The following is a 144,179-nucleotide window of genomic DNA, read 5'->3' as shown; positions in this document are numbered from 1 at the left end:
CCCTAAGGATCCTACCACTTCAACTGCATCGATCAGGTCCTCCGCATTTGTTAGGATGAGATCAAGAGTAGCCAATCCCTTTGTTGCCTCTTCTACCTTCTGGACCATGAAATTGTCTACAAGGCAAGTGAGGAATTTGTTGGACCTTGTACTCTTGGCCGAGTTTGTTTTCCAGCAAATATCAGGATAGTTGAAATCGCCCATAACTACTACATCTCTTCTCTGTGCCTGTTTGGTCAACTGTTGGCAGAAGGCTTCATCAAGTTCTTCCTCTTGGCTTGGAGGTCTGTAGTAGACGCCTACAACGAGATCTTTTTGAGACCCAGTTCCCTTGATTCTTATCCAGATGCTTTCAAGCTGGTTTACCGGATTGCTGTCTTGCATCTCTTCTGCAGCATAAGGGTTTTTGACATATAAGGCTACTCCGCCTCCTCTCCCCTTTGTTCGGTTTCTGTGAAAGAGGATCTTGAGCATTACTTTACTGGCAGGTGAAATAAGGGAGAGGGGAGAAAAGGAGATGTCTGCCCCCCAATTTCACTTTAGTGCTAGCATGCCAGCACAGAAGTGGAACGGACCCATTGCCAATGGCAGAGTATGGGAATGTTGCAAAATTGTTTACTCACAAGATACACGTGGCATCATGCAATAGGGACCAAAGGTGACACTCCAGATTCCAATGCCAGAGTGGCTCCCAAGTTATGAACAAGATAGGTTCTGTAGGTCTGTTCATAAGTTGAATTTGTATTTAAGTCAGAACAGGTACATATATATATATATATATGTAGGTTTGGATAGCATAGTGAAGAATGAACACCCCTGTGGTGTTTGTTTTGCTGTATCTGCCCCCGTTCAGAAAATTTCACTGCACTTTCTGTTCCTGTGAGAATTGGATTTTGAAAAAATTGGCTTGTGGTGGGAACAAGGATTTGTGACAAAGCTTCAGTGGAGACCCCTTTCCTCCATGATAACTTACAGGTGAGAATGTTTCTTCCAAGGGGGAGATTTCTCTCACTTCCTGTTCTCTCGCCCCTGTTCTTAACTATGAGTTGTTTCTAAGTCAGATGTTTGTAACTTGGGGATTGCCTGTACTTTGATGGATGCCAGACATACTCTGTGGAAAGAGAGCAAGCGGCTTGACATTGAAAAAAGTGAGGTCCTTTGGATGGAAGAAATTAAAGTCCCATTACCAGGGTGATTCTTCCAATCGCTTTCTTTTATGATACGATAGCAAACTTCAAGGGTGAGCAGATTTAAGTAGAGATGGAGCGACTCAAGTGAAACTTCTAGCCCTCGGCAAGGAGAACTAAAAGGAAGAGGAAACCCGCTGCCATTGAAGAGACGGCCGGACACAAATCATCATTTGCAAAGCCTCCAAAGGTTGCAAGCTCTGCCATTCCTCACAAGGCCTCAGGCCTTGCCATTTGATGAGGAAAGATGACTCAGGTCAGGAGGTGACACACATTTGGAGATATGCCTCTCCCTTTCCACAAAATACATTATTGAATCTATGCACTCATACTCCGGCCTATCATACCAAATGTCTGGGCACAAGCAAGAGAATATATTTACAGCTCTGAGCATAGAAACATGGGATAATAGTGTTGGAAGAGACCCCAAGGGCGATCCAGTCCAACCCCATTCCACCAGTCAGGAAAACACAATCAAATCACTCCCGACAGATAACCATCTGCCCTCTCCAAGGAAGGAGAACCCACCACATTCCTATGAAACATATTCGACTGTAAAACAGCTCTTCCTAACAGAATGATTTTTTAAACGTTTAAGTGAAGGTTTTTTCCCTGTACTTTGAATCAATTTCTCCATGTCCTAGTCTATAGACCAGGAGAAAACAAGCTTGTTCCCTTCTCACTATGGCATCTTTTCAGATGGGTTGTTGTAGGTTTTTTCGGGCTATATGGCCATAGTCTCCTGACGTTTCGCCTGCATCTGTTTTATTATTTATTTATTTTGAGTGCTTCTACCCCGGCCTTCTCAACCCCCTAGGGGGACTCAGAGCGGCTTACAAAAAGGCACAATTCGATGCCCAACAATTCACAAAGTACAATATACAATTTACAATTTAACATCAACAATTATCACTAGTTAAAACAATCACATCAATACAATAACAGTAATAAAATCAATACAATAACAGTAATAAAATTTTCCTACTTCCAACAGATCTCACTACCTCTGAGGATGCTTGCCATAGATACAGGCGAAACATCAGGAGAAAATGCCTCTAGACCATGGCCATATAGCCCGAAAAAACCTACAACAACCCAGTGATTCTGGCCATGAAAGCCTTCAACAATACATCTTTTCAGATGTTTAAACCTGGCCGTCATGGCCCTTTCTCTCAGCCGTCTCTTCTTCAAGCCAAACATCTCCAGATCCCTGAGCTACTCCTCATAGAAGTCTCAAGCTCTAAAGATTACCTGGGAAGGAATCCCACTGGAGCATTGAAGCACACTCAAATGCCTGGGAGTTGCCCTGGACCATGCTCTGACCTACAAGAAGCACTGCTTGAATATCAAGCAAAAAGTGGATCCTAGAAACAATATCATACAAAAGCTGACTGCTAACAACCTGGGGGTCACAACCAGATACAGTGACAACATCTGCCCTTGTGCTTTGCTATTCTGCTTAGTATGCATGCCCAGTGTGGAATACATGTCACCACATTAAAACTGGATGTGGTTCTTAATAAGACATGCCACTTTATCACAGGATGTCTACGCCGCACACCACTGGAGAAATTATACTGTTTAGCCAATATTGCACCACCTGACATCTGTCAGGAAGTAGCAGCCAATAATGAAAGAACCAAGACAGTGACATCTCCAGCCCATCCTCTGTTCAGATATCAGCCAGAACAGCAATGCCTTAAATCAAGAAATAGTTTTCTAAGATCTGCAGAGATACTACACCTCAGTAAGCAAGAGTCCAAAAGTGGCAGGCCTTAACCCCAAACCTCAAGCCATGGCTGATACCGAATGAGAGACTCCTCCCTGGGCACACAGAAGACTGGGTATTTCATTCACTGGACCAAATATGATCCAGTGAATGAAAATACATCCTGCATATCAGATATTTATATTATAATTCATAACAGTAGCAAAATCACAGTTATGAAGTAGCAACAAAAATGTTATGGTTGGGGGTCACCACAACATGAGAAATTTTATTAAAGGGTCGTGGCATTAGGAAGGTTGAGAACCACTGTCATAGTGGGACATGGAAAGTATGCTTTTCTTGCAAGCTACCCATTTCCCGCTCAGAGGGAACCTTTATGTGAAAAGTTGTGTGAAAAAAGAAGGAAAGCTGAAAGATGCCGACTCCACAACACTCCAGGAGGAGGGTGGGAAGGGAGACGGTAACATAGGTAACCCATCTTCCTGCAAACGGCGGCTCTGCCTTGCTGTCTAATGAAATGGAAATAATGCCGTAATAACACCCTGCGTACAGCTGGGGGTCTATAATTTGCTGGGTGAATGCGCACAGGAAAACTCTGGGGCCAGTAAACACCCCCCTTTAGCATCATTTCTTTCTCCCAAGCTTCAAATTATATGTTGCTGGAATGATCTTTTTTGACAAATGCTCAGGTGAACGGTCTGGAGAAATGGAACCGGCAATGCAACCAACAGGATGAAAAAACAAATGCAAGCTGATATGTGTCAGTGTGTCTGGAAACATATTTTTCGGTAGGATTTAAGGTCATAGTGAGGACAAGCAAAGCTGGCACTGATTTGTGATGGGATTTCTCCTTTTTTATCTGGGCAGATCCAAAATCAGAGAAATAATTTGCACTACTTAAACCAGTGTTTCTCAACCTGGGAGTCAGGACCCTTTGGGGGGGTCGCAAGCTGGGTTTTGGAGTTGTCACCAAAGGCTGCCAGAAAACATATTTCTGATGGTCTTAGGAACCCCTTTGGCAGAGAAAGCTGAAGATCTCTCCATTTGTCCTTCTCTTCCTTTTTGGAAACAGACGGCAAATTCTACTCTATGGATGTAGGTGAACTACAAATCCAAAACTCAAAAGTCAATGCCCACCAAACCCTTCCAGTATTTTCTATTGGTCATGGGAGTTCTGTGTGCCACGTTTGGTCCAATTCCATTGTTGGTGGAGTTCAAAATGCTCTTTGATTGCAGGTTAACTATAACTCCCAGCAACTACAACTCCCAAATGACAAAATCAATCCCCCCCCCCCCCCCGCCAAAATCCCACCAGTATTCAAATTTGGGCGTATCGGATATTTGTGCCAAATTTGGTCCAGTGAATGAAAATACATCCTGCATATCAGATATTTACAGTACATTACGATTCATAACAGTAGTAATATTATGGTTATGAAGTAGCAATGAAAAGAATTTTATGGTTGGTGGTCACCACAGCATGAGGAACTGTATTAAGGGGTCGCGGCAATTGGATGGTTAAGAAACTTACACTCACAAGGGCTAAAAAAAATCCCGTTAATTATATACATTGAGTCTCTTTGAGTCTCCTTGTGGAGAGAAAAAGCAGGGTATAAATAAACATCATTATTATTATTCTATATTAATAATAATACATTATCCAAAGGGTTAGAAAAATTCTGAAGAGCAAATTAAATTGCAGAAATACAGTCAAGGCTATCAACACATGGGCCATCCCCATCATCGGATACACTGCTGGAATTGTGAACTGGTCACAAGCAGAGCTGGATGATCTGGACAGAAAAACAAGAAAACTGATGACAATCCAGTCCTCATGACACCCACGTAGTAATGTTGACAGACCTTACCTGCCCAGAAAATCTGGAGGCAGAAGGCTTCTGCAAGTGAAACAAATGGTAGAAGAAGAGAAACAACTCACCAGGGCAAACATAAAAGAGCAACAGATTGGACCTTATTGAAAAACCTTTTGGAAGATAGAAAAAATAAAGACGGGGAGACAAACAAGATCCCTAATGAAACAGACATTAAACCCTGACAGAAAAACTGGAAAACAATCAAATCAAATTATTTTTCATTTTTTCTTTTCTTCTTTCTTTTTCTTTTTAATTTTTTTTATTTTCCTGTTTTCCTCAAACCCCTTCCCCCAATTTTTTATTTGTTTTTCACTTTCCTCAGTATTACCCCTATTTTTCCCTCTGGTTTTTCATTATACTATTCACCACAGGAATACCATTTTCTTTTTTATGTAATTTTTACCCTTATCCTCACCCCTTGCCCTATCTCTTTTATATTGCATCAACAACAACAAAAAAATTTAAAGGAAAGAAAGAAAAAGTCCATGACAGATTCCAAATGTAGACTCTGCAAGGAAATAGGCGAAATGATGGATCACATCCACAGCTGCTGCGAGAAGATCACGCAGATGGACTACAAGCAGAGGGATAATACCATTGCTCTGATAATCCATTGGAACTTGTGCCACAAATAGCATCTGCCTGAAACAAAGAATTGGTGGAAAAGTTACAGAAAATGAACATGTCAATCTACTCTGGGACTTCCGAATTCAGACTAACAGAGTTTTGGAGCACAATACTCCTGACCTCAAGATTTTGGAAAAAAACAAAGTGTTTGGTTGTCAGTCTTACAATCCCAGGGCAGTGAGTAGTGTCTATTTGTGTATTTTCTTATTTTTGTCTTTTACTGTTGATATGTTCAGTGGACTAATCAATAAACTTGACTTACTTACTTTGCAATCCCAGCAGAATTGACAAGAAGCAACTGGAAAAGCTGACATGATATGAGGGTTTAAAGATAGAACTGCAAAGACACAAGCCAGTCAAGGTGGTCCCAGTGGTGATGGGCACACTGGGTGCTGTGCCTAAAGACCTTGGCCAGCACTTAAAAACAATCAGCACTGACAAAATTGGCATCTGTCTGCTACAAAAGCTATCCTACTTGGATCTGCACGCATTATTTGCCAATACATCACACAGTCCTAGACACTTTGGAAATGTCCGACGTGTGATCAAATACAAAAGCCAGCATAGTGATCTTGTTTGCTGTGTACTAATCTTGTTGTGTATCAAATGTAATAGTAGTAGTAGTAGTAGTAATAGTAAGAATAATACACAGTGAACTTGCAGCTAGCCATATCTTTATGTAGATAAAGACATGTTTACACTCCTAGTACCCTTCTTACATTATGGTTGCTGGATAAAATGCAGAGCAGGGCTCCTGTGCCTTTTAATAGATGTGCAGAAGAGTGGATTTCAGCCATTATTGCTCATCAATCAATACCTGCTGAAATACCCTCTACTCGTATTAAATGCACAGGAGCAGTGACTTAAACTTCACTTGGCAACCTTAGCAACCATGAACCAAATGCATCCATTCAAGAACACAAATACACACATGTGTAAGGAAATCTTAAGAAGTGCGGGATACTAAAAGCACCCCAAAATAGTGTTTTATTTTGTAGCTGCTAAAACTTCACATTTAGGGGAAAATGTCCCCTCGCTCTCCTAACAAGATCCCTGTCTGCAACTGATACTATGTGATCGACAAAGCAGAGAAGCCATGCCTCTCCAGGTTTATTTCCCGTGTGTTTTGTATCTTGGCAGCCCCCCAAAACACATCAGGGTTTTTTTTAACCTGACCCAAATATACTTCTTCTGTTGCCATGGATTCCACAATCTTTCTTAAAGACAAATCTAGCGCCGACATTAGTTGTAGGCTGCGGCAACCTGTCTATTATTTTTATGCATCTCCTTTGCTGAAGGAGGGCTGAGGCTGCCTGTAATTAGGTGCTGCTTTAAAGAAATGACCCCAGACCTTCATGCAAAGCAATGGTTTAGTGGGAGGGGGAGAGAGCAGTGCATCAGTACAATTCCATGTGTGCGCATAATTTTTAAAAAATTGAATCATACATCATTTCCGGGCAAAAATCTCATTCTTAAGTATTTCCTGGATATTTATTTGTTTGTAGCTGATGGGAACCCATGAGAACATCCAGTCTGACCCCGTACTGATGGTTGGCTGGGAGAGCATTGCAATGTAGGGAAAGCTGTCCTCTGGGTGCTAAGTGTGGCAGAAGGAAAATCATGCGTAGTTCACATCTTTACCAATCATCACACTATCTTGTTAGAGAAAAGATATGCCACGCAGACAATCAGTAAAGAATAAGGTGTTTACTCTTTGTCACACAGTGCAACATATATACAGTCACATGAACAGTTGTATTGACTCACACAGTGTCCTTTGAGAGAGATTCAAATGGTCCTTGCGTGTCCATGTGAAAGATCTCCTTCAAGCAGCCCAGAAGCAGAAAATACAAACTTGTCTTGGCAAGCTCCTGCACAGAAAACCTAAACATGTAACTGTTGCCAAAAACTCCCAGGCTCAGCTAGCTTCTTGGGTGTGGCCCAACCAATCAGCTTGTGCTTTGCATTTTTCAGTTAATACACTCAGCAACTGATGCTCCAACACTAAGCTGTGGTCAAAATCAGAGAAAGCTAAAGAGTATTTGTGCCACGTTTGGTCCAGATCCATCATTCTTTGAGTCCACAGTGCTCTCTGGATGTAGGTGAACTACAACTCCAAAACTCAAGGTCAACGCCCACCAAACTCTTTCAGTATTTTCTGTTGGTCGTGGGAGTTCTGTGTGCCAAGTTGGGTTCAATTCCATCACTGGTGGAGTTCAGAATTCTCTTTGATTGTAGATAAGCTATAAATCCCAGCAACTACAACTCCCAAATGACAAAATCAATCCCCCCTACCCCACCAGTATTTACATTTTAGCATAGGAGGTATTTGTGCCCAATTTGGTCCAGTGAATGAAAATACGTACTGCATATCAGATATTTACATTACAATTCATACCTGTAGCAAAATTACAGTTATGAAGTAGCATCAAAAATTATATTATAGTTGGGGGTCACCACAACATGAGGAACTGCATTAAGTGGTCACAGCATTAGGAAGGTTGAGAACCACTGAGCTGGCAGGTTACAGTGATCCCAGTTCTGCTCCAAAGCTTCACCAGATCACTAGGTGTTTCTTTTCCATTTTAGGACTGCAGGCTTTGCCTTTCCATATTGTACTTCTTTTCCAGAGAAATATTTCTGCTGTTTAATTTATTTCCCCCAAAAATATATGATTGTATTGATTGAGCAATATGGTTCTTGACTGCTGGTTGCCCTAAGATTTCTTTCTCACTCTCTTAGTAGCTTATGGCAGGAAATGAATGGAAATAAATTAATTAAATATATTAAGCGAAAGGGTTTTTTCCCAGCCTTAGCTATTACTCGGTGCTCTGCCCTCTTACATTCTGAGGATCATTTACAGAAAAAGGCCATTTTTAAAGCATGTAATGCACTAGAGTGGCTATTAAAATGATAAGTGGCTGTGGGGATAAGAATCGATCCTCCCCTTTTCCTTTCTTTTTTCCTTTTATTCCCCCCTCCCCAAACTCTTTCCTTTGCTCTTCCTGGAGAAGAAAATAGCATGTCAACAAAGCAGACACTGAACCAAATAACACCATCAAAATAATGTCACAATTTACATCCCTGGATGCCATGGATGTACCTCGGTTCAAGAATACAACCAAGCAGTGCAGAATTAACACAACTTGACACCACTTTGACTGCCATGGCTTAATGCTATAGAGCAGTGGTTCCCAACCTATGGCCCATGGACCACCAGTGGTCTCCAAAAACTAAAATGTGGTCCCCGGCCTCACCGTTACTACACCATTGCAACTAGAGCGACATGTGTCACTACTAAATGGCATATGTTCTGTATTGGAAGCTAGAACTGATGTGGTCTATCCAATACAATTTTCTGAATCAACAGCCCAAATAACCAAACCGAATGTAAAGTTGACCAAAAACAGATTTGTAACCCGTTTGGCACTAATGTTGGAGGGTGGTCCCTGGTGAAGTGGTCCCTGGTCAAAGTGGTCCCTAGTCAAAGTGGTTCCTGGTCATATTGGTCCCTGGTGAAAGTGGTTCCTGGTCAAAGTGGTCCTTGGTCAAGTGGTCCCTGGTCAAAATGGTCCATGGTCAAAGTGATCCCTGGTCAAGTGGTCCCTGGTCAAGGTGGTTCCTGGTCAAACTGGTCCCTGGTCAAAGTAGTCCCTGGTCAAGTAGTCCTTGGTCAAGTGACCCTGGTCAAAGTAGTCCCTGATCAAAATGGTCCCTGGTCAAGTGATCCCTGGTCAAAGTGGTCCCTGGTCAAAGTGGTCCCTAGTTTTAAAGAAGGTTGTGAAACACTGCTATAGAACCATGGGAGTTATGGTTTTACAAGGTCTTTGGCCTTCTCTGCCTAAGACTCCTGGTGCCTCACTAAACTGGAACTCCCAGAATTTCATAGCATCCAGCTGGTGTCAAACTGCATTAATTCTGCAGTGTAGATGCATCCTTCTAACTCTATGATTCTATAATTCCATTGTAGGGTCTTGACAAACATCTGCAACTTTTTATCTGTGTTTTTTTTAAAAAAAAATTGAATAGTCAAACAGTATCCAAAAAAACCAAAAGTGTCTGTCACGATGCCTCCTCTTGTCTCCCAATTGTCAATTAACTTAGTTGCCAACTGCCTCTGCAACCCAGGCATCAGCCCATCACACGCCGGCTTCACCTTTGACAGTCACACGCTTTGACATTAATGCAATTTGCTCCTTACAATTCAATTTTTATGGAAAGGAAAGGAGGTGAAGCAAAAGGCAAAAGAGAAAAGAAAGGAGGGAGCAAGAAGAAAGCAAAGTAGGAGGAGCTGTGAAGGGCATGGTTTTGGAGGGTGTTAGTTCCCACCCTTGAAGACTCTGTCATAAAGGGCAAGGAATGTGATTTAAGAGTTGGGAAAATGAGATAAAGTCCTTCTTCTCCTTCTTCTCCCTCTTTTTTTTCTTTCCCTTTCTCCTCTACCTATTCTTTGTTTTCTTTCATCTGTTCTTATTCCAATATTTGATGGTGAAACAAAGCCAATTACCACTAATACTCCACTTAGGCAGAAAAAAATGAAATGCAAAGATACAGAATGGGGGACAATGCCTGGCTCAACAGCAGTTCGTGTGAAAATGATGTTGGAATCCACGTGGACAGGAAGTTAAACATGACCCAACAATGTCACGCTGCAGCAAAAAAAAAAAAAAAAGGATTTTGGCCTGCATAAATAGGAGTCTAGTGTCTAGATTCAGAGAAGTAATGCTATCCCTCTATTCTGTCAGACCAAACCTGGAATCACACTGTGTCCAATTCTGGGCACCGCAATTGAAGGGAGATGTTGACTCTAAGCTGGAATGTGTCCAGAAGAAGGCGACTAAAATGATCAAGGGTCTGGAGAACAAGCCCTATGAGGAGCGGCTTAAAGAGCTGGGCATGTTTAGCCTGCAGAAGAGAAGGCTAAGAGGAGACATGAGGAGGGCCATGGATAAAGATGTGAGGGGAAGTCATAGGGAGGAGGGAGCAGGCTTGTTTTCTTCCCCTGTGGAAACTAGAACACGGAACAATGGCTTCAAACTACAGGAAAGGAGATTCCATCTGAACATGAAGAAGAACTTCTTGACAGTGAGGGCTGTTCAGCAGCAGAACTCTTTTCCCCAGTGTGTGGTGGAAGCTCCTTCTTTGGAGGCTTTTAAACAGAGGCTGGATGACCATCTGTTGGGGGTGCTTTGGGTGTGATTTTCCTGCTTCTTGGCAGAAAGGGGTTGAATTGGATGGCCCACGAGGTCTCTTTCAACTATGATTCTATGATCTATAATCTGGTGTTTTCAAGACTTAAGTAAGATAGATGATCTAAACTCTTAGAGGTCTCCAATTTAAAACAGGGTTAAATTAAGAGGAGGGAGCCATGAAAATTGGAGGAAGGTACATCAGCAAGATATGCAGATGATACCATACTAATAGCAACTCAAAGATTCTATGATTCTATGATTCTAATACCAACCAATGTCTACTAGTGTCTGTAAAGGAAAAACAAAAGCAGACTAGATACTATAAATGGATCAAGGATGCTGTAGTGATTCTTACTTAGTAGGCCGGAAAAGAAGCCTGGATAACAATAGGGCAAATCTACATTTTGAAACCGTATGCCAGGGAAGCAGCCATCTTGAGTGAGGATAGCTAGAAGATGGGAGGAGTTTGAGGTCTCCTGGGAGGGGCTAGAGCAGATGGGAGGAGACAAGATTTCAGCTTCTAAGGAGATGAGGATTGGGAGCTGGTAGAGGAAGAAGTGTTTTTGAAACTGGGTTTTTAGAGTGACAGCGTCTGTGTCAGGTTAGGGCTGATTTGCTGACAGGAAAGGTCAGACAGCTACCTGATTTCTTGTGGGAGATAGCACAAGGGATTAGCTCTCTAAACTGAGTTAAGTAGCTGTAAGAACTCTGGGAGAGTTAGCTGATAACTCAGGGGACTACCTAGGTTAGGTTAGTCAGAAACTCATTGCTATTTCTCTGAAGTAGAGTGGGGGATTTTTGTAACCAGCAGCTATATCGGTATGATTAGCTCTGTATATAGCTGAGTGAAGAAACTCTTTTCAAGCAACCATCAACCTATTGTACACTTTTGTAACAAGTCAAGCGTTTTGTGCCTCTCAGAAGAAGTTAGTTGTCTGTTGTTTTTATAAAAAAATCTTTTTCTATTTAACTTTCAAAAAGGTCTCTATCGTTCCTCAATATATCAGTAATCCTTTGTGATAATTCTAGCCTCTTTAACCTCCTAATACCACAGAAAGTTCTCTTATCCAAACAGTCATTCTGGGAGCTAAGGGGAGAAGGGAAAAGTTTACCTCAAAAACTCATTTTAAAAATCTTAAGACATCTTGGGTTGGTGGCAGCATTAAACCAAAAGAAGACTGAAGCAGTGTTCACTCTACCATTGCACACCTCTAACATCATCTCGCTACCATACTATTGTCCAGTAGTGTGATATTCCATATAATCCTTTACAGTGGTGTTCAGCTGTGGGATATATTATAGTATATGCTTTATACTGGAGAGATACTTGGTGTTCGACCACACGCATTTCGTTATATTGGTGGCAAGCGGCGTGATTTATAATAAGACATAACTTCGCACTTCTCTATAATTGGTGCCAGTGGCAAGGTTGATATCGAATATGTTTCTTTACAGATGCATGTACTGGGCACAATTCAAAGTGCTGGCTTTGGCCTACAAAGCCGTAAACGGCTCAATTTACCTGTCCAAATGCATCTCCCCCTATGAACCATTGCAGAGATTAAGATCTTCTGGGGAGGCCCTGCTCTCGGTCCCACCACCATCACAGGCACATTTGGCAGGGAGGAGAGACAGGGCCTTCTCAATAATTGCCCCTCTGCTATGGAACTCCCTTCCTAATGAGATCAGGTCAGTCTCCTCCCTCTTGCCCTTTAGAAGGATGATAAAAACGTGGCCGTGGGACCAAGCCTTTGGGACTGTGCAATGAGGCAGTGATAGTAACCCTTAGTATGCCAACCAAATTCGATATGGTTGTTGAGACAGTTTTAACTAGTGGATTTTAACGTCAAGATAAGCGATTTTAATGCTTTTGTATGTGTATGGTCTAATATGTTTCAGCATTGAATGTTTGCTGTTTATATGTTGTGCTCCACCCTGAGTCCCCTTCGGGGTGAGAAGGGCAGAATATAAATGCTTAAAAAAATTAAATCTACAGTGTAAATTAATGCAATTAGATACCACTCAAACTACCATGGCTCAATGCTATGGAATCCTGGGAGTTGTAGTTTGGGGAGGCACCAGCACTCTTTGGCAGAGGAGGTGAAAGACCATGCAAAATGACAACTCCCAAGTTTCATAACACTGAGCCCTGGCAGTTCAAGTGGTGTCAAGCTGCATTCATCTGATGGTGTAGATCAGGCATGGGCAAACTTGGGTCCTCCAGGTGCTTTGGACTTCAACTCCCACCATTCCTTTTTTTAAAAATAATTTTTATTGTTTCATAGTGTATGCAGAAAACAAAACAAACGAACAAAAGAAAAAAATAAACAAAGAAAACATATGCAAAAAAATTACAAAAGAGTCAACATTCAGCGCTCATCAGACACATGTACAATCAGATTTGGTTGTACAATTATTTATACCTTAACATTACATAACCCTCTATCCCCCACCCGTGAATCCCACCCCCTGATCTCCGAAACCCCTCAAAACAGGATCGCATTCCTAAACAACAACTACCCAAATATCTTCTTTCCCTGAATCCCCTTTATGGCAATCTTCAAGTTTACCTTTGTCTTCTTTTCCAAATACCCAAGTGCCAGCCTCCATTTATTTGCAATTTCTTCATTATCACCTCCTCTGCTGCTATTTGTCAGCTTGGCCATTTGGATATAGTCTGCTAACTTATCTCTCCAATCATTAATAGATAACTCTTTTTCCCCTTTCCAAGTTTTGGCTATTATTAGTCTTGCCACAACAAAGCAATATTGACAAATTTCTTCATCTCCTGCACTGATATGCATTCTAAATAATCCTAAAAGGCACATTTCCGGGTTTTTCTTAACTTTTTTGTTAATCATATTGTTTGTTTCCTTCACCACTTTTTCCCAAAATTCTTTAACTATATTACACATCCACCATACATGGAAAAATGAACCCTTCGCCTTCTTACATCTCCAGCAAGTTTCTTGTCCTACTCCCACCATTCCTAACAGCCTCAGGCCCCTTCCTTTTCCCCCTCAGCCGCATAAGCATGCCTGGTGAAAGACCATGCAAAATGACAACTCCCAAGTTTCATAACACTGAGCCCTGGCAGTTCAAGTGGTGTCAAGCTGCATTCATCTGATGGTGTAGATCAGGCATGGGCAAACTTGGGTCCTCCAGGTGCCTTAGACTTCAACTCCCACCATTCCTAACAGCCTCAGGCCCCTTCCTTTTCCCCCTTAGCCGCTTAAGCATGCCTGGTGTAGATGCGCTCGATGAGAAATCCAAAAACAGAGATTTCTCTGTCTTGGCGTTTATTAACGTGAGCGCAATATTGTTTTCCTTGTCATAGAGCTGAATGTGGGCAAAACCTCTATCTCAGTTTGCTCTTAAGACACACGGATGTCATTTCATTTTATTTTAAGGTGGCAACCCCAGCTGGTTATAACACCGAACCTTCCACAAAGGACTGGAGGCAACAAACAACTTCTCCCTGGAGCATCCTTCCTTGCTGATTTCCACACCGAAAAAGACAGCCAGCCGGCTTAACCTCTGTCAATAGAACTACCAGTCCTTAACAAGCACCTTTTCGCTTGACAATAGAATCCATTCTTTAATCCCAATCAAATCCTCTTACAGGTTTTTAAAGGGCCATGCCCACAACACAGAAAATGAGTTAATCTCAAATAACCCAAGTCACTTAAAGCAGGTAGATAAAGATGCAGATATACCAGAGCGGTTTGATCTGATATCCCAGTTTATTTCCATAATGGTTTCTCTCTCTTTCAGTCTCTCTCTCTCTCTGCCTGCAGACATAACTGAAGATGACAAAACAGCAGCAGTGGTTCTACTTTCTTCCCTTGCTATGCAAACTTGTTCAGTATGTCGAATAAAAGGAGCTGTATATTTCGGTTTATGCATTGATTTCCAAAGGAGCCTCCGGTGGCACAGTGGGTTAAACCCCTGTGCCAGCAGGACTGAAGACTGACAGGTCATAGGTTCGAATCCGGGGAGAGCGTGGATGACCTCCCTCTATCAGCTCCAGCTCCTCATGCAGGGACATGAGAGAAGCCTCCCACAAGGATGGTAAAAACATCAAAACATCCAGGCATCCCCTGGCCAACGTCCTTGCACGCGGCCAATTCTCTCACACCAGGAGCAACTTGCAGTTTCTCGAGTCGCTCCTGACACGGAAAAAAAATTGATTTCCAAAACAGGAGCTAAAAACCTTTGGAGCTGGTTTTACTATAAGGCAACGTGAGACAGACGTCTCAGGTGATGAATGAAGAATGATGCTGGAGACTAATGGAGCCAGGGCTCATTGGAACGGTGCCCTAATATTTTATGCTCATTGGGAATGATGGTACCTGCCACATCTCTTGAATGCCCCTGTTCCCTCTAATTCATCATAGCTGGAGAAGGTGGGTTTCCCCTTTAGTACAGTGTTTCTCAACCTGGGGGTCGGGAGCCCTGGGTGGATCACGAGGAGGTTTCATATATTTCTGATGGTCTTAGGAACCCTTTTGGCAGAGAAGGCTAAAGATCTCTCCGCCTGTCCTCTTCCTTTTTGTAAACAGATGGCAAATCCTCCCACCAAAAGTTCTCCTCTGCTGTGATTGGCCGGTCACTCAGTCACCCTCTCAGCCAAGGGGAGGACTCCAAATGGAGGAAAGCAGGCATGCTTGGTGCATGGCAGTATGCTGCGTATGTGCAGGCAAGGGGGAGCGTGTAAGGCTGGAGGGAGGCTTGTGCCAGTGAGTCCCTTCAAGATATGGGGGTTCTGTGTGGGAAGTTTGGCCCAATTCAATTGTTGGTGGGGTTCAGAATCCTCTTTGATTGTAGGTGAATTGTGCATGTGCAGGCAATGAGGAGTGTACAAGGCTGGAGGGAGGCTTGTGCCAGTGGGTCTCTTCAAGATATGGGGTTATGTGTGGGAATTTTGGCCCAATTCAATTGGTGGGGTTCAGAATGCTCTTTGATTGTAGGTGAACTATAAATCCTAGAAACTACAACCCCCAAATATCAAAGTCTATTTCATTGCCAAGTTTGGTCCAGATCTATCACTGTTTGAGTCCACAGTGCTCTCTGAAGTTAAGGTCAATGCCCACAAAACCCTTCCAGTATTTTCTTTTGGTCATGGGAGTTCTGTGTGCCAAATTTGGTTCAATTCCATCATTGGTGGAGTTCAGAATGCTCTTTGATTGTAGGTGAACTACAAATCCCAGCAACTACAATTCCCAAATGACAAAATCAATTGTCCCCACTCCACCCCAACCCCAGCAGCATTCCATGAAGTCATGCTGACCACATGACCTTGGCGTCTATGGACAACGCTAGCTCTTCGGCTTATAAATTGAGATAAGCACCAACCCCTAGAGTCGGACACAACTGGACTTAATGTCAGGGAAAAACCTTTACCTTTTACCTAACCCCACCAGTATTCAAACTTGGGCATATCAGGCATTTGTGCCAAATTTGGTCCAGTGAATGAAAATACATCCTGCATATCAGATGTTTACATTACAATTCATAACAGTAGCAAAATTGCATCTATAAAGTAGCAACAAAAATAATTTTATGGTTGGGGAAACTGTATTAAGGGGCCACAGCATTAGGAGGGTTGAAAATCACTGCTTTGTAGGACATGGTTATGAGCTGTTGCTGTGCACCTTTAAGTCCTTTCTGATTTATGGCAACCGTATCATGGGGATTTCTGGGGCTGAGGATGTGTGGCTCACCCAAGGCTTCCCCTTGGGTTTTCATGGCCAAGCGACAAATCAAACCCTGGACTCCAGAAATGTTATAGAATCATAGAATCAAAGAGTTGGAAGAGACCTCATGGGCCATCCAGTCCAACCCCCTGCCAAGAAGCAGGAATATTGCATTCAAATCACCCCTGACAGATGGCCAGCCAGCCTCTGTTTAAAAGCTTCCAAAGAAGGAGCCTCCACCACACTCCGGGGCAGAGAGTTCCACTGCTGAACGGCTCTCACAGTCAGGAACTTCTTCCTCATGTTCAGATGGAATCTCCTCTCTTGTAGTTTGAAGCCATTGTTCCGCGTCCTAGTCTCCAGGGAAGCAGAAAACAAGCTTGCTCCCTCATCCCTGTGGCTTCCTCTCACATATTTATACATGGCTATCATATCCCCTCTCAGCCTTCTCTTCTTCAGGCTAAACATGCCCAGCTCCTTTAGCCACTCCTCATAGGGCTTGTTCTCCAGACCTTTTATCATTTTAGTCGCTCTCCTCTGGACACATTCCAGCTTGTCAATATCTCTATTGAATTGTGGTGCCCAGAACTGGACACAATATTCCAGATGTGGTCTAACCAAAACAGAATAGAGGGGTACCATTACTTCCTTAGATCTAGACACTATGCTCCTATTGATGCAGGCCAAAATCCCATTGGCTTTTTTGCCGCCACATCACATTGTTGGCTCATGTTTAACTTATTGTTCACGAGGACTCCAAGATCTTTTTCACACGTACTGCTCTCGAGCCAGGCATCCCCCAACAGCCAAGCACTATGAGCTGTCCTTGTTTTAAACCAAAGTATTTGGAGGTGGATTGGACAAGTGAGCAAAACCACTAGCTTTACACAAGCTTCCCTGCCCCCGCTCCCCACATCTTTTGCTGGAGATGAAAATGACTGTCTTTTTAAGTGGGTGGGTTAAAAAGAAAACACAGACCAATAATCACTTTGCATTTTAAAGGTTTTCTCAAAGGTATTCATAAGGTGGATCTTATTATAGAAAAATTAATTCTGGGTAAGACTGAGCATAAACCTCATTTGGAGGATGCAGCCTTCCTGCCCATCCAAGGTCAAGCCACCCCAAAATAGTGAAGATCCAGCACCTTTACAGTTCTGACTACAACCCAGAGCAGATTCACCACTCCACTGGTATTGAAGCTATTAGCCATAAGAATTTCAGAGTTACCCATGAGCAATGTCTAATGCATACATAGTAATCCTGATCTGTCATTTATGACAACAACACATATTGTAGCCAGAGACGGTTGTTTATGTGGATGTTCTCGGGATCTGGCACTGTATGCAGCTATAAAATCAGGTTGGTGGCTGTGGGCACATAATATTGCATTTCTAATAAAACATACATTATAAAGCTCCACTAACAATACAGGCCATGAGTGAGATGTCAGCTATTGTCAAAATGAAGTTTATCAGGCTCACTAAAACAGACCAAAACACACCTGATTCTGTCATTCTTATTTTACGCCAACCACACTGCTCTTAAAATGCTAATGCAATCTGCTTTCTAGCATCACTTGCCAGAGCAACCGAAAACCATGGTAGAAATGTGAGGCTTCTCACACAGACACGAACATGCAAACACACACATACACACTTGCCCAAGTTGCCTTTGAGTGACCGGAAGACATCTGCAGAATGGGGAAAGCAATGGGAAACTGAGAGGTGTAATTAACTCATGCAAAAAGACATTTTGGTACCCTTTCAAATCGGGCTCTCCAGAGAATGGGAACATGACAGACAATTGGCTGAAATTGCCCAAGCTCTTGTTTATTCAGACCTCAGAATCTCATTGTACAGTTTGTTGTATTGATTTGTTCATGTTGAACATGGCTCTATAAAATAACAACTCTTCCGGGGCTTCACCCGCCCCTCTCACCAGCCCACCTTGCACAATTTCGTGCATGACAGAATATATTGCTTTCCTTTATCACAGACTGAATGGAAAAGAAAAGGAACAGTTTGGTTGTGGGGGGTGGGTGGCACTGGGAGGGTGCATCTTGCAAAGTTTGTGTTGGAAGCAAAACACTGTGAGAGTCTGCACTTTAGGATGATGGCAGCTCCTCTTCTGCTGCTGCAGGAATGGAAAGAGAGCTTATCAGCTCCTAGGTGCCAGTGGTTGGCCAGGTTGGAGATTCCAAAAAAAAAAAAAAAAAAAAAAAAGCTCCAGCTTCCTTTCTGCATCCAGTTGAGGAGAAGTTGTCACCATCCACTGAGCAAAGCCAAACCAAGGCAGTTGGGACCTCAGAACACTTCCTAAAACCGGGATTGTGGCGCAGCTGGCTGAGTGTCAGCTGCATTAAGATCACTCTGACCAAAAGGTCATGAGTTCGAAGCCAACCCGGGTTGGAGTGGGTTTCCAACCAATTGTGTAGCCTGTTGTCGACCTTTGCAACCTGAAAGACAATTGCATCTGTCAAGTAGGGAAATTAGGTACCATCTTAAAGTGTGGGGAGGCTAAATTAACTAATTTATGAGGCCATAAAAAAGACTCCAGCAAGCACTCCAGCAAAACGCATGCGGGGAATGCAGAAGTACTTCATCAGTGTCACAGATGGACGATGAAAGCAACAGCTCCCCTGGCGGCCAGAAAAGTTAAATAGCCTCTGTGTATGTCTGTATATGTTGTATGTCAAAATTGGCATTGAATGTTTGCCATATATGTGTACACTGTAATCCGCCCTGAGTCCCCTGTGGGGTGAGAAGGGCGGAATATAAATGCTGTAAATAAATAAATAAATAAATAAATAAGACAGGGCTCCCCTTTGTGGCCACCATTCCCAAAGTGGTGGAATAGGTTCTCCTCCAAAAGCAGATGGACATTTTTTTTCCAATAAGGAATGTCTGTTTTCAGAGGTTGTGGAAGCAGAATTGTGCATCTTCAAATGGAACTATTGATGGTGTGTGTTTGGTATTGTAGCCATGCAGTCTGGAATTGTTTGCTGCTCGCGTGTCCAATGTTACAATACACAGATCCTATGCCAAGCAGTGGTGCATAATGTTCTGCCCTCACAAGTCCAACTCCTTTCCCTGACAGTGATCAAACCAATGCTGCTTAATGATGAGGAATCATAGACTCATAGAATCACAGAATCATTAAATCATTGAGTTGGAAGAGACCTAATGGGCCATCCAGTCCAACCCCCTGCCAAGAAGCAGGAAAATTGCATTCAGAGCACCCCTGACAGATGGCCATCCAGCCTCTGTTTAAAAGCTTCCAAGGAAGGAGCTTCCACCACACTCTGGGGCAGAGAGTTCCACTGTTGAACAGCTCTCACAGTCAGGAAGTTCTTCCTCATGTTCAGGTGGAATCTCCTTTCCTGTAGTTTGAAGCCATTGTTCCATTGTGTCCTATTCTCCAGGACAGCAGACAACATGCTTGCTCCCTCCTCCCTATAACTTCCCCTCACATATTTATGCATGGTCCTCATCATGTCTCCTCAGCCTTCTCTTCTGCAGGCTAAACATGCCCAGCTCTTTAAGCCATTCCTCATAGAGCATGTTCTCCAGACCCTTGATCATTTTAGTCTGCCTCCTCTGGACAGATTCCAGCTTAGAGTCAACATCTCCCTTCAATTGTAGTGCCTAGAATTGGACACAGTGTGATTCCAGGTGTTGTCTGACCAAGGCAGAACAGAGGGGTTCTGACTTCCCAGGATCTAGACCACTATACTATTTATGCAGGCCAAAATCCCATTGGCTTTTTAAGCCGCCGCATGACATTATTGGCTCATGTTTAACTTGTCCACAAGGACACCAAGATCTTTTTCACACATACTACTGTTGATCCAGGAGCCCCCCATTCTGTAGAAGGAAGGAAGGAAGGAAGGAAGGAAGGAAGGAAGGAAGGAAGGAAGGAAGGAAAAGAAATGAGATGAAAATCCTGAGGGTGTAAAAACAGTTGGTCTTAGTTCAGGATAAAGTGCCATACCAATTAAAGTGGTGTCAAACTGCATTAATTCTACAGTGTAAATGCACCCTTTATTCTGACTAGAATTGAGCCATTGAATCAATGAGATTTACCTGTGTGTTGAGTCTACATTCAACAATAGATTACATTTGTCTACTCAACAGGTCTCCAATGCCACTTTAAGCTTGCAATTCCTGATGATTGGCATCAAACAAGTCTCTCAGGTGAGAGTGTTTGACTTCCAAGCATGAAGGATTGTTTCTTGGGAGACCTTTGACAGATCGGTATCACTGTGTGAAAATGCGTGTGGACATAAGAGGCCCTTTTCCTCCTTAAGTGGAGTCTATTATTTTCCATTGGCCTCCTTGGGGACTCTGAAAGATGGAGCAGAAAGCAGGTCAATGACTCTATCAAAGATGTCCTTCCCGTAGCAACGCCTCTGTGACAAGAGGTTCCTTTTCGAAGAGCCGAGCGCAAGCAGCAACAGAAAGAGTTTTATCAAACAAACACTCTTGGTGTGACCTCCACCGTTGCTCTGCTGCAAGCTTGGGTATCCTTTGTCTTCCTCATGGAAACCAATCCCAGCTAAGTGACATCTCCTCTTAAAGAACAAATTACTAGCTGTTCCTCCAAGGGAAGGCATCATATCCGCACCAGAGGACAATTGACTGGCTGTCATGTCCTACTCCGGGCCCGGTAGCTTTTGTTGTCGATTCCTATCAAGACAGGCGTCCATCAAGAGCTTCCCCTCGCCCAGACTTCGTTACCTATACATTATTAAGAGTTGCCCTTCATTTTAAAAAGAGGAGCACTGGGGTGGGAAATACGCTCGGAGGTCAAAAAGGGCAAGATTCATCCTTCATTGTGAAGACTCCCCCTGTTAAAAGATGTCAGCATGTGCCAGACCTTCAAATGAAACTTCAAAAACATTGTGTCCAAAACTGGGACTCCAGGCCTCTCCAAGAGTCTGTTCAGCACTCAGGTTGACACATGTTACTTACTACTATAGTGTAAATTTTATTGGTGGTAAATAATGCAGACACAGCATCCCAGTCCTTTTTCTGATGTGCAGACTATCCACACTGTAGAATGATAGCAATTCAAAACCACTTCCACTGGTCCATCCTATGAAATCCTTGGATTTGAAGTTTGTTGTAGGACCTATGACAAAGAAGGGTAACTATCTCATCCAACTACAAATTCCACAATTCCATCACAGTGACCCCTAGTAGTTAACGAGGCATCAAACTGCTATCTGCAGTGTGGATACAGCTGAGATCCAGCATCCAATCACAGCCAATGATAGAACTGGGAGAAGAGCAAGGAAAACAAGCTGCTTCTATGAGGGACCCAGCACAAAGGCAATGGCAAGAGGCAAAGACAAGAAACTCTTGTCCTATTTGAGATACAAAGGAAGGCCGAGACTAAGACAAGTCAAACCCGCATTTTGGACTTTAGGAGAGCTGATTTCCAAAAAATGAAGGAAACACTGAGCAGCATTCCGTGGACGGATGGATGGAAGTTTCTCAAGAGTGAAATACTCAAGGCGCAGTTGCAAACTGTGCCAACAAAAAGAAAAAATAGGACAAGTGCAAAGAAGCCAGAATGGATGTCCAAAGAACTTCTAACCGTGCTGAGACACAAAAGAGACATGCACAAGAAGTGGAAAAAGGGAGAAATCACCAAAGAAGAATTCAAACAAATAGCCAACACCTGTAGGGAAAAGGTCCGCAAGGCTAAAGCACAAAACGAGCTCAGGCTTGCCAGGGACATTAAAAACAATAAAAAGGGATTCTTTTCTTATGTCAGTAGAAAAAGGAAAAACAAGGAGGTGATAGAGCCTCTTCGAGGAGAAGATGGGGCAATGCTGACAGGGGATAGGGAAAAGGCAGAATTACTTAATACCTTCTTTGCCTCGGTCTTCTCACAAAAAGAAAGTCATCTTCAACCTCAGCAAGACGGAGTGGATGAGGGATTTGAGGACATCCAACTCCAAATTGGAAAACAAGTCGTACAGGAATACCTGGCCGCTCTAAATGAGTTCAAGTCCCCAGGGCCAGATCAACTACACCCAAGAGTATTGAAGAAACTAGCGGAAGTCATTTCGGAACCATTGGCAATCATCTTTGAGAGTTCTTGGAGAACAGGAGAAGTTCCAGCAGATTGGAGGAGGGCCAATGTGGTCCCAATCTTCAAGAAGGGAAAAAAGGATGACCCAAACAACTACCGTCCGGTCAGCCTCATGTCGATACCAGGCAAAATTCTGGAAAAGATTGTTAAGGAAGTGGTCTGCAAACACTTAGAAACAAATGCGGTCATTGCTAATAGTCAACATGGATTTATCAAAAACAAGTCATGCCTGACTAATCTGATCTCTTTTTTCGATAGTGTTACAAGCTGGGTAGATGCGGGGAATGCCGTGGATGTAGCGTGCCTGGATTTCAGTAAGGCCTTCAACAAGGTCCCCCATGACCTTCTGGCAAGGAAACTAGTCCAATGTGGGCTAAGCAAAACTACGGTGAGGTGGATCTGTAATTGGTTAAATGGACGAACCCAGAGGGTGCTCAGCAATGCTTCCTCTTCATCCTGGAAAGAAGTGACGAGCGGAGTGCCATCAGCAGGGTTCCGTCCTGGGCCCGGTCCTGTTCAACATCTTTATTTATGGCTTAGATGAAGGGTTAGAAGGCAGGATCATCAAGTTTGCAGACGACACCAAATTGGAAAGGATAGCCAATACTCCAGAGGACAGGAGCAGGATTCAAAACGATCTTGACAGATTAGAGAGATGGGCCAAAACTAACAAAATGAATTTCAACAGTGACAAATGCAAGATACTCCACTTTGACAGGAAAAACGAAATGCAAAGATACAGAATGAGGGTTGCCTGGCTTGAGAGCAGTACGTGTGAAAAAGGTCTTGGAGTCCTCGTGGACAACAAGTTAAACATGAGCCAACAATGTGATGTGGCGGCAAAAAAAGCCAATGGGATTTTGGCCTGCATCAATAGGAGCATAGTGTCTAGATCTAAGGAAGTAATGCTACCCCTCTATTCTGCTTTGGTTAGACCACACCTTGAATATTGTGTCCAATTCTGGGCACCACAATTCAAGAGAGATATTGACAAGCTGGAATGTGTCCAGAGGAGAGCGACTAAAATGATAAAGGGTCTGGAGAACAAGCCCTATGAGGAACGGCTTAAGGAACTGGGCATGTTTAGCCAGAAGAAGAGACAACTGAGAGGGGATATGATAGCCATGTATAAATATGTGAGAGGAAGCCACAGGGAGGAGGGAGCAAGCTTGTTTTCTGCTTCCCTGGAGACTAGGACGCGGAACAATGGCTTCAAACTACAAGAGAGGAGATTCCATCTGAACATTAGGAAGAACTTCCTGACTGTGAGAGCCGTTCAGCAGTGGAACTCTCTGCCCCGGAGTGTGGTGGAGGCTCCATCTTTGGAAGCTTTTAAACAGATGCTGGCTGGCCATCTGTCAGGGGTGATTTGAATGCAATATTCCTGCTTCTTGGCAGGGGGTTGGACTGGATGGCCCATGAGGTCTCTTCCAACTCTTTGATTCTATGATTCTATGATTCTATGATTCTACTCCTCTTTGCTTAAATCAGAGAAAGAAAAGCTTCTTTTCCCCTTTCCTTTTTCCCCCCACCTGAGCATCATTCAACAGCCTGAAGGATGTGGTATATCCACATTTTGGGTGCTTGAGATGGAGTGAAATTGAGGTGGCCAGTTTTAATTAGAGCATACTACATAAGCCTCTCTGGAGAGAAACAGAGGCAGCCATTTTAATAGAGGCTTACTGCATAAGCCTTCTGCCCTTACTAAAATTGCCATGTGTTTTAGCTACATTGTAACCTGCCTTGAGCCAATAAAATAATAATTACATATCATCATCTTCTTCTTCATCATCATCTGTCTGCAGAGACATTTAGGATATTATCACACTAAACTGTTAAAGCACTATCACTGCTATGACTGTGGAATGTGTAGCTCACAATGGAGGCCCAGGTCTTTGCTGTGAGCAGATATGCGTTTTTCCATCTGCGTCAGGCTAGGCGACTGGCTCCCTTCCTATCTAGGAATGACCTGGCTACGGTGATCCAGGCGATGGTCATCTCGAGGCTTGACTACTGTAACACCCTCTACATTGGCCTTCCTTTGTCAGTGATCTGGAAACTGAAGCTGGTGCAAAATGCGGCAGCTCGTCTTCTCGCCGGGGTGCCGGCGAGGTGTCGTATCACCCCAATTCTACAACAGATGCACTGGCTTCCGATTGAGTACCGGATTACTTTCAAGGTGCTGGTACTAACCTTTAAGGCCTTATATGGTCTGGGGCCGGCGTACCTGAGGGCCCGCTTATCCCTCTACCAATCCCAGAGATTACTTCGGCCCGAAGACCAAAATTTGCTTGAAGTCCCCAACATCTGGACTTATCATCTGTCCTCTACTAGGCAGAGAGCCTTCTCGATTGTGGCCCCTTATTTATGGAATGCCTTGCCAGTTGTAACCCGAACTATCCGAGACCTACTTGCTTTTCGGAAAGCCTGTAAAACCTTTCTCTTCCGACAAGCTTTCGATGGGTGAATAACTCGGGACTATGTCTGTTCTTGTTTTATTGTATTTTAAAGTTAATTGTATTGTTTTAATCTACTTCTGTAAACCGCTCCGAGCCAAATTGGGAGTAGCGGTATACAAGTCAAATAAATAATAATTAAAATAAAATAAAATAAATAATAATAAATGAGGCCCAGGACCTCTGACTGAAAATTTTAAAGTCCCACCCTAAACTGTAAATCCCAGGATTTAGAGTTTAGCACAGTGGTTCTCAACCTTCCTAATGCCACAACCTCTTAACACGGTATTTGATGTTGTGGTGACCCCCAACCATAAAATTATTTTCATTGCTACTTCATAACTGTAATTTTGCTACTGTTATGAATCATAATGTAAATATCTTATATGCAGGATGTATTTTCATTCACTGGACCAAATTTGGCACAAATACCCAATACACCCAAATTTGAATCCTGGGGGGGGGGGGGGGGGGGGGTTGAGGGGTATTGATTTTATCATTTGGGAGTTGTAGTTGCTGGGATTTATAATTTACCTACAGCCAAAGAGCATTCTCAAACCCACCAACGAAGGAATTGAACCAAATTTGGCACACAAAACTCCCATGCCTAGGAGAAAATACTAGAAGGGTTTGGTGGGCAATGACCTTGAGTTTTGGAGCTGTAGTTCATTTACATTCAGTGAGCACTGTGGACTCAAAAAATGATGGGTCAGGACTAAACTTGGCATGCATACTCAATATGCCCAAATGTGAAAACTGGTGGAGTTTGGAAAAATAGACCTCGACATTTGTGAGTTGTAGTTGCTAGGATTTATAGTTCACCTACAATCAAAGAGCTTTCTGAACTCCGCCAACAATAGAATTGGGCCAAACTTCCCACACAGAACCCCCATGATCAACAGAAAATACTGTGTCTTCTGATGGTCTTTGGCAACTCCTCTGACACCCCCCCCCCCCCAGGCTCCTGACCCCCAGGTTGAGAAACACTGGTTTAGGGAGTTAAAGTGTAATAGCAGTGGTTTAACAATGATGTGTGATAATCTCCTAATTGCAAATCAATTTGGTGGAGAAGGAGAAACAAAAAACTTTTTCAAATTTGGTATGTGAACAGCAAGACACTGTCAGTGTGGTATATTACATGTGAGTATGGCTCTAACGGAATGAATGCAAAGCTTTATGAACTGAATTACAACTTGATTATGTTGGTGTTGTAGATAAGCCCTTCCTTTCAAACTCCTGAAATGGTATCCAAATTTTCAAAGGTTGTTATCAAAAAAATATATTTTTTTAAAAAAACCCTGGGCCAGGGATGAGAAGCCATCCTAAATTCATTGGGTTGCTACTCCCATCATTCCTCATCATTTGCAATGCTGTCTAATACTGATAGGACTTGCACTCCATCAACATCAAGAGGGAAAAATTGTGCCCAACCTCCACCTTTGGTAGGTACTCATGTATGCCTGCCATTCTTCACTTGAAAGATTGATCAGTACTTGAATGCCAAATTTTAGGAAAGGAAACCAATAGGGAAAATGTGTTTTGGTAAATATATGCTTGATCCAACCATTATTTTCAATTCACACACATCTGTGCTAAATATTTCTCCTTGCATCGGAGAATGTGCACATGTATTTTTGAAGATCTGTTCAGCAGATACAAAAGGCGTTAAGGTCTCCTGTAAAATTCTATTTTCCCTGCATATCTGCCCCTTCAATTCATCGCCTCCTGACCTGATAAATGTATTATGACTTCCAAATACAGTTTGGTGCTGTTTGGGGACGGCTATTAACCTATCCCAAGCTTACTAAACGATTTATGAATTAAATATAAACATGGTGAATTTATAATGGCTCATAAACATTTAATCCCCTTATGTGAAGCATAACATCTATATATTCACAAATCTGCAAGAGCCAGACTGTGAACGAGCAGGATTTGGCTAGAGAGAGGACAATTTGTCTGGTATATCTTCTGGAAATTGCTCACATGTTGTTGTTGTTGTTGTTTTACCTCTGTGGCTCATGTGAGAGCTTGATCGGTCGACATTCTCAGGTGGAAATGTTTGTTTCAGCTGCCAACTTCTGGAGATCAAAATCTGTTGCAAACAGAGGGGCAACTCAAACTATTTCACCCAGAGAGAAGAAAGAAAGAGAGAAACTGATAAACATACTTTAAGCTTTAATCAGGATTGCTGCTCATGTTGTGTGCCTTTCGGTTGTTTCCAACAAGGAAGAAGTAGACACTGGGCTTGTGCACGGATTCAGAGTGGTTGGTTCCCTCCACCCAATCCAGCTTGTTTGACTTAGTTATTTGGCCATAATGGCAAGGGCCCAGCTGTCACATTTTCCTGTCTGCAATAGAACCATGTGGCAGCCGATCACGGCTCCTCCTCCCCTATTTGGCATCACAATTGCATAATGGCTTCAGTGTATTTTTGGCTTGGCTTCTGGTTTAGCCTCTCTCTTGGATCTTTTTGATTTTCCTTTATTTTCTTTATTCGCTGGAATGCCAAGGTGGCAGGAGTCTCCTGATTGGCTCTGGTGCACCTCGAGAGCCCTATGATTGGCCCAGACGCACGAGGGACGGCCAAGCCTCCTCCCAGCTGGTTTCGCACCGGCCAATCACCTCCAAGCCGGGCAGAAGGTGGGGAGCAGGAGATTTGAACCACACAACTCTGTATTTTCTATAAAAATGGCATTTATTTCTGTACACGCATGCTTAGCTTGGCGAATGATTGCTGCTTTGCATCCTTTTCAGCTGAATCGCTAATAAACATCTCAGTGGCACTTTCTTCCACATTGGTGAGATTCTTTTTGGGAACCTAGGGGAAATAAAATTGCTTAAAATTAGGCTTCTCTTTGGTGGGGCCGCAGGGTCTCTCCTCCTGGGGCAGACCCTTCTAAAGTTCCTATCGACTTCAAGTTCAACTGAAATGCACAAGCCTAGTAGACACAGAAGTGACAACAGCAAGCAAAACTCTAGAAGTTTTGTTGTGAGACCTCTCATTATTTTCTCACCAATCATAAAGACAAGCCAGAAGAAAGGTTCATTTCCATAACCTTTTCATATAGCAGCAATCTCATTATCTTGCCATCTTTTGACACATTTTGTTGACAAAGAACAAGATCATATGTTCTACCAAGTCCAGTGGAATCCCAACATGAGCACTGACAAAATGGAATAGCAACTTTCACCACAACTGAAGCAGAAGGCCTCTTTGAGGCAACGGCTTGTATAAGTGGAAAGCAGTCCTTTCTTCAGTAGAGAGAAACATTGGGAAGAAAAACTAGGAGGCCACTGCTTCTGAGACAGTCATCTCACCTTGAATAAGCATGAAATTTGGACTTGGAAAGGCAATGTTTGCATTATGGCTTCAAGACTCAACCAGCATCAGCCATGTGGGTTTGGAGGATTCTGTGAGCTGCAGTCCAAAGGAGTTTTCTCTGTTGTGTTGTTGAAGGCTTTCATGTCCAGAATCACGGGGTTGCTGTAAGTTTTTCGGGCTGTATGGCCATGTTCCCAAAGCATTATCTCTTGATGTTTCGCCTGCATCTATGTCAGACATCCTCAGAGGTTGTGAGGTCTGTTGGAAAATTAGGTTTATATATCTGTTGAATGTCCAGGGTGGGAGAAAGAACTTTTGTCTGTTGGAGGTAGGTGTGAATGTTTCAATTGGCCACCTTGATTAGCATTTGATGGCCTAGCAGTTCTCAAGGCGTGGCTTCGTACTGCCTGGGTGCATCCTTTGTTGAGAGGTGATTAGCTGTTCCTGATTGTTTCTTGTCTGGAGCTCCCCGTCTTTATTTACTGTTATGATTTTAGAGTAATTTAACACTGGTAGCCAGACATTCCACAGATATATAGACTCCATTTTCCAACAGACCTCACAACCTCTGAGGATGCCTTCCATAGATGCAGGTGAAACGTCAGGAGAGAATGCTTCTGGAACATGGTCATACAGCCCAAAAAACTTACAGCAACCCAGTTTTCTCTATTTAAGGGAGGGATTTAAGTCTGGAGCAGAAATACTTCAGATGAACTTTTCTGGACCAATTTGAGGTTGTCTAACCCCAGATGTGGTTTCTTACTCCACTGCGTCATTCTAAGTACTTTTAGGGTGTATCTAGACTGCAGAATTAATGCAGTTTGACCTTGCTTTAACTGATATGACTCAATGCTATGAAATCGTAAGAGATGAAGTTTGATAAGGCCCCAGCATTTAGCTATGGCAGTTCAAGTGGTGTCAAAGTGCCTTAATGCTGCAGTGTAAGTGCACCTTTAGCGTTGTATTCAGCACCACCTCTTGTATCTGGAGCTCACAAAAATGAAATATGCCATTGTAATGTTGTGCCAAAATCTACTTGGAGAAGCTCAGGATTTAGGACATTGATTTAACTTTTTGGAAACGGTTTGGTCTTCAGCTGAAGGCCATAGGAATCTTTGCTGAAATAATCCCCTGCTCTTTTTTTCCTTCTTTTTCTCTTTCTTCTTTTTTCTTTCATTTTGCTGCATCTGCTTAGCTTCGTTGCCCAACCGTAACACCTTTGGAGACTGAAGCGGGCTTCACTGTCCCCGCGATGTGCCTAAGCGCCACAGCTCCGGACGTGGGTGGCGTTCACAAAGGGCTGGAAACGCGGTACTCAAATTAGCCCCACTAATGAAATGTCAGGATGAGTTTGCGAGCCCTTGTCACACAAAAGGGTCAGGGTTGACAGTGCTTGTGAGAAGCTGTTCAAGCAGTCCCTTTCTTCCTCCTTCCCTTTATTTTGCGTCTCATTCTTTTCTCCATCCACTCTCTACATCTGTGTTTTTCAACCTTCATAATGCCTCGACCCCTTAATACAGTTTACGTTGTGGTGACCCCCAACCATAAAATTATTTTTGTTGGTACTTCATAACTGTGATTTTGCTACTGTTATGAATTATAATGTAAATATCTGATATCCAGGATGTATTCACTGGCCCAAATTTGGCACAAATAACCGATATGCCCAAATTGTGAGATTGGGAGGAGGATTGATTTTATCATTTGGGAGTTGTAGTTGCTGGGATTTATAGTTCACCTTCAATCAAAGAGCATTCTGAACTCCACCAATGATTGAATTGAAACAAACTTGGCACACAGAACTCCAACAGAAGATACTGGAAGGGTTTGATGGGCATTGACCTTGAGTTTTGGAGTTGTAGTTAACCTACATCCAGAGAGCATTGTGGCCTCAAACATTGATGGATCTGGACCAAACTTGGCACAAATACTCAATGTGCCCAAATATGAACACTGGTGGGGTTTGGGGAAAATAGACCTTGACATTTGGGAATTGTAGTTGCTGGGATTTATAGTTCACCTACAATCAGAAAGCATTCTGAACTCCACCAACGATGGAATTGAACCAGTCTTGGCACACAGAACTCCCATGACCAACAGAAATACTGGAAGCATTTGGTGGGCAGTGACCTTGAGTTTTGGAGTTGCAGTTCACCTACACCCAGAGAACAGGAGGAGGGCTTTGGTGGGGGGATTCGCCATCTGTTTCCAAAAAGGAAGAGAAGAACAGGTGGAGAGATCTTCAGCCTTCTCTGCCAAAGGGGTTCCTAAGACCATCAGAAATACGTATTTTCTGATGGTCTTTGGTGACCCCTCTGAAACCCCCCTCATGACCCTCCAGGGATCCATATCCCCAGGTTGAGAAACACTGCTCTACAGCTTCTTCATCCTCAACACCATAGAACAGCTTCAAGTATGATCCTTTTGCTAGGCCACCATGGGCAAGTAGAGCATGAGAGATACGAGATGTCCCATAATGGATATTTTTACTATATTTACTCAGTGGTTGGTTCAATCCACAGATGTGGAACTGACAGATATAGGGGTCTGAAAGTACTGAGATGCATACATAACTAAGAAACTGATGTAGAATATCTTGTGTAGGGAAAAGAAGATATTTCTTCCTCAGACAAAGGGAGATCTGGAATAAGGAACGCTAAGGCATCTCTGTTGGGAATCATCAGGATCTACCTTCCTGGTTCTCCTTCAAGTGTCATCCTCTTGGCTCTCAATCTACTGCCCTGTGATACCCCAATACTGTTCACTTTCCCAGCTGCTTCCTCTTTGCACAAACTGATTCAGTCCATAAGCCATCAGCCGATCAGCTGGCGGCCCACGAGTCATTGTGTTTAATCATGCACTAATGGCGGTTTCTTGGCAATAATTACAAGATAACAGTGTTTGCAGGCTGTAATCAGACTGATTCCCATAATTAAGACAGCCATTGCGCAGCGTGTTCTTCGTCGTCTCCCCCTTCGCAACCCCAGAGCTAGCTCCCTTTGCGGTGCTGATGGTTGCAGGCATCAGGAGGACCTTTTCAAAGAAGGAGAGCATACAGTCATTTCAAAACCTTCAAGGTTCCCTTCTTCTGGGTTGATTCCGCTAATTGAAGCAATGGGGGGGGGGGGCACTTCAGAGATTTGGGTTATGGTCAGTGGGCCTTTCCAGCACTTTGCAGCCATGAAAAGAGTTTGGACTTTTCTGCTTTCAGAACACGGATTGCAAGTGGGTAGAATCATCAATGTCGGGTATTACAAAGTCCAAGATCTCTCCAGAGTGGTGTGTCAATGGAATGCCATTCACCAAGAGTTGAGAAAAAGAGTATACTTTTTGTAATCCTTTGGCCCCAAGCATCCCAGAACTCCCCATTGCCTCTCAACACATCTGTGTTCCTACGATGTTCTTCTCAAAGACCAGCATTTGTTCTAGGAGTACACCCTCCCCCCCCCCCCCCCGTATGAAGGTCAGTCTATCACCCTCACTCTACGAGTTCTCACTCTCAAATAATTCTGCTCCTTTATCTCACCCTGAGTTTTTAAATCATTTTATGTACATGCGGCCCGCTCACTGTCATTATGTTTGGTCTACTGCTTTTTTGGAATTTTGTTTATTATAGTCATATGTTTTGTATTTTTCTGCGATGTTGTTTATTTTATTGTAACTTGTATCTTATTTTATTGTAATTTGTTGTATGGGCTTGGCCTCATGTAAGCCGCCCCGAGTCCCCGTAGGGGAGATGGTAGCGGGGTATAAATAAAGATTATTATTATTATTATTATTATTATTATTATTATTATTATTATTTTGAGAGGGGCTGCAAAGGAAAATCATAGTATGTGGGTTTGCTGTGAGGTGTAAGACTTGTTGTGCTCGTACAGCTGTACCAGAAGCTCCCACTTTATTTGTTTTGTATCAAGTGTTTGTTTGCAGCCCAAGGCTTGGGATTCTGCAGAAGGGTTGCTTCCTGTTAAAGTTTGCAGTTACAGGGCAGGCCACCTGCCCATCATCATTAGGTTCTCTAGTCCCACCCCCTTTTTGGGTTTAGAGAAGGGAAGGGAGCCATTTTTTAGTTAGTCTCTGCAAGAATAGCTAATGTACAGGATGTGTACAAACTTTCTCCTGTACAAAGGCTTCAACCCTTAAGACTTCCTGGGGAAGAACAGTTTTAAGAGCATCTAAAGATTCCCAAAGGTTCCAGGGAAACAACCTTACAGCCCTGAGGAATTTCGGAGGGAATAACAGCTTTAAACATCAAGAACTCCAGCTAAGTGACTACAGGCCTACTGGTAGGTCCACTCGGTTTTGAGATGCAGTTCAGCCTGGTAGTGGATCCACATCAGTTAGGTTTAGGTTCACAGTTAGCCTGGGAGAAGTTTGGAAAGGGATTTTCCTTTACAGTAAAGCAAAGAAACAGTTAGAAGCCACCAGTTGCTTGAAGCCTGGGAAGCATTTGTTTAACCTTTGAAGACTAAGGAAGTTTCTGTTTAATTGTTCATCAATAAAAGACTTTGTTGTATTTAAGCTCAAGCCTTCTAAAGACTGTTTAATGGGGGAAAATTCTCTAAGGGCTTCTCTTCGGGGGGCCCTGGATTCCCGTTGGGCTAAAGTTGCACGTCCTTCGTTTCAAGCCCAGCGGCGACAGAACACTTGTTGTGGTGATCTGGGCCTTGGGCCCCACTTGGTTTCCCATTCCTGACTTTATGCTAATATAACTAGAATTTCATAGAACAAAGCCATAGCAGGGTTTAGTATTGTCCCCCATGTTATTTAACATCTAAATGAAGCTGTTGGATGATGTCCAACTCTATTACTCCTTTCCACTAGATGCTAAGGAATCCATCGAGGTTGCGAATTGGTGCCTGGCCGCTATGACAGTCTGGATGAGGGCAAACAAATTGAAGTTGAATCCTGACAAGATAGAGGTCCTCCTGGTGAGGCCAAACAGAGTATAGGGTTACAGACTGTGCTGGATAGGGTTATACTTCCCTTAGAATCATAGAATCATAGAATCAAAGAGTTGGAAGAGACCTCATGGGCCATCCAGTCCAACCCCCTGCCAAGAAGCAGGAATATTGCATTCAAATCACCCCTGACAGATGGCCATCCAGCCTCTGTTTAAAAGCTTCCAAAGAAGGAGTCTCCACCACACTCCGGGGCAGAGAGTTCCACTGCTGAACGGCTCTCACAGTCAGGAAGTTCTTCCTAATGTTCAGATGGAATTTCCTCTCTTGTAGTTTGAAGCCATTGTTCCGCGTCCTAGTCTCCAGGGAAGCAGAAAACAAGCTTGCTCCCTCCTCCCTGTGGCTTCCTCTCACATATTTATACATGGCTATCATATCCCCTCTCAGCCTTCTCTTCTTCTGGCTAAACATGCCCAGCTCCTTAAGCCGCTCCTCATAGGGCTTGTTCTCCAGACCTTTTATCATTTTAGTCGCTCTCCTCTGGACACATTCCAGCTTGTCAATATCTCTCTTGAATTGTGGTGCCCAGAACTGGACACAATATTCCAGGTGTGGTCTAACCAAAACAGAATAGAGGGGTAGCATGACTTCCCTAGATCTAGACACTATGCTCCTATTGATGCAGGCCAAAATCCCATTGGCTTTTTTTGCCGCCACATCACATTGTTGGCTCATGTTTAACTTGTCCACGAGGACTCCAAGATCTTTTTCACACGTACTGCTCTCGAGCCAGGCATCCCCCATTCTGTATCTTTGCATTTCGTTTTTCCTGCCAAAGTGGAGTATCTTGCATTTGTCACTGTTGAACTTCATTTTGTTAGTTTTGGCCCATCTCTCTAATCTGTCAAGATCGTTTTGAATCCTGCTCCTGTCCTCTGGAGTATTGGCTATCCCTCCCAATTTGGTGTCGTCTGCAAACTTGATGATCCTGCCTTCTAACCCTTCATCTAAGTCATTAATAAAGATGTTGAACACGACCGGGCCCAGGACGGAACCCTGCGGCATTCCGCTCGTCACTTCTTTCCAGGATGAAGAGGAAGCATTGGTGAGCATCCTCATGGTTCGTCCATTTAACCAATTACAGATCCACCTCACCATAGTTTTGCCTAGCCCACATTGGACTAGTTTCCTTGCCAGAAGGTCATGGGGGACCTTGTCGAAGGCCTTACTGAAATCCAGGTACGCTACATCCACGGCATTTCCCGCATCTACCCAGCTTGTAACTCTATCGAAAAAAGGGTGCAGGTTTTCAGTTTGGGAGTTCTCTTAGACTCATCGCTGAGCCTGGAACCTCAGGTTGCGGTGGTGGCTAGGGGTTTTCACACAATTAAAATTTGTGTGCCAGCTGTGTCTGTACCTTGGGAAGTCAGGCCACGGTGGTCCACGCTCTCGTTACATCCAGGACAACTGCAACACGCTCTATGTGGGGTTGCCTTTGAAGACTGTTCAGAAGCCTCAAATAGTCCAACGAGAGGCAGCTAGGTTAATAACTGGAGAGGCATACAGGGAGCACACAACTTCCATGTTACGCCAGCTCTGTTATAGAGCAGGAATTTAGGGGTCTTTGCCAGGAGGCAGAGACCAATTAGGCTCATCAAAGAGTTCTTTTTCCCTGGCGAGACAGAGAAGCACCCAATCCCTGATTTTTCCCAATAAAAGGTCTTACCAAGTTGAAGGAAGTGCCACTGAGATGTTTTATTTGCGAATCAGCTGAAAACGATGCAGAGCAGCAATCATTCGCCAAGCAGAGCATGTGGTTACAGAAGTAAAGGCCATTTTTATAGAAAATACAGAGTTGTGAGTTTCAAAATTCCCACTCTCCCCTCTCGCCCAGCTCGAAGGGGATTGGCTGATGTGCAAACAGCTGGGAGGAGGCTCGGCCGTCCCCCATGCATCAGGGCCAATCACAGGGCTTTCGCGGGGAGCCAGAGCCTATCAGGAGGCTCTTACTGCCTTGATGCTCCAGCGAATCAGAAGGGAGGGAGGCGGGATAAAGGGAGACAATGCATTCTGGATTCGATTATGACAAGATTATCCTTGAGGCTTAGTGAGATCCGGGGGGGGGGGGGGGTCTGCCAGCCAAGCCATTCTATTGTTTTCATGAGTGAATAAACATATGTTAAAGAAATCCGAGTTTTCCTGTCGCCATCAGATATGACACAAAGGGGAAGACTTGGGTTGAAGTTCTTTGTGGAGAAGTTTGAAAGAAAAACGGCTTGGAGGAAAAGAGGACTTTCCTAAGGCCATATTCCCCCCATTGTTATATGATTAAAAAGTCTGCCAAAAATGTCCAAAGATAAGGGTCTTTTCATGATTGCTGATTGCTTTTCCAGAGGCAGGGCAGCTTCCTTGTAGATTTCCCCCAAGGAGAGGGGAAGGGGGCAAAAGGGTCAGGGCAAAGTCAAATACATGAAGGGAAATATAGAAATACAGGAGAAAATATGAAAATATAGAAATCATAATACAGGGAGTAAACCCAACTACCTTCCCCCAGTGTCCATAAAGGGAAATATCCAAGGGGGAAAGAGAGTCCCTTGTTTGTGAGATGGGGGACCATCAGGAGCCCAGGTGTGCCTCAGATGGGAAAATGCAAATAATTGGTTACTTTCTGCTGTAGACATATGAAAATAAAGCGTAAAGCCTTGATTAAATGATACACACCAAACTGACCAAGGCTTAACACTTATTATGCAGCCTGGCGTCCTTGCCCTTAGCAAAACTATAAGTAACTATCTCTTATTGGGGGGGGGGGGGGTCATGTTCGACTTCAGCTCCGCTGCCTGCCTGTTTGCTACCAGGCACAATTCAAAGTGCTGGCTTTGGCCTAAATGGCCCTGGCTCAGTTTACCTGTATCTTGGGAAGTCAGACTTAGCCACGGTGGTCCATGCTCTCATTACGTTCAGGATAGACTACTTCAACACACTCTACGTGGGGTTGCCTTTGAAAACTCTTCAGAAGCTTTAAATAGTCCAATGAGAGGCAGCCAAGTTAATAACTGAGGTGGCACACAGAGAGCACACAACTCCTATGTTATGCCAGCTCCACTGGCTGCCTGTTTGCTACCGGGCACAATTCAAAGTGCTGGCTTTGGGCTATAAAGCTCTAAATGTTCCCAGCCCAGTTTACCTGTCCAAACGCATCTCCCTGGGTCCCCTGCGGCTTGAGAAGGGCAGAATATAAATGTTTCAAATAAATAAATAAAATAATAAATAAAGTGGTGTCGAATTGGTATCATTCTGCAGTGCGGATGGTCTCCGAAATGTCTCTGATGTTAACCTTCACACCGTCCCATGCCCAAGTTCTTTCTAATTTTTGTTTTCTTATTTTCTAACCAATGTACAATCCTTTCTTCTCCTTCTTTTGGAGATGTCATTATGTTAGAAGACAGAGTCTTGCAAATAGGTTCCAGGACTAGCCCACATTGAACCCCAGCTCAAACCCTGGCTGCTTCATATTCGAATGTCCGCATGCCCTCCAAGGATGCTGAGCACACAATTTTTCAGATTCATGGATCAAATCTGATTATATCTCTTGATGCGAGCTGATATTCAATCTCTCTCTGGGAGAACATGAATTAATTTGGATGATCACAAGTCCAAGGACAAAAAAAGATGAACAGTTAAAGGCAGAGTTGGGGACCCTGGATCATTATTAAGCCTATAAACCCACGGCAAGTGCAAATCAGTTGAGTGAATCGATGACGCTGAGCCGGGCCACAACTTCAAGGGCTGTGGACGAACAACTGAGGTGGCCAACTCTCTCAGAATGCTGGGCTATTGATTCCCCCCTTTTTCTTCCTTCACAAAAGAACTAGCAGAGCCAAAGGCATAATAGATGAACATCATCCTATTTGATTCCTGGAAAACACTTGCGAGATGTTGTCATTGTCACTGTTATGCAGTGAAACTAGATGTGCAACAGTGCAACTGCATCATGCTCACATTTGCAATCAAGGGCTTGTCTACACTGATGAGAAAAAAATCCTGTTTTGTATCTATTTTATCCTTTGTAACTTACAGCAAACATTGTCTTCTTTTTTTAATGATGGACTGACCATAGTTAATAATTGATTGATTAATTGGTTGATTAATTGGCACTGCATTTTATTTATTTATTTATTTATTTATTTATTTATTTGGCTTGTATACCGCTACTCCCAATTTGGCTCGGAGCGGTTTACAGAAGTAGATTAAAACAATACAATTAACTTAATACAGTAAAACAAGAACAGACATAGTCCCGAGTTATTCACCTATCGAAAGCTTGTCGGAAGAGAAAGGTTTTACAGGCTCTCCGAAAAGCAAGTAGGTCTCAGATAGTTTGGGTTTCAACTGGCAAGGCATTCCATAAATAAGGGGCCACAATCGAGAAGGCTCTCTGCCTAGTAGAGGACAGATGATAAGTCCGGATGTTGGGGACTTCAAGCAAATTTTGGTCTTCGGACCGAAGTAATCTCTGGGGTTGGTAGGGGGATAAGCGGGCCCTCAGGTACGCCGACCTCAGACCATATAAGGCCTTAAAGGTTAGTACCAGCACCTTGAAAGTAAACTCAGTCGGAAGCCAGTGCAGCTGTTGTAGAATTGGGGTGATACGACACCTTGCCGGCACCCGGCAAGAAGATGAGCCGCTGCATTTTGCACCAGCTTCACTTTCCGGATCACTGACAAAGGAAGGCCATTTTGCACCAGCTTCACTTTCCGGATCACTGACAAAGGAAGGCCAATGTAGAGGGCGTTACAGTAGTCAAGCCTCGAGATGACAGTCGCCTGGATCACCTTAGCCAGGTCGTTCCTAGATAGGTAGGGAGCCAGTCGCCTAGCCTGACGTAGATGGAAAAACACAGATCTGCTCACAGCAGAGACCTGGGCCTCCATTGTGAGCAAAGGGTCCAATAAGACACCAAGGCTTTTTACAGAAGGTGACGGACGTAGTGTCTCGCTGTCCAGGGTAGGCAGCTGGATCTCCCTCCCATCCTGACGGCCCAGCCAAAGGATCTCCGTCTTCGCTGGGTTCACCCTCAACCTGCTGGCACCGCAACCATCCAGTAACGGCCTCAAGGCACTGCTGGAAATTTTCGGGTACAGAGTCCAGCTGGCCCTCCATCCTCAGAATGAGCTGAGTGTCATCAGTGTACTGGTAGCACTCAAGCCCAAAGTTCCGCACCAGTCAGGCAAGCGGTCGCATATAGATGTTAAATAATAGAGGAGAGAAAATAGCTCCCTGCGAGACCCCGCAAGTTAGCGGAGATCTCTCAGAATCCATCCCTCCCCTCACCACACGCTGTCCCTGATTCTGGAGGAAGAAGGACACCCATTTAAGGGGTATCCCCCTAACCCCAGTCATGGCTAGGCGGTGGGTCAATATATTGTGATCGACCGTATCAAATGCTGCTGTGAGGTCCAATAACACGAGCAGCGCTGATCCGCCTTGATTCATCTGGCAGCGAAGCTGATCTGTGATGGCAACTAGCACAGTCTCCGTCCCGTGCCCCCTTTGGGAGCCAGACTGGAAGGGATCAAGTCCGGCTGTGTCATTTAGGAACTGCTGCAACTGTTCTGCTGCTGCCCTCCAACCACCTTGCCCAGAAACAGAAGGTTCGAGACTGGGCGGTAGCTAGAGGGAACCAAACGATCTAAGTCTGGTTTCTTCAGCAGCGGAGATACCATTGCCATTTTCCAAGCCTGTATTAACCCTGTAGTGATCCCATTAACATAATAGGGAGATCACCATGATCTACCGCACATTTCCCCCTTGGCAACCTCACTTTGCTGTTAGGGTCTGGACATGCTCCCCCCCCCCCCCCCATCATGCATGTGAATAAACATATTTTCTGTTAAACAAAAGTGCAGTAATATTAATATCCTGATATTCCAGTATTTGCACACATCAGTAATCTTTTTTTAATCTAACTGGAAAGAAGACACATGCTGGAAGACATATTTGACTCCCACCATCTATTAATATTTTCACATTTTATGTGGTTTAAGCTGACTGCATTTTATATATACTGTAATGGTTTCTGCTCCTCACTTGGTGACACATCTGACAGGTTGTGTCGCCTCAAAAGGCAGTACAGTATGTTCTTCTGTAGCTACAGAATCCATATCCATGGGTCCACTTATCTATGCCCCAAGGGGAAAAATGGTCTCAATAATAATAATAATAATAATAATAATAATAATAATAGGAACTTTAAAAAAGGAGATGGAGGGCCTGATTCTTGCAGCCCAAGAACAAGCCATTAGAACCAATGCCATCAAAGCCAGAATTGAAAAGTCGATGACAGCTTCCAAATGTAGACTCTGCAAGGAAGCAGATGAAACAATGAATCACATGCTCAGCTGCTGCAAGTAGATCGTGCAGACAGACTACAAGGAGAGGCATAATACCATTGCTCAGATGATCCATTGGAACTTGTGCTACAAATACCATCTGCCTGCGACAAAGAACTGGTAGGATCACAAGCCCGAAAAAAGTTACAGAAAATGAACACATCAAACTACTCTGTGACTTCCAAATTCAGACTGACAGGGTTTTGGAGCTCACAATTGTAGGAAGAAAAAAAACAAGTATGGATCATCGATCCCAGGTGACAGCAGAATTGACGAGAAACAACTGGAAAAATTTACACAATATGAGGATTTAAAGATTGAACTGCAAAGAATCTGGCACAAGCCAGTCAATGTGGTCCCAGTCGTGATCAGGACACTGGGTGCAGTGCCTAAAGACCTTGACCTGCACTTAAAAACAATTGACACTAACAAAATTGGCATCTGTCAGCTGCAAAAGGCTTCTCTACTCAATTCTGCATGCATTATTCACCAATATATCATACAGTCCTATACACTTGGGAAGTGTCTGATGTGTGATCAAATACAAAAGCCAGCATAGTGATCTTTGCTGCATACTAATCCTGTTATGTATCAAATAATAATAATAATAATAATAATAATAATAATAATACCGGGCACCGGGATTGTGACGCAGCTGGCTGAGTGTCAGCTGTATTAAGATCACTCTGACCAAAAGGTCATGAGTTCGAAGCCAGCCCGGGTTGGAGTGGGTTTCCAACCAATTGTGTGTAGCCTGTTGTCGACCTTTGCAACTCGAAAGACAGTTGCATCTGTCAAGTAGGAAAATTAGGTACCACCTTAAAGTGTGGGGAGGCTACATTAACTGATTTATGAGGCCATAAAGAAGACTCCAGCAAAGCATTCCAGCGGGGAACCATGCGGGGAATGCGGAAGTGCTTCAACAGCATCGCAGATGGACGATGAAAGCGACAGCTCCCCTGGCGGCCAGAAAAAGTTAAATAGCCTCTGTGTATGTCTGTATATGTTTGTATGTCAAAAAATTGGCATTGAATATTTGCCATATATGTGTACACTGTAATCCGCCCTGAGTCCCCTGCGGGGTGAGAAGGGCGGAATATAAAAGCTGTAAATAAATAATGTATTTATTATCCACCTCTCCCTGTGGCTCAAGGCGGATACAGCATCCTTAATACAAGGGATAAAACACTATTAAAAGACAAATGACAAGCTACACAGTTAAAATACAAGTTAAAATCCACTAATAAAATCCAGATTCAAATTCACAACTTAAAATGTACTAGGTAGGCCTGCCAGAAAAGATGGGTCATCAGTTGTGTCTTAAATTCCAACAGCTGATCTAGCTGTTGAATCTCTTAGGGATTTTCTAGGTCATCCATGTGATTCATCCCCCATGACCTTCTGGCAAGGAAACTAGTCCAATGTGGGCTAGGCAAAACTACGGTGAGGTGGATCTGTAATTGGTTAAGTGGACGAACACAGAGAGTGCTCACTAATGCTTCCTCTTCATCTTGGAAAGAAGTGACAAGTGGAGTGCCGCAGGGTTCCGTCCTGGGCCCGGTCCTGTTCAACATCTTTATTAATGACTTAGATGAAGGGCTAGAAGGCATGATCATCAAGTTTGCAGACGACACCAAATTGGGAGGGATAGCCAATAGTCCAGAGGACAGGAGCAGAATTCAAAACGATCTTGACAGATTAGAGAGATGGGCCAAAACTAACAAAATGAAGTTCAACAGTGACAAATGTAAGATACTCCACTTTGGCAGAAAAAATGAAATGCAAAGATACAGAATGGGTGACGCCTGGCTCGAGAGCAGTACGTGTGAAAAAGATCTTGGAGTCCTCGTGGACAACAAGTTAAACATGAGCCAACAATGTGATGTGGCGGCAAAAAAAGCCAATGGGATTTTGGCCTGCATCAATAGGAGCATAGTGTCTAGATCTAAGGAAGTAATGCTACCCCTCTATTCTGCTTTGGTTAGACCACATCTGGAATATTGTGTCCAATTCTGGGCACCACAATTCAAGAGAGATATTGACAAGCTGGAATGTGTCCAGAGGAGGGCGACTAAAATGATCAAGGGTCTGGAGAACAAGCCCTATGAGGAGCGGCTTAGGGAACTGGGCATGTTTAGCCTGAAGAAGAGAAGGCTGAGAGGAGATATGATAGCCATGTATAAATATGTGAGAGGAAGCCACAGGGAGGAGGGAGCAAGCTTGTTTTCTGCTTCCTTGGAGACTAGGACGCGGAACAATGGCTTCAAACTACAAGAGAGGAGATTCCATCTGAACATTAGGAAGAACTTCCTGACTGTGAGAGCCGTTCAGCAGTGGAACTCTCTGCCCCGGAGTGTGGTGGAGGCTCCTTCTTTGGAAGCTTTTAAGCAGAGGCTGGATGGCCATTTGTCAGGGGTGATTTGAATGCAATATTCCTGCTTCTTGGCAGGGGGTTGGACTGGATGGCCCATGAGGTCTCTTCCAACTCTTTGATTCTATGATTCTATGATTCTGTGGTATGCTTCTCCTGGAAGTTGCCGTAGTGTTGCAGTGGGGGATGTAGCAAATTCCTAGAAAGGATACCTTTCTAGAAATCTCTAGGGCCTCCAGTGCTAAGCTATACTATGCTGGGACTAGAAGTAAGCTAATTTAATGGTGTTTGTGTTCATTCATATCTGTAATTGCACAGTCTAGACAAAAACATATCCACCACAGATATGTGTGAGGTATTTTTCCTACTATATATAAAAGCTTTGACAAGAATAAATAATTTTTAGCAATGAAAGTGTGATATTTTGTTAGGAACAAAGCAGTTGAGTCAGCAATTGAAAGTTGGGATCTTTCTACATGCAGGAGAGGAGAGGAAGGCACCCAGACTCCCTCTGCCTCATGAACAAGCAATAGAGACAGAGAGAAATGAAGGGGAAAACCCTCCTGGAGAGACTTCACTTGGCTGATTAATACAATCGCCATGTACATGGCAATCCCATCAGCCAAGAAGATTGACATGCCGATGCAGATAACCTTTTCACTATACTGGGATTTTAAAAACTCACGAAATGTCTTATTCTCCTCTGTAGATTTTTTCCCCTTTCCTCTCATCAGCAGTCATCATAACTCACTGGTCAACCAGGCTTTCTCCTTCGAAGCAGACAATGCTCTTGGAAGTCATGTTTTCTAGTCCATTAGTAGGGCTGGGCGGTTTCGTTTCGTAATTTCGTAATTCGTTAAAAATTCGTTATTTTTTTATAACGAAGCGATAACGAACCATTCAGGAGCAACTAAAAAACGAAACGAATTTTTAAATTCGTTTCATAATTGTTTCGAATTCGTTTTGTATTTGTTTCATTATCGTTTTGAAATCGTTTCGTAATTGTTTCGTATTGTTTTGTAATTTACGAAATTTCGTAAATATCGAACTTTTTAAAAGAAAAATTTCGGAATTCTTTTAAAAATCGAAACGCAAAAACCCCCAAAAAACGAATCGATTTTAGAAACAATTTTTTCCGTGGTTGCCCAGCCCTATCCATTAGTCCTTCCCACTCATCTCAAAGATGGAGAAGGAAGTGGGAAAATATGTCAGTGTTTTCTGATATCTTTGGCAACCCCTCTGACACCCCCTCGTGACCCCCACATGGGTCCCGACCCCCAGGTTGAGAAACACTGCCTTAGGACCTCATCACACTGGAGAATGAATTCACTTTAAATGCGGTTTCTGCCTCCTGCAGAATTCTGGGTTTTGTAGTTTAGTGAGGCTGTTAAAGTCTCCTCCCTAAACTACAAAGCCTAGAATTTTGCTGGAGGCAGAAACCACATTTAAAATGGATTCATTCTCTAGTGTGATGAAGTACTAGGTGTGTTGGGAGTTGAAGTCAGACAACATCTAGATGGCTACTAGTTGCCATATTAAACTACACAAGAGAAGCAGACTATTTTTAAAGGTATCTTGATTTTTCTTTTGACTTGTTTATTTATTTATCGAATTTATATACCGCCACTCCCCGAAGGCTCGGAGCAGTTTATAACATACATATGCAATACATTTCATTTTAAAACAAAGAAAAATTTCAATCAACCAGATTTAAATGCCAGCCTAAATAAATAAGTTTTACAAGCTCTACGAAAAGACAGTAAATCTCGGAGAGCTCGTGTTTCCACTGGCAAGGCATTCCACAGGTAAGGAACCTCCACTGTGAATGCTCTACACCTAGTAGACATCAGGTGAAAGGTCCTAAAATTGGGAACTTCAAGGAGATTCCGATCATCTGAATGGCGTGATCTCGGGGGTTGGTAGGGGGTGAGGCGGTCCCTCAGGTACTCCGTCCCCAGGCCATATAAGGCCTTAAAGGTAAGAAGGTGATCCGGTGGTCAATCGGCAACCCGTGCAGTTGCTACAAGATTGGAGTAATATGACACCTCGCTGGGACCCCTGCAAGAAGATCGGGCAGCAGCATTTTGCACTAGTTTAAGTTTCCAGATCACCAATAAAGGCAGGCCTATGTAGAGGTCGTTAGAGTAGTCCAGCCTTGAGATGACCGTAGCCTGGATCACCGTGGCCAGCTCGTCCCTGGACAGATAGGGAGCCAGACACCTAGCCTGACGCAGATGGAAAAATGAGACTGTTCGCGGCGGAGGCCTGGGCCTCCATCATCAGCAGAGGATCTAAAAGGACTCCCAGACTCTTTAGCAAAGATGACGGGCATAATGTCACGCCATCCAGGGTAGGCAACCAGGTCACCCCTCCGTCCGGGCAATCCAACCAGGATCTCCATCTTCACTGGATTCACCCTCAACTTGCTGGCACGCAACCATTTAGTAACGGCCTCAAGGCATTGATGGAAATTATCGGGTATGGAGTCTGGTCGGCCTTCCATCCTCAGAATGTGTTGAGTGTCATCAGCATACTGATAGCACACAAGCCCAAAGCCTCGCACCAGCTGGGCAAGTGGTCGCATATAGATGTTAAACAACAGGGGGGAAAGGATAGCCCGCTGAGGGGCCCTCTTAGAGACCGACACTTCCCTCTCCACACGTTGGCCCCGCTTTTGAAGGAAAGAGGACAGCCATTTAAGGGCTATCCCCCTAATTCCAGCCACGGCTAGGCAGTGAATCAAAGGTCGTAATCGACCATATCAAATGCTGCCGTGAGGTCCAATAACACAAGCAGTGCTGATCCTTCTTGATCCATCTGGCAGCGGAACTGATCTCTAATGGAGACCAACACAGTCTCCGTCCCATGCCCCTTACAGAAGCCGGACAGGAATAGAGTAAAAAGACAAGCCACTCCTAAATTGTACTGAGCAGGCAATATGATGTTAAGGCAGCCCACACTGTCAGCAATAAATCTGGCTAATGGCCATTCAGGGTATGCTGAGAGTGCTTTGGGGACTTAATGAAAGAATGTTATGGGAAAAGTTGGCCAGAACAAAAGGGTTTTTTTATGAATAAAAAAGAAATGCAGATTTTCCCTATGTTCAGGCTCACAACTGCCTTCCCTTAAGATCTCAAATTTCTATGATCATGTGTCCTCATTCACACATCTTTGTGCAAGTTGCTTTCACACCATACATCCTCAACTAAGGGTGCATCAACACCAGACATCTAATTGTGGGAGCCAAAGTCCAAAATACCCGGAGGGCCAAAATCCGCCCATGTCTGGTCTACACTGTAGAATTAATGCAGTTTGACATCACTTTAACTTCCATAGCTAATTGCTATGGGATATAGGGGTTATCAACCTCCACTGTAGATATCTTTCGGCAGCCTCAACAGCCCATACTTGGAAAAGTTACTTCTCTATATGGTAAGCCCCCAAATCCTGTGACTTGAGGGATTCTGGGCATTATGGTGCAAAGAACAATAAGCTCTGCATGGATTAACTGCAAACTCCATCTTGCTTCCCCTAGAACAAGCCCCTGCTGCTAAATGCTCGCAATTGGGTGCCTTTAATTACAGAACAATTCAAGCTCCCTTGTTTCAATGGCGTTCAAGAGAGTGCTCTGGAAGGATTGCTTAATACAACCTCAAAGGGCTCCCAACAGTGTTGCAAAATATGAAAAAGAAGCTCTGCAAATCGTTTTTTGTCCATAATGGCCAGCACTGGATGCAAATTGCTAGGGAATGAATTTAAGTTTATCTCCATGCATAAGCACAGCTCTACTCCAACAAAGCTACTAGCCTACTGTCCAATTCCTATCTGTGGCCCCATCTACACTGCCATGTAATGCAGCTTGAAACTGCTGATTTAAGATAAGTGCAGACTCATATTAATGTGGTTCAATGCAGTTAAACTGCATTCAATGGCAGTGTAGATGGGATCTGCAACTAATGCTATGGCAAGATGACCTGGGAAATATTCGGAAAGTTGCCCCTTTCATCCTACAGCTCTCCAAAGCCCTGGACTTGATTCCATAAATCACTGAGATTTAACTACCCTATTTATTTGAATCCACTGCTCACCATTTTTGGCTAAATTACATTGCCGAAATTATGGTGCGCATTAGATTCGTGTAAGGCGGTAATCAAGAATGATTGACAACTGGGAAATAGAGGGAGAAAATGTGGATGCCGTGACAGACTTTGTATTTCTAGGTGCAAAGTTTACTGCAGATGCAGACTGTGGCCAGGAAATCAGAAGACGCTTACTTCTTGGGAGGAGAGCAATGTCCAATCTTGATAAAATAGTAAAGAGTAGAAACATCACACTGGCAACAAAGATCCGCCTAGTCAAAGCCATGGTATTCCCTGTAGTAACCTACGGATGTGAGAGCTGGACCTTAGGGAAGGCTGAGCGAAGGAAGATCGATGCTTTTGAGCTGTGGTGCTGGAGGAAAGTGCTGAGCGTGCCTTGGACTGCGAGAAGAACCAACCAGTCCATCTTCCAGGAAATAAAGCCCGGCTGCTCACTGGAGGGAAGGATACTAGAGACAAAGCTGAAGTACTTTGGCCACATCATGAGGAGACAGCAAAGCTTAGAGAAGACAATTATGCTGGGAAAGTGGAAGGTAAAAGGAAGAGGGGCCGACCAAGGGCAAGATGGATGGATGGCATTCTTGAAGTGACTGGACTGACCTTGAAGGAGCTGGGGGTGGTGACGGCCGACAGGGAGCTCTGGCGTGGGCTGGTCCATGAGATCACGAAGAGTCGGAGACGACTGAACGAATGAATAACAACAAGGCGGTAATCTTAGTGCGGAGCCAAAGCAAAAGGGGAAGATGCTTCAAGAGTCCCTGGAGCTCCTATTTGAGAGATGTTATCTCTTATTTAATTGCCAGGGCTCAATGCTATGTTGTTGTTGTTGTTGTTTCTTCATTCAGTCGTTTCTGACTCTTTGTGATGCAATGCTGAAATTGCAGAGAAAGTTCAAGACCTTGTAAAACTACAGCTCCCATGACTCCATAGTATTGGACCAAGGCAGTTAAAGTGAATTCCTTTGACAACATCAATGCATCCCAAGGTTTTACTTTTACAAATGCTGGGGAAATAGGTGTTCTAAATTACAAAGAGTGCATTTTTTTGCTACTGCACATTACATTCGGCAGCAAATTTTTTTTGGGTAGTAATTTTAGACAGTTTATTCCTGTTTCAAGAGTATTTAAAAGCCACACAATTCTCAAAGTGTTACAAGGTTTATCCGGAAAGTAAGATTACAAGGTTACAAGATTTTTTTTAAAGACAAAGAATGAATATATTTTAATAAATCTTATGTGGATGGTAGCATAGGTATTACATTATTTTTCCACACAGTCACCATTCAGTTCAACACATTTTGTCATCCGTGGGACGGGTTTTTGATGCCTGTGTCATAGAATTTTCCCTCCACCTTTTGCAGCCAGTTCATCACTTCGGTTTTCACTTCGTCATCATCAGAAAAGTGTTTTCCACCCAGGTGTTCCTTCAATTTAGGGCTGTGAGAGGGGTGGCTTAAAACATCTCAAACAAATGAAGTCAACAACTCTTGTGTTGCGTGAGCGATGTACAGATGTGCATTGTCATGAAGGACACAGTCTCCTGCCGTCAGCATCCCACAACATCCCATTTTGTCACATGCTGTCTTGACATTACATCCTCTCCATAAACTGAAATGATTTCATGATGAATCACAGCAGTGTTCATGCCCTTAATATTTAGGTCATGTATTACAGCTCGAACATCACACTTGGAGGGAAACGGAATGAGGATGCTCATCTCTAACCTTCACCACAACGCCAGTCGATGAGCTACGGACGACTGGCACTGCTCATTCGCTTCTGCTGGCTTCCTGCTACATGGCAGTGATACCAACTTCACCCATGAGAGCTACGTGCCTTGTAACCTTATTTTCCGGATAACCCTTGTACATTTTCTGCCTTTTTTTTACATTGTTCTTATTTCAATTTTGTATGGAGTAGAAGAACTTCCCAAACAGTTTCTGTTGGTAACATTGGCTCTGCTTGTGTGATGTTCTAGTGTGAGTTTTTGTAACGTTCCAAGCAGAACACCTAAAGAAGATTTAAGTGAAACAAGGTGGAACAACACGGAAGACCTTGTAGTGTTTTGTTGTTATCTGCATAAAGGATCCTATGTTTTGTTGTAATCTGCATAACGAATCCTTACCTACATGGAAGATATTTGTGTTTTATTGTTATCTGCATGAAGAATCCTCACCTACATGGAAGATATTTTGGTTTTGATCTACATGGAAACATTGTATTTTGACTCATACAAAAGCTGCTGCCCGATACAGACTTATGACCAGCATAATAATAATGATGATGATGATGATGATGATGATGATGATGATGATGTTTTGGTACAGCCGCACCAGGAGTTCCAGCTTATCTTGCTATCTGTTTGATGCTGCATGTATTTTGAAGTTATATGCCTTTGCAGTTAGATGGCTCTCCTTATTTTGCAGTTATTGGGTCAATTGCTTGTCAATTATCCTTAGGTTCCCTAGTCTAGCCCCTTTTTTGGGCTTTGGTAGGGAAGTGAGCCATTTTGAGTTTAGTTTCAGCCAGGTTAGCCAATGTATGGGATGTGTGTTGCTTCCCCTGTACAAAGGCTTCAACCTTTAAGAATTCCAGGGTCACAGAAACTCTAACAGAATCTCCAGGGAAAGAATTTCCAGGGGAGAACAGCTTTAAGAGTCTCCTAAGAACTCCAGGGAAGCCTTCCACAGCCTTGAGAGTTTCCAGGAAGACAGCCTTAAGGTTTAAAGAACTCCAGCTGGAGAACATCCATTGCCTTGCTGGTAGGTCCTCTCAGCGCTCGAGAAGCAGTTCGGCCTGGCAGCGAAACCCACACCAGTGAGGGTTGGATTTTAGTCAGCCTTGGGAGAAGTTAAAAAAGGGGAATTTTCCTTTAGAGAAAGTTATTGAAGATAGTGCCTGTCCCCTGTGGGCAAGATTGAGAGATCTAATTCTTCATCAAGAAAGCTTTGGAGTACCTGTTTGTTTGTTTGATTCATTAATAAAATACTTTGTTGTATTTTTCAAGCCATATCAAGACTCTTTTGTAGTGGAAACCTCTGAGAACTTCTTCTCAGGCCCTTGGCTTCCCCCTGGGCAAAGGTTACATATCCTATATTTAAAGCCAAACAAATACAGCGGCAACAGAACAAATAATAATAATAATAACAACAACACTTTATTTGTACCCCGTTACCATCTCCCCAAGGGACTCGGTGTGGCTTACATGAGGCCGAGCCCAAATACAACAATACAAGCAATAATAACAACAATACAAGCAATTAAAATAAACATGGACAATACAATAATGCAACATTAACAATAAGACCACATGATTAAAAACTATGGGAAGGCCAAATGTAAAATTAAAATTGGAAGTAATGCTGGAACATGGGCGAAAAAGTGATGGGTCGTTTGTGGAAAACATACAAGCAGACCTAAAATGTAAAGTGCTTTGGAGGACAAAGTGCTATGGGATCATTATTCTGGGAAGGCACACTGGAACAGCCACGTCTTCAAGCTCCTCCTAAAGACTGCCAGAGTTGGGGCCTGCCTGATGTCTTTAGGAAGTGAGTTCCAGAGTCGGGGGGGGGGGGGGCACCACCGAAAAGGCCCTCTCTCTCGTCCCCACCAATCGCACCTGTGATGCAGGTGGGTTCGCAAGCAGGGCCTCTCCAGATGAACGGAGAGATCGTGTGGGTTCATATACAGAGATGCGGTCACACAGGTAGACAGGTCCCAAACCATTCAGGGCTTTGTAGCTAAGAACCTGCACCTTGAATTGGGTCAGGAAAATGAATGGCAACCAGTGGAGCTCCTTGAACAGGAGGGTTGACCGCTTCCTGTAAGGAGCCCCAGTTAACCACCTGGCTGCCGCCCATTGGACCATCTGGAATTTCCGAGCCGTTTTCAAGGGCAGCCCCACGTGTGTCTCTCTAAATTCCTTTCTTTATGACTGATACTAACAGACTATAAATTTATTCTTTATTCCTTTGTCGGTACATTATGATTTGGTATGGACTATCTCCTCAGATGTTTTAGGAGTATACTTTTCCTCTAATAATATAGCTCTATGTGATTTACTTCCAAACAGGTTCTATGTAAGAGTTGTAGGAATTAATATATTGTGTTATTTCTCTTGAGGAATTGTAAAGAGTTGTTTGCATACATACTTTGTTTCTTTGTATTTTGCACAGAAACCAGCATCTTCCTTGCAGAAAACAATATGTCTGTGAAAAAAAAAATCTGTTCTCCATGCAGAAAAGGTTGGGTTCGATGCAAATCACATTTTTTGTATCCTATTTGTAGCTTTTATACTTTCTGTGTAGGAAAGGTCTTGACGCAGAAATATTATTCCCTGTGCATAAAGTGCTATCACAATCCTGTTTTATGATGCCTGTCAGCAGCATCTTGGGGTTAAAAAATGAAAACTTCATAGATCAATGCCATTTTAAAGGCTCTTCTGGACTCTGGGAGATGCCATAATGTCAATGTTGGAGCTGTCGGCCACGAGGCAAGGGAATCGAAGCAAGGGAAGATATGCACAGAAAAATAAAGAAAACAAGAGATACACCAAGAATTGGGTGTCTGCTTTAATTAAAACATAATCTTCTCTAATCTGTCCTTAGCAGGCACTCGCCTTGTAAAGACGGGAGAAATCCATTTTTAATCTTATCGTCCACCAGCGAAGGTTGCTGGAGATTAGCTGGGCCTCCAAAGGGTGAACGAAGCCTTCCCTTTTTTGCCTTGTTGTTTATCACTTTATAATTAACCTGAGCCCAAGTTCCTACCTGGCACCTGGGTTATGAGCAAAATGTCTGCCATTGACGCATTGGAAGCCGGTTCCGGAATTGCACATGTCTTTGGACATTATTTGGACTCAGCTGGGGAGGATGGGATCTCGTCTATCGTTGTAAGGCTGAAAAGTGCCCCATTTTGAGAGCGGTGGTCCCCCAAAAAGTAACTTTTTCAAGCTCTGGACAATTCTAAACCTAATGCTAAAATCAGATAGAAGTCCCATCTACACATAGAATCCAGTTTCTGAATCCAAATTATCATCTTTGAACTGGATTATATAGCAGGATAGACGGGACATCATATAATCCAGTTCAAAGCAGATAATCTGGATTCAGAAACTGAATTATATGGTAGTGTAGATCCAGCCAGAGAGGGTACATCTAAACTGTAGAATGAATGTTGTTTGGCCCCACTTTAACTGCCATGGCTCAATGGAATGGGAGCAAGAGAGTTCTGCAAGGTCTTTGGCTGTCTTTGCCAAGGAAGGCTAGCTAGTGCCTCACCAAACTACAGTTCCCAGAATGCTGTAGCATTAAGCCATGACCACTAAAGTGGTGTCCAACTGCATTTATTTTGCAGTGAGGATACATCCAGAGACACACTTATGGTATGATGAGGGGGAAAAGAAAAGAAGAATATATGCCATGCATAATTTTCTAAATCTCAGAAATAACCAGAAGCAGGCCCGTAGCCAGGATTTTGATTCTGGAGGAGGGGGGGTGAGTTTGGTTCGGGGGGGGGGGGCTGAGTCTGAGTGAAAGAGCGTCTACCCTAGCAAACCTTTTGTATCATTACCCCAATACCCTCATGCATATGGGATATATTGAGCATGGTGATCAGATCATTATATGAATAAACATAACAGTTTAAATAATGTACCAGTAAGGCTTTCTCGCAGACCACTATGAGAATTTCGGGGGGGGGGGCTGAAGCCCCTCAAGCCACCCCCCACCCCCCCACCCCCCGGCTACACGCCTGACTACAAGGGTTCTCCGCGAGGAATTTTCTCGGAGGAAGATGTGGTAGTGGGAAGCCAGCAGAAGCAAATGAGCAGTGCCAATCATCAGCAATTCATCAACTTGCATTCTGGTGAAGGTTGGAGATGAGTGTCCTCATTCCGTTTCCTTCCAAGTGTGAAGTTCGCTCTGTAATACGCTACCAAAATGCTAGGGGCATGAACACCCCTAAGATTCATCGCGAAATCATAGAATCATAGAATCATAGAGTTGGAAGAGACCTCATGGGCCATCAGGTCCAACCCCCTGCCAAGAAGCAGGAATGTTGCATTCAATTATTATTATTATTATTATTATTATTATTAAACTTTATTTGTACCCCGCTAGCATCTCCCGAAGGACTCGATGCGGCTTACAAAGGCCAAGGCCTCAACACACAAAATAACAATACAAAACCTAAGGCAAATTAAAAACAATTAAAGCAATATAAACAACAAGCAATAAACCATACGCTAAGACACAATAAAACTGGGCCGGGCCAGAGTAATGGGTACAGGATTAAAAGTGCTGATGTGACAGGTGGTATATAAGGCTTATAGGGCAAGTGCAGTGTGTGGTGTGTAGCAATCTTAGTTCTAATAAAGTGCTTATGGGACTTGGTATTGGAGATTTCCTATTCTGGGAAGGCACATCGGAACAGCCAGGTCTTCAAGTTCTTTCTAAAGACTGCCAGTGTAGGGGACTGTCTAAGATCTTTGGGGAGGGTGTTCCAGAGTTGGGGGGCCACCACAGAAAAGGCCCTGTCTCGTGTCCCCACCAAACGCGCTTGCGACGCAGGCGGGATCATGAGCAGGGCCTCTCCAGATGACTGAAGTGAATGCATGGATTCGTACACTGAGATGCGGTCACTGATGCGGTCAAAACTCCCCTAACAGATGGCCATCTAGCCTCTGTTTAAGAACCTCAAAAGAAGGAGCCTCCACCACACTCCGGGGCAGAGATTTCCACTGCTGAATGGCTCTCACTTTCAGGAAGTTCATCCTCATGTTCAGGTGGAATCTTCTTTCTTGTACTTTGAAGCCATTGTTTCGTGTCCTAGTCTCCAGGGAAGCAGAAAACAAGCTTGCTCCCTCCTCCCTATGACTTCCTCTCACATATTTATACATGGCTATCATATCTCCTCTCAGCCTTCTCTTCTTCAGGCTAAACATGCCCAGCTCCTTAAGCCGCTCCTCATGGGGCTTGTTCTCCAGACCCTTGATCATTTTAGTCGCCCTCCTCTGGACACATTCCAGCTTGTCAATATCTCTCTTGAATTGTGGTGCCCAGAACGGGACACAATATTCCAGGTGTGGTCTAACCAAAGCGGAATAGAGGGGTTACTTCCCTAGATCTAGACACTATGCTCCTATTGATGCAGGCCAAAATCCCATTGGCTTTTTTTTGCTGCCAAATCACATTGTTGGCTCATGTTTAACTTGTTGTCCACGAGGACTCCAAGATCTTTTTCACACGTACTGCTCTCGAGCCAGGCATTGTCCTCCATTCTTTATCTTTGCATTTTGTTTTTCCTGCCAAAGTGGAGTATCCTGCATTTGTCCCTGTTGAACTTCATTTTGTTAGCTTTGGCCCATCTCTCTAATCTGTCAAGATCCTGTCAAGATAACAAAATGTATTGAACTGAACATGATTATGTGGGGAAATAATGTAATACCTATGCTACAATCCATGTAAGTTTTATTAAAATATAGTCATTCTTGGTATTTTTTAAAAATCTTGCAGCCTTACTTTCCGGATAACCCTTGATGTTGTATATCCATAGGACGTGCATTGCTTTTTCCCATGAGGCACAACTTCATAATTCAATATTCTTAGCTCCTTTACTAAGAAATCATGCATAAAATTACATAATGTAATCAGTCATATAGCATTCTGGCAAATATATGTTCAGGGAACAGGGGAGAGAAACTGATGATACCTACTTACTTAGGCGATCCCTCATTGGTCGAGTAGGATAGTCTTCCAGGATCAGTGTTCTGGTGGGTCCGTAGATGACTGTGGAGCCCTATTCTTGATCTGCATCTTCTCCCGCAGTGAGGGCATTGGTTTCCAGGTGGAAGGCGGTCTCGGTCGGGGTTGGCTTGACGTGCCGTCCTCTTGGCACGTTTCTCTCTTTCGCCCTCCATTCGTGCCTCTTCAAATTCTGCAGCACTGCTGGTCACAGCTGACCTCCAGCTGGAGTGCTCAAGGGCCAGGGCTTCCCAGTTCTCAGTGTCTATGCCAGAGGTTTTAAGGTTGGCTTTGAGCCCATCTTTAAATCTCTTTTCCTGTCCACCAACATTCCGTTTTCCATTCTTGAGTTTGGAGTAGAGCAACTGCTGGACGTGGCCGGTCCAGCGGAGTTGATGGTGAAGGACCATCGTTTCAATGCTGGTGGTCTTTGTTTCTTCCAGCACGCTGACGTTTGTCTGCCTGTCTTCCCAAGAGATTTGCAGGATTTCCTGGAGGCAGCGCTGATGGAATCGTTCTAGGAGTTGCATGCGACGTCTGTAAACAGTCCACGTTTCGCAGGCATATAGCAGGATTGGGAAGACAATAGCTTTATAAACAAGCACCTTGGTATCCCTACGGATGTCCCAGTCCTCAAACACTCTCTGCTGCACTCGCAGAGCTCATTGTATTTCAGTGTCTATGTTGACTTTGGTGAAGAGGTGGCTGCCAAGGTAGCGGAAATGGTCAACATTTTCTAATGTTACACCATTAAGCTGTATCTCTGGCATTGGAGAGGAATTGGCTGGTGACTGCTGGAACAGCACTTTGGTTTTCTCGATGTTACACTGCCATATAATGCCGTTTGAACAGGATTATATGTATAGGCCCATATAGCTGCATTGGACTGCATTATATGAGTATACATGACATTATATGGCAATGTAGATCCAGTCTTATATCTTTACAACTGAAAGTAGGTCTCTGATTTCCAGGCATTTCAAATGATCCACAAGCACTGGAAATTTGAGAAAACAATCGAGTGACAATTCTACAATGGAAAAATCAAAAATATCAGGACATACACACACAGAGAGAAATAAACTCTCTTTTTTCCTATTTCAATTCTTTTTTGCTCATCCAATCACTCTGGACTTTGTCGACACCAGACAAAGTTGTGAAGCATTTCTGTTTTCTGGGATTTATTTTCTTTGAAGCTTGGCATCTTTGGAGAGGGAACATTGACCCCTGGCGATGCAAAAAAGGAAGTGCACTGACTCGGTTTAACATCCATGGGCTTTCAACCCGCAAAGAGCACTGTTGCTGTGTTGATGGGAGTTGCTTTTGCTGCATTCAAGGAAGTGGGAAGAATGTCCTCACACAAAAGATTTATGTCCCCCAAATGAAATTTTCCCTCAGTCCACAAATATCTAGCACTGCAAAGAGTGCGACGTTGAAAATGGTTAGCATCTAGACTTCTTATATTTGTGTGCCTTTTGTGTGTCATTTCCCATAAGGGTCCAATGAAGGGCAACCCTAAAGAGACCCTATCATGGGATTTCCTGGCTGGATTTGTTCAGACGAGGATTGTTTTTAACTCCATCGGACTGCACTATATGAGTCCACACTAACTATATAATGCAGTTTCAAACTGCATTCTGTGGCAGTATGGATGGGGCTTGGGTCTGCCCACTTTGCTTTCCCCCTCCTCTTTGCAGCCTTTGCTGAAATGTCACTTTCTGCTTTGAGGTCCCATAGCAGATCCAAAGAAAGGAGACTAAAACCAAAGGATGGGGCAGTTGGCCATAAAACAAAAATGAAATTCAGTCTTCTACATAATGCATGTCATATCTGGATCAAAAGTCAGGGGGATGGCAAGTTTGCTCAGGGTTTTAGTCCAAACTTTAAAGGTGCTGAATCTATATTGGTGGTTGGAGTTTGCATCTGTGGGTGCATCTACACTGTAGAATGAATGCAGTTTGGTGTCACTTGAACTGCTATGGCTCAATCCTGTGGAATACTGGGGGTTTGTAGTTTGGTGAGACGCCAATGCTCTTTGGCAGAGATGGCTAAGCACCTTGTAAAACTACAACTTTCTGGGTTCCATAGCATTGAGCCATGGCAGTTCAAGTGCAGTGAACTGTACGGAGCAGAAACACCCTTGAATAGCTTATTTGCAGTCCAAACTTAACCTCATAGCAGGGGCGGCTCAACCATTACGCAAAGTAAGCATTTGCAGTATAGTTGATTTTGCCCAGGGGCGCTCTTGAGGCGCTCTTGGGGGAAAATAGACCTTGACATATGCGAGTTGTAGTTACTGGGATGTATAGTTCACCTAAAATCAAAGAGTATTCTGAACTCCACCAATGATGGAATTGAACCAAATATGGCACACAGAACTTCCATGACGAACAGAAAATATATATCAGTGATTGGTTGGGGGGGGGGGGGTGCCAAAAAACTGTTTGCTTACCATTGAAAATTACCTAGGGCCGCCTCTGCCTCATAGTGCAGCATTTCTCAACCTGGGGGTCGGTACCTCTGGGGGGGGTCATGAGGGGGTGTCAGAAGGATCACCAAAGACCACCAGAAAACGCAGTATTTTCTTTTGGTCATGGGGGTTCTGTTTGAGAGGTTTGGCCCAATTCTATTGTTGGTGGGGTTCAGAATGCTCTTTGATTGTAGGTGAACTATAAATCCCAGCAACTTCAACTCCCAAAGGTCAAGGTCTATTTTCCCCAAACTCCACCAGTGTTCACATTTGGGCATATTGAGTGTTTGTGCCAAGTTTGGTCCAGATCCATCATTGTTTGAGTCCACAGAGCTCTCTGGATGTAGGTGAACTACAACTCCAAAACTCAAGGTCAATGCCCATCAAACCCTTCCAGTATTTTCTGTTGGTCATGTGAGTTCTGTGTGCCAAGTTTTGTTCAATTCTATTGTTGGTGGGGTTCAGAATGCTCTTTGATTGTAGGTGAACTATAAATCCCAGCAACTTCAACTCCCAAAGGTCAAGGTCTATTTTCCCCAAACTCCACCAGTGTTCACATTTGGGCATATTGAGTGTTTGTGCCAAGTTTGGTCCAGATCCATCATTGTTTGAGTCCACAGAGCTCTCTGGATGTAGGTGAACTACAACTCCAAAACTCAAGGTCAATGCCCATCAAACCCTTCCAGTATTTTCTGTTGGTCATGTGAGTTCTGTGTGCCAAGTTTTGTTCAATTCTATTGTTGGTGGGGTTCAGAATGCTCTTTGATTGTAGGTGAACTATAAATCCCAGCAACTTCAACTCCCAAAGGTCAAGGTCTATTTTCCCCAAACTCCACCAGTGTTCACATTTGGGCATATTGAGTGTTTGTGCCAAGTTTGGTCCAGATCCATCATTGTTTGAGTCCAAAGAGCTCTCTAGATGTAGGTGAACTACAACTCCAAAACTCAAGGTCAATGCCCATCAAACCCTTCCAGTATTTTCTGTTGGTCATGTGAGTTCTGTGTGCCAAGTTTTGTTCAATTCGATCATTGGTGGAGTTCAGAATGTTCTTTGATTGTGGGTAAACTATAAATCCCAGCAACTACAACTCCCAAATAACAAAATCAACCCAAAACCCCAACAGTATTCAAATTTGGGAGTGTCGGGTATCTGTCCTGTGAATGAAAATATGCCTGCATATCAGATATTTACATTACGATTCATAACAGTAGCAAAATTACAGTTATGAAGTAGCAACGAAAATAATTTTATGGTTGGATGTCACCACAACATGAGGAACTGTATTAAGGGGTTGCGGCATTAGGAAGGTTAAGAAACACTGTAGTAGCGGATTCAACACCCACCTGACATGGAAGCCGCAAGCCAAGTTGAAAGATAACTAGTGGTCAACACTAGACCAGTGGAATTTGGATCTCTTTTTTCTCCCATGTTGCCATGAAAATTTGTATTTTCTGAATTTTTAGAAGGCAATACAAAATTGCTATCTTTTGCTGATCCCTTGATGGATATTATATAGCTTCAGATTGTTTTCAAGAATGTGTGCTCTGGGTCTTCTGCGATATTGTTTGTGATTTATTTGCGGTTTTACTTTACTTCTGATGTTTTTAAAACAAACACAGCTTCGCTGGCCCTGGTGACCAGAAAAGCAATTTATTACGTTTCTTAGCAAATAATCAATACAGAGCTTGAAGTAACCTTCATCTCTTTATGTATGGATTTAATTTATTGCCTGCCTTTCTTCCAAGATGGAAGCCCTGCAGAGACGTGTAACAAGCAATGCGTTCCTTGTTCCTTTCTATCGAGAACAAGTTGCAATAGCGCTACACTTGGAATATAATTTAATGTGAAATAATTTAGTTACCTTTCCCATTACCAAAATGAATGAATAGTTCACTGAATGAAAAACATTACTTTTTGGAATAAAAAGAAAAAATATGGTGTGTGTGTGTGTGTGTTCATATCAGGAGAAACTTAAGAAACTGCAAGTCACTTCTGGTGTGAGACAATTGGTAATCTGCAGGGACATTGCCCAGGGGGTGTCCAGATGTTTGATGTTTTACCATCCTTGTGGGAGGCTTCTCTCATGTCCCTGCATGGGGAGCTGGAGCTGACAGACGGAGCTCAACCCACTATCCTCAGATTTGAACCGCTGACCTGTCAGTCATCAGTCCTGCCAAAACAAAGGTTTAAGCCATTGCGCCACCACAATATGTACAGTATATGTATACAGTATATGTATATAATGAAGAATGGATGTAAACATGCATACATTAGGGCAGTGTATCTCAACCTGGGGGTCGGGACCCCTGAGGGAGTCATGGGGGGGGGGTGACAGAGGGGTCACTAAAAACCATCAGAAAACCCAGTATTTTCTCTTGGTCATGGGAGTTCTGTGTGGAAAGTTCGGCCCAATTCCATCGTTGGTGTTCAGAATGCTCTTTGATTGTAGGTGAACTATAAATCCCTGCAACTACAACTTCCAAATGTCAAGGTCTGTTTTCCCCAAACTCCACCAGTGTTCACATTTGGGCGAATTGATTGTTCATGCCAAGTGTGGTCCAGATCCATCATTGTTTGAGTCCACAGTGCTCTCTGGATGTAGGTGAACTACAAGTCCAAAATTCAAGGCAAATGCCCACCAAACCCTTCCAGTATTTTCTATTGTTAATGGGTGTTCTGTGTGCCAAGGTTGGCTCAATTCCATCATTGATGGAGTTCAGAATGCTCTCTGAGTGTAAGGTAAAGGTAAAGGTAGTCCCCTGACATTAAGTCCAGTCATGTCTGACTCTGGGGTGTGGTGCTCATCTCAATTTCTAAGCCGAAGAGCCACGTTGTCCGTAGACACCTCCAAAATCATGTGGCAGGCATGACTGCATGGAGCGCCGTTACCTTCCCGCTGGAGCGGTACCTATTGATCTACTCACATTTGCATGTTTTCGAACTGCTAGGTTGGCAGAAGCTAGGGCTGACAGCGGAAGCTCACGCCACTCCCCGGAATCGAACCTGCGACCTTTCGATCAACAAGCTCAGCAGCTCAGTGCTTTAACCCACTGCGCCACCGGGGGCTCCACTCTTTGAGTGTAGGTGAACTATAAATCCCAGCAACTACAATTCCCAAAATCAATCCCCCCACCCAATCCTACCAGTATTCATATTTGGGTGTATCAGGTATTTGTGCCAAATTTGGTCCAGTGAATGAAATACATTCTGCATATCAGATATTTACATTACGGTTCATAACAGTAGTAAAATTACAGTTATGAAGTAGCAACGAAAATAATTTTATGGTTGGGGGTCACCACAACATGAGGAACTTTATTGAGGGATCGCGTCATTAGGAAGGTTGAGAAACACTGCATTAAGAGAAACCCATACCAAACGACATACAAATTTTCATGGCAACATGGAAGAAAAAAGAGATCCAAATCTGTAGTATAAAAAGGTATGCAAAAATGCATGCATAGTATGACTCCGTATCCACAGGATCAATACTTCTAGTTTCATTTATCCACATTCAACAAAATATAGCCTTGCTAGGCATTTTCTTGATCTCCCAGTGCAGCCAGAAGTCTTTTGTTTCAATAGGATTCATTGTTATCTGCAGTGCAGAGATATGTATGTATTTATTTATTTTTATGACATTTACTAGCTGTGCCCTGCCACGCGTTGCTGTGGCCTATAGTAAGAATTTTTGAAGTAGAGGTAGATATCTGAACTATTATGAAAGAGAGGTACCTACCTATTCCTTCCCCCTTTTTCTTCCCCTTCCCATTTCTCTCCTTTCTTCCTTCTCTACCTCTTTCTTTCATTCCTTCTTTCGCTCTTTGGTTTCATCCTTCCTTCTCTCTTTCCTTCCTTCCCTCCCCTTCTCTACTTCTTTGTCTCCTTTCTTCCCGCCCTGTTTCCTTCCTTCTTTCCCTTTTTATTTCCTTTTCTTCTTCCTTCCTTCTTTATCTCTTTCCTGCCTTTCCTTTCCTTTTCCTTTCCTATTTTCTCTTTTCCCTTCTTTCGGTACCTCTTTCCTTCCTTCCTTCTCTCCTTCCTTTCCTCCTTCCTTCCTGTCTGTTCTCCCCCAATACCATGGTAGAGTCCCTTCTAACTCTATTCTATGAGTCTATTTAATATAGTACTATATAGTAGCAACATTATATTATATAGTAGTATATATAAAAATAATATATATAATATATATGTATTATATAGAAATATATATAATAGTAATATATGAAGTATTGTTATAGATATATATGTGTGTGTGTGTATCACCAACCAGTGATCCAACATCCATCCATATGTGTGTGTGCATGTGTCTACACTGCCATATAATCCAGTCCTAAATAGATAATCTGGATGTTACATGGCAGTGTGGAAGGGTTGACTTTGGGTGCATCTACACTGTAGATTTAATAAAGGAGAATGAAGCTGGTGAGGGGAGGAGAAAATCTATTTTCTGTCGTTTTGAAAATGGTTTTTGGCATATGTACGCATGAGTCCCCTTTCAGGAGGAGAAGGGCAGGGTATAAATATAGGAAATAAATCTATATAAATAAAAACATAATGTTCGTTTGTGGGATTAACAGAACTCAAAAACCACTGGACACCTAACAACCCAATGTATGTCCTTCACTAAAAAAAAATGATTTTGTCATTTGGGAGTTGCTGGGATTTATAGTTTACCTATAATCAAAGAACATTCTGAACCCCACCAACGATGGAATTGAACCAAACTGGGCACACAGTTCTCCCGTGACCAACAGAAAATACTGGAAGGGTTTGGTGGGCAGTGTCCTTTGGTTTTAGAGTTGTAGTTCACCTACATCCAAAGATCACTGTGGCCTCAAAGAATGTTGGATCTGGACCAAACTTGGCAGGAATATTCCATATGCCCAAATGTGAACACTGGTGGAGTATGGGGGAAATAGAATCTTGACATTTGGGAGTTATGGCTGCTGGGATTTGTAATTCACCTACAATCATAGAGCATTCTGAACCCCATCAACGATAGAATTGGGCCAAAACTTTTCAGAGCGGCGCCCATCGCTTGTTCTCGGCTGGGAATGGAGCAGGGGGTGCCTCGTTACCGCGGAGTGCAGAGAGCGCAGCAAAAGATCCCTGATGGCGAAGAGGGGGGTGTGCGCTCTTGGTGGCAGAGGCGACACCGGGTGGGCATGGCCAGGCAATGCTGGCTTCCCGGGAGGCTTCTCCCTCCCACACGGGAGGGAAGGAAGGAAGAAAGAAAGGAAAGGAAGGGAGGGAAGGAGGGAGGGGAAGGGGAAGGGAGGGAAGGAAGGAAGGAAGGGGAAGGGGAGAAAGGAGGAAGGGGAAGGAAGGAAGGAGGGAGGGAGGGAGGGAGGGAGAAGCCTGTCCCGGCGCGACCCCGGCCGAAGCCGCTCCGGGGAGAGAGAGAGAAGCGCCGCTGACGCAAGCGGCGAGGGGCTTTGCATGAGGCCTGGCCAGGACACGCGGGCTGCATCTGGCCACGGTGAGGGAGGGAGCTGGGTGCCGCTCGCTGTGCCACTTCTATTTGTATGGCCATGTGTGCACATGCGCTTGGCTCTCAGTGCTGTAATGGCTGCTCTTCCCTTGTGTGGATTTTTGGGGTTTCTGCTGTTTCTTTGGGGGGGTTTTGAGTGGAGGACATAAATTGGACTGTTAGGTGTCTTGTGTCCAAATTTGGTGTCAATTCCCCCAGTGGTTTTTGAGTTCTGATGGTAGCACAAACGAACATTTTATTTTATTTTATTTTATTTTATGCTGCCCTTCTAATCTTGAAGGGGACTCAGAGCAGCTTACAAGTTATATGTACATACAACATATTATATTATTAGCATAGCACACTAAAGGAGGCCAGAGGGGGATTGGCTGAGTGGGTTGAGGTGGTGGTTAACGCCTCCCTTCGGGAAGGCAGAATTCCAGCGAGCTTAAAACAAGCTATAATAAAACCGCTGTTGAAAAAACCATCACTGGACCCCACTAAATTCGACAACTTTCGGCCAGTTTCCAATCTTCCCTTTTTTGGGCAAAGTCCTGGAACGCGTGGTGGCTTCACAACTCCAGGTATTCTTGGGAGACACGGATTTTCTGGATCTGGCACAGTCTGGCTTTAGGCCAGGACATGGAACCGAGACAGTCTTGGTCGCCTTAGTGGATGATCTGCGCCGGGAGCTCGACAGGGGGAGTGTGTCCCTGTTGGTGCTGCTGGACCTCTCAGCGGCCTTCGATACCGTCGACCACGGTATCCTTCTGGAACGCCTTGCAGGGATGGGTCTCGGGGGCACTGTTCTACAGTGGCTTCAGTCATTCCTGGAGGGTCGGTCCCAGAAGGTGTTATTGGGGGACACCTGTTCAACCCCACAACCTTTGTCGTGTGGGGTTCCTCAGGGCTCTATACTGTCCCCCATGCTGTTTAATATCTACATGAAGCTGCTGGGTGAGATCATCCGGAGTTTCGGGGTACGGTGTCATCTGTACGCAGATGATGTCCAACTCTGTCACTCCTTTCCACCTGCTACTAAGGAGGCTGTCGAGGTCCTGAACCGGTGCCTGGCCGCTGTAACGGTCTGGATGAGGGCGAACAAATTGAAATTGAATCCAGACAAGACAGAGGTACTCCTGGTCAGTCGCAAGGCCGAACAGGGTATAGGGTTACAGCCTGTGCTGGACGGGGTCGCACTCCCCTTGAAGGCGCAGGTTCGCAGCTTGGGTGTGATCCTGGATTCATCGCTGAGCCTGGAGCCCCAGGTCTCGGCGGTGACCAGGGGAGCATTTGCACAGCTTAGGTTCGTGCGCCAGCTGCGCCCGTACCTTGGGAAGTCTGACTTGGCCACGGTAGTCCACGCTCTGGTTACACCCCGTTTAGACTACTGCAACGCTCTCTACGTGGGGTTGCCCTTGAAGACGGCCGGGAAGCTCCAACTGGTCCAACGTGCGGCAGCCACGATACTAACAGGAGTGGGGCACAGGGAGCATACAACCCCCCTGCTGTACCAGCTCCACTGGCTGCCGATCTGCTACCGGGCTCAATTCAAGGTGTTGGCACTGGCCTATAAAGCCCTAAACGGTTCCGGCCCAAGATACCTAACTAACCGCCTCTCGGCCTATGAGCCCACGAGGACTTTGAGATCTTCCGGGGAGGCCCTGCTCTCGATCCTGCCTGCATCTCAGGCACGGCTGGTTGGGACGAGAGATAGGGCCTTCTCGGTGGTGGCTCCTCGGCTGTGGAACACCCTTCCCGTAGACATCAGGCTAGCCCCCTCACTGTTTATATTCCGCAGGAAGCTGAAGACCTGGTTGATTAAGAAGGCTTTTGAATAGAAGTGCAATGACTGGTAACTTGACCATAGGAATGTAACAACGGAAATGGCATCGGATTGTGAATTGGACGATGAGACGACTCGGAATGGTATTGTAGTAAGGTTGATGTTTTGATGTTTTGATGATGTTGATAATTATGTACTGTGGATTGTTTTATTGTATGTTGTATTCTGCACCTTTTTTCTATGTTGTACACCGCAATGAGTCGCCAGTAGGCTGAGAATTGCGGTATATAAGCGTAGTAAATAAATAATATTATATATTACTATATTGTACTATACCACTATACTGTATTATTATTAGTAATATTACATGTAGTATAAAATATAAAATTATTATATTATCATTAGTATTATATTGTATTACATTATAATATTATCAATATTATATGTGTATACAACATATTATATTATTAGCACAGCACAATATTTGTAATATATTACTATATTGCACTATACCACTATACTGTAATATTATTAGTAACTAGCCGTCCCCTGCCACGCATTGCTGTGGCCCAATTTGGTGATCTGGAAAATAAAGTAAAGAGAAAGTGTTGGTCTCTAATCTACGTAATTTCTTTATGCTTGTGGGTAAACAGTATTTCTTGCTGTTTCTTTGTCAGTGTTGATGTTGATATATAATTATTATATTGTATTGTTATTAATAATATTGTATATGCAGTTTGCATACCCAAAAATAAATATCTTAATGCAAATAATTTTCAAAGCTATAGTGTATCAGGAACTATCTATCTATCTATCTGTCTATCTATCTATCTATGGCTGGATGGCTCTTTGTCAGGAGGACTTTGATTATGTTTTCTTGCCCTGATGAAGGGAGTTGGAGAAGTATTTTCTGTTGGTCATGGGGCTTCTGTGTGAGAAGTTTGCCCCGATTCTGTTGTTCATGGGGTTCAGAATCTCTTTGATTGTAGGCGAACTGTGGATCCCAGTGACTACAACTCCCAAGGTCTATTTCTCCCAAACTCCATCTGTGTTCATATTTGGGCATATTGAGTGCTTGTGCCAAGTTTGGTCCAGATCCATCATTGTTTGAGTCCACAGTGCTCTCTAAATGTGGGTGAACTACAATTCCCAAACTCAAGGTCCATGGCCACCAAACACTTCAAGTAATTTCTGTTGGTCATGGGAGTTCTGTGTGCCAAGTTTGGTTAAATTCCATCATTGATGGAGTTCAAATGCTCTTTGATTGTAGGTGAACTATAAATCCCAGTGACTACAACTCCCAAATGACAAAATCAAAACTTTTTGAGTGATGGTCACTCCTTATGTTGTGAGACGTTTTGTTGCCAAATTTGGTGTGATTTCGTTCATTGGTTCTTTTGTTTTTAAGGTACTCATTACACAAAGAACATTTATATATATATAGATATTACATGTAATATAAATATATAATAATTATATTGTATTATTATTAATAGTATATTGTATATGCAGTTTGCATACTCAAAAATACATATCTTAATGCAAATAATTTTCAAAGCTATAGTGTATCAGGAACTACAAAATGAAATTGAACAAAGCCCTGAATGGTAAATCAACACTTACCGCAAAATAAATATCATTTATTTGTTAGGTCTGTATTGATAGAACTTAGCCATTGGATTCAGAAGAACAGGAAACGATTCTCAATGTCTAACAGCTCAGTTTAAGACTGAAAAGCCGAGAAACCAAAATAATCAATTTTGTCCATCCCTGATTGTTATATGTAAGGATTTGGAGTTTATTAAAGCAATTGGAAGTGGTCTTTTCTTTTCTCAAATTAGTGAAGCTTTGGTAGTTGAGCCCTTGTTGAATTGTAATCCTACCCTTTCCATTTACCTCCCTCTCTAACGGCACGAATTGAGATTTATTCAAGGTGTGCGTTAAAGCTTTTTATTTTAAAAGGAAATCATTGGGCTCACCCTCTTTCAATTTGCCCTGAAGCTTTGGATGACGAAGCCAAGGCAGGGCAGTTTCTTCACCTCCTTGTGTCGATGATTTATTATTATTTGGGCTGAAGTTTGGACTCGCGCCTGGCCTTTCGTTCCTGCAGAAATCCTCTCATTTCTATCTCTCTCCTTGTCGCTTTAATGGCATCCAATCTCCTATTTATACAATGAATATTTATGAAGGCCCTTAATGAAGAAGATGGAGCAGGCGAGGGAAAGCGGGAGAGAAGAAGAAGGAGGAGAAGGAGAAAGGGCGGGCTGCTCATATTTGCCGTTTGTCAGCGCCTCGTTAGTATGCAAGTGGCTTAATTTCTTGATTAAATTTCATCTTACAAATATGACAGTGGGAATTAACTTCCACCTTTTCTCTCAAAGAAGAGGGATGGGGAATTAAGGATGGATGTTTCCTGAGGGTGACCAAATCGGACCTCCATTTCTAGGGGGAGATGACCCTACAAGACACGTGGATGATCTTATGTCCCTGTTTTGTGCCGTCTTCGTGGAAGGATTGGTCTCTTTCAAGAGTTATGGGAACATAGAGTACCTGCAAGAATATTATATGAAATCCTATTAGAATAGTGTTTCTCAACCATCCTAATGCCATGACCCCTTTCTCGTGTTGTAGTGACCCCCAACCATAACATTATTTTCATTGCTACTTCATAACTGTCATTTTGCTGCTGTTATGAATGTCATGTAAATGTCTGATATATGCGGAATGTATTTTCCTTCACTCAACTTACTTAGGCGATCCCTCGTAGTCTGAGTAGGATTGTCACCCAAGATCAGTGTACTGGCGGTGGGTCCGTAGGTGACTGTGGAGCCCTATTCTTGATCTGCATGTTTTCCCACAGTGAGGGCATTGGTTTCCAGGTGGAAGGCGGTTCCGGTTGGGGTTGGTTTGATGCGCCTCCCTCTTGGCACGGTTCTCTCTTTTGCCCTCCATTCGTGCCTCTTCAAATTCTACAGCACTGCTGGTCACAGTTGACTTTCAGCTTGAGCGCTAAAGGGCCAGGGGTTCCCAGTTCTCAGTGTCTATGCCAGAGTTTTTAAGGTTGGCTTTGAGCCCATCTTTAAATCTCTTTTCCTGCCCACTAACATTCCGTTTTCCATTCTTGAGTTCGGAGTAGAGTAACTGCGTTGGGAGGACGGTGGTCGGGCATCCAAACAACATGGCCAGTCCAGCAGAGTTTATGGCGGAGGACTATTGCTTCAATGCTGGTGGTCTTTGCTTCTTCCAGCACGCTGACATTTGTCCACCTGTGTTCCCAAGAGATTTGCAGGATTTTCAGAGGCAATGCTGATGGGATCATTCTAGGAGTTGCATGTGACATTTGTAGATAGTCCACGTCTCGCAGGCATGTAGCAGGGGTGGGAGAACAATAGCTCTATAAACAAGCACCTTGATATCCCTACGGATGTCCCGGTCCTCAAACACTCTGGTGGGGTTGGGGGGGATTGGTTTTGTCATTTGGGAGTTGTAGTTGCTGGGATGTATAGTTAACCTACAATCAAAGAGCATCCTTAACTCCACCAATGATGGAACTGAACCAATATTGGTACACAGAACTCCCATGACCAACAGAAAATACTGGAAGAGTTTGGTGGGCATTGACCTTGAATTTTAGAGTTGTAGGTTAACTACATCCAGAGAGCACTGTGGACTCAAACAATGGTGGATCTGACCAAACTTGGCGCAGACACTCAAAATGCCCAAATGTGAACAGTATTGGAGTTTGGGGAAAATAGACCTTGACATTTGGAAGTTGTAGTTACTGGGATTTATAGTTCACCTACAATCAAAGAGCATTCTGAACCTCACCAATGATAGAATTGGGTCAAACTTCCCACACAGAACCCTCACAACCAAGAGGAAATACTGTGTTTTCTAATGGTCTTTGATGACTTCTCTGACACCCCCCTTGCAACCCTCCTCCCAGGGGTCCCAACCCCCAGGTTGAGAAATGCTGGATTAGAAAGATGCATCTCAAACTCCTAGAATTATAAAATAGTTGCGTTGGAAGGGTACCTCAGAGGACATCAAGTCCAAGACACACAATCTCCAACGAAACCATCCCCAGATAGTAGCTGTCCAGCCTCTTTTTGGAGACCTCCAGAGAAGGTTGAGTGGAATCAATGCATCCAATATTAATTTTGAAAAAGTAATTAAAGGTTGTGTCTCCCTTACCAAATATGCTCAGGACTAGAAGTATTTTGAAATTTAGATTCCCCTTTCCTTCACTTTCTACCTCTGAAAGAGAAGGGGAGGAAAGGGCAGGGAGGGGACTTCGGGAAAAAACCCTCCCTTCCAGCTCGCCTACCCCGCTCCGGCTGGCCATGCAGCCCCCAAGTTAGAAAGTTTGCCCATGCCCGATTTATTTATTTACTGTATTTATATACCTCCTTTTGCACCCCTGGGGAGATTCAAAGCAGTTTACAACATATTAATGGCAAAAACTCCTTTCCTCTCATGCACATATCATCTTTCTTTTCCAGTGGCATTAAGGAAGGCTACTTCACCTAACATTTCCAGTACACACATACATAGATACTTTGCCATTTATAGAGAGAGGTAAGAAGGTTATTATCAATATCAGACGCAATCTTTAAAAGGCTGACAAAACATCTAAATAAAGTTGGCAGGGTCATAATAGAAACAAAAAGGAACCAAACTTGGAAAGGGCCAGATTATCCAATGATTATCTATCTATCAGATTATCCTGGTGTGATGGTTTCAATTATCCATTCAGTCATGGAAGCTCATTGGGAGACCTTGGATTAGTCCAATTCTCTCAGCCTCAGAAGATGACAATGGCACACTTCCTTGGATCAAATCCATAAACTGGAAATGACTTGAAGGAACACCACCACAAAATCATACAATCAATTCTTGGATAGAATCAATCATAGTCACCTATGGTGCAAAATTTCAGTCTGTAACCCCTGGCAGATTGTGAACCCAACATAATAGTAATGATAGTACAATAAACTTGAAATCATCATGTTGAAATGACACAGGGCTTCTAGGTTTCAATTTTTGGGCAAAAGGCAATGCCAAACATCTAAAAAGAGCCTTGTGTCACCTTGATAGCCGGGGGATTGTTTATGACAGAAAATTTGATGGACGAGCTTCCTTCCAAGGCATGACACATTACCTTCTGTTGGCAGATATTTAATGAAGTGAATTCTGGACTGCAGCAATATACAGAGAGGCATTTAAGGTCATCCAGTGTCTCTTTCATTTGTTGTTATTGCTGCGATTAAACTGTTGTCTATTATGACAGCAGAAGGAAGCTACCGAGACATTGGTAACAAGACTAAATTTCGAGTTTTGAAATCTCAGAATCATACCTGAGATACCAGCAGCAATAGATCGCACCAATTGAAAGGTTGGCCGTTCGAAGCCTGGGTCTGGACCTTCAGCCCAGTTCACTTTCCACCTAAGCAGTTTGAAAACAGCTCAGAGCTGTGAGTAGAGAAATTAGACATCGCTTAAGCAGGGAGTTATTTAATGGCACCATAAAAAGGAAATACCAGAAAATGCCGGCAATCAAAGGAAAAAGGAATTCTGTGATCAAGGGCTCTTCGTTATAGAGGATAGAACGACAGCACCCCCTGTGGCCGGAATCAAGTACAACCTCCAGAATGCCAAAGTTGGGAGAAATGTCGACATATACCTCTATCTGTTGTCTGTTCTATCTGTTTAATGGCATTGAATGTTCGCGGATGACCTGATCTGTATGATCCAGGAACCAAGAGAAAACATAATCAATTGGATAAGTAAGATAGAAGAATATGGGAACCTTGCAGGTTTTAAGATAAACAAACAGAAAACCAAGATCTTAACAAAGAACATCTCGAAAGAAAATCAAGATAGATTAAGAGAGATGACAGGAATGCAAATCGTGTCAAAAATCAAATATTTAGGAATCCAACTAACCGTAAAGAATTCCCAACTCTTAAAAAACAATTATGAAAGAATGTGGAATAAAGTAAAAAAAGATCTGAAAACATGGAATAATCTAAATCTTTCCCTCATAGGTAGAATAGCAACTGTTAAGATGAACATCTTACCAAGATTCTTATTTCTCTTTCAAAATTTGCCTATACTTCGAAACAATAAATTATTTAAAGAATGGAATAAAGAGATCTTAAAATTCATCTGGAAGGAGAAAAAAGCAAGAATAAAACTCAGACACCTGACAGATGCAAGGCAAAGAGGAGGACTAGGGCTTCCAAATCTAAGAATTTATTACAACACATGTGGAATGATCTGGATAAAAGATTGGATATCTTTGAAGAGAGAAAAGGTGCTAAACCTGGAGGGCTTTGACTTGAGAGTAGGATGGCATGCCTACCTGTGGCGCAACCAAATGAAGAAAGAAAAAAAATTAACAATAATTTTGTCAGGGGGGTGCTCTTAAAAATCTGGGACAAGTACAGAGATACATTTTATCAAAAGACACCGCTATGGCTATCCCCGTTTGAGGCGGGACAAAGACGTCTGCTGGGTTGGACGAGCTGGCCCACCTATAATAACTTAACGACCAAGAGAGACGGCAAGAGAAATTTGAAAACTAAAGAGGAGATAGCCAAAGAACTTAAAACCTTTTCTTTGCTTCAATATTTCCAGTTAAAGGAATATTTCAATGAAAATCAGGAAGTGGGCTTTTCAGACAAAGATGACCTATGGGAGAAGATACTACGAAAAGATAAGAATAACATAACCCAGATATATAACAAACTACTCGAATGGGTGACAGAGACTGAGGCCATAAAAGAATGTATGATAAAATGGGCCAAAAACATCGGTAGGCCAATAAAACTCAAAGAGTGGGAATTGATATGGACAAAAAAAAAAAAATCAATTATACGTACTCCACAGATCTAAAAGAAAATTGGTACAAGATGCTATACAGGTGGTATATGACTCCACAGAAACTAGCCCTAATGTACAAAAAAACAAACAACAGATGCTGGAAATGTGAAGACCAAATCAGAACCTTTTACCACCTGTGGTGGACTTGCCCCAGAATAAAAACCTACTGGAGAACAATACATGAAAACTGTGAGAAGATACTACAAACAAAAATAAAAATGAAACCAGAATATTTCCTACTAGGAATATTCGATCAACAGATCGAGCTTGGCTCTAATAAAGACATATTATTTACTTATCTAACCACAGCGGCCAGAATGGTTCTGGCCAAAAAATGGAAACTGAGAGAAATACCTATAAGAGAAGAGTGGCTAAACAAAGTTAATGACATAAAAGAAATGCATATGCTGACTTATGCACAAGGAAGACTGCTGAAGAGGACAGATTGGAAATTATATGACGACTTTATGAGGAACCCTCATGTAGAACAAAAATAAAAATTTAAGACTGCCTGAGTAAACAAAAGAAGGCAGGGGGTTGCAAAAAAAAAGGACTAGAAAGGAGAAGACATTTGCTGAAAACCACTTCAACAACAAGAACAACATTACGTGGGAAAGGAGATCTGGAAGTCAAAGGTTCCCCTATTACCCCTCAACCCTAACCCAAATCCCCCTTTTACCCTATGTCTCCCCCGCATGTCCCCAAACCAACCCCCCCTCCTTCCCTCCCTACCCCATTAGATCCCTAGGATTTACCCAACTACCCCAAGACATATCCTTCACAAGTCTTGTTCTTTTATTATTGTATTTATTGAAAACACTTAATAAAAAAATAAAAAATGGCATTGAATGTTTGCCATGCATGTATTCTGTGATCTGCCCTGAGTCCCCTTTAGAGTGAGAAGGGAGGAATATAAATGCTGTAAATAAATAAATAAATAAATACCCCAAGCTCTAAACGGTTCGGATCCTGCTTATCTTCATGACCGTATCTCCCTCTATGAATGGGCACAAGCACTAAGTTCTGCTGGGGAGGAGGCCCTTCTCTCACTCCCACCTCCGTTGCAAGCACGGTTGGTGGGGACAAGAGAGAGGACCTTCTCGATGGTGGCCCTCCGGCTTTGGAACTCCCTCCCGAGGAAGATTAGATTAACCCCCACCCTGTCTACCTTTCAGAAAGACCTGAAGACTTGGATGTTCCAATGTGCCTTGGAATAATGGTTTAGCTACTTATCAAGTCTGCCTAGCCCTTATCTTTTGGAAGGATCTCCAGTACTTTATTCTCAGCCCCGGCCTTACACTTTGCATTTGTACTAGCCCTTGTCCTGCCCTATTCGTCTCAAATCTGCACATGCCCACTTTTCTTGGCAATTGATTGCTTGTTGGTAGGTTTATGTTTTATGATATCTTACATTTTATTTTTGGTTTTAATATAGTTGATTGTTATATGTTTTAAATTGTGTTACTTTGTAATCTTTGTTTATATTGGGCTTGGTCCCTTACCATAACCCCAAGTCGATGGAGGCGGCATATAAGAATGAAGTTATTATTATTATTATTATTATTATCCACCCTAAATATTTTTCAGAACTGAAATTTGAACCAATTTCAAATTGTTAGATGTATTTCCACACTTGATACTTGTTTTCAATCCTAAAACTTTCCATAAATTTCAGCAATATCACCAACTACCCTTGAACTATTCAGTGCTATACAATCTTGGGAGTTGTAGTTTCACAAGGTCTTTCCTTTTCTTTGCCAAAGGGTAATGGTACCCCAACAAACTATTAATCCCAGGATTCCAAAACATTGAGTTAAATTTGTGTTTTGTTTTGTTGTTGTGTCAGAAGTCGCTTCTGATTGGTGTTGGTGTTGAACTGCATGAATTATACAGTGTAGGTGCACCTTAATTAGTGCCAGAATGATCTTCCAAAGCAATCCAGCTGATCCTCTGAGCAGAAGAGAGATCCGGTAAATTAATCATAATTAATCATGAGAATGGTTCATTATCACACAGAAGGTAATCAACAAAACACGCCCGAAAGAAAAATTCATTTTTACAAGTCTATTAAACTCAGAAAAGCAGACTCATCCATTAAGTTCGTTGACATTTGTTCTTCGTTTTATTGTCTGGTTTGAATAGCTATTTCTGTGGCGGAAAAATATAATGATTTGTAATTAACATTTATAAAATAACTTTATTTTACAAAGATTTACAGCTTTAGGGAGAGGACTCAGGCCGACTCTGTGTACTCCATTAAATAATTAACCACAAATCGCATGTCATTAAAAAGAAAGAAAGGAAAGGAAAAGGTTGTATGAATAAAGATCAGAATAAATGTGGGTCGTCCAATTCTTCCACATAAAACACAATAAAACCTAGCAAAACATAAACAGATTAGATATCTCGTAGAAAAGGGGCTGAAACAAGAGAGGAGATTTGGTGATCAATAAAATAATGGATGGATTATTCTTAAAGCCAAGTCAGGAGTTCTTCAAGTAAGTAAAGACTTCCCTAAGCAAGTTTTATTCTGCTTTTTTCCATAAAGCATAAGGGGGGAACATGAGAGATCTTCATATCACAAAAACAATGCATTGCAATTGTGGATTTGTAAAATGGGAGTTACAGGTCTGTTACTTGCTCCATATTCATTAGGACTATGTTGTCTTAATGTAAGTCTGTATTAATAACTCCTGCAAGCCAACCTAATAACCAACAACCACATTGGGTGAAGGAACTCTATTCAGTTGCCAATTGGGGCAAAAGGAGGAGAATGCTCTTTGTTCCATGCAAAAAACTCCATGCAATCCAGATTAGCAACAAAACAGATCTTATTCAATTGATGTGTCTGCTGGCTGTTAAGGTGGGCTGGGAAGAGGCTGGTCCAAGAGACACCATTTTGTCCACATACATAATTGTGGTCCCTTCCACACAGCTGTATAAAATCCACCCTGAACTGGATTATATGGCAGTGTGGACTCAGATAACCCAGTTCAACGCAGATACTGTGGATTATCTGTCTTGATATTCTGGGTTATATGGCTGTGTGGAAGGGCCCTAATCAAATATCAGGAGTCATTTCAATGAATGTCTTCCATAGATCTTCTCAATGCAGTGCTATTTTATTTGGTAGCAAGGTCACTACACAAGACTCTAGAAAATGTGATTTGGATCCAAGATAGATAAAACCCTCCTCCCCTTCTCATCAAGAATAACATGGAAAACAGTGAAAAGGAAGTCAGCCAATCCAAGTAGACTTTTCAATGAATGAAAGTCCAAGAGTGGAAAGATTCTAATATCCAAATTATTGATGAGTTGTCCCTCTCCAAAACGCTCATTGGGTGCATTTTCATTCAGCTGGACTTAAGCTACTCACAGTGGCCAAGTGTCACCTTCTCACCAGCAAAACATGAAGGGATCATTTGATGTCCAAGTATCAAGAAGAGGTCTCTCATCCCAAAAGATCGGTGGTTCCCCATCTCTTTGCCCCCTCCCCCAAGTTCAGGTGTGTTGTATCCCTCAATGCCAAACAGGGAGCTTTCTCTGACTTGACGAAGTCCAGTAGACACCAGAAGGTTCTGCTGGCGACATTCAGTACGACGGTCCCTTGACAGCGCCTGGTTCAGTCATGCGAGCCGAGGCATAGGCCGACGCTCCTAGACAAGCAGCTGCCTCACAGAACCCAGGAAGGCCAGCAGGTCCAGGTAAGCCAGGGCGTCCAGCTTCTCCTGGATTACCTGGAAAGCCTCGTTCTCCTTCTTTGCCATTGATGGCATGGCCCGGGCGACCAGGGAGACCTAGAAAAATGGAACAAAAGTATGGCATCTACCTGTGCAGATTCTACCAGGCCGAGAAAGCTTTTTGCTTTGGACTGGACTCCTAGAGTCTCCAGAGACTTCTCAATGTTCTCCAGACTAAACATACTGTATTTACTCAAATCTGACCCTAATCCTTTTTGGCTGAATTACCTTGCCAAAATTAAGGTGCATGTTAGATTCAAGTAATATAGTAATCTTAGGGCTGAGACAAAGCAATAGGGCACCTAGAGCTTCTATTTGAGGGATGTCATCTGTAATTTAATTGTCAATGCTATCTAATCCTGAGATTTGTAGTTTGATGAGTCATTCACACTCTTTGCAGATAAGGCTCAAAACTACAGCCCAAGATTCCATAGCATTGAACCAAGGCAGTTAAAGTGGATTAATTCTACAGCATAGATGCATCTCAAGGGTGTTTTTTTTTTCCATTCATGGAAACTTTGGTGTTCCAATACAAAGGAATTCGAAGCAGGTGGCAACTGTAATGGGCATATTACAAAGAATGTACCTTTGGCCGATATGCATTACATTCGTCAGCAAATACTTTTTTTGGTTTCAAGGTTTTAAAAATTGAGGCGTACATTAGATTCAATGGCACATTAGACTTGAGAAAATACTGTACGTAACCCTCTTGACTGTTCCTTAAAAGGATTAGTTCTCTTTAGAATCTTTGACATCCTTGGTCGCTCCCATCTGGAACCACAATCCAGTTTGGCAGGACCATTCTTATACCTATGGTGTGGTTTAGTCAGAATATACTTTCTTAACTCTTACTTTTCCATAAAAGCAAGGAGTAAGGGGAGGAGAAGGGGAAGCGGGGAGAAGGAGAGAATGTGATTAAAGTAAAGAAGCAAGAGAATGAGAAAGCAGGTTCCCTAATGTGGCTGTGAGCGTGATAACAACAGAGCTTGGAAAGGTCAGTTTTGATGGGTGGGGGATTCAGGAAAATGTTGTCCAAAAAGTAACCTTTCCAAGCAATGTTTTATGCCATGTACTATGTAGCATCCTTTAAAAGGGACAGTAAGAAACATATGGTGGAAGCTCCATGCATCAGAGATGGAAACTTGCTCTCCAGACCTGCCAAAGGAGGACTTCTGGTGAGGCTGTGATGGTGGTAGGTTGGACTTTCTGAGGGCTCTCTGAAAGCCAGTACCACACAGCAATCAGGTTGAACTTTTGCTCCCTTCTCCTGAAGAATCAATGCCTAGAGAATCACCAAACCCCGAAAGTTGCCAAACCAAGGGTTTCCCCTCAATGGGGGTGTCCGACAGACCCGGACGAAGTGCCCATAGGGCTGAATTAAACCTAGGCACCAGTGTCTTATCCTCTTTTCTTCTCAGCAAATATGAAATTCAGTTTTCCCAACCTCTGTGACATGTGTTCCTCAACCATTATTCCAGTTCCTTGGATCCACATTTCTCCTTCCTGCCTTAACATAATGGATTCAATGCATACTCCCCACCCATCTTTCAACATGGTGCCTCTGTCCTATGTTAACTTCAATCAACCTCACCATTGACCTTACCTGGTATACCTGGTGGACCTGGCATCCCTTGATGTCCACGGCCAGGTTCTCCTTGCTCTCCTTTCTCACCCCTCTTTCCTGGAAAATTGAAAAGGAGAGAAGGCAACTGTTATTAGTGTCATCCAGAGTTTTCAATACTGATACCACTATTACAAGTGTATCTTTACCCTTTAGAAAAGCAGGGAACTGCACACAACAAACAAAGCTCCAACCATGGAAGACATGGATGAGCACCTGCATAGTATCTAGCCGCAAGTGCATCTACTTGGTTACCCAGAAGACAAACACTAACTATGATTTGTTGAGATATCACAATAAACCATGGTTAGGACTCAAGAGGTACCAGAAAGGGGAAGAATCATGCATAATTTGAACTGGGCATCAAGAGTCTGAGAAGATTGTTTCTTCCTTTTCTGAAGCAGTCTCACCTTTCGGTCCTGTATTGCCAATTGCTCCTGGATATCCAATGATCCCTGGGATGCCACGAAGACCTGGGTGTCCATGTAGCCCTTGCTGACCAGAAGGCCCTGGTGGTCCTGGAGGTCCTGGTGGTCCCATCACACCTGCCCCGCCCAGGGCTGCTCTTTTGGCACTCACAGCTAACTCCGCCAGCTGTTCTGTAAGAGCCAAATTTCACAGCACGTCAACACCTAGATAAGTCCAATCCTTAGCTCTACTTAAGTCAGGCCTAACTATAGGATTTAGAGCCATATGAAATGGTTACATTTGCAGAGCTTCATTTATGTAACCATGAATATGTCCACTACACAATGGCCCCAAATGTGCAACCCCATGTTTAAGGGAAATGAGGTGCACATAGGACACTATCATCATGTACCTACTTATTTGAACCTGATCTTGAGAGGAAAGCCTTTCCTTGTTCTACCATCCTTACGCCATGTTTGGTGAGGCTACAAGAGAGGACCTTCTTGGTAGTAGTATGAACCGTGGCAATCAAAGTGGTGCCAAACTGCATTCATTCGACAGTGTAGATGCACCCTGAATCATCTCGGTTGAATCCAGCCCTTTTTTCCTGATGTTACTCACCTTGCAACATTTTCAGGACCACATCAACAATGTGCTGATCTCCTGTGTCCCTTCCCTGCAAGCAGAGAAAAGGGATAGAGAGACCTTGAGCAAAATCCTGTTTAGTCTTGACTAGAGAAGACCCACTGAGCCAATGAGATTTACTTATATGTTGGCTTATTCTGCAACAATGAATGAGTGAGTCTGACTCTAGCTGGAACTGAAGAAAGCAAACCTTTTGATACATTAGATAGCACTTGGGTACTATAGAATCTTGGGTCTTGTAGTTTGATGACGTACTTAGAATTCTTTAATGTAATAGCTCAAAGAAGTTATTATTATTATTATTATTATTATTATTATTATTAAACTTTATTTGTACCCCGCTAGCATCTCCCGAAGGACTTGATGCGGCTTACAAAGGCCAAGGCCTCAACACAACAATAGCATAACAAACAACTCAAGCAAAATCAAAAACATACGCAATAACAACAAAACATTAGACCATGACACAGTAAAAACTATGGCCGGGCCAAGCAATGGGTACAGAATTAAAAGTGCTGGGTGTGACAGGTGGTATATTGGGTTTCAGGGCAAGTGCAATGTGCTGAGAATCTTATTATTCTAATAAGGTGCTTCTGGGACAAATACTGGAGTTTTCCTATTCCGGAAAGGCACATTGGAACAGCCAAGTCTTCAAACGCTTCCTGAAGACTGCCAACGTGGGTGCTAATCTGATGTCTTTGGGAAGGGTATTCCAAAGTCAGGGGGCAACCACAGAAAAGGCCCTGTCCCTCGTCCCCACCAGACGCATCTGCGACGCAGGTGGGATCGCAAGCAGGGCCTCTCCGGATGAACGAAGGGAACGCGTGGGTTCGTAGACGGAGATGCGTCACGCAGGTAGGCAGTTCCCCAACCGTTTAGGGCTTTGTAGGTAAGCACCTGCACCTTGAATTGGGATTGGTAGGTAAACGGCAGCCAGTGGAGTTCCTTAAACAGGAGGGTTGACCTCTCTCTGTAAGGAGCACCAGTTAACATCCTGGTCGCTGCCTGTTGGATCAGTTGGAATTTCCAAGCCATATTCAAGGGCAGCCCCATGTAGAGCGCATTACAGTAATCCAATCTAGAGGTGACCGACGCATGGACCACCCAGGCCAGATCCACCTTTGCGAGGTACGGTCGCAGCTGGCAACCAGTGAATTCTTCCTCTCTCATCAAACTACAAGTCCCAAGTTGGAATCACACAATTAACAGTTTGCCTTTCCCCTGTGATTCTTCTTTCCCTAGCTATTGAAGGCTAAAAAGCAACAACAGGTTCCCCAGCCCAAAACAATTCCTTCACCTTCCTTGGTTCAATGGGTCCTTATTGTTTACTAGCTGTACCCGCCACGTGTTGCTGTGGCCAACCTTCCCTCCCTCTTTTTTGGGGGGGAGATATAGTGCATGCACACACACGCATACACATATGGGTGTGGATAATATGGTAATGTCTATGTTGAAAGGAAGTTGTGGAGAATACCTACATGGATGTTAATTTTACTATATTTCCTCAACTCTCCCCTCAAATACACACAGTCACGCGGGAAATAAGTGGCTCTGCTGGAGTGCATGTCTTGAGGGGTTATTGTGGGGATGATCTTGCTTGTGCATTAATTCCACTATATTTTCACAACTCCACACACCCATACGCACTCACTGTTGCTCTGCCAACATGTGTATGTTGTCAAGTTGTAAAAGATAGATAGATAGAATGATTTTCAATTCATATAGCAGTTCAAAAACATGCAAATGTGAGTAGAGCAATAGGTACCATTCTAGCAGGAAGGTAAGGGCGCTCCATGCAGTCATGCCAGTGGCCACATGACTTTGGAGGTGTCTACGGACAATGCCGGCTCTTCAGCTAAAAAATGGAGATGAGCACCAGAGTCCCAGAGTTGGACATGACTGGATTTAATGTCAGGGAAAAACCTTTAGCTTTAACCTATACACAGTGGAGCCCCTGGTGGCGCAGTGGGTTAACCCTTGTGCCGTCAGGACTGAAGACCGACACGTCGCAGGTTCGAATCCGGGAAGAGGCAGATGAGCTCCCTCTATCAGCTCCAGCTCCTCATGCGGGGACATGAGAGAAGCCTCCCACAAGGATGATAAAAACATCAAATCATCCAGGCGTCCCCTGGGCAACGTCCTTGCAGACGGCCAATTCTCTCACACCAGGAGCAACTTGCAGTTTCTCAAGTCGCTCCTGACACGACAAAAAAAAACCTATACACACACAGTGTGGATATGCTATTGTGTGTTTTGTTTCGTGAACAAATTGTGGGACTATAGATATCCTACGCTGCCTTCCAAACTGTCCTCCCTCCTGACAGGGGCAGACCCCCCTCATTATTCGGGCACTGCCCCCCCCCCCAGCTCCTGGCTCCCCCCAGCTTTGCTTGGCTTCACCATCCCCACCAAGTTGCAATGGAAACGGCTATGACGGGCTCTGAGCCTGGGGTCCGCTGCCACTGCTGCCTGTGCTTCTGCCTCCTCCTCCTCCTCTTCTTCTTCCTCTATGTGGGTCCCCCTTCAGTCCCTCTCCTGCCTCAGAAGCTTGGTGGGGGCTGGAAGCCTTGGAAGTGCCCACCTTTGCAAAGCAAGGGGAAGAGCCAAGAGGAGGGGAGAGAGGAGGTTGCCTCTCTCTCTCTCTCTCTCTCTCTCTCTCTATCTCTATCTATCCCCCAGGCTGTGCAAGGTGTGCTCTCCCCTCTTTCCCATGCTTCCTTCTTTCTTTCCTTCCTTTCGCCCTTTCCTCCGTCGCCACAGCAGGCAAGGAGGAAGGTGAAGAGGAAGGGGTCATGCTGCCATGAGGGAGGAAACTCCCTGCCACGGTGAGGGAGGGAGCTCAGTGCCATGAAGGAGGGAGCTCGGTGCCGCTCGCTGTGCCACTTCTGTTTCTATGGCCGTGCATGCACACGCGCTTGGCTCTCAATGCTGTAACGGCCACCCTTCCCTTGTGTGGATTTTTGGGGTTTCTGCTGTTTCTTTGGGGTTCTTTTTGAGTGGAGGACATAAATTGGGTTATTAGGTGTATCGTGTCCAAATTTGGTGTCAATTCCCCCAGTGGTTTTTGAGTTCTGTGAATATCACAAATGAACATTACATTTTTATATATATATAGATAAATAAATAGATGGTATCTTGAGGTCGGATTCTCCCCCTCTTCCCTTGCTATTACCAATTCATCTGTTTACTTTTCACAATTGTGACAACAACAACAACAACAACAACAACAACAGAACAGAAGTAGTGCAGGAAAGCAGAGATAAGAGGGAGTGCAGAAATAGGACCGCAGCATAACAGAATGGCGAATTGACACAACTGTGCTATTGAAAATAAGAGCAATATCACCACAGGTGGTCAATCCTGTATGAATGCATTATACTATAATAATGCAACCATAAAGTAATAGTGGGTTGGTGTGATAAAGTCCTGGGGTGGAAACTGAGATTTCCAACAATATTTGCTGAATAACAATTATTGATTTATTTATTTACTATATATCCTGCCTTTCTCTACCCTGGAGAGGACTCAAGGCGGCTTACAGACAGGCAATAATTCGATGCCTTAACAACAATATACAATTAAAATACATAAAAATTAAAATTAAGTACATTAAAAATTATAAAATATTATTATCACTATAAAATCACTCAATCCGTAATCATAATCCAGGTAGTCATTGCACACAATTGCAATTAATCTATTGCACTATGGTTCTTCTCTAAAGGTTGGATCCCAGAGCCATGTTTTCACTCTCTTTCTGAAGGTCAGGGGGGAGGGGGCTGATCTAACATTGCTGAGGTGGATGTTTCACAGCCGAGGGGCCACCACTGAGAAGGCCCTGTCTCTCGTTCCCACCAGTCGCACCTGCAAAGGAGGTGGGAGAGAGAGCAGGGCCTCCCTGGATGATCTTAATCTCCAAGATGCTTCATAAGGGGAGATCCGTTTGGACAAGTAAGCTGAGCTAGAACCATTTAGGGCTTTATAGGCTACAGCCTGCACTTTGAATTGTGCTTGGTAGAAGTCTGACAACCAGTGAAGCTTATGTAATGGGGGGGGTTGTATCCTCGCTGTATGCTGCTCCAGTGAGCAATATGGTTTCTGCCCATTGGATCATTTGGAGCTTCCAAACAGTCTTAATCAACCAACAGAGCTATTAATAACTCCAGCAGCAATATGTTTCCACAGTTTATGACGGAAGAGGAACACTTTCTTTCTTTCTTTTCTTCTAAATGAATTTAAGGAGATTATCACACTACACTGTAGCAGTACAGCTATTCCACATTAAATCCTATGGCTGCCTTCTGAGGAATCCTGGGATTTGTAGTTTAATGAGACCAAGGACCTCTCCAGCTGAGAATTTTAAAGGCTCCTCCCTAAACTGCAAATCCCAGAAGCACAGCCATAGCAATTAAAGTGGAATATTTTAACGGTGTAGTGTGATAACCTCCTAAAATTATGGTTTCCATTCATTCCAATTGCCCCCCACAAAATTCTTTGAAAGAGTTCAAGCCGCATGCATTGGGAGACCTTCATTTCCAACCCACTCTGTGCCACTGTATGTGATAGACTAAGGTGATAGACTAATTCATTAATCGTTTTAATTGATATGTTTTAATTATGTGCTTTTAATGTGTATGCTGTTTTTATTTTGATGTGTGTCCAAGGCATCGAATTGTGCCTTTGTTGTGAGTTGCTCTGAGTCCCCTTCAGTGAGGAGGGTGGGAGATAAATAAAATAAAATAAATAAAATAATAAAATAGAGATCTCATAGAGTGGCATCAGGCGGAGAGAAGAAAGCATAATGGGAGTTTACTCACCGGAGCACCTTGCGGTCCAGGCATGCCAGGTACGCCTCGCTCCCCACCAAGTCCGCGAGGTCCAGGGGGTCCTGGGAAACCCCTAACACCGGGTGCCCCTGCATCCCCAGTTGGTCCAGGAAAGCCAACTTCTCCGCGGACACCTGACTGTGAAAGATAAGACCCTACTAAGAAGAAGCCAACCTGAGTACACCCAACAGCCCAGAGTGGGTAAAGGGAGGCCCACATGTAGCCGTAGACCTCAATTTTGTTGACCCCCCCCCCCTCCAAAGCCCACTTCAATATTCCAAAGCTCTCTGAACCCCCTTCTAAATTGTGCTCTTTCCAGGGACTTTGTTTCCATAGTTCCTATTTGCCTCCAAGTCAGCTTCACCTTCTGGCAACACAATGGATGATAGACTTTCAAATACTGCCCTACTCAGGTTTTCCAAGACTATGCACTTGTAGATTCATTCCACCTGTAGTATCTTCTCCTGCTACCCTCTAATTTACCACTTTATTTATTATATGGTTTAAGCATGTAAACAATCAGTCACCTGTCCTTTTGGTCCTGGCTCACCCGATTCACCCTAGGAATAAAGCACAGAAATCGAGAATCAATTACATGATGATTCTATATGTAACAAAATTTGAAACATTTTCTGTTCCTGGTTTGAAAGTGTTATTTCCTTTTTAATTGTGTGGTCCTTACTTGGAAAGTAGTTGTTATACTCCAGAAACTTCATTTTTGTGGCTGCCGCAAACTATATTGAATTCGCTGAGACTCTATAACAGTGGTTCCCAACCTGTCAGCCACGGCCCACTGGTGGGCCGCAAGACCTAAAATAAGGTCAGCAGCTCTAGATATGGTTTTCTGTGGGTGAGCAGATTGCGACTACTGGATAGCATATGTTCTGTATCAGAAAGTAGAGTTGATGTGGTCTATCCAATGCAATTTTCTGAATCAGCACCCCAAATAACCAACTGGATCTAAAGTTAACCAAAAACTGATTTGTAACACTGTTGATACTAATGCTGGAGAGTGGTCCCTAGTCAAGTGGTCCCTTGTCAAAGTGGTCCCTGGTCAAGTGGTCCCTTGTCAAAGTGGTCCCTGGTCAAAGTGGTCCCTGGTCAAGTGGTCCCTGGTCAAGTGGTCCCTGGTCAAGTGGTCCCTGGTCAAAGTAGTCCCTGGTCAAGTGGTCCTTGGTCAAGTGATCCCAGGTCTAGTGGTCCCTGGTCAAGTGGTCCCTGGTCAAGTGGCCCCTGGTCAAGTGATCCTAGGTCAAGTGGTCCCTAGTCCCTAGTCAAGTGGTCCCAGGTCAAGTGGTCCCAGGTCAAGTGGTTCCTGGTCTAGTGGTCCCTGGTCAAGTGGTCCCTGGTCAAGTGGTCCCTGGTCAAGTGGTCCCTGGTCAAGTGATCCTAGGTCAAGTGGTCCCTGGTCAAAAAAAGGTTGGGAACCACTGCTCTATGTTGAGATATTCAACAAAATGTGCTGCAGGATGTCCCACAAAAAGCAAAGTTTTTGCAGTTTAAAAAACTTTTTCTATGTTTTCATGCCAGAACCAATTAGGAAACAACATTTCGCACCCAGGGAGAAAAATTGTGTTACATAGTGTTATTAACAGATGTGGTTACTGTTTTCCCTAGAAATATCTATGGTCCACTTCAGACAATACAATTGCCTTGGAGGACATAGAGATTCCTTCAGAGAACACTGTAATGAGATCCACAAAAATTCACAAAAGTTAAACCCACAAACGTGGAAGGTCGACAATATTATATAAAGCACTTTTCCCACTTATGCTGGCATCCTCCAAAAGGATCTTACCTTCTCCCCGTTCTCTCCAGGGAGGCCCTCAACTCCAGGATCTCCCTAGAAAAGAAAAGAAATCATATTTCCCAAGTCTCCTGGATTGGTCAAAATCATCTGTACTACCTTTGCTGGAAAGCTTTTCACTGCCCTTACACTATTTATACTATTTGACTTGGTATCGTCTGCTGCTGTTTCTCATCTTATCGATGTGTCTAGATTAAATGCACACTTTTTATATGCTTTGTTAAGTACCATGGGAACATTTTCATGCTGAAGGCACCGAGGAGAAAAATAGCTTATTAAATAAAACATAGCCCAAAAAACAGGCAGTATTTTTTTTCTCATGCACTCTCAAAGTTAAGAGCCGTAAAAGGGCAAAAAAGCAATTGCCAATACTTACAATGTCACCCTTGGGTCCAGTTTTTCCTGGGGAGCCCTAGAAAAAGAAAAGAAAACATTGCAGGATGACTTAAGGTCTGAATCGGAATGTATTTGCAGAATTATATATCCATTTCCAATACGACAGTGGTTCTCAACCTTCCTAATGTTGTGACCCCTTAATACAGTTCCTCATGTTGTGGTGATCCCCAGCCATACAATTATATTTGTTGCTACTTCATAAATGTAATTTTGCTACTGTTACGAATTGTAATGTAAATATCTGATATGCAGAATTTTCATTCACTGGAACAAATTTGGCACAAATACCCGATATGCCCAAATTTGAATCCTGGTGGGGTTGCGGGGGGATTGATTATGTCATTTGAGAGTTGTAGTTGCTGGGATTTATAGTTAACTTACAATCAAAAAGCTTTCTGAATTCCACCAATGATGGAGTTGAACCAAATTTGGCACACAGAACTCCCATGATAGAAAATACTGGAAGGGTTTCGTGGACATTGACCTTGAGTTTGGGAGTTGTAGTTAACCTAACTCCAGAAAGCACTGTGAACTCAAACAGTGATGTCTCTGGACCAAACCTGGCATTGATACTCAATATGCCTAAATGTGAACACTGGTGGAGTTTGCAGAAAATAGATCTTGGCATTTGGGAGTTGTAGTTGCTGGGATTTATAGTTAACCTACAATCAAAGTGTGTGCTGGTCAAGCTACAACTGGTAGTAGAAGGGGCAAGAGGGCTGCTCAGATGTTGGAGCAAGAGCAGCAAAGGAAACGAATTAGGGAGATATTCATGACACCTACAGATACTGATTCATTCGAAGGTTTCTCAGATTCTGAAATGGAGGAGGAGATGGGGGCAGAGGTTTGAAGCGGGTTACTCGGGAGCAAGAGTCAGATGAAGAACGAGAAAGGAAACGTATCCGTGAAATACTTAATGCTCCAACTAAGGAGGAAGATTTTATGGGGTTCACAGGGAGTGATGGGACTGGGAGTGATAACGGAGAGGAAGATGGGCTGGATTGGGCCCGTGTGCAAGAGATCAGGGACATATGTACACAACCAACATCTAGTGATGAGTTTGAAGGGTTGGCAACCTGGTAATACATGGGGTGATCTAAGTCTTGATAGACGCTGGAGAAGTTGGAGGGACGGGCGGTGCGATCAGCTGTGGAAGCTAAGGCAGCTGAGAGTGATGAAGACAGGGTGGAGAGCAGTTCATCATCCGATAATGAGTTATAGGATAAAAGTAGGTATCAAACGTTGGGGACTTTGCAGTAGGCAAAGTGTTGTATTCGTGCTTGGGACTTTGTTGCTGCCATTACTCTTGAGCTTGGGTCCTGGGACTGCAGATTGCTGTGCTTCCGTACTTCTACAGACTGGAATCTCGTGAGTGCTGGCTTCTACTCCCGTTTTGACTTTGGATTGTTTTTGGACGACGACATCGCTTCTTGGACTTTATTTTATTTATTTATTTATTATTTAAACTTATATGCCGCCACTCCCCTGGGGCTCGGAGCGGCTTACAAGAATAGCTAAAATCTAACAAAGTTTAAAAGCAATTTAAAACAATTTAAAAACAACAGTATCAAACATTAAAAGCCTGTTGGAACAGGTATGTCTTACATGCCCTGCGGAAAGCTGGTAAGTCCCGCAGGGCACGAACTTCAGGTGGCAGAGCATTCCAGACTGATGGCGCCACTGCTGTGAAGGCTCTGCGTCTGGTTGCCATTAGACGCAAGGTCTTGACACTGGGGACTTCCAATAGATCTTGGTCCTCAGAACGGAGGGATCTCTGGGGTTGGTAGGGGGTGAGACAATCCCTCAGATACATTGGCCCCAGACCATGCAAGGCCTTAAAGGTGAGTACCATCACTTTGAAAGTGATGCGGTGCTCAATTGGTAACCAATGCAGCTGTAGTAAGATTGGTGTTATGTGGCATCTCATCGGAATTCCCGCAAGAAGCCGAGCAGCTGTGTTTTGTACCAACTTGAGCTTTCGAATCACCGACAGAGGGAGGCCAATGTAGAGGGCGTTACAGTAGTCCAGTCTTGAGATGACCGTGGCCTGGATCACCGTAGCTAGGTCGTCCCTGGACAGGTAGGGGGCCAGCCGTCTAGCCTGCCGCAGGTGAAAGAAGGCGGTTCTGCTCACGACGGAGACCTGGGCCTCCATTGTCAGCAGAGGGTCCAAAAGGACTCCCTGACTCTTTACCAATGATGACGGGCGTAACGCCTCGCCATCCAGGGTGGGCAGATGGATGTCCCCACTGCCCGGTCCACCCAGCCATAGGATCTCCGTCTTTGCTGGATTCACCCTCAACCTGCTGGCACGCAGCCATCCAGTAACGGCCTCGAGGCACTGATGGAAATCTGCTTTATCATCTGCTTCTGGACGTGCTTTGACTTGGGACTGTTTTTTGATGATGTTTTTGCTTGCTTCCACCTTGTTTCCTTATGCTTATTGAACTCTGTGATTTTGAAGCAGTTTGCTAGAACTTTTTGTTATATTCCAGTATAATCTGGATTATCCTCTTAGTTACGTTTTTCGCACAGCAGTTGTTACAGACTTTTAGTTATTGCTTGGAACACTGTGTTAAGTGTTTCTAAGCTATTTTTGTTGTGTTAATAAACTTTGTTTGGACCTTTACTTTGTGTCTGGCTCCTTTAAGGCATCTGGTTCACAACACAAAGAGCATTCTGAACCCAGCCCACAATGTATCGGGACCAAACCTGGCACACTACCTACACGGCCAACATTGAATACTAGTGGAGTTGCAGGGGTGCTGTTTTTGAATTAATCTTTACCAACACCAAAAAGAAAGTGAAGGACAGGCAGACAGATCTTCAACCTCTGCCAAAAAGGTTCCTAAGACCATCAGAAATATGGTCTTTGGCGGCCCCTCTGAAACCCCTCTTGCAAACCCCCCCCCCCCCCCACACACACACACACACCACGGTCTCCATGCCCAGGTTGAGAAACACTGTAATAGGACATCTGATGAAATATAGCTTTCCCAACACCCAGGAGAACTGGGCACTGAGGCCAGAACTCTGCACATGTCCCAGAATTCATCTAGAATTTACATTTTGTAGAAATACACGCAGATTATTTTTCATGAAAATCATTGGAGTGGTATCTGAAAAACATGTTTTTCTATCCACAAACTACTGATTTCAAAAAAGCCACATGGGGAGGATTTTTGTGCATAATTCCTGGGATTTTTGCACCCAAAAAGTGGAAACAGCAGGGTTTGCATTAAAATATACTTTTAGGCATATGTATATCATTACTTTCTTTTTAAAAATAACTTCTCCAGATAGTCACAGATGGAAGCCTGCTTTTAATGACCAAACACCAGGATTCTTGGAGATGTGGCTTTGTGGAAGTGGAAAATGAGTGGCTTTCCAGCATAGAGCAAAGCATTCAGTTACCAACACAAAATCATACAAAATAATCCTTATAAAATATAGACATAATACTATTAAACAACCACACACATTGAAAAGCCAGTTCCAGTATTATTCCATCAGGCAAGATTAGAACTACCAATGGCCAGAATTTCAAAGTGCGCCTAGACCAGTGGTTCTCAACTTTCCTAATGCCGCGACCCCTTAATACAGTTCCTCATATTGTGGTGACCCCCAACCATAGCATTATTTTCATTGCTACTTCATAACTGTAATCTTGCTACTGTTATGAATCGTAATGTAAATATGCAGGATGTATTTTCATTCACTGGACCAAATATGGCACAAATATCCAATAGGCCCAAATTTGAATCCTGGTGGAATTGGGAGGGGGGTTGATTTTGTCATTTGGAAGTTGTAGTTGCTGGGACTTATAGTTCATCTACAATCAAAGAGCATTCTGAACTCCACCAACGATGGAACTGAACCATCTTGGCACACAGAACTCTCATGACCAACAGAAAATACTGTAAGAGTTTGGTGGGCATTGACCTTGAGTTTTGAAGTTGTACTGCACCTACATCCAGAGCGCACTTTGGACTCAGACAATGATGGACATGGACCAAAGTTTGCACAAATACTCAATATGCCCAAATGTGAATACTGGTGGAGTTTGGAGAAACTAGATCTTGACATTTGAGAGTTGTAGTTGCTGGGATTTATAGTTCACCTACAATCAAAGAGCATTCTGAACTTGACCAATGATGGAATTGGGCCAAACTTCCCACACAGAAACCAACAGAAAATACTGTGTTTTCTGATGGGCTTTGGCGACCCCTCTGATACCCCCCCTTGTGACCCCCCTAGGGGTCTCGACCCCCAGGTTGAGAAATACTGGCCTAGACAGTTATGAGAGGGTTGGGCCAGGACTAGTGTAATGAAATAGCATAAGGCCGGGGAAGCGGATAAAGTGCAGAACAGGGTCCTAGCTGATGGCCGAGGTTGGCCTAGGGCTAATAATTTTCAAAGGCTGATGGCCAGGGTTGGCCTAGGGCTAATCATTTTAAAGGCCTGCTGGAATCACCTTGGTCCCTGTGGAAGGAGGATAGTGAAGGAGCCTGTCTTATCTCTCTAGGGAGGGCATTCCAGAGTCAGGAGGCCACCCTCGAAAAGACCCTATCCCTCATTCCCCACCAACCATGCTTAGGACATTGGTGGGAGTGAGAGAAGGGCCTCTCCGGCAGATCTAAAGTTCATAGGGGGAGATACGATCGTGGAAATAGGCGAGACCCAAACCGTTTAAGGATTTATAAGTCATAACCTGCACCTTGAATTGGGCCCGGCAACTTATCTGCAGCCAGTGGAGCTATTTTAATATGTTGAATAAACATGTGCAGGAGAGAGATGTTACTATGCACATACATACACACACTTAGCCATTTTATCCTCCTCTACCCACAGCTTGCTGAGCCAGAGAGCCTCCTCTATTTATGAAGGCTCTCCAAATCAACTGGAAAACTGGAAATGTAAATTGAGCAGATATCAAAGTGTGCCTCCATACTCCCTGTTCAGACTTCCACATACGGGCCGCGGACTACGAGTGGGCCGCGAGGATGAAAATATGGTCCACAAGCCTCCTTCCTCTTTATTTATTTTATTTTATTTATTTCCGCCCCTTTCGCGCCACTCGCCACTCCTTCCCTGTCGCTGACCATGAAATATATTCTGTATCAGAAACTAGAGTTTATGTGGTCTATCCAATGCAATTTCCGGAATCAGCACCCCAAATCGAATCTAAAGATGACCAAAAACTGATTCATAACCCTTTTGGTATTAATGCTGGAGAGTGGTCCCTGGTCAAAATGGTCCCTGGTCGAGTGGTCTCTGGTTAAAAAAGGGTTGGGAACCACTGAGCTATAGATTAGAATAGGGGTCCTCAAACTTTTTAAACAGAGGGCCAGGTCTCAGTCCTTCAAACTGTTGAAGGGCCAGATTATAATTTGAAAAAAATATGAATGAATTCCTATGCACGCTGCACATATCTTATTTGCAAAAAAACACTTATACAATAATTGAACAATAACACGTATACAATAATTAAGTAATTAAAACACTTATACAATAATTAAATTAATACAATATTTAAAATGAAAAACAATTTTAACAAATATAAACTTATTAGTATTTCAATGGGAAGTGTGGGCCAGCTTTTGGATGATGAGACAGAATTGTTGTTGTTGTTGTTGTTGTTGTTGTTGTTGTGTGCTTTCAAGTCATTTCAGACTTAGGTTGACCCTGAGTGAGGGCCAGGTAAATGACCTTGAAGGGCTGTATCCAGCCCTCGGGCCATAGTTTGAGGACCCCTGGATGAGAGACTCAGTCAGATGTGCTTTTGGAACCCCAGTTTTTCACTGGCCACCAAATAACTACAGAAAGAAGTACTGAATGGGTTTGGGTCATTGCATACAAGTCATAGCAAATCCCTCTTTCCCCAATAACCAATAATGTTCAATATACAAATAGAATCTTTAGTTACATCTCCCAATGTTATGGACAGGATGGAGCCCCCGGTGGCGCAGTGGGTTAAACCCTTGTGCCGGCAGGACTGAAGACCGACAGGTCGCAGGTTCGAATCCGGGGAAAGGCGGATAAGCTCCCTCTATCAGCTCCAGCTTCTCATGCGGGGACATGAGAGAAGCCTCCCACAAGGATGATAAAAACATCAAATCATCCGGGCATCCCCTGGGCAACGTCCTTGCAGACGGCCAATTCTCTCACACCAGAAGCGACTTGCAGGTTCTCAAGTCGCTCCTGACACAACAAAAAAAATGGACAGGATACGAGTCCCAAGAACATACCTTGCTGCCTTTAACTCCAGGGAGACCTTGTGGACCTGGGATTCCTGGTGGCCCCTGTTCCCCTTTGGGACCCTAGAGCAAAAAAAAAAGAGAGAGAGAGAGAGAGAAAACACATGAGCCAGAAGAGGAGAAATAAAGGGGAAAGGCAGGTATCCAAAATATAGAAAGTGAAGAACAGACAAAGACTACAGACAAAGCCTCTAACCCAGTAGTTCTCAACCTGTGGGTCCCCAGGTGCTTTGGCCTACAACTCCCAGAAATCCCTGCCAGTATACCAGCTGTTAGGATTTCTGGGAGTTGAAGGCCAAAACATCTGGGGACCCACAGGTTGAGAACCAGTGCTAACTTATTATGCAAAGCAAATTGCCAGCCTCAGGTGACTGCATTAAACCACAGTATGGAATGACCATTCACTTGACATGGAAGCCACCAGCAGTTATGACAAAAAGGCAGGGTTTTGCCAAGGGGACTTTAGTACTTAGAATCATCGAGTTGGAAGAGACCTTGTGGGCCAGTCCAACACCCTGCCAAGAAGCAGGAAAATTGCATTTAAAGCACCCCTGACAGATGACCATTCAACCTCTACTTAAAAGCCTCCAAGGAACGAGCTTCCACCACACTCTGGGGAAGAGAGTTCCACTGCTGAACAGCCCTCACTGTCAAGAAGTTCTTCTTCATGTTCAGATGGAATCTCCTTTCTTGTAGTTTGAAGCCATTGTTCCGTGTCCTAGTCTCCAGGGCAGAAGAAAACAAGCTTGCTCCCTCCTCCCTATGACTTCTTCTCACATTTTTATACATGGCTATCATGTCTCCTCTCAGCCTTCTCTTCTTCAGGCTAAACATGCCCAGCTCCTTCAGCCGCTCCTCATAGGGCTTGTTCTCCAGACCCTTGATCATTTTAGTGGCCCTCCTCTGGACACTTTCCAGCTTGTTAACATCTCCCTTCAATTGTGGTGCCCAGAATTGGACACAATATTCCAGGCGTGGTCTAACTAAGGCAGAATAAAGGGGTAGCCTGACTTCCCTGTACTCCTATTGATGAAGGCCAAAATCCCATTGGGTTTTTTTTGCTGCCGCATCAGATTGTTGACTCATGTTTAAATTGTTGTCCACGAGGACCCCAAGATCTTTTTCACACGTACTGCTCTCAAGCCAGGCGTCTGCATCTTTGCATTTCATTTTTTCTGCCTAAGTGGAGTATCTTGCATTTGTCACTGTTGGAACTTCATTTTGTTAGTTTTGGCCCATCTTTCTAATCTGTAAAGATCGTTTTGAATTCTGCTCCTGTCTTCTGGAGTATTGGCTCTCCCTCCCAATTTGGTGTCGTCTGCAAACTTGATGATCATGCCTTCTAACCCTTCATCTAAGTCATTAATAGAGATGTTGAACAGAATCGGGCCCAGGACAGAACCTTGCTTCTGGCACTGCACACGTCACTTCTTTCCAGAATGAAGAAGAAGCATTGGGGAGAATCACCCTTTGGGTTCATTCACTTAACCACTTAACTTTAAATGATACGAGTAAAAAGTAATGTGTTTCTAGATGTCCCATACGCACCGCTCTTCCCTGCAGTCCTGGAGGACCCCCTGGGCCCCTCTCACCTCGATCTCCCTGGAAAAAACAGAGTCAAAGGTCAAGATCACCATTAAAGATCATATTCTTCCTAAAGTCTAAAAATACTAAAAGCAACAAATTCCATCTGGTCTTGGAAACTAAGCAGGTCAGCCCTAGTTAGTGTTTTGATGAGACTGCCAAGGAATACCAGTTGCTGTCAGCTACATTTCAGAAGAAGGAACTTGCAAAATATATAAATTTCTTTCCCAATTTGTAATTCTTACCTTCATGCCAGCAACCCCCTGTGGCCCCACTTCTCCGGGAGGTCCAGGCTCACCCTAAAAGCAAGAAACAAAAGAGGGAAAAAATAAGGATCACTTTATAATTTTTTGTAGGAAAAGAAAAGAGGCCCTATGTTGTAGAAAGGAAGTAGGGAAGGAATGAAGTTAACAGTCATTCCATTTAGTTTGCATCTTTAAGGTGTCCATACTTCTCTCAATGGCTCTTGCTTGGAGGATTTCGTAGGACGGTGTTGCTACTTATGAGAAATGCAAATAATGGGTTTCCAGGGCTGGGCTTTAGCACAGCAGGTTAACCACCAGCTGCAGTAAATCTTGCCAATTGAAAGGTTGACAGTTCGAAACCCAGGTGAGGGTTGCTCCTGGCCTTTCAGCCCAGTTTCTGCCTACCTAGCAGTTCAAAAACAGCAATGTGAGTAGATAAATAGGCACCACTTTAAAGTGAGGAAGTATTTAAAGCACCTATAAGGAAATACCAGAAAAATGCTGGCGATTCGAACAAGGAGGAAGTTTACAAGCTATTTATTTACTTACTTACTTACTTACTTACTTACTTACTACATTTATATACTGTTTTTTTTCCCCGTAAGGCAGTGGTTCTCAACCTGTGGATCCCCAGGTGTTTTGGCCTACAACTCCCAGAAATCCCAACCAGTTTACCAGCTGTTAGGATTTCTGGGAGATGAAGGCCAAAACATCTGAGGACCCACAGGTTGAGAAACACTGCCCTAACGGAACTCAAAGCTGTTTCCAACATTATAAAGGCAAAATTCAATGCTGTACATACATGTGAAAACCAAAAGATAATAGTAAGACAATAACATAACTATAAATTAACCTAACCAAATTAAAACATGAACATAAAATAACATAAAAATTAAGCATAAAAAATTAAACATTGATTATTATTATTATCATTAACTTTATTTGTACCCCGCTGGCATCTCCCGAAGGACTCGATGCGGCTTACAAAGGCCAAGGCCTCAAACACAACATAACAATACAAACCTAAAGCAAATTTAAAACAATTAAAGCAATATTAAACAGCAAAACAACAGGCAATAAACAATACACCAAAACACAATAAAACTGGGCCGGGCCAGAGTAAAGGGTACAGAATTAAAAGTGCTGATGTGACAGGTGATATGTAAGGATTATAGGGCAAGTGCAGTGTGTGGCAATCTTACTTCTAATAAAGTGCTTCTGGGACTTGGTATTGGAGATTTCCTATTGGAGATTGATAATACAATAACATTTATATTAAAACCCACCAACATGATTTTAAAACACTTATTAACCAAAAAAAAAAAAAGGTCTCTGGCAGGAAAGATGGATTAACAGCACTCCCTGTGGCTGGAATCGACCACAGCCTCCAAGATGCCGAAGATGGGAAAGCCTATATACCAATATCAATGTGCAATTCTCTGCCTTGTCATTGTACAATGGCATTGAAAGTTTGCCATATATGTGTTCTGTGATCCGCTCTGAGTTGTATTGCATTAAAAAACAATTCTACCCTTCAGGGTGAGAAGGGTAGAATATAAATACTGTAAATAAATAGGAAATAGGAAATTTTGTTGAAGAGAATCTGTTGTGGCTGAGATGTTCTGTGATAATGAGGATGATGGGATTCAGATTCCTGGCTCTTTTTCTGTGCCTCAGATCTCTGGGCCTGCGGCTCCCACAGACAGTGGAGAGTCAGACAGTGCAAAGTCAACATCAACACACTGGTTCTCAGGAGAAAATAATTTTAACGAAGGAGATAGCGAACAGGTGGGGAGGCATCTGCCTCCTTCCCACGCTGATACTGAAAGTACTGAAAGCCTTGATAGTGACCTGGAGGACAAAAAAAGGAATTCACTTCACAGGAGACATTCTGGGAGGTAATAATGGGAAAGGACAGGAAATTAATAAAAGCACTCTATCAAAGGCTGCTGGAATGGGAAACAGAAACAGAGTTAGTAAAGGAGAATATGATCATATGGGCTGCGGACTTTGGGCACACTATCCTCCTCAAAGAGTGGGAAAGCATTTGGCGGGGGAAATTAAAGTATGCCAAATCCGCAAATATAACTGAGAGTTGGCAAAAAGTCTTCCACCGATGGCACCTGACACCCCAGAAACTTGCGAAGTTCTATAAGGGAGTGAACAGTGATTGCTGGAAATGTGGAGTCCAATTGGGCTCCTATTTCCATGCATGGTGGCAATGCAAAAAGGTGAGAAGCTTTTGGCGGGAGGTACACAAGCAGGTACAGAAAATTATCAAGATTAAGTTTGAATGCAAAGCTGAATATTATTTGTTACACCTATTAGACTTTAAGCTAGAACATAACAAAGAAATGTTACTATATCATTTGTCTGCAGCTGCCAGAACACTTCTGGCAAGTAAGTGGAAATCAAGTGAACTCCCCACAATTGATGCTTGGCTACTTAAAATCAGAGACTTTATGGAAATGGACTCACTAGCGAATATGATGGAAGATACGAGCAAGAAAAGAAGGCTTGACTGGCATCCAGTAAGGTCATATTTAAAAGAGAGTAAAAACATTATGTTTGGATAAAAGGGAAGGCGGTAACCGAAATTTAATAAAGGGCAATAAATTGCAAGCACCTAAGATTTTATGACCCTGTGGAATATTGAGGAAGTCCTATAGATAATTGTATTTCCACTGTCTCACCATGTTGTAACTTGTAACTGTGTGTTGTTGGTGTTTTTTTTCCTTTTTTTCTTTTCACTCCTTCCCCTCACCCTCTTCCGCCCTGCCTTACCTTTTCCCTCCTTCCTGCCCCATACCCTAGTCTGTCTCATTTGTAATATTCGCAGTCTGTTTGTCGGAAATGTAAAGTGTATGTCACAAAAATCTAATAAAGATTATTTACCAAAAAAAAAAAGATAGTGACCTGACCTGGCAAGCTCGTCTTGATTTGCGGGTCAGGCAGAGTTCTCGCCTGGCCGGCAGACGAGAAGCCAGCTCGGTGAAAGGTAATCACAATATTTTCATGTAATGTTTTCATGTTAGAAAGGTATTTAGGCTTCTTGCAAACCAAGGGAAAGCGTGAGTTCAACGTAGCTTATTAACCTGGAAGCTTCATGGAATAACTTTAGCCTGGAAAGCAGTAAGCTTGGGATTTCTTGCATTGTGATTCATGGGGCAATTGTTTCATTGCTTGTACCTGGAACTCTGGTTTGAACTTTGCCAATAGGATTATGTCTCTTGCTTTTACCTGAAGATCTTTGGAACTATATTCTGCATTTAACCTTAATCTTTGGAACTTTGCAATGCTTATTCTTTATTTTGACTTGGATTTTTTCCTCAATAAACTATAAAACTACAGTTCTTGTGTGGTGGTGTTTGGAAGCAAGGTGAAGCTTAATCTGAGTTGCAACAGAATCCTAGCTAGCTGGCAATCTCTTCTGTTCAGGACTTATTTTGCATAAAACAAATATGGGGGTTGCTCAGAAAAATGGCACTTTGTGTACAGAAAAAAGTTGTTTTCTTCACAAAAAATAATGTCACCTGCATACTAAGTCTCAAATTCATTTCTTGCCACAAGGAGCAAAATTCTAAGAACACCTCTCTTTACTTGTGAACATGAAATATATTAATTTCACATTCCTATCAAAATAGCTATTATTGCCATGATGTGTGGTCCACAGATCCTGGATCTTTTCCATGGACAAGTCTAAATCTAATAGAACAAAATGGATTGGATCAATGTGTTTCAACTCACTGTTGTCTATTCCAGCTGTGAGGATCTGGCTCCTTCAATAAATCAATTCAAGTTCAGATTCAAAGCCAGAGAGGATCTAATGACTCATGGACATAGAATCCACCAGCAATTAGAGTTCTTATACTTCCCTTTCACTTACCATTAACATCCTGCGGAAACTTACTGGTAGTACATGAGGTGCAGACCCAAAATTCGTAAGAACATCAGCCCTGGCCTTGTCTTACTCAACTACTGAGTATGCCAGTTCTGTTTGGCACAAGTCTGCCCACGTGAAGCAGGTGATACGTGTAGAATAATCACAGGATGTCTGAAACCTACACCTGCTTATAGATTTTATATGCTAGCTATCATCCCACCCGATGTGTGACAGAAAGTTGCTGCCAACTGTGAGAGATATTTCACAGGTTGAACACGGTGAAAGCCACTCACTGCATGGCTATCAGCCTCCTCCCAGTAGATGCAAATCAAGGTAAAGCTTGATGATAACCACCACTCCTCTTAACATTCCCCCAGCAACAGCAAGAGTATCCCTCTGGGCAGCTAAACCAGGAAATCCCAATTGGATGGTCCCCCCACCCCCACAAGGGTCGACCTCCAAGGGCAAACCAAGAATGGGCAAAGTGGAAGTCCCTTAACAGACTCAGAAGCACCGGGACTGTGGCACAGCTGGCTGGGAGTCAGTTGCATTAAGATCACTACTGACCGAAAGGTCATGAGTTTGAAGCCAACCCGGGTCGGAGTGAGCTCCCGACCAATTTGTGTAGCTTGTTGTCGACCTTTGCAACCTGAAAGATAGTTGCATCTGTCAAGTAGGAAATTTAGGTACCGCTTATGCGGGGAGGCTAATTTTAACACCATAAAAATCTCCAACAAGCATGCAAAGAATGAGGAAGTACTTCATCAGTGTCACAAATGACGGTGAAGCGACAGCTCCCCTGGTGACCAGAATCCCCTCATGAAAAAGGTGGAATGTTAAATAGCGTCTCTGTGTCTGTCTATGTGGTGTGTCTATGGCATTGAATGTTTGCCATGCATATGTACATTGTAATCCGCCTTGAGTCCCCTGTGGGGTGAGAAGAGCGGAATATAAATACTGCAAATAAATAAATAAATAAATAAATAAGTGGAGTGGGCGGATCAAAAGACAGCCTGGCTAAATGGCACTACCTAAAAGAATCCTCCACCTTGTGTAACTGTGGAGCAGAACAAACAACTCCGCATCTGTATGCTTGCCCACAATGCCCTGCCTCATGCACAGAGGAAGAACTGTTTAAAGTTACAGACAGTGCGGTCACTGTTGGTCATTTTTGGTCTAAAATTATTTATCTGCTTGTATTTTCCTATTTTTTATCAGTCTTATACTTGTTTATTAATGCAATGGTGTTGAAGCAAAATAAATAAATAACTTACCATTTTCCCAGGTGAACCCGACAAACCTCGCTGGCCACGTCCCCCGGGTTCACCCTGTTAAGACATCAAAGGGCAAAATTCAACAAATCCCCTGATTCATCAAGAGGGTCTTCAAAAAGCCTACGAGCCACAATGTGTATGGTGTAAAAATCAAGCAAAGCAGAAAATAACAATATAACACAACACAAGGCACATACCTTCTCTCCTGGGCCTCCTTTGGTCCCAGGTGTGCCTGGCAAGCCCTGTTATGAAACAAAAAAATACTCAAATTATTATTTCTTGTTCAGTCTAGATGAGGAGGAAATGGTTGAAAGAAGCAAATACATCTGCGCAAGAAGTATTTTATAGAAAAGAAAAACAAGGCAAGAATAAATAGTTAATTTATCAAGAGTTCCTAGAAAATGTATAAGGAGAATATAGAATTAGAACAATTGATTGCAGAGTTGTGATTTTCAGTTGTTTTCTTATTTACAGTTAATTGAGAGATTTAGGCAAGATAAGCAATTAGTTGATATTGAACTGAGCGCATCAGAATTTAAGTTGCAATTATGTGCAAATGATGAACATTTAATTGCTAAAATGTATAAGATGTTATTGAAATGGGAAATGGCAGACGAGTAAATTAAAGAATGCATGACAAAGTGGGCACAAATGTTGGACCAATAGGAGAAAAAGTGGTATGAGAGATTCAAATTTACGTTACGGCGCCCACCAAGTGGTTGTAAATCTATGCGTTGGAAACAGCGTAAAATGAGGTCCGTTTAAAATAAAGCAAGACTCACCGCTAATCCACGGTGCCCTGGGGGACCTGGACGCCCCGGTTGCCCCGCACTGCCCTAAACAATGGAAGAAGAAAGGGCACAATGAGAACGTAGCAAAGAACGAGACAGATATCAGTAGCACACAACCAAGTGAAACCTCAATGCTTGTGGCATATTTTAAAATAACATTAAAATTTTTACAGCTTATGATCTCAGAGTCTTCTAATGTCTATCTGTTGTATAAAAAGTTCTATTTACTTGGGCTAACGGTCTTTTATTGCTTCCTGCTAGCCAAATGTCTTGGAGAAATGTAAACCTTGTATGTCACTCTACAGCATACAAGAGTTAAACATCCTGCGTTGTCACTTATGGCATGACTTCCCACGCCCACTGTCTTTGTCTGCAGTCTACTTCTATCCCTGTCAACTGAACTCAAACAGCAGGGAAAACAAATTCCACTACATAAATTTAGCAGGAAGAGAAAGGAGACAAGAGGATGAATCCTTGCCCTTCCTTGTTAAACCAGGCAAAAACAAACTGCTGCAGCTTCTCATCGCTTCTGTGCTCTTTCTTAGGCCTGGGCGGTTTCGTTTCGTTAATTCGTAATTCGTTAATAATTCGTTAATTTTTTCAATTACAAAACAATAACGAACCATTCTGGAGCAATTATTTAAAAAAACGAATTTTTAAATACGTTTTGTAAATGCTTCGTATTTCGTTATTGTGTTCATTTCGTTATTGTTTTGAGGTCGTTTCGTTATTATTTCCGCATGTCTGGGCCAGTTTTATGGTTTAATTAGTGAAAAAAAATTATAATATCACACCAACAGTCAACAACAGAGGGAGAGGGAAGCTTCAGAAGTTTTTGGAGGTTTTTTAGCGTATTTCGCGGTCGCGTCCGCCATTAACTAATCGATTCGTTATTGTTTCGGAAATCGATTCATTAATTTTTTACCATTTACGAAATTTCGTAAATATCGAACTTTTTTAAGGGAAAATTTTGTAATTATTTTAAATATCGAAACAAAAAAACCCCCCAAATACAAATCAATTTTAGAAACAAATTTTTCCGTTGTTACCCAGGCCTACTCGTTCTCATTCATAACATTTGCTTTCTTGGTCACATTCTGATATTGCTCAGGCACCCATGTCTCAGTTTTCATTAGCTAATGTTGGAGGGAGTCCTATTTCCCCAAAGTCCATGGCGTATTCCCAGATTTCAGACCATAGACTAATATAATTCATGCTACTCCAGCCTACTTTCTGACTCTTCAAGTCATGTTACCTTTATTCCTGGAATCCCTGGAGTACCATCTTTACCATCGATTCCAGGAAGACCCTATAGAAAAGGTCAAGAGAAGGTAGAAAAAAAGAGTATATTATTTCAGCTATTAAAGTCAGTTTGGAACATCCCTCAAAATCAATCTTCCCTCCACACCCCTCCCCCCCCCCAAAAAAAAATCCAAGTTGGGAAGGAGATACTTACAGTTCTTCCTTTGGGGCCCATTTCTCCTTGAGGGCCCCTGAAACCACGTGCACCCTAAAAAGGAACAAGTAAAAAACCCTTTTGTCCAGAGATCATTGAATATGAGAAGATAAAAGCCAAGAAACATCAGGCTGTGTTTTGTGCAGTTCCCCAAATTTCACAAGCACCCCTACAAGAATTCATGATGAATTCCATTTGGAGAAAAATCAACAGATGGAAGCACAGGAGTATCAATTTCCTTTAGGGTGTTCATCTAGGTATATAAAAGTCAAAACAGATATGTTCATCATCAGCATCTCATATATATATATATATATATATATATATATATATATATATGAACCATAAAGGATCCTACATCTTGTAGGAATACATCTTGATGGATATGATCCAAACTTGGCGCACATACACTTCATGGTAAAATATTGGCAGGGTTTGGGGAGTCTGACAGAGGATGAAGGGAGGTGTAGTCCACCGACATCTAGGCAGCCATGTGAATCCTACTGACATTGGATCTGGTAAAACATGGTGCAGATACTCATCATGAGCAACTTATAATACTGGTGGAGTTTGGAGGGGATGACAGAGGATGATGGGAGTTGTAGTCCGCCCAAATACAGAGAGCTGTATTATTCTCATCCACGAATGAGGGTGAGACTCTCCTCCAAACCAGCCAGACTGTATCTCCTAACATCCTTGCCAGTTTCCTGGCAGGCCAGGGACGATGGGAGTTGCAGCCAGCCAGAATCCAATGCAAGAGGGCAGTAGAGCCATTAGTGAGTTGCCATGGGGTCCTCTACTCCCAGAGATATAGAGACTACTGTTTTGTGTTTCATTCTGGTTCATACCTTTGCTTGTTTAATCAAGTCATTTTACTGTGCAATCTCTTTTTTAAAAACCCAAGGAACAAATAACTCCAAATGTAAACATAGTAAAGTTACTGAGAGGATATGAGGCAACCCAGCAATGAGATGGACAGCTTAGAAATGAGTGGGAAAGAGCCACCTGTGACCCCGAGAAAGTTACAGGAGGGTTTGCATTTTGTAATTGTGTTATTTAGTAAAAGTAGCTGTTAATTGTAAGATTGTAGGGGTGGTTCTATCACCAGACCACAACACAAAGCAGTACTTTCTCTGTCCCTCAGGTAATGGCCACGCCTGGCTGATACTCTGCCCCGGAGTGTGGTGGAGGCTCCTTCTTTGGAAGCTTTTAAGCAGAGGCTGGATGGCCATTTGTCAGGGGTGATTTGAATGCAATATTCCTGCTTCTTGGCAGGGGGTTGGACTGGATGGCCCATGAGGTCTCTTCCAACTCTTTGATTCTATGATTCTATGATTCTATATAAATCTTCATGGCAACCCTCTAGAGCAGTGCTTCTCAACCTTGGGTCCCCAGGTGTTTTTGGCCTACAACTCCCAGAAATCCCAGCCAGTTTACCAGCTGTTGGGATTTCTGGGAATTGTAGGCCAAAAACATCTGGGGACCCCAGGTTGAGAACCACTGCTCTAGAGGCCTCGGGGTAACAGCTGGCTTTTTCCCATGACCCTCCAATGACCTCTTGGGGTAACAGCTGGCTCTTTCTCCTTACCCACGATATAAACTAGTATGTATATAAAATAGGTTTAAAAATCAAACATTTACTGATAATGAGTCTGCATTTGCAAGGCTTGATAAACAGGCTGGTGTTCCTTTTTGAGAAATCTAACTGAAGCATTTTCCACAGAGTTCACTGTCAACACTGCAAGTTGTTGCTGAGAGACTTGAATAAATGGGTGGCATTCAGAAACCTTTTACTGTTGCCAAGTTTTTTGTGACCCCAACATTGAGCTAAGGGGATCCCATTTCAGGTCAGGATCCAAAGTTTTAGGAGCAGGTAATACAGACAGCTACTGACAATTTATAAGGAATGCTCCTCAAAGTAGTACCTTACATCTGTGCCTTGAGCTTTTTCCTAAACAGGCAGTGGAAAGTAGACCCTAATTTTAAAATCTGATTCCTATGGTATGCCCAATTATTGTTAAAAGGATAAACAGGTTTAAAATCCCAAATTAATTGATTTATGGCTTGACCCTAAAGAGAGCTTATTACACATTGGAACACGATTTTTGTTCCTAGGTTATAAATGTCATTTTCTAATTGGTTCTATTATAAAAGCATGGAACAAGTTGATTAAACTGCAAAAACTTCATTTTTGCAGGACATCCTGCAGCACATTTTGCTATAGTTTTTGAACGCATATCTCATAGAGCCTCAACCAATTCAATATAGTTTATGGCAGCCACAAAAACAAAGTTTCTGGAGTATAAGAACTACTTACAAAGTAAGTGCAGCACAATTAAACAGGAAATAACCCTTTCAAACCAGGAACAGTTTTTTTTCTTCAAATGTTGTTACATAGTGTAAACAGGCATTTCTTAAGTTCTAATGTGAAAGCATTAAGAAGATTTGATCTAGAGGTCCTATGAGCAGACAGAAGGGAGGGTTGGAAGAACCAGACAGCATGGTATGTGTACATGGTGAGCTTTCTGGGGAGAGAAGAGGGCGACTGGATAAACTTTATTAGTAAAACGCATAATGCCATGCAAAACTCCAGCTAACCCTTCCAAGAATGGCAGGAGTGCTGGAATCCGGTAATCCCTTTTGGTCCAAATAGAAGTCAACATACATCTTTGTCTTAATGATGGCTGACTTAATGAGCATGGAGGGTATGGTGGATTTTCCTAAGCGCCTGTAATTGTTTCAATGGTTCTGTACTAGTAAGGATTCACAATTGGAATCCTGGAAGGTTACAAGAAGTGTCCTAGCTTGAGGATCTCATGAAGGTGCCACACAATCCTCCTGCAACACTTTCTACTCACCAATTCTCCCTTCTCTCCAGCCTGTCCTGGGGGACCTCTGGGACCTTCTTCACCCTGCAAGGAATAGGTTGAAGTTAATAAAAAAAATGAGAGAAAAAAAGTATTCCAAAACTTCTGTGATAAATCTTTTCAGGGGAGTTGTCAGGGATGGAATTTTTTAAAGGACATCATAAAAATGGTAAGTAAATGATGAAACATAAAAGGTCTAACATAAGGTTTTGCAAGATTATGATGCTTCAAACAACTAAAATACTGTTTCAGAATAGTGTGATTTATTCATATGCAGCCATCAAATTGCTATAGTCTGTGGCTGAATATACACTATCAAATAATAATGCAGATTGAACTGCATTACCCTACCTGTGGGCCGCAATCCACTGGTGGGCTGCGAGACCTAAAATAAGGTCTGCGGCTCTAGATTATTAAATATGCTTTTCTGTGGGTGAGCAGATGGCAAATAATGGATGGTATGATGTGGTCTATCCAATGCAATTTTCTGAATCAGCACCCCAAATAACCAAACCAAATCTAAAGTTGATGAAAAACTGATTTGTAACCCTTTTGGTACTAATGTTGGAGAGTGGTCCCTGGTCAAAATGGTCCCTGGTCAAAGTGGTCCCAGGTCACATGGTCCCTGGTCAAAGTGGTCCCAGGTCAAAGTGGTCCCTGTTCAAAGTGGTCCCTGGTCAAGTGGTCCCTGGTCAAAAAAGGGTTGGGAACCACTGGTGTAGACCCATATAATCCATCTTTTTTTTTTTTAATTTATTTTTTATTGTGCTTTAAATATTACATAAAAGGTGAGGGTTGGGGAGGGAGGGTAGGAGGGTGGGATAGGAGAGGGTGGGGAAGGGGTAGTTTGGGCTGGGGTAGTGGCGGTAAGGGGGGTTGGGGTAAGGTTAGGGGTTAGGGGGTGTGGCGGTGACTTCCCGCCAGTCTTCCGGGTTCTCCCATTGTTGTTTGTATTGCTTTCTTCTTCTCCTCCTTGCCAGTTCCGACTTTTGTATTTTATCTGTTTCAGAGGCTTGACAGGTCTATGTGTAACGGAGTACCTTCAGTTTTAAGAAAGTCAATAAAACCTATCCAGGTTGTGTCCTTATATTTTCCTTTAAGTCTCTGTGAGAGATTGTCCATTTGTATAATCTCCAAGACTTTTATAGTCCATTCTTCTAAGGTTGGGATCTCCTTTCGTTTCCACACCTTCGCGAGAAGCATTCTCGCAGCAGTGCTGAGGAGGAAGGACATCTTTTCTTGGTTTTTATCTAATTTTGTGTTTGTGATTCCTAATAGGTATGTTTCTGGCGCTAGAGGGAATTTAATTTTCATAATTTTTTGGGTTGCAATATGGATTTCCTTCCAGTATCTTTTGACTAATTTACATTCCCACCACTGGTGGAAAAACGTCCCTTTATCTTTACCGCATTTCCAGCACCTATCTGACCCTTTTTTATTAAATTTTGCTATCTTTACCGGCGTGAAGTACCATCGAAAGAACATTTTATGCCAGTTCTCACGAAGGTCACTGGCCTCTGTATATTTTAGTTTATATGTCCAAATTTCCTCCCATTGTCTAGTTAAGATATTATGTCCCAGATCTCTTGCCCACTTTATCTGACATTCTTTTATTTGTTCCTCCTCCGTACTCCACGAGAGTAATTGTTGATAAAGGATTTTTATGAGCTTTGTTTTCTTCCTCATTACCAATTCCCAAACTCTTTGGTCCTCACTAAAGCCCAATTTACTGTCCTCCTTAAATTCTTGAAAGATTTGATGATAGTTAAGCCATGTCATCCTTTCGTTTTCCTGCTTAATTTCTATCCATGATTTTAACCTTAGATTATTGCCGGCACCCTCCCCATCTCTTTTTAGTAACTGCTGGTATGTTAGCCATTTTTCTTGTTCTAACTCTCTTTTATGCTTCGCCTCAGTTGGCGAGATCCACAAAGGTGTTTTCGTATAGAGTCTGGGTAAGTATTTCTCCCATGTTTTTATTAATGCGGATCTGATATAATGATTGCTGAAAGCTTTTTCTACCTTTCTCTTGTTACGCCACAGGTACCCGTGCCAGCCGGTCCTGAGGTTATATCCTTCTAGTGCTAAGAGAGGCCGATTCTCTAATGTGGCCCATTCTTTTAATGCAGCCAAATTACATGCCTCGTAATAAAGTTTAAAATCTGGCAGTCCGAGGCCTCCCCTTTTTTTTTCGTCGATTAATAATTTTGTACTAATTCTTACTTTCCGATCTTTCCAAATAAATTTTATTATATCAGATTTCCATTTTTTAAATAAATAATCGTTCCTAAGTACCGGGAGAGCTTGAAAAAGAAAGAGAAGCTGGGGAAGGACTGTCATTTTAATTATGGCGATTCGTCCTAATAGAGAGAAGTTTTGGTGTTTCCATTTATTTAGGTCCTTTTGGATTTTCCCCCATAATGGCTCGTAGTTGTTTTTTATTAGATTTATATTACTTTTTGTAATATTTATCCCTAAATATCTTACCTTGTTTTCAATCTTTATTTCTGCGAGCTCTTGTAATGTATCTCTTGCCTTTTGGTCCATATTTTTGGTCAGCAATTTGGTTTTTTGTTTATTCAATTTGAATCCTGCCACCTCCCCAAAACTTTCAATTTTGTTTAGCCAATTCTTAATATTGTTTATTGGGTCCTCTACTATGCATACCACGTCGTCTGCGTAGACTCTCAGTTTAAATTGGTAGCCTCCCACTTTGATTCCTTTTAGTGTCTTATCCTCATTTATTGTTCTAATTAGTGTTTCCATGACTAAGATAAACAGTAAAGGGGACAGGGGGCATCCCTGCCGAGTTCCTTGTGTTAGCTGTATGGCTTTTTTGGTTTCCGTCCCATTTATTATGAGTGTGGCTGTCTGATTTGAATAGATTGCCTCTATGGCATTTTTGAAATGGAACCCCATATCTAATTCATTTATTAATAATTTTAAATATTTCCAATTGATTCTATCAAAAGCCTTCTCGGCGTCAATAAACATTAAAGCTACTTGTTTCTCATTATTGCTCTCGTAATATTCTATAGTATCAATGATTACCCTAATATTATCTTTTATTTGCCTATTCGGGAGGAAGCCTACTTGGTCCATTGAGATCCAATTCTTAAGGAAGTTTTTCAGCCTCTCTGCCATTATTATTGCGAAAATCTTATAATCATTATTTAAAAGCGAGATGGGCCTATAATTTTTTACTTCTGAAGGATCTGCTCCCTCTTTTTGTATAAGAACTATATTAGTTTTTTCCCATGATTTAGGTATTTTTGTATTTTCTAAGATATTATTCAGGACATCTTTTAGTAGAGGACTCAATTCATCCTTAAATGTTTTGTAAAAAATGGCAGTAAAGCCATCTGGGCCTGGAGCCTTGTTCGATTTGAGTTTCCGAATTGCTTCTTCTATTTCAAAGGGGGAAATATTACCATTCAGAAGTTCCCTTTGTGTGTCCGTTAGTTTTGGTATTTTTAAGTTTCCCAGATATTTTGAGATGTTTTCAGGTGGAATATTTATTTTTTTGTATAATTCTTGGTAGAATTGGAGGAATTGGTCTATTATATCTTTATTCGTCGTATATGTTCTTCCTTTAGATTCTATTTTTGCAATTATCTGTTTTTGTTTTCGTTTTTTGGTTTTTATGGCCAACCATCTCCCAATCTTATTGGCGTTTTGGAAATGATATACTTTAGTAAACTTCATTTGCTTCTCTATTTCTTCTGTTTGTAATAAATCCAATTGTTTTCTGAGCATTTGGGCAGTGTGTAATAGTTTTTTGTCTTTTGGATTTTCCTTAAGGGAGTTTTCAGTTTCCGTTAGCTTTTCCATTATTTCCATGTTTTTTTTGTTTTTTTCCCTCCTTCTTATGGCTTCCTGCTGTATCAGGTAGCCCCTCATGACTGCCTTCATTGCTTCCCATTGGGTAGTTTTTGCGGTTTCTTCTCCCCTATTTAATTCTAAATACTCCTCTAATAATTTCCTATTCCTCTCAATGTCTATGTCCTTCCTTAGCAAATTTTCATTTAATCTCCATCTATATGTTATATCTTCTCCTCTAATTAGGAGCTCAAGTGGACAGTGGTCCGAGAAAACCCTTGGTGTTATCTCAATTTTCTTAATTTTTGTGTTAAGTGAGTTGCTGATCCAAGCCATATCGATTCGTGTCCACGAATCGTGTCTCCCTGAATAGAATGTGTAGTCATTTGTTCTATTATTATGGTGTCTCCAAGCGTCTATTAAGTTTAATTTTTCTAATTGGTGTATAAATTTTTTGGGTAATAGGCCGGATCTATTTGTACTTCTACTTTTTTTTCCTTTATGCTGGGATTTATCTTGTGACCCATCAACCACCCCATTAAAGTCGCCAATAAGGATTAATTCATCATATTCTGTTTTATTTATCTCTTTGACCAATTCTTTCATAAATTTGATTTTTGGCCCATTTGGGCAGTAAATGTTACACACTAAAACCAATTGATTTTTAATTTTAATTGTTATTCCTAAGAATCTTCCTTGAGAGTCTCTGAATAATTGCTTTGGACTCAGCCACTCCTTAACGTAGGTCACGACTCCTCTTTTTTTTTCCTTGTAAGAGGCTTGGAATGTTTTCCCTAATTTGTCTTGGGTCAAGTGTTTTACATGCCTATCGGCTATATGGGTCTCCTGTAAGGCTATTAAATCATAATTTTTTTGCTTTAGGAAGTTAAAGAGTTTTTTCTTCTTACTGGGCGAATTTAGCCCGTTGATGTTATTAGAGTATATTCTGACATTTTTCTTGTTCATCGTTGCTTTCTGGCATTTCCCACTGTAGCATCTCCTGCGGTACCACCAGTTGATAGTTCTCGGGTGAGAACTCTCTCAACCTTTTCTGTTCTCTTGCTTCTTCGTCTTCCAGTGGGTCCCTTGTCCATTTAAATACACTTCTTCCTCCTTCATTTTCTTCGTCTTCCTTTTCTCTGTCCGTATTGGGGTCATTTTTCCCTTCTTTTGGATCATCTCTCTTTGGGTTGTTGTGGAATTTCCTCTGCTTAGGTTCAGACACACTGTCTTTCATATGCGAATGATAAAAGGCCCGGGCGCTCTCTTCGGAGTTCAGCCAATATTTTTTCCCATTCAGCGTGACCGTTATCCCCTCTGTTTTTTCCCACCGAAACCTTATTTTTCTCTTTGTTAGTTGTTCTGTGAGGAAATAAAATTTCCTTCGCTTCGCTAGGGCTTGTTGGGGAATTTCCTTCATGATCGTTATTTTTTGATCTTTGAAAAATAATGATTTTTTCGTATTTTCTTTAAGGATTTCGTCCCGCGTACTCTTACGGCAGAAACTCACCACCACGTCCCGAGGTGTGTTGTGTTTTTTTGCATATCCGGTCGGCACCCTATAAGCCCGGTCGACATCCTGCCCAATGGTCTCCGTGCTCACCTCAAGTAGTTCTGCAAAGAGTTCAATTAAGTTTTGCTTCACATTTTCCTCCTTTAGTTCCTGCAGGTTTCGTATTCTAAGTTGGAATTCTGACTCTCTGAATTCCAATCTTTCCGTTTGTTGTTGTAATTTTAATGTGAGCATCTCAACTTTAGAAATTTTTGCTTCCATTTTCCCTTGGGTTTTGGCTATTTTCTGGTTCTCTAATTTCATTTTGTCCACGTCCTCTTTTATTTTGCAGATGTCTTCCTTCAATTCTTTCTTCATATTTTGTATTTCAGACTTCAATTCTTTATGTTGTTCCTCATGTTTAGTCGAGAGTTTTTTAATTTCAGCTAAAATGTTGTCTAGTACGGAGTCCTCTGCTGCTTGATCTTTCTTCAATTGTCCTTCTGCTGTGGGGTCTAACTTACAGAGAGAGTCTCTCCTCGCTTGGCCCTTAGTTGCCTGTAGGTTTTTCCCCTTAGTACTTTGCGTTGCCATCTTTATTTTTGCAACTGTTTTTCTATGAATTGATGTTCGGCTTTGTCTTCTTATTATCCTTAATCCTTGGTCAGTCTTACAACGTTATTATTAGTTATTATTAGTTTGAATAATTGGGTTCCTTACCTTTATCCACCTTTTCGCCTTCCTTCTGTGCACTTTCCTCCACTCTTTCCCTTCTATTGCCGCTCTGCCGTTTAAACTTTCTTCTTTCCTGTGCTTTTCCGGTCCTGTTTTCCTTCCTGTTCCTTAAATATCTCCTTGGGGAAGGCGCTCTTCGCTGTATCGCAATTTGCGCCTATTCCCCCTTCCTGCTTCCTTGTTATTCTCAAACACTCGCTTCTCGCGAGGTTTACTTTGGTCTTGTCCCTGGGCTTCCTCTTCTCGCGGGAGCTCCTCTGAGATCTTAATGCTCGCCGACTAAATCCCGGACTGTCTCGCGATTGCTTGGAGTCCGATCCTGCGGCTTGCTTCTTATTTGTTTACTGTTCCGTCGCGTGGGTGGAGGCAGGTCCTTCCAAGGACGAGTTTGGATGTCCTTCGATAAGAATGGACTTACCGCCTCTCTTCTGTCCCTCTCTCTGCGCGTTTTCAAGGTCAGAGTAGTGTGGGGTACAGAAAAAAAAGCGTAAAGGGTCTTTTAGAGGAGGGGGGGACGGGGTCTCCGAGTGTCAATTTATACCGTTTGACAATATTTTCCAATATTTTCTCTTTTCTTCTCTTTTTCTCTTTTGGGGCCGTATTGTGCTTTCCTTTTCTTTTGGGATCGTATCGGGTTTTCTATTCCCCCCAGCCCGCTATACCTCCGGCCTCCGAACGCCCGTTGTCCCTGCCTTACGGCCGATCCTCCCGGCGCGGGGCTCGCGGTTCTGCTGTCCCTTTGGGAGGGAGCGTTCTGCTCAACCCGGCTGTGGTGACTTACTTTCACTGATCCCACTATCCTTCGTACTTCTTTCTCTTCTTGTGCCTTTCTTCTCCTTACACTCGGCCCTCTCACCTTTTAACTCTCCTTGATTCTCCTTGACTCTCCCGTTCTCTTGTCCCCCTCTCTATTTTGCACCTTTTTTTTTTTCTTTCTATTCCACACTCTCTCTGACTCTCGCCTTGTGTACTCGCTCTTTGGGTACTTGGTTCCTGCTTACCTTTGATAATTTCAGAAAAAGTGGTGCTCCGGGGTCATAATCTATCTGAAATTCCCTGTCTTGCCGATCGGTAGATGTTTTCACCTCTTTCCAATTCTTGTCGGTTGCATAATCCCGGTCAAACTGATCGCTTTTGTGTTTGGAGTTCTTGGTTCCGTTCTTTCAATCAATGTGTTGGTGGTCGATGGCGGTTCGGAGACTACCGCTACCGCGGCCTCCTACCTCGAGATTGTGCTCTCCTGGTGTGCCCCGTTGCCGGGCGTCTTGGACACCCCCTTGAGGGGGATGTCTCTTCGACACCGTCGGCCGATGGCACCCCAAGTTATATCCCCGTGATCTCCGACCATCAGCGGGTGGGGGCTCCCCCCCTTACGCCACAAAACCTGGTTGTTCCAAAGTCCCGATCTGCCCGACCTCAGAACACGTCCACCATCTTGCCGCCACCAACCGGAAGTCCCCATATAATCCATCTTGAGCTACATTACACTGCATTAGATGGGTCTCCACAGACCCAGTGTAGATCCAACCTGATAGGACATCTTTCTAAGAAATGACTCTTTCCGCTATTTGTTGAGAGAGAGAGAAAGAGAGAGAGAGAGAGGAAGAAGAAGAAGAAGTACAAGTCTCCCTTATCCAAAATGCTTTGGACCAGAAGTGTTTTGGATTTTGGACCTGTATTTGAGTATACCGAACACCTGCCTGAAGGTAATTTTATAAAATATTTGTATGCATGAAACAAAGCTTGTGTGCAACATTGTCCACATGGGTGGCTGAGATAGCAACACTTTTGCTTTCTGAAGGTTCCGAAAGCAAAGGTGTCACTATCTAATCCACGAATGTGGACAATTATGAGTTTTGGAGTATTTGGGATCTGGGGATTCTGGATAAGGGATCTTCGTTATGACCACCTCGAAGAACTACTTCCAACATGATGGCCTAAATCTAATATCAGTCTCACTCAAAAGCAATGACAGAATTGATGAAATCAATGCAAGGTTTAACTTACTATGTTGTCAATGATTTCACAAGTCTGCTTATTTGAGTAGCCATTGTATTTAGGTCAATGACTCCTACTAGTTTGTTTCTATGCGGATTGAAAACCTGAGCAAGCAGCCAGAATCGGAAACCCAACAGAAACCAAGCAGCATCAAGGTATCAGTTGGCTATTCTCCAACCCTGTTTGTCTTCTTCTGCCACATTCAAGAAGGTTGGCACAAGAATATCACAGAAAAGATTTCCCTTTCTATCTAATGGCAATCTAGGATGCCAAGAGGGAAATGTAATAAATAGATAAGGAGCCCATGTAAATAATCAAAAGGCCTTACCGGAGGACCTGCAGCACCAATGGTTCCAATCATGCCCTTATAACCACGGGGACCCTTAAAAATAGCATAAAGAGGAAGAGAGATTACAAAACATCCAACCACCAAGCATTATAACCAACAGACATATTACTGTATATACTCGAGTATAAGCCTAGTTTTTCAGACCTTTTTGGGGGCTGAAAAAGTCCATCTTGGCTTATACTCGAATCAAGGTTATTTATTATTTTACTCTGTTATAAATATGTAATAAATGTATTATTATGATTATTACATTTATTATTTTACTTTATTGTTGTTATTATTATTGCATTTATTATTTTACTCTATTTATTATTATTGTTATTATTACATTTATTATTTTACTCTATTTATTATTATTGTTATTATTACATTTATTATTTTACTCTATTTATTTTTATTGGAAGGGTACGCAAGCATATTTACACTGAAGATGGTCAGAACGGTTTAATCAGAGTTCAGCAGTCTTATCTTAAATTACACTTTTATGTAAATACTCAAAAACATTTAACCCCCTGATGCCTCAATTAATGTAATTTTATTAGTACCTATTTTTATTTTAAAATTTACCGGTATCCGTTGCATTTCCCATCCTCAGCTTATACTCGAGTCAATCTGTTTTCCCAGGTTTTTTGTGGTAAAATTAAGTGCCTCGGCTTATATTCAGGTCGGCTTATATTCGAGTATGTACGGTAATTCCTCCATTCTCACACCCAGGTTGTTTCTCCACCATCCCTGCAACTAGCAGGGACCCCAGAAATGTGTTTAGGGATTACTCAAGACTAGCCAAAGCAAGGCTAGTCAAAGCAAGGCATTGTGAACTTGGCATATTAGCATGCCTGTTTCAACAGAGTCAACCGTTTCTTTCCTGCCCGATATACCAACCGTTTCTCCTTTAGGTCCTTCCATTCCAGGATATCCTCTCAGACCTTGAGGGCCCTGAGAGAGAAAGGAGGAGGGGAAAAAAGATCATTTTAGGAGCCCTTTCATACCACACAATTATGGATGTATATTCCACTTTAACTGCCATGACAACAGTCCATAAAATGTTGGGATCTGCAACTTAGACATCCTTAGCCATAGAGCTCTAGAGCAGTGGTTCTCAACCTGTGGGTCCCCAGATGTTTTGGCCTTCAACTCCCAGAAATCCTAACAACTGGTGAACTGTACCGGGATTGTGGGTACCGGGATTGTGGCGCAGCTGGCTGAGAGTCAGCTGCATTAAGATCACTCTGACAAAAAGGTCATGAGTTCGAAGCCAGACCGGGCTGGAGTAGGTGTCCAGCCATTGTGTAGCCCGTTGTCGACCTTTGCAACCCGAAAGACAGTTGCATCTGTCAAGTAGGAAAATAAGGTACCACCTTGTGTGGGAGGCTAAATTTAACTAATTTATGAGGCCATAAAGAAAAAAGACTCCGGGGAATGTGGAATGCGGAAGAACTTCATCAGTGTCGTTGATGGACGATGAAAAGCAGCAGCTCCCCTGGCGGCCAGAAAAAAGTTAAATAGCCTCGGTGTATTTGTCTGTTAAATGTTGTTTGTCAAACTGGCATTGAATGTTTGCCATATATGTGTTGACTGTAATCCGCCTTGAGTCCCCTGCGGGGTGAGAAGGGCGGAATATAAGAACTGTAAATAAATAAAAAAATAAATACATTTCTGGGAGTTGTAGGCCTAAACACCTCAGAGCCTCAGCAAACTACAAGTCCCGGGATCCCACAGGATGGAGATATAGTTGTTGGGCTTTTGAGGTAATGCCATTGTTAAGCTGGAATCATAGCACTATAGCTGTGTAGTGCGAATGGGCCCCAGGACAAAACTATGACATGTCTTGAGATTTCAGCTCCGAAACCTGAGAAGTAGGGATGACCTCCTTGTAATGTCATTAAGCATATTGCAGAATACATGAAGATCCCCTAGTGCCTCCTCAAACCAGAAACTCCAGAATTCCTCAGAAGATTGGCATGGCAGTTAAAGTAGAACATGACACTATATTTATGGACAATCAACTCTCCCCAGTTGTCCCCAAATAAAAAACATGCTTAATTTAAAAAAAAACCTGAACACCTGTTTAGAAATCTCTAGGTCTTTCAACACAACATCCAGTAGAAGTTGACCATCAAGAGATTCCTAGGGAGGTGTTCCATCTTGGAACCGCTTAGTGCTTCAACATGACTCTGTGGCCACCTTCTGGGGAAAGTTGACCACAGAGTCACACTGGAGGGCCTGGAGATTCCTTAAAATAATATTGTAATCAAATCTGAAAAAAATTAAATCCACAAAAGACAAACCTATGAACGTGGAGAGCCAACTGTAGCACAAATGGACCCTAGCAGATAAAGTCATATCTTGAAGCTAAAGCCTTTCAACATTGAAATTATTTGTGTGTTTGTTTGTGTATGTGTACATTTTTGCAACATATATGGTTGGTGTATTATCTTTTCAAAATAAAATTTAATTATTAAAAAAAAAAAAAAAACATTGAAATTATTTGTCATGTGGGGGAAATCCTCCCATGGATGAAGGGCAGGAAATCATTATCCAAAAATATTAAATCCCATCTCCCTCTGCTCGGTTTGCTGGTTCTTTTCTAAAGCTGATACCTCATGTTCACAACTCCTTGCAGGACATTAGCTTAACAATGGCATTGCCTCAAAAGCCCATAGATTTATGCAAGCAAACTGATGACAAGACCAAATGAAGCAACAGCAATTGTGTTTCAGAGTCAGTATTATTTTCAATTTGCTTGCATAAATCTATGGGATTTTGAGGTAATGTCATTGTTAAGCTAATGTCCTGCAAGGAGTTGTGAACATCAAAGCCAAATTGCTTTTAATTCAAGAGGATGGTTTTAGGAGATGCTAAGAGCAGAATGCTTCAGTGGTTACATGATAAATTGAGACAGATTTGTCAAAAGCCTTGTCCCAGGTTGCCCCAAAACACTCACTTGCCCTTGAACCTATGCAATCTGACTCAGAGCTTGGAAAAGTTACTTTTAACACCCAGAACCATGGGTCTCATTGTCCAAAAGAGTAACATTTCAAATGGCTGCATTCCAGAAACTGGCCATGGGGTTTTACTGAATGACCTAGAGATTGATAGAGATGTTCTCTCCAGGGATCTCTAGGTCCTCCAGATCCAGTAAATGTCCAGCAAACATTGATCTTAGTGTCGCAATGGTGCATCTAGAGATCCCTTTGGAGTCGTCAAAGGCTGGCCTCCTCCTCCCTCCATTGACTCTGAAGGAAGCCAAAGAAGGGCTTCCATTAACATCTCAATCCTCCATCACCCTGGACCACCAAGCTTTGCCCTTTCCAATAGAATCCACATTACAACCTAGATGGCTGATCTCAGAGAACTTCTTCCTTGAGAAGAAAAGCTAAAAAAACAGAAATAAATACGTTACGGGAGGGCCAGGGATTCCTTGTTCTCCAGAGGGACCTGTGTCACCCTTCGAACCCTGCAGAAATATTGATAAAAATGGGTTAGACGTCACAGCCAAATGGCAAACCAAAGCAGTTTTGTACGATAATCTCAAAGCTGGAAACTTTCATTCGGTAATAGGTAGAAATTAGAAAATATTCAGAGATGCCAGACCTGGATCTCCCCTCAACCTTTTTCATTTACACAGAGCCATCTTTTTCTTTCCTTTTGATAATACTATAGGGTTCTCAAACCTTCCCACCTGTATTGCTTCTCTTTTTCTCAAATTCATCTACCTTGCCTCTCCTTCTGCCTCATCTTCATCCAGCATCCGGTTAGATCTGCAGCAATATATTGTTTCTTCGTGGTCATAAAATATATCAGCTTTCCACAGTCACTAGGACCTCCAGCATGGCTCTATAGTCAACTTCAGCCAGATGCTGACCACAAAAATATTTATGTATTTATGTATTTATTTACTGTATTTGTATACCGCCCTTCTCAGCCCTCGGGAGACTCAGGGAGGTTTACCATTGCAATGATTCAATTGCCAAAAACACCATAAAACATTTAAAAACATTAACACATAATATAAAACCATAACAAGAATATTAAAACATAGATCATTTGTGTCTCTTAATAAAAAACATTGTCCCATCTCGTCGGTCAGTCGTTCCAATTCCTATGTCTATTACCTTGCATTTTCAAATGCTTGCTCAAACAACCAAGTCTTGACTTTTTTCCAAAATGTTAAGAGGGAGGGGGCTGATCTAATGTCCCCAGGAAAGGTGTTCCATAGCTGAGGGGGCACCACTGAGAAGGCCCTGTCTCTCATCCCCACCAAATGTGTTTGTGACGTAGGCGGGATCGAGAGCAGGGCCTTCCCGGACGATCTTAAAGTCCTAGCAGGTTCATAAGGGAAGATGCGTTCAAACAGGTAAGTTGGGCCAGAACCGTTTAGGGCTTTATAGGCTAAAGCCAGCACTTTGAATTGTGCCCGATATTACATTGGTTCAAATTCTCATTCAGCTTTGGAAACTCACTTGGGGACAACTCACAATTTCTCAGCCACGGGAAGGCAAAGACAAATATCTTCTGAATAGATATAGGGTTGCCATAATTTGGCATTGACTTGAAGACACACAACAACAACACAATGGAGAAAAGTATTTGGAAATACTCGCCGGTTTTCCTTGTCTGCCAGGTTCTCCCAGGGCTCCAGGGCGGCCTCTGTGTCCCTAGAAAGAAAGACATGCCACATTGAAAAACTGCATTCCTGATGAGGGAACCATTTCCACCAAAATGTTCCCAGCTCTCCAGTCATTTGACTTGGGATCTTTCACTCATTGCATGCGGTTTGAACACACCAAGAAAGCAAGATATCCAGGTAATGCTTTGACACGTCTGCAAGGGTTTGCCATCTCCAACAACTTGGACAAGATACCCTGAAGGTCATCTCCAGCTAAGAAAGTGGTTCTCAACCTTCCTAATGTCGCGAACCCTTAATACAAGTCCTCATGTTGTGCTGACCCCCAACCATTAAATTATTTTCATTGCTACTGTAATTTTGCTACTGTTATGAATCATAATGTAAATATCTGATATGTATTTTCATTCAGTGGACCAAATTTGGCACAAATTTGGCACAAATACGCAAAATGCCCAAATTTGAATACTGGTGCGGTGGGGACAGGAATTGATTGTGCCAATTGAGAGTTGTAATTGCTGTGATATATAGTTAACCTACAATCAAAGAGCATTCTGAACTCCACCAATGATGGAATTGAATCAAATTTGGAACACAGAACTCCCATGACCAACAGAAAATACTGGAAAGATTTGGTGGGCATTGATCTTGAGTTTGGGAGTTGTAGTTCACCTACAGTACATCCAGAGAGCACTGGACTCAAGCAATGATGGATTTGGGCCAAACCTGGCACAAATACTCAAAATGCCCAGATGTGAACACTGGTGGAGTTTGGGGAAAATAGACCTTGACATTTGGGAGTTGTAGTTGCTTAGATTTATAGTTCACCTACAATTAAATAGCACTCTAAACCCAGTCCACAATAGATCTGCACCAAACTTGGCACACTGCCTACATGGCCAACATTGAATACTGCTGGGATTGAGGGGGCTGTTTTTTTAAAATTCTGGGAGTTCTAGTTCACCAACACTGAAAAGGAAAAGAAGGACAGGCAGAGAGATCTTCAGCCTTATCTGCCAAAGGGGTTCCTAAGACCATCAGAAAGATGTGTTTTCTGATGGTCTTTGGTGGCCCCTCTGAAGCCCCCCTCGCGACCCCCCCCCCAGGGGTCCCGACACACATGTTGAGAAACACTAAACTAAGGTTTCCAGATTTAGTTCAACTAAACTAAACATCCTTGAGCATGTGGCTGTATTAGCTGCAGAAGACGAGTTTCCCACAATCCTAGACTATTGACATCATCATTAGCCTAACTGCAAAATGTAAAACAGGCTAGTCCTTACCTTCAGACCCTGTAATCCCTGAGGTCCTTTGGGTCCGGGTGGGCAATTGGTTGGGCACTGTGAGAGAAGACCAAAAGGCAGAGACAGAGGGCACATTAGGGAACTCTTTTCCAACCCAGAAATACAACCACTGGGTATAAATACTTCTGGATCAGAAAGTATCTGGTTTTTTTATTTATTTCATATGCGAGCCTTTTCCAAGAGAGAGGTATTCCTACTCCAAGAGAAACAGCTTGCTGTAGAGATTTGAGCACTGGGCTAGCATATTGGGAGAGCAGTTTGAATCCCAGTTTGAGCAAGGAAACCTATAGGGTTGCCTTGGGAAAGTCATTCTCTCACAGCCTTGGATGAAGGCAAGGGCAAACCTGCTTGGAGCACATATTGCCAAGAAACCCCCATGAGAGAATCAATATAATTCACAACTGACTTGAAGACATGACAACAATATCCTGCAGGAAATTCACAGAGTGCAAGACGAATGGGAGATACACTGGGCTTAGCAATGCAGAAAAGTTGGAGGAGATGACCGGGTTGTGGCACAGCTGTTTGGGAGTCAGCTGCATTAAAATCACTACTGACCGAGAGGTCGTGAGTTCGAAGCTGTCGAGTAGGAAATTTAGGTACCGCTTATTCAGGGAGGCTAATTTAACTAATTTAAGACGCCATAAAAAAACTCCCCAGCAGCATGCAAAAGAATAAGGGAGTACTCTATCGGTGTCACAAGTGAATGGTATAGCAACAGTGCCCCTGGTGGCCGGAATTTAAAAAAGCATGCCCTCATGAAGCTAGAAAGTTAAATAGCCTCTCTGTCTCTGTTTATATATGTTGTGTGCCTATGGCATTGAATGTTTGCCATGTCTGTGTGCATTGTGATCTGCCCTGAGTCCCCTACGGGGTGAGAAGGGTGAAATATAAATACTGTAAATAAATACATAAATAAATGTCACCATCTGAAAAGGGCATAAGTAGGCCACTGGTGGTGACCAACAGATTCCAAATCAGGAGGATGCTAAATCTCGCCCGTATTTAATGTAAGTTTCAAAGGCGGTATCCAATGCTTTCCCTAAAGAGGTTTTATGCCTTGGACTATGCCAACAAAATCCAGAGCTCATCCTGCTGGATCTGACCAAAGATCCAAAGTTTCTGGCTTCAAACTATGGCTTCAAACTACAGGAAAGGAGATTCCATCTGAACATTAAGAAGAACTTCCTGACTTTGAGAACTGTTCAGCAGTGGAACTCTCTGCCCTGGAATGTGGTGGAAGCTCCCTCTTTGGAGGCTTTTAAGCAGAGGCTGGATGGCTATCTGTCAGGGGTGCTTTGAATGTGATTTTCCTGCTTCTTGACATGGGGATGGACTAGATGGCCCATGAGGTCTCTTCCAACTCTATGATTCTGCTTCTCATTACAGCTTCTTGGAAGCCCATGATCAAGGATGTGAACCCTAATGGCACTTGTGTTCTCCAGAAACTCATACTAGGAGATACACTGTAGGATTCAGGGAGAACTGGGTTCAAATCTCCACTCCATCATGGAAAGGTGACTATGGCATCTCCACTCTCTCAGTTCAAGAAGGAAACAATGGCAAAGCCCTTCTAAATACATCTCGTTTTGCAATAAGATGGCTGTAAGTGGGTCTAAAGGCTCACAACAGCAACCAACAGCAAGGCAGTCAATTCTTCATGCAAAGGATTTGCTGCCAAGCCTTTTAGCCTTGTTGGTTCTTATTGTCAGATTTTTTTTTATTGCTGCCGCTTTATTGTTCTTCTCCTAAAGCTGATATTATTGAGTCAGGCAGCTGTGTATTGCCATGCTGTGCTTTGGAAAGCTCAACCAGCTTGCCTGTTTAGCCACAGGGTATTTTGAGAGAATTTGATGGGACACTTTCACAATTACCTTCTCAACAAATGTCTTTTTAGAGTGCCTTTTCGTTTTCTACCTACTATGGAGCTGCTTGAGATGAGAAAATGAGAGGAGATAAAGATGGAGAAACAGTGCAAGGTTTGAGCATTAGGCTTCAACTCTGGAGACCAGGGCTTGAATTCTCCACTCAACTATGGAAACCCATTGGATGTCCATGGCTAAGTCACACCCTCTCGGCCGCAAAGGAAGCCAAAGGCAAACTCGCTCTGACCAAATCTTCCAGAGAAAAGCCCTTAATAGATTTGCCTTAGGGTCGCTATGAATCAGAAATGAGTTGGAGGCACACAATGAAAATACCAAACACAACAAATCTAAGGAGTCATTCTTTGATTAGATTAGTATTCAAAGTCCTGGGCCTGAATAAGCAAATATTTACTTGTTCCACCTTCTCACATATTTCATTTTTAATAGTTTCCCATCCTGTTTTTAGAGGAGAAGAGAGGAAGAAGATGGTGGACTGAGGATTCTGGAGACGTTTTCTTAAACAGAGCATAAATTGTTCACCTGTGCTAATAACAGTGTAGATGTTGTATGTCAGCCTGTTCAGCCTGTGATTGTGTCTGATGTTCATGATGGGAATGGGGATCATGTTCCTGATGGTGGGTCTGGGTCTGTTGGCAGTGGGGATGTGGGTTTGCCTGGGCCTGAGTTAAGCTCAAATGAGAGACCCAAGCTGTCTCAGGAAGACTCACAAGATCACATTCCTGGGAGAGGCCCTTCACAGTCTTTCTTAGACCAATTGTCTGAAGATGATTTGACAAGTGCACAGGTTAATGAGAGTGTAGATAGAAAGCAAGGCTTTTGTAAACAGACAGAGTGCTCAGGATCAGCTCATTTACAGGAAAAGAGAGATAAGAAATCTTTTTCTGGTGGTAAGGTCAAGAGAAATGCTTTCCTTTCGGTCTTGGGATCTGGAAAACCTTTATATTGATTCATGGGAAAGGGTTGCCTCAGTTGGGTCAACACTGGAATTTCATGAGGGTCTTGCTTTCAAGTGTTCTTAGTTTCATGTACCAAGTTTTTGCCAAGCTCCTGATTTGTGTATTAGATTTTTCATACTGCCTTGTTTCATGGATTCTTGAGCCTGTTTCATGGATGTTTATACCGATGGGTCTTGTTTTGCTTTGAAGTTCATGGACTAACCTTTGTTTTGGAACTTCATTGGTTTTGTTAATTTTACTGCTTTGCCTACTTATGTTCTTCAATAAACTGCTTGCTGATTACCAAGCTGGTTGGGTGTTTAAGGTCAGAGGTATTCCTACATGCCACTTTTCTCATCCTCAGTGTCTCTGAGTGTCTACACCTTTAAGATTTTTTTTCACATTTCAGGACATTTTTGTGGGAAGGGGGTGGGAAATCCATTGGTGCAAAAATCCTTGGGGAGAAAAATCCCAAACCCAATATTTTTTCACAGCATTTTACCAAAGTGCACTGATGTCTGTGCAAAAACACTAGGCTTTGTAGTGGAGCAACTCAAAGTGCTTTTGCATGAACAATGTTAATATAAACAAGCTTTGAATGTGAAAAGTACACGAAATCTCTTGTAATCTTGCTCAGTGGGGGAAATAAAAATGAAATGATTCATTCTGGCATGCCGGAATTCCTTCTTACCAGGAAATCAGCACTGCCTTCCACTCCTTGGATGCGGCCAACCGGGCCCTGAAGAAAAGCAAAACGAGAAACAATACAATACCCCAAAACACAGTGATATATCCAGCTTTGGAAAGAAATGTCCATATTACCTTTAATTCTTAACAGTAGGGAAAAGAGCTAAGGGTCAGACAGGGCTCTCAATTTGAAAAAAGCAGAATTTCACACTTTGAAACAGGTCAATTTGTTGAGAGTTAGATCACAATGAGGCTTCAAAACATCTTTCACAAGTCTTTATCTTTGTATATTCATGGAGTTAAGTTGCATTATAGGCTTTGCAATCAACATCTGTTAGAAAAGTGCTACTCCTAACTTTGGTTGCTATTTCTAACAATACTTTACATTACAATTCCAACTGTACTCTACCTTATGAGTGTTTTGTCTAAAGGATCTTTCGATGTAACAAAACTTACCGGCTTCCCAGGAGGTCCAGGAGGCCCCCGTGGCCCATCAGGTCCACGTATCCCCTGCAAAAAGAGAAACCCCAAGTGCATGTCAGTTGCCTTGATCATGACCAGGATACACCAAAAGACCATTCAGAATCCACTGTTTCAACACTGATGCTGCCGGAATCCCTACCAAAGGGAGAGACCGTCAACAGAGATCATGGCCTGATTTCAATCAGTTAGTTCCAACTAGAGCAGACCCACTGAATCAATGTATTTGATGTAACACAATTTTTGTTCCTCAGTTATAAATATAATTTCATAATTGGTTATATCATAAAAACATGGGGAAAGTTTATTAAACTGCAAAAAAATATGTTCTTGCGAATGGGACATCTTGCAGCACATTTTGCTCTAGTTTTTCAATGAATATATCCTCGAATTTCAGTCAATTCAACCTAGTTTGTAGCAGCCACAAAAACAAAGTTTCTGGAGTATAACAATTACCATATATACTCGAGTATAAGCTGATCCGAATATAAGACGAGGCATCTAATTTTGCCACAAAACCTGGAAAACGTATAGACTTGAATAAAAGCCTAGGGTGGGAAATGCAGCTTCTCCTCTTTTCTTGGCACAGCAACCCAGCTCGGTTGCTGTGCCAAAAGTAGAGGCTGTGCACCTTCCTCTCCTTCTCTCTCAGCACAGAGACCCAGCTAGGTTGCTGTGCTGAGACGGAAGAAGAGGAAGGCATGCAGCTTCTCCTCTCGGCACAGCAACCCAGCTGGGTTGCTGTGTGGAGAGGAGAAGCTAGCCCACGCTAGGCCCGGCCCAACAGTAAGGTGTGTGGCTGATGAGCCATGCAACTTCCTCTCCTCTCCTCTTGGCATAACGACCCAGCTGAGTTGCTGTACCAAGAAGAGAGGCTGTACACCTTTTTCTCCTCTTCTCTCGACACAGAGACCCAACTGGATTGCTGTGCTGAGAGGGAAGAAGAGGAAGGCATACAACTTCTCACCTTTCCTCTCAGTACAGCAATCCAGCTTGGTTGCTGTGCCAAGAGTAGAGGCCAGATCCAGCCTGGCAATAGATTGCGTGGCTGATGAACTATGCACCTTCCTCTCCTCCCCTCTCGGAACAGCGCCCCAGGTGAGTTGCTGTGTTAAGAGGAGAAGAAAGGCTGCATGCCTTCCTCTCCCCTCTCTCAGCACAGCGACCCAGTTGAGTTGCTGTGCCAAAAGCAGAGGAGGCATGTAGCTGGTAGAAGCCCTGCAAAGGGGCTTCTTTCAGCCCAATGCCTTCCCTCCAGAACCCTCACTTAGGGGACCTTTTTCAGCATTAAAAAAACGTGTACAGAAAAACTCGACTTATATTCGAGTATATATGGTACTTTCAAAGTAAGTACCACACTTTCAAACCAAGAACATAATTTTTTCAAATTTTGTTACATAGTATAATTGACACAGATCAATCCTTTGGTTAAATGGGCCAGCTGTAATGGGACTAAGCAATGAAAGGATGTCCTCTTGAGGAGAGGGCAAGCTTGTTTTCTGCTGCTCTGGAGACTAGGACATGGAGCAATTTATTCAAATTGCAGGAAAAGTTATTCCACATAAACATTAGATGCATTTCCTTATACTAAGAGCTGTTTGGCAGTGGAATATTCTGACTCATTCAGAGTGGATGGCTATCAGTTGGAAGTGCTCTAATTGTGTGCTTCTCCGTGGCAGAGTGTTGGACTGGATGGTACTTATGGTCAGGACCAAAGCTGGGGGGGGGGGGGGAGTTAAGGGTTCTACCTCCCCACCCCCCCACCCCAAAACCTGGTTTACTCGTGAATTTTAACTGGTTAACCAATTTATGAGTAAACCAGGTTTCTTTTATAACCTGACACATTTCAGGACAGGGTTGAACTTTTAACACACACACACACAAACACACACACACCCGGCCATGGCCCTCCTTGTGGTCTCTTTCAACTCTATGAGTCGATGAATAGCATTCAGACACATATGTATTTGTTGGCCTCTGTATCCATAGGAACAGTACCCATGGTTTCTTCTACCCATGCATGATATGATTCAACCAGAATTTGACCATACATTCCAGCTGTAGTACTTACTAAGACATACAGAAGTGATCTCTCTAAGCACTTCCTAGATCCTCCAGCATGACTATGGAGACCTCCATGGGCCCTGGTGACTTTTCAGCAGAAGATGATACTGGTCCACATCTGACTACAGAAATGGTTCTCAACCTGTGGGTCCCCAGGTGTTTTGGCCTACAACTCCCAGAAATCCCAGCCAGTTTACCAGTTGTTAGGATTTCTGGGAGTTGAAGGCCAAAACATCTGGGGACCCACAGGTTGAGAACCATTGGACTACAGAGACATAACCAGGCCTTCCCTGGTTTCCTTCATTCCAACAGCCATGACATGACCATGGAGGGCTGAAGTCACCAAAAGATATGTCCAAAGGACTGATGGAGACATGTAAAATAGATGTTTTGAATTATTGTGAGTTTTCCGGGCTGTAGAAATTATGCCCCGTAACACAGGATACTGGTTATTAAAATGCAATTAAATGGTCATGTTAAAGCACAACAGCATTAAAACCCATTTTTTTAAGTACGAACATTGGGAAAAGTATAGTCTTTTCAGCAGCAGACAATTTTCCACTTTAATTAAAAATCAAGTCTTTGTCTTCTGCCACAAAAGCTGCAAAAGCAACAGGAAAGAGACCAGCCTCGTCTCCTGCTCAGCCTTGGACTTTGCAGATGAGGAGCAGCCACCAAGAAAATCAAGTCCCATGAACAAAAGCCAACCAGACTATATGAGTCTTTCTCCGGCTCTGGGAGAGGGATTGCCTTCTTGGCTACACCTTCAAGGAATGAGCATGTTGCTCTGCCTGCAACCTCCCAATTTTGGGAGGCAGTTGCCTCAGGCTCACTTTGCCCAATGACAATGACTAGTCCTGCTGCTTCCCTTACCTTGGGTCCCAAAGCCCCAATTTCTCCTGGAAGTCCAACTTGACCTGGAGGGCCCTGAGGAGGGAAAACACAGGGAAAGGAAACAAGGTTATTTCATCTATTCATACACATTAAATGCACACAAAAAAAAAACCCAAAACAAAACACACAATGTGTGTGTGCTAGTCACAACTTCTCACTTCATTTCAATTTCAATCAGCAATGCTGAACTGCATAGAAATAATACAGTTTTGACACTACCTGAATTACAATGGTTCATCCTATGGAATACTGGAAGCTGTAGTTTGGTGAAGCACCAGCATCGCTTGGCCGAGACGACTAAATGCCAGGTAAAACTACAGCTCCATTGAACCACTGCAGCCAAAGTGGTGTCAACCCGGCAGCCAAAGTCTGAGTGTCAGCTGCATTAAGATCACTTCTGAGCACAAGGTCATGAGTTCGAAACCAGCCCAGGTTGGAGTGAGCTTCCGACCAATTGTGTAGCTTGTTGTCGACCTTTGCAACCCGAAAGACAGTTGCATCTGTCAAGTAGGAAAATTAGGTACCACCTATGTGTGGGGAGGCTAATTTAACAAAATTTACGAGGCCATAAAAAAGACTCCAGCAAAGCACTCCAGCAAAACGCATGCAGGGAATACGGAAATACTTCATCAGTGTCACAGATGGACGATGAAAGCGACAGCTCCCCTGGCGGCCAGAAAAAGTCTGTCTCTATCTGTTGTGTGTCTTGGCATTGAATGTTTGCCATATATGTATACATTGTAATCCGCCCTGAGTCTCCTGTGGGGTGAGAAGGGTGGAATATAAATACTGTAAATAAATACATACATACATAAATAAAATTCTGGAGTATAGATACAGCCTTAGAATTTGGAAAAGTGGCTTTGCTTAGGCTATACCTCCCCAAAATGCCTCCTCTGATCATGACAGATTAAGCATAGTGGGAGCTGTTCTCCAAAAAGGAAACCTCTCTAAGCTCTAGCCTGCCTTGTGGCAATGATTGCGAGGAGAAAGGAAAGACAACAGGCCCTCTCTAACCGACAGCAAAGAAATCTGTTGTGTTTGGCTGCAAGACTTTAGTGACCCTCTCCTTAAACTATCAAAGCAGCACAAATGTGTGTACCAACCAGCAGTGTGAGAAAGAGAGAGAGGTCATCTAGAAATATTGCTGGCTTTGCATTTTAACTTCCTGGCTAACAGCCAGGAGAGTAAATTCTAAGCAGGTCAGCAAAACTCTGGGCAATAACAACGTACAGAGCCAGATGACTGCCAGCAACTCTCAAAATCCTCTGGCATAGGAAGAGGCCATTTTCCTATCACCTGTTACAAGTATAACCCAATTTCCCATTGATGGTACTTACAGGAGTTCCTGGAAGGGAAGGCCCCTGAAACGAAAAAAGCAAGAGTGGATAAGAAGTCCTGGATGAGGAATCAAGTGCTTGAAATGTCAAGGCTTTGGCAGAGGCATCTCAGCAAAGAAAGGGGGCTCTTATAATCCATTATTATTATTATTATTATTATTATTATTATTATTATTATTATTAGATACACAACAAAATTAGTGCACAGCAAACAAGATCATTATGCTGGCTTTTGTATTTGATCACACATCGGACACTTCCCAAATGTCTAGGACTGTGTGATGTATTGGCAAGTAACTAATGCAGATCCAAGTAGGGTGGCCTTTTGCAGCTGACAGATGGTAATTTTGTCAGCGCTGATTGTTTTTAAGTGCAGGCCAAGGTTTTTAGGCACTGCACCCAGTGTGCCAATCACCACTGGGACCCCCTTTACTGGCTTGTGCCAGAGTCTTTGCAGTTCGATCTTTAAATCCTCATATTGTGTAAGCTTTTCCAGTTGCTTCTCATCAGTCCCGCTGTTGCCTAGGATTGCAACATCGAGGATCCATACTTTTTCCCCACAATTGTGAGGTTAGGAGTATTGTGCTCCAATAATAAACATAATCATAATAATGGCAGATTATGTGAAAGGCAGTCAGGAACCAACATTGAAGGCTGAGAGAAGACATAATGGTCATGTATAAAGATGTGAGGGGAAGTCATAGGGAGGAGGAAGCAAGTTTGTTTTCTGCTGCCCTGGAGACTAGGACGCAGAATTATGGCTTCAAATTGCAGAAAAGGACAACTTCCTGTCTGTGAGAGCTGTCACCAGTGTGGTGAAGGCTTTTAAACAGAGATTGGATGGCCATCTATCAGGAGTGCTTTGAATGCAATTTTCCTGCTTCTTGGCAGGGGATTGGACTGGATGGCTCCACCACCCCAGTAAATCACACTTAAAGATAAGAGTGCCCATCTACACTGCCATATAAAATCCAGATTTTCTGCTTTGGATTATATGAGTCTACACTACGCTATAATCCAATTCAAAGCAGATAATCTAGATTTTATGGGGCAGTGTAGAAGGGGCCTGTGGGAGCAGAAAGCTAAGGCCCATCACACGACATTTCATTTATTGCATAAAAAGGGTCACTGTGTACAAACCAGATACATTCTTCTGGTATGTTTTCTTGACAGAAGTGTGCAACAAGGAACAGATACTTACTGGGAGACCTGGTGGTCCTACAAGTCCGGGTTGGCCCTGTGTCAATGCAAAAGGGAAGAGAAGTTCAGGTCAGGACCAGAAGTAAGCTAATGTCATTCATTCATTCAGCTGAGAGTGTGTGACTCAGCCAAGATCACCCAGTAGGTTTTCATAGTTGAGTAGAGATTTGAAGCCTCATCTTCAGAGTCGGAGCCCAACACTCAAACCACGACACTACTCTCTCTCTCTACTTTTCTGGAAATTACATTCTGAAAGGGATTGTGGCGCAGCTGGCTGAGTGTCAGCTGCATTAATATCACTCTGACCAAAAGGTCATGAGTTCGAAACCAGCCCGGGTTGGAGTGGGCTTCTGACCAATTGTGTAGCCTGTTGTCAACCTTTGCAACCCGAAAGACAATTGCATCTGTTAAGTAGGAAAATTAGGTACCACCTTAAAGTGTGGGGAGGCTACATTAACTGATTTATGAGGCCATAAAGAAGACTCCAGCAAAGCATTCCAGCGGGGAACCATGCGGGGAATGCGAAAGTGCTTCAACAGCGTCGCAGATGGACGATGAAAGCGACAGCTCCCCTGGCGGCCAGAAAAAGTTAAATAGCCTCTGTGTATGTCTGTATATGTTTGTATGTCAAAAAATAGTCATTGAATGTTTGCCATATATGTGTACACTGTAATCCGCCCTGAGTCCCCTGCGGGGTGACAATTGCATCTGTTAAGTAGGAAAATTAGGTACCACCTTGTGTGGGGATGCTAAATTAACTAATTTATGAGGCCATAAAAAAGACTCCAGCAAAGTACTCCAGCAAAGTACTCCAGCAAAAGCATGCGGGGAATGTGGAAGTACTTCATCAGTGTCGCAGATGGACGATGAAAGCGACAGCTCCCTTGGCTGTGTATGTCTGTATACGTTGTATGTCAAATTCGCATTGAATGTTTGCCATATATGTGTACACTGTAATCCGCCCTGAGTCCCCTGTGGGGTGAGAAGGGCGGAATATAAATAATATAAATAAAATAAAGAAAGAAAGAAAGAATAGCCATTTCTAAGATCTGCCTCTGAGTCTATAAGCTTCAGTTACTGCAGTCTTCAAAATGCTCCCCACCTAATGTGCCATCACTTGAGCTTTGGAAATGAGATCAAGCAAGGAAAGAAAAACACTTACTTTGACTCCCAGTCTTCCAGATGGGCCCAGTTCTCCTTTTGCCCCCGTTAGACCCTAGAAAAGAAAGGAGAGAATCCCAGCATCATCTTGAGGAACACGGACCTGTTCCTGCAGAAACAATCCGATGCTACAAGACGTGGAACACAAGCTCTGGAGTTTTCACAGAATGCCTTCACAATACCATAGTCTTCCACTGAGCTCAAAGAAGTGGGTTATATAAGAGAAGTAAGTCATATAAAGGGTGTGTCTATACGATAAAATTAATAGTGATGATGACCAGGGATAATATCTGGCACAGAGAAAGACAGCTGGGATGCAAATGAGTTTCGAGAATATGTCTGAGGTCCAACACTGCACTTGCATTGCATAAAACTATGCTCATGCAGTTCTGTGGTTTTGCAATCCCAATTAATCTTCTGTCATACCCAGGGAAATCAGGCTGGTCCCCACACTATCCTACTTCCATAGGGATTTGAAAACTTGGATGTAAACTAGCCCCAATGGTCCACAACTAATGACACAGCACTGCACTTTCATCTGATGCCTGTGTTCCTTAGATACAATTTGCACTATCCCATTCCCCTGTCTTGTCTACAGTTTGGCTATGTCTTACGGCAGTTGCCACCATAGGTTATTGGGCATTGTTCTAAATTTTTAAATTGTTGTTTTCATATGCTACCAACCGTCCCCTGCCACACATTGCTGTGGCCAAGTTTGATGATTTGGAAAATAAACTAATGAGAAGGCATGATCATCAAGTTTGCAGACGAGACCAAATTGAGAGGGATAGCCAATACTCCAGAGGACAGGAGCAGAATTCAAAATGATCTTGACAGATTAGAGAGATGGGCCAAAACTAACAAAATGAAGTTCAACAGTGACAAATGCAAGATACTCCACTTTGGCAGGAAAAACAAAATGCAAAGATACAGAATGGGGGATGCCTGTCTCGAGAGCAGTACGTGTGAAAAAGATCTTGGAGTCCTCGTGGACAACAAGTTAAACATGAGCCAACAATGTGATGTGGTGGCAAAAAAAGCCAATGGGATTTTGGCCTGCATCAATAGGAGCATAATGTCTAGATCTAGGAAAGTAATGCTACCCCTCTATTTGCTTTGGTTAGACCACACCTGGAATATTGTGTCCAATTCTGAGCGCCACAATTCAAAAGAGATATTGACAAGCTGGAATGTGTCCAGAGGAGGGCAACTAAAATGATCAAAGGACTGGAGAACAAGCCCTATGAGGAGCGGCTTAAGGAGCTGGGCATGTTTAGCCTGAAGAAGAGAAGGCTGAGAGGAGATATGATAGCCATGTATAAATATGTGAGAGGAAGCCACAGGAGGGAGCAAGCTTGTTTTCTGCTTCCTTGGAGACTAGGACGCGGAACAATGGCTTCAAACTACAAGAAAGGAGATTCCATCTGAACATGAGGAAGAACTTCCTGACTGTGAGAGCCGTTCAGCAGTGGAACTCTCTGCCCCAGAGTGTGGTGGAGGCTCCTTCTTTGGAAGCTTTTAAACAGAGGCTGGCTGGCCATCTGTCAGGGGTGATTTGAATGCAATATTCCTGCTTTTTGGCAGGGAGTTGGATTGGATGGCCCATGAGGTCTCTTCCAACTCTTTGATTCTATGATTCTATGAATGTGTTGGTTTCTAATATATGTAATAAAGCAAATTGGCATTGTCGGAATTCCATTCAACAAACATGGTTTCTGGACCCACTAAAGTTGCCCATCCCAGTTTTAAATGTTGGCCCACATGAGCATAGAACAGAATAAAAAAGAAAGAGAACTACTACTGCATTGTACTTACATCAATCCCAGGTTTCCCCGGAGGGCCATCTGGACCTGGAAGGCCTGGTTCTCCTTTGGTTCCCTGTTTACAAAGAAATATTTGAAGGGAAAAGATAAGGTATTTTATTTTAGAAAGCAATGGGAGAATAGGAAATTATCATAATAGTGGAATAGGATGCCTAGAGCCCCCGGTGGCACAATGGGTTAACCCCTTGTGTTAGAAGGACTACCGACTGACAGATCAGCAGTTTGGATCCGGAGAGAGAGGGTGAGCTCCAGCTCCTCATGCAGGGACATGAGAGAAGCCTCCTATAAGGATGGTAAAACATCAAACATCTGGGCGTCCCCTGGGCAACATCCTTGCAGACAGTCAATTCTCTCACACCAGAAGCGACTTGCAGTTTCTCAAGTCGCTCCTGACACAAAAAAAGTAGGATGCCTGCTTTGTGTCGGGCTGTTTGCAGTGGCAGCGGGTGGCAATCTGGTCAATCAATCCACTCCAGGTTAACTTTAAGGGAGGTATCCAAAGTGCTGAATGTTAGGACTGGCACTCTATATTGTGGTAGTGGATTTCTATTCTAGAGGTATGGGTGGGTAAGTGCTCCATAGTCAGTAAGACATAAGATATACTGTAAGACTGCATCAGTGCCCCTCTCGAGCTCACCTTAAGAGCCATCAACCTCATCATGAAACAAAGGCCTCCTTTTCATGACTGGGGCACAAGAAAGATAACATTTCCACTTTATCCAACTAGCAACATGATGTCACAAGGACTTGCGAGAGTAGCTTCTCATTATCACAGACTCGCTTATTAGTGGGACATGGGGCCATTCTCCTTAAACCCTGTCCTCCATCAAATGGACCTCCTTCACCCAATGTAACTTCTGACCATTAAGGTGGGCTCTGGGGTTCAAGTAGGAATGATTTCTTAGTTAATGTAGGGTAGAGACCAGACATGGGCAAATTTGATTCTCCAGGTGTTTTGGACTCCAACTCCCACAATTCGAATTAGTCTCCTGGCTGTTAGGAATTGTGGGAGTTGAAGTCCAAAACACCTGGAGGGGCAAAGTTTGCCCATGCCTGGTATAGACTATCTGCAGGTTTTTCAGATTCTTCTTTTAAAGTTCAGACTAAAATCCAAAGTAGATTCACCACCCTAATAATATTTATTTTATTTATTTATTTGCTTTATTTTTATACCGCATTTTTCAGCCTAATTCGGCGACTCAATGCGGTTTACAATACAATTTATATAACAATAACAATTAGTTAAAACACAACATACACGACAGACAATACAAAGCAACACAACATAGTCATCAACGCCTCAGTAAAAAATCAGATTCCGTTCTCATAATCCTTCTACCGTTCCTTTGTTCATTTATACCGTCTTCATGAGTTCAGTTGCATTGTTAGCCGAACGCTTGTTCATAGAGCCACGTCTTGACCTTCCTCCGGAACGCCAGCAACGAAGGGGCCTGCCTGATGTCTACGGGTAGGGCATTCCATAGCTGAGGGGCCACCACCGAGAAGGCCCTGTCCCTCGTCCCCGCCAGCCGCGCCTGTGACGCAGGCGGGACCGAGAGCAGGGCCTCCCCGGACGATCTTAACGCCCTCGTCGGTTCATAGGAGGAGATGCGTTCGGAGAGGTAAGTGGGGCCGGAACCGTTTAGGGCTTTGTAGGCTAAAGCCAGCACCTTGAATTGTGCCCGGTAGCAAATTGGCAGCCAGTGGAGCTGGCTCAACAGCGGAGTGGTGTGCTCCCTGAGTGCCGCTCCCGTTAGCAACCTGGCTGGAAATAACCTCCCCACCCCCTCACCCCCCACCCCCCCAATTGATGATTACTGGCTTGACTCTGAAGGAGCTGGGGGAGGTGATGGCTGACAGGGAGCTCTGGTGTGGGCTGGTCCATGAGGTCACAAAGAGTCGGAAGCGACTGAATGAATGAACAACAATTGATGATGAAGACATGCTTAGAACAATGCCAGAGTGCTGACATCTCACCTGCAGCTCAGGTGGCATCTACATTGTAGAATTAATGAGGCTTGAATCCCTCGAACTGCCATGGCTCAATGCTATGGAATCATGGGAGTTTTGTAAGAACTTCAGCCAAAGAGTGCTAAAGTTTTGCCAAATTATAACCCCAGAATTCTATAGCATTGATTCCCCCTAAAATGGCTTTGCCGTGGCCTGAATAATATTGGGCTGGGATTAGAAACAGCAAAATTTGTCCCCTGTAACATCTGGATGTCAAATGAAAGCCAAGGAGTCCATCCATGTCCCACTGGTGTCACTTTTCCCCATCCCTTTTCTTGCTGCCTCACTTTTTGCCCATTCAAAATCCACCCTTGAAATGCAAAGCAAACCTTCCTTGCTAATCCAAAACGCAGCCCAGAAACACCATGTTATCCCATTCCTTCTGAAAACAACCCAAATGCTCCCTGAACTGTTGGAGCATGTTAATGTATGTGTATCAATTGTAAAATAATATGCATGAAGCTGATTGGTCGGGCAAGGCCCGGGGAGATGGCTGAGCCTGGAACTTTTGGATACTGTTACATTTTTGTTCAGGCTTGAGCTATGCAAATGCAGAAAGAGATGAAGAGAGAAGCAGAGACCGAGTTTGGAGTGTGCTCTTGCTTCATGAGCTGCTGGAAGGAGTTTAACTACATGGACAAAGAAAGACCATTTTAAATCTCTCATAAAAGGACATTATGCGAGTCGATGCAACTGATCACAGGATTGTAAATATGTTGTTCTGAACTACGAAGAGTAAACTACTTGTTCTTTACTGTTCATCTGTGTGGCATATTTTCTTTCTCTGGCAAAGCAGTGTGTGGGCTGATGAAATGTGAACTATGCATTATTTTTATTTCGTCACATGAAATAACTATATTTTCTACACTAGGTGACCCCTAAGCTTGAAAATGCAGACCTTGAAGGGCCGGGGGGGGGGGGGGGCAGTGTTAGGATACTTACAGGGCTTCCCGCTGCACCTGGTGGACCTTTATCTCCCTACAAAACAAAGAATACACATTATTATTATTATAGTAGTAGTAGTATCAGCAGCAGCAGTAGCAGTAACAGTAGTAGTAGAATTTATCTGCTGACTTTCTTTTGCATCCCCCTCCCACCGCGCCCCCCCCCCCCATGACCCATTGGCGACTTACAAAATTATAACCAGAGATTAAAAGCTTTACTAATAACCCTATGTAGTGGTTTACATATGAATGTGTGCAAGAAGTAAAGACAAAATGTCATATTCCACTGACCAGCTCCAATAAGGTCCTGGAATTCCCATTCAGATCCAAGTACATAATGTTGCATTGCTCCACCTTTATATGCAAAATGGCTGGCAAAGTTGGCATTTCTTTGGACTACAAAAGCTATAATCCCCTGACAGCCTGGGGATTCTGGGTGTTGTGGTCTAGAAAGTGAATTTTGCTGTTGTGTTATTAAATTCATAGTGTCATCATGGGTCAACAGATAAGACACATCCACACACATACACATTGCTGGATACAAGGTAAGGAAACCATATCTCAATAACTGTTCCTAATTGTAGATTTCTTTGGAGTTGGAAATACATAATGCATATACATAATGAGATACGTTAGAAATGGGATCCAAGTTCTAAACAGAAATGCATTGATGTTCCATATACCATATATACTCAATATAAGCAAAGGCAACTAATTTTACCACAAAAAAATGGGGAAAAGGATTGGGTGGGAAATACAACAGCTACTGGTAAATTTCAAAATAAAAATAAATTTCAAAATAAAAATAGATAAATTTCAAAATAAAAATAGATGCCAATAAAATTACATTAATTGAGGCATCAGTAGGTTAAATGTTTTTCAATATTTACATAAAAACTGTAATTTAAGATAAGACTGTCCAGCTCTGATTAAAACATTATTCTAACCTCCTTCAATGTAAATGTGCTCATGTATCCTTCCAATAATAATAGAGTACAATAATAAATGCAATAATAATAATAATAATAATAGAGAAAAATAATGGAAATGTAATAATAACAGTAATAATGGAGTAAAATAATACATGTAATATTTATTTATTTATTTATTTATTTATTTAGAACTTTTATATACCGGTCTTTTCGACCTCCGGAGAGGGACTCAGGCCAGTTTACAACAAAGATTCATAAACAACAGTTTTAAAACATCACATCCCATAATACAGTAATACATATAATACATTAAAAGCAATCATATAATTACATAAGGCCAAGTCGTCAAAATGAAATCACAATTCATCACCATCTGTCCGTGTGGTCAAGAGTTATTGACTCACTCATCAAATGCTAAATTCCAGAGCCAAGTTTTCACCAGCTTTCTAAAAGTCAGGAGAGAAGGGGCAGTTCTAATCTCCAGTGGGAGAGAGTTCCAGAGCCGAGGGGCCACCACCGAGAAGGCCCTGTCCCTCGTCCCCACCATGGTGTGAGGGTGGTGGGACTGAAAGCAGGACCCCTCCAGAAGATCTTAACAACCTTGATGGTTCATAGAGGAGAATCCGTTCGGACAGGTAAACTGGGCTGGAGTCGTTTAGGGATTTATAGGTCAACACCAGCACTTTGAATTGTGCTCGGAAGCTAATTGGCAGCCAGTGGAGCTGGCGCAACAGAGGAGTAGTATGCTCCCTGTACCCTGCCCCCGTTAGTAATCTGGCTGCCGCTCGTTGGACTAATTGCAGCTTCCGGGCAGTCTTCAGAGGCAACCCCACGTAGAGAGCGTTGCACTAGTCTATACGGGATGTAACCAGAGCGTGGACCACCGTGGCCAAGCCAGACTTCCCAAGGTTCGGGCGCAGCTGGCGCACAAGTTTTAATTGTGCAAAAGCTCCCCTGACCACCGCCAAGACCTGGGGTTCCAGGCTCAGCGATGAGTCCAGGATCACTCTCAAACTGTGAACCTGCGCCTTCAGGGGGAGTGTAACCCTGCCAAGCACAGGCTGTAACCCTATGCCCTGTTCAGCCTTTCGACTGACCAGGAGGACCTCTGTCTTGTCTGGATTTAGTTTCAATCTGTCGGCCCTCATCCAGTCCGGTACAGCGGCCAAGCACCGGTTCACGACTTGAACCGCCTCCTTAGTAGCAGGTGGGAAGGAGTAACAGAGTTGGACATCATCTGCGTACAGATGACACCGAACCCCGAAACTCTGGATGTTCTCTCCCAATGGCTTCATGTATATGTTAAACAACATAGGGGACAGTACTGAACCCTGCAGGACTCCACAGTACAATGACTGTGGGGTCGAGCAGGAGTCCCCTAGCAACACCTTCTGGGAGCGACCCTCGAGGAAGGACTGGAGCCACTGCAAAGCGAGGCCCATTCCAGCGAGGTGTCCCAGAAGGATACCGTGGTCAACGGTATCGAAGGCCGCTGAGAGGTCCAGCAGAACCAACAGGGACACACTCCCCCTGTCCAGTTCCCGGCGAAGATCATCCACTAAGGCGACCAAGGCTGTCTCAGTACCATGTCCTGCCCTAAAGCCAGACTGCGCCAGATCCAGATAATCCGTGTCTACCAAGAAATCCTGGAGTTGCGAGGCCACCACACGTTCCAGGACTTTGCCCAAATAGGGGAGATTGGAAACTGGCCGATAGTTGACGAATTGGGTGGGGTCCAGTGATGGCTTTTTCAACAGCGGTTTTATAACAGCTTGTTTTAAGCTGGCTGGAATGTTGCCTTCCCGAAGGGAGGCATTAACCACCACCTTTACCCACCCTGCCAAACCCCCTCTGGCTTCCTTTATCAGCCAGGATGGGCAGGGGTCTAGGATGCATGTGGTGGGCCTCCACATCCTCGAGTTGAACAGATTGAAACAAATCCATCAAAAGTGGACAAGCAATAATAAATAGAATAAAATAATAAATCTAATAATAACAGCAATAACAAAGTAAAAAATGTAATTATAATAAGAAAGTAAAATAATAAAAATAATAATAACAGAGTAAAATAATAAATAACTTTGACTCGAGTATATGCCGAAGGAGACTTTTTCAGCCTTAAAAAGGGCTGAAAAACTAGGCTTATACTCGCGTATCTACAGTTTATCTTAGCCTGAAGAGAACTGTATGCACAATATTATTAACAATCGTGTGCATAAAACGTTTTTCAATGCTGAACCGTCAGAAAGCAAATGTTTCGCCATCTCAGACAGATATCTGTAGTATTTTAGATTTGAGCACTTGAGTATTCAACCTACCATATATACTCATGTATACGTTGACCTCATGTATAAATCAAGGGCAGGTTTGGGGGGCATTCCATATAGACAGGAAAGCAGCAATGCTTCCTTTTTGTATATATAAACATTGAGGTATAGTACTCACACACTGACCCATGGATAAGTTCATCCAAGTTTTGGGGATTGATTTTTTAAAATTTAAATTCCTAGACTTATACATGAATATACAGACAGTCCCCAAGTTATGAACAAGATAGGTTCTGTAGGTTTGTTCTTAAGTTGAATTTGTATGTAAGTCGAAACTGGTAAATAAATAAATATTATATACTTACACACATACTTTGGGTAGCATAGGGAAGGGTTAACTTATTTATTATTATTTATTTATTTACTTCATTTATATACCGCTTTTCTCAGCCCTCAGGTGACTCAAAGCGGTTAACAACAGCAAAATTCAATGCAAAACATCATAAAACGATTATGGGACAGTTAAAACAATAGCATCATCAACAATTATTATTATTATTTATTTATTATTATTTATTATTTGCATTTGTTAACCGCCACTCTCAGCCCGAAGGCGACTCGTGGCGGTGTACAGAACACAGAACATAAAGACAACAGTTACAGTAAATCAGGATAACACACATCTTACTAACACACAGCTAATTAAACTAAAAATCCGCTTCGTCTTGTTTGGGTCATAATCAATCTCGTCGTCATAGTCCATTCCGGTAGTTATTCCAAAACATAGCACTTAATTGAAGGCCTTTTCGAAGAGCCAGGTTTTTAGGCCCTTACGGAAGGCCATGAGGGAGGGCGCCTGTCTAATTTCAGCAGGGAGGGAGTTCCACAGCCGGGGGGCCACCACCGAGAAGGCCCGCTCTCTAGTCCCCGCCAAGCGTGCCTGTGAGGCAGGCGGGACCGAGAGAAGGGCCTCCCCGGATGATCTCAAGGTCCTCGTGGGCTGGTAGGCCGAGATGCGGTACTCAAGGTATTTTGGGCCGGAACCGTTTAGGGCTTTGTAGGTTAGCACCAGCACCTTGAATTGGGCCCGGTAGCTGATCGGCAGCCAGTGGAGCTGGGACAGCAAGGGCGTTGTGCGCTCCCTGCGTCCCGCTCCGGTTAACAACATGGCTGCCGCGCGCTGGACTAGCTGGAGCTTCCGGGCCGTCTTCAAGGGCAGCCCCACGTAGAGAGCGTTGCAGTAGTCGAAGCGGGATGTGACCAAAGCGTGTACCACCGTGGCCAAGTCAGACTTCCCAAGATACGGGCGCAGCTGGCGCACGAGCCGAAGCTGTGCAAATGCTCCCCTGGTCACCGCTGAAACCTGGGGATCCAGGCTCAGCGATGAGTCCAGGGTCACACCCAAGCTGAACCAATTAAACATCAATATAACAATCTTTAGCGTTTCATCAGAATCCAATCTCATCATCCGTTAATCCGTGTTCCTATATTCATTACACTGCTTAATCGAATACTTGTTCGAACAAACAGGTCTTCACTTTCCTCCGAAACGCCAATAGGGAGGGGGCCGATCTCATAACTGTAGGGAGGACGTTCCACAGGCGAGGGGCCACCACTGAGAAGGCCCTGTCTCTCGTTCCCGCCAGGCGCGCCTGTGATGCAGGCGTGACTGAGAGCAGGGCCTCCCCAGATTATCTTAATGTCCTAATTGGTTCATAGGAGGAGATGCGTTCGGAGAGGTAAGTAGGGCCAGAACCATTTAGGGCTTTATAGGGAGTTGTATGCTCCCTGAGTGCCGCTCCTATTAGTAACCTGGCTGCTGAGCGTTGGACGATTTGAAGCTTCCGAGCAGTCTTCAAAGGCAACCCCACGTAGAGAGCATTGCAGTAGTCTATATGGGATGTAACCAGAGCGTGGACTACCGTGGCCAAGTCAGACTTCCCAAGGTACGGGCGCAGCTGGCGCACAAGTTTTAACTCTGCAAATGCTCCCCTGGTCACCGCTGAAACCTGAGGTTCCAGGCTCAGCAATGAGTCCAAGATCACACCCAATCTGCGAACCTGCGTCTTCTTCAGAGGAGATCCCTTTTCCCCATGATAATAATTCTTTCAGGAGAGAATTTCCCTTTCAAGGGTTAGCCTCTCACTTCCTGTTGTCTCATTCCCATTCTTAACTATGAGCCGTTTGTAAGTCGGATGTCTGTAATTTGTAATTAGGATATATCTTCTTTTCTTAGAGCCACACTGCAATATTCAGATGACTCTCCAGCTCCCCCTAGGCTCTTTGTATGCTACTGCAGCCTTGGGTACAATGCCCCCCTTTGTACCCAATACCTCTCCCCCAGTTTTCTCCAGGTTGAAGCCTTGTTTACTTACGTCGATGCCGTCGGCTCCTGGAATGCCGGGCGGACCTGGGGGCCCCCTCGGTCCAGGTTCTCCTGGTGGACCTTGCTATGAAAAGCAAAGGAAAAGGGAAATTATTGCAGTAGCCATAGAATGCTGAAAATCCAGGGCTAGTGTTGCTGCCTTGGGTTTGCTCACAATCACAACAATGAGCAAAAAGAAAACTATAGTCCTCTTAGTTCTTGTGGGTTTTTTCGGGCTATATGGCCATGTTCTAGAGGCATTTCTCCTGACGTTTCTCCTGCATCTATGGCAAGCATCCTCCACCTCTGAGGATGCTTGCCATAGATGCAGGCGAAACGTCAGGAGAAATGCCTCTAGAACATGGCCATGTAGCCCGAAAAAACCCACAAGAACTGAGTGATTCCAGCCATGAAAGCCTTCGACATTATTGTCCTCTTGTTGCCATCCACTTCCCTACAGACCTGGATTGCCCAATTGCAAAATATTTCATTAAAAAACAAGATAAAGACAACAGTGAAAGCCAACTCATGAATCCTTCACAACCGATTTCTTATAAAACCTCACTTAATCTTCCATTCCATGATTCCTATTGCATTGGAATATTATTATTATTATGTTTATGTTTATTATGTTTGTTTATACAAAGGAGACTCAAAGCAGGAGATATAAATCAACGTAGGCTTATCTCTCCATAGTACTAAACCATGATAGTACAAGTGATACCAAACTGCATTCACTCAACAGTGTAGATCAGTGGTTTTCAACCTTCCTAATACTATGACCCCTTAATACAGCTCCTCATGTTGTGGTGCCCCCAATCATAAAATTATTTTCGTTGCTACTTCATAACTGTAATTTTGCTATTGTTATGTAAATATCTGATATGCAGGATGTATTTTCATTCGCTGGACCAAATTTGGCACAAATACCTGATACGTCCAAATTTGAATACTGGTGGGCTTGGGGGGGGGGGGGGTGGTTTTGTCATTTGGGAGTTGTAGTTGCTGGGATTTATAGTTCACCTACAAAGAGCATTCTGTACTCCACCACCAATGGAATTGAACCAAACTTGGCATACAGAACTCCCATGACCAATGGAAAATACTGGAAGGGTGGGCATTGACCTTGGGATTTGGAGTTGTAGTTCACCTACATCCAGAGAGCACTGTGGACTCAAACAATGATGGATTTGGACCAAACTTGACAGGAATACTCAATATGCCCAAATGTGAACACTGGTGGAGTTCGGAGAAAATAGACCGTGACATTTGGGAGTTGTAGTTGCTGGGGGTTTACAGTTTACCTAAAATCGAAGAGCATTCTGAACTCCACTAACGATAGAATTGGGCCAAACTTCCCACACAGAATGACCTAGCTTATGATTTCAGATAGCGTGGTTTTATAGTGATGGTAATGTTTTTAACCTATGATAGAACTGGGCCAAACTTCCCACACACAGAACCCCCATAACCAACAGAAAATACTGTGTTTTCTGATGGTCTTTGGTGACCCCCCCCCCAAGGGTCCCAACCCTTAGGTTGAGAAATGCTGGTGTAGATTCACCTTAAGAGCGACATACTCAAGTGGGTTTTAGACAGGGATAATCGGTGGCGTTCATGTCAAACTTCCCACACAGAACCCCCATGACCAACAGAAAATACTGTGTTTTCTGATGGTCTTTGGTGACCCCTCTGACACCCTGCTTGTGACCCCTCCCCAGGGTCCCAACCCTTAGGCTGAGAAATGCTAGTGTAGATGCACCTTAAGAGTGACATGCTCAAGTGGGTTTTAGACAGGGATAACCAGTGGCGTTCATGTCTGTGAACCAGTGAATCCATTCCGAAACTTAAGAGAGTTCAAAATGGTTTCATCACCTTGGATAGTTCCTTTACAGTTCAGACTAAAGCCCAGAGTGGACTCACCAACCTATGGCCTTGCAAGTGGCCAGCCCTAACTAGTTTCCTTTGAAGTCCTAAACATTTGATGCTGTTGAAGATAAGTGTTCTTGTTCACTTGATTTTGTATCAAAAGATTCACATACATAAATAATCACTTGATCTCCCTGGGTGCATCTACATTGTAAAATTAATGCAGTTTGATCCCACTTGAACTACTACAACTTAATGCAATGGAATCATAGGAACTGTAATTTGGTGAGACCCCAGCCGTCTTTGGCAGAGTGGGCTGGAAACCTTGCCAAATGAAGCTCCCCTCATTGCATAGCATTGAGCCATTGCAATTAAAGCGGTGTCAAACTGCATTAATTCTACAAGGTAGATGCACCCTCTCTCTCTTTCTGCCTGAATCAAGGGCTCTATAGAAATAATCAAGTCTTCCCAACTTAACCAACCTTCGTGAAACAAGGAGCTACTATGAGAACATAGATTCTTTTCTATATATTTATAGCACCTGGATTGACTCAACCTATGGGACCGAGTCTGTCCCAGCAAACAACCCAGAGTGCATTTCAGGTGACAGATGGATGCCAATGTGGTCCAGCAAATGCAGGAGAAATGTCTGTGAAACCTGGGAATACAATCCCTGCTCTGTGAAGGAACTCTTGCTATTGACCGACTTCAACTTATGAAGGAGAGACCTCCAGGTCACCTGTTCTCACCAGCCCTGCTCAGGTCTTGCAGGCTCAAATATTCCCATCTGCAAAATGAGTGGAACTGGGATACATTCTAAAACAATGCAGTTGTGATCCTCATAATCTTTCTGCAGAAATTAATAAGGAGCAACTGATGGGTTGAAAAAGAACGCTGAGAAGTTAGGACGTCTGTGAGGACAGTCCTACCTAAACTTTGGCACAAAGTCAATGGGTTGCATTTAGTCAAGCATTATGAGACTGATTTTCTTTGCTCCGCTATCTCAATCCTTAGAAGGCAAGCTCCTAGGGGAGTGGTTCTCAACCTTCCTAATGCCGCAACCCCTTAATGTTGTGGTGACCCCCAACCATAAAATTATTTTTGTTGCTACTTCATAACTGTCATTTTGCTACTGTTATGAATCATAATGTAAATATCTGATATGCATTATGTATTTTCATTCACTGGACCAAATTTGGCACAAATACCCAATATGCCCAATTTAAAAATGGGGCAGATTGATTTTGTCATTTGGGAGTTGTAGTTGCTGGGATTTATAGTTCACCTCCAATCAAAGAGTATTCTGAACTCCACCAGTGATGGAATTGAACCAAACTTGGCACACAGAACTCCCATGACCAACACAAAATACTGGAAGGATTTGGTGGGCATTGGCCTTGAGTTTTGGAGCTGTAGTTCACCTACATCCAGACAGCACTGTGGCCTCAAACATTGATGGATCAGGACCAAACTTGACAGAAATATTCAATAAGCCTAAATGTGAACACTGGTGGAGTTTGAGGAAAATAGACTTTGACATTTGAGAGTTGTAGTTGCTGGAATTTATAGTTTGCCTACAATCACAGAGCATCCTGAACCACACTGATGATAGAATTGGGCCAATCTTCCCATACAGAACCCCTATGACCAACAGAAAATACTGTGTTTTCTGATGGCCTTTGGCGACCCCTCTGACGCCCCCTCATCACCCCCCAGAGGTCTCGACCCCCAGGTTGATGAACGCTGTTATACATCCTTGTTTCGTTAGGGAATGCATTATATAGGATTAGATTGAACAAAAATACCAGACAGAAACATGGAATTAAAATTCAAAAAGTCCAGTTGCCTTTCAGAAAGGTTTGGTGCCTGTGGTCTTGCTTCCTCCCCTCCTGTTTTCTTTCAGGATTATATTTCAGCATCTGGAACATTTGTGAATAAAAGGTATACCTTTACTAACACTACTGGATTTATAAAATAGCCATTTTGAAGCCGCTGCAGACGGGGAATGCCTGCTGGTTGTTGATGAATGAATAGACCCCTTTGTACTTTGGGAAAGCTGCAAGGTTTCTTTGTGTTTTGTTCTTGAACTCCCAAAGATTGGGAAACATTTCTTTTTGGGACTGCATATCCAAGAATCCCCATATGGCATCTACAATACTACTCTGAATGAGAGATTACATATGTTCTAGCCTGTAAAAATGACAATTTTCCAAGCTCCAAGTCCTCTTTTCGAACAAATGTTCAGTTGTAGGTGGAACTGCATTGATACAGAAGCAGAAGATATTATTCCCAAGATATATGTAGTATAATTTATGCAGTTCGATATCACTTTAATTGCCAAGGTTCAATGCGATGGAATATTAATGTTGTAGATTGGTGAAGCATCAACGCTCTTTGGAAGAAGGAGAAAGACTATGGAAAACGACAACTTCCAAGACTCCATAGCATTGAGCCAGGGCAGTTAAAGTGGTGTCAGAGTGTGTTAATTCTACAATGTAGATGCATCTGTAAACATCTGGGATCTTTGGTTTTAAGTACTTTAAATAAATGCATTTTATCCTGCAATAATTTTGTAATGGTCCTGCTTGGTTCATGCCATTTTATAGGGTAGGGAGTTAGATATTGCTGCCGACTTCCACTTATCCACCACCAACTTTTTTTTCTGTTCTAATAATAATAATAATAATAATAATGGTAAATATTATTTGCTACCCACTTTTGTTACCCATTGTTTGAAGTGGGATACAAGAACATTAAAATGCACACAAAACCAAAATGGAATGGAATGCATTACATGCTTAACACAACTCATTGTGATCCATGGAATCACCTGGAAGGACCTTTCATCCTTCTAAAGCAGCGTTTCTCAACCTGGAAGTCAGGATCCCTGGGGGGGGGGGGGGGGGGGTTGCGAGGGGAGTGTTAGAGGGGCCGCCAAAGACCATCAGAAAACAAAGTATTTTCTGTTCATCATGGGGATACTGTGTGGGAAGTTTGACCCAATTCTATCATTGGTGGGAATCAGAATGCTCTTTGATCGTGGGTGAACTATAAATCCCAGCAACTACAACTCCAAAATTTCTCCACACTCCACCAGTGTACACATTTGGGTATATTGAGTATCCATGCCAATTTTGGTCCTGATCCATCATTGTTTGAGTCCACAGTGCTCTCTAGATGTAGGTGAACTACAACTCCAAAACTCAAGGTCAATGGCCACAAAACCCTTCCAGTTTTTTCTCTTGGTCATGAGAGTTCTGTGTGCTCAATTCCATCATTGGTGGAGTTCAGAATGCTCTTTGATTGTAGGTGAATTATAAATCCCAGCAACTACAACTCCAAAATGTCAAGGTCTAATTTCTCCATACTCCACCAGTGTACACATTTGGGTATATTGAATATTCATGCCAATTTTGGTCCTGATCCATCATTGCTTGAGTCCACAGTGCTCTCTAGATGTAGGTAAACTACAACTCCAAAATTCAAGGTCAATGCCCACCAAACCCTTCCAGTTTTTTCTCTTGGTCATGAGAGTTCTGTGTGCTCAATTTCATCATTGGTGGAGTTCAAAATGCTCTTTGATTGTAGGTGAATTATAAATCCCAGCAACTACAACTCCCGAAAATCAACCCCCCCCCCCAACCCCACCAGTATTCAAATTTGGGCACAATGGATATTTGTGCCAAATTTTGTCCAATGAATAAAAATCCATCCTGCATATCAGATATTTACATTACGATCCATAACCGTAGCAAAATTACAGTTATGAAGTAGCCACGAAAATAATGTTATGGTTGTGGGTCACCACAACATGAGGGACTGCATTAAGGGATCGCGGCATTAGGAAGGTTGAGAAACACTGGTAAAAAGCTTAGGGATGGCAAAGTTCCTCAAACTCCAAACCCTTCCATAACTCTAGAACCAATTTCCTAGAGCAATTTTTGGGGGTGCAATTGGAAATGCAGAAGCTTCACACTGAACAAAAGGAAAATTAATTTGACACCAGGGGCCCTCTGCACCTTAGCAAGAAAAGGGAACTCTTAAGACACATTATTCAAGGAGGATTTACCTGCATTGGATCTCATAAGGAGACCCAGCACTGATTTCTAAGCTCTCCCAGGTACATCCCAATCAAAAGACCTTCATTTCTAACCCATCACAAAAGATGTATCATATTTTCAAGTAGAATAATATTAAAGAAATGCACTTACAAACTGAGCCAGAGAGATGGAGACGATTTGGAGGAGGAGGCAGAACTTGAGAGTATCCCAAAAGCTAGCCATAGTGAGAGGCTGTCAGACTAGCTTGGATGACCAAGGTTTTGCAGGAACAAATCCACAGGAATGGAGAGAGAGAGAAGAGGAGGAGGAAGAAGAGGAGGAGGAGAGAAGGTGGGTCATGAATATTCAGGAAAGGAGGAGGAAAGGAAGGGACTGGGAGTCTCCCTCTGCCACCCACAAAGTCAAAGGCAGGGAAGGAGGCAGCTCAAAGGGGCAATTCATATCCACCAGGTCAATGGGGCATTATGCTTGGCACCAGCCCTCTTGCAAAGGGGGAACCAGCGGATGCAGAAATATATGGAACAGGCAAGCCTATGACACGATGAATCTCTTTGATCCTCAGGGCAAAGGAGGAATCTCAGAGGGACAGCGCTGCCTTGAAAAGGGTGTATGTGTACATCAGTTTGTTATATAAATAAATATTATAATAATGGCTGTTTCAAGGGTTGTAAATGCTCCATTTTCCATAAATATAAGTTTAATTCTATGTTAATGTTTATAGTCTTTAGGTTTTACATTGTGTTCTATTGGTTTTTAAACCGCTTTGAGTCTCCCTAGGGGTGAGAAAGGCAGTATATGAATACTGTAAATAAATAATAATAATAATTTACT

General features: G+C 43.0%; 1 protein-coding gene across 1 annotated transcript; it reads right to left on the bottom strand.

Moving 5' to 3' along the window:
• Nucleotides 1-72,405: 72,405 nt before the first annotated feature.
• Nucleotides 72,406-143,669, bottom strand: COL9A2 (collagen type IX alpha 2 chain). The gene is made up of 32 exons (XM_067460743.1): nucleotides 143,499-143,669; nucleotides 137,429-137,503; nucleotides 131,853-131,888; nucleotides 128,893-128,955; nucleotides 127,079-127,132; nucleotides 125,918-125,953; nucleotides 124,717-124,740; nucleotides 123,356-123,409; nucleotides 120,395-120,448; nucleotides 119,943-119,990; nucleotides 116,410-116,466; nucleotides 115,035-115,157; nucleotides 113,903-113,956; nucleotides 111,382-111,435; nucleotides 110,479-110,532; nucleotides 102,098-102,151; nucleotides 99,240-99,293; nucleotides 99,039-99,092; nucleotides 97,775-97,828; nucleotides 97,190-97,234; nucleotides 96,993-97,046; nucleotides 91,836-91,889; nucleotides 91,555-91,608; nucleotides 89,998-90,069; nucleotides 83,730-83,765; nucleotides 83,345-83,389; nucleotides 82,074-82,106; nucleotides 81,538-81,684; nucleotides 76,697-76,751; nucleotides 76,078-76,266; nucleotides 75,650-75,727; nucleotides 72,406-74,103 (listed from the first exon to the last, which is right to left on the bottom strand). The coding sequence occupies exons 1-32, from the start codon at nucleotides 143,568-143,570 to the stop codon at nucleotides 73,898-73,900; spliced, it is 2,142 nt and encodes a 713-aa protein (XP_067316844.1). The 5' UTR covers nucleotides 143,571-143,669; the 3' UTR covers nucleotides 72,406-73,897.
• Between the last annotated feature and the right edge of the window lie 510 nt (nucleotides 143,670-144,179).

The sequence above is a fragment of the Anolis sagrei genome, chromosome X (assembly GCF_037176765.1).
Source record: "Anolis sagrei isolate rAnoSag1 chromosome X, rAnoSag1.mat, whole genome shotgun sequence".
NCBI classification, from domain to species: domain Eukaryota; kingdom Metazoa; phylum Chordata; class Lepidosauria; order Squamata; family Dactyloidae; genus Anolis; species Anolis sagrei.
Note: the sequence above shows the minus strand (reverse complement) of the source record. Positions and strands in the feature narration are given on the sequence as shown.

What these genes read in the sequence shown, in the direction of transcription:
- COL9A2 (XM_067460743.1), bottom strand. Translation starts at nt 143,570, where the DNA reads ATGGCTAGCTTTTGGGATACTCTCAAGTTCTGCCTCCTCCTCCAAATC. An exon ending in AGGGATTACAGGGTCTGAAG is followed by an intron (nt 115,158 to 116,409) that starts GTAAGGACTAGC and finishes CTTTCTTTCTAG; the next exon opens with GGACACAGAGGCCGCCCTGG. An exon ending in AAGGAATCCCTGGCCCTCCC is followed by an intron (nt 111,436 to 113,902) that starts GTAACGTATTTA and finishes TTTCTCTCTCAG; the next exon opens with GGCCCTCAAGGTCTGAGAGG.